Below are 121,896 nucleotides of genomic sequence, written 5' to 3'. Positions count from 1 at the left end.
ACATGAACCTGGGCAGAGGTATCCTGTGGTTGCTCATTCCATATTGTGCAATGGAGATGATTTGAATCCTTGAACAGCCAGTCTTTCAGATCAACTCCCCACTTACTGAAAAGGCAGAATGTGTCATCTGTGGCAATTTATCCCTAATGGCTTATTCTAATATATTAATCATGTTAATATCCTGTAAACAACCATAGGAAGAATCAGGAAATAGATATGTCACATCAGTTTTGTCATATCAACAACATATCCCAAGACCTATTTTCTAAACTTGCTTCCACTTAGTGACACATTAACAGTCATCTAGTCTTGGAACTTACTACGTCATCTTTTTTAATCCTTTTTCCTTCCCTCATAAACCATTCTCCATTTTATCACTAAAATGTATATAATGTCCAAACTCTGTCTAATTCCAATATGTGGTCCATGATGGTGTGTTCATTTAACTGGAATTAACACATACTCATGACTTCTAAGGCCATTCCTTACGTATCTGCCAGTCACTTTCTGATTCAAAAATGTTTGACAATATCTTAGAAATTGCTAATAGAGCCAATTCTTAAACTCTGATTTCAACTTGCATTTTCTTCATTCTATTTTTTTTATTTTAAGTTAATTTAGTGTCTGTGTTAGAACATGCATGCCATGGATGCATGTGTGGAGATCAGATGACATCCTACAGGAGTTGGCTATGTGGGACCTGGACATTGAACTTAGGTCATCAGGCTTGGTGGCAAGTGACATTATCCCCTGAACCATTATATCAGCCCTCTTTTATTGTATCCCTATATTTCTATCTCCCCAAACTTGCTTTGTGTTTTTTATCATGTATTTAAATTCTTTGAATATGTACCCTTGTTCTCCTGTCGATATGGACCACTATTGCTGTCCATCATTACTGGTCTAACTCAATCAGTATATCAGTTCCTTTAGACAGCATCCAAGGAGATTTCTATTGGACTTCATTATCTTAATCTATATAAAGAAAAACTCATTTTAAAGATTTATTCTTTATAATGATTCTAAAGTCTGCCACATTTTATAGTTAGCTTTTCCTTAGCCTTTCATTTCCTTAGGATTATAAAGTTTTTAATTATCATACCCTTCAGCTACTTTATCACACATTATTTTATATTTATTATTTTAGGTTCTCACTTAAAATGTATATATGTACAATGCATATATACATACATACGTACATAGATACGGCTCCAGAAGAATTTGTGAACTTAATTTCATTTAAAATGATGACTATTGACTGGTTATGGTGGCATATACATTTAATCACAGCACTCCAGGCCAGCTAGGGCCTGTTGTGGATATATACATGTTTTTGGTTTGGCCCCAGGTATAGGATATGGGACTGATTCAGATAGTCCACAGCAAGAAAACTATTTGCCTCGTGCGGGCTCTCAGAGGAGATTTAACCAGCTGCAGATAGTTTAAATCTGAGGACCCTGGAGAGAGAATAAATGCCAGAGCCCAGAGCGTATAGAGCTCAGAGAAAGAACAATGCTGTTCCTGCTTCCCCCTTGCTGTCCCTGGTTGCTGTTGTGAGACAAGAAGTTGAATATCTCCTGAAACAAGGAATGGACTAGCCCCAAGGAACCTGCTGTTCCTAGCCAGCAAGAAGCAGCTAAGAGAACTACCACTAATCCTTTCTCCTTACCTGCTGTTGGGGTGTTGGAAGGGACTGGGGTGGAGTAGGGAGAATAAGATATAAGATATGTAAATAAAAGAGTTTTTTTTTTTTTTAAGTACACCAACAAGGACTAAATAATGAGACCCTGTTTAAAAAAAAAGGGGGGGGGATGTTGAGTGGACAGATGTCTGTCAAGAAGCCCATACTCACTCTTGGGTTTGCTTTACTTTCTACAGCCCTTCTTCAGCAAACTCATCTGTCTTCTGAGTGCTTCTCTTATTCTTAATCACTGTGCTTGAGCCCACCTCTCCCATAAAATAAAAAAGCCTGCTAAATGTTTCACGTAAGATGACCTCATAGAACAAAGAGGTGGCTTAGCATGTAAACGCCTTTGCTGCTAAGCTTAACCACCGAAGTTTGAGCCTCAGTCCCTACATGGTAGAAGAGAACTAACTCTCAGAAGTTGTCCTCTGACCTTCACATACTCACCATAACAGTTCTATGCATTCTACCGCCAAAGAAAGACATTTTAAAATATGCATTAAACATTGTAAAAATCCCACAAATAACATGATAGATGTTGAAGTTCATGAATTACTACAATTCTTTTATTATTCTAGACCAGTAATTTTCAACTTCCCTGATGCTGTGACCCTTTAAGATAGTTCCTCATATTGTGGTGACCCCCAACCATAAAATTATTTTTGTTGCTACTTCCTAACTGTAATTTTGCCATTGTTACAAATAATTATGTAAATATCTGTGTTTTTTGATGGTCTTAGGTGTCCACTGAGAAAAGGTCATTTGACCCATAAAAGGGTCGTGACTCATAGGTTGAGAACCACTATTCTATTGGAAAGTATTGTTTTTTTTCATTCATTTCTATCTGCTGACTTTGCCTTTTAATTCTTTATTAATGCACTCTGTATTTAACAGTTATCTACTTTGAAGTGCACTGACCAACTGGCTAGTACTGCCAAGAATCTAGTATTTAGTTTTACTGGTGGTACCAGAGACTTCCACATGTTTCTCATGGGTTCTGTCTAACTGTCACTTTAAAGAAAATGAAATGCCATAATAATACTTTGCTGTTGGGTTGCCACCGATACCATGCCCACCTTTCTTTCTGACCACAAATAACTGAGAGAACTGAAAATTACCTGTATTTTAGTGTTTAATATAGAATTCTACTATTTAATAGAATTTGTTAAAGCAAGATACAAAATGGATGGGCCTTGATACAGCTGGAATGACTTAAAATACAGTGGAGAATGTGCATGTTGCCCTCCATTCTCCAGACACGCTAGCATAAATTCCAAGTGTCTGGGCTTTTATCAAGTACTCACAGCTTCTATATCATCTACTTCTTGTCAAGGAATCTTCTTTTATTTTTTTATTTTATTTTATTGTTTTAAGACAAGGTCTTACTATGTAGCTCTGGCTATTCTGGAACTTGCTATATATAAACTAGGCTGGCATTTAACTCACAGAGATACACCTGCCTCTTCTTCCCAAGTGCTAGGATTATAGGTAGGCACCACTATGCCTAGCTTCTTTAACATATTTTCACTCCTTGTTTAGCTGGAGAACTAATTTTTGCACATATGAAAATGGATAGTTGCATTTATTTTTGTTGTTTGGAAACTGTTTTTTGACTATGTAGCCAAAGCTGGCCCCAACACTCAAGATTCTCCTGCCGCTTACTTCCAGTACTGAGATTATTAGATATGTGTTGCCATGCCAATTCACATTTATAATCACTGTTTGTTTATACATGTTAAGACAGACTCAAGTGCATAGCTTATACTGACCTGAAACTCCCCAACGTTCTCCTGTTTTTACTTTGACAGACCTGAGATTAAAGGTATGAATCATCATACCCATTTTTATTTATTTATTTATTTTTGTGACAGTGGTAATTGAGCCCAGGATCTTTCACATGCTAGGCTAAGCCTTTTTAAAAAAAATTTTAATTTTGATTTTTCAAGACAGGGTTTCTCTGTGTAGCCTTTGCTGTCCTGGACTCACTTTGTAAACCAGGCTGGCCCTGAACTCATAGCAATCCACCTGCCTCTACCTCCCAAAGTGCTGAGATTGAAGTCATCCGCTGCCATGCCTGGATCACCTTTGTCTGTTTTTATTATTTTGACATAACTCATTTTTTTTTTTTCTGGAGACAAATGGCATGGTGGTTAATATAAACTGTCAAGGAGACAGGATCTGGAATCACCTAGGTGACAAGGACATACACCTATAAGGGACTATCTTAAGTTAGTTGATGTTTGAAGATCTACCCTATAGATTTTGGCATCATTTGTGAGCCACATAAAAAGGAAAAAGCATTTTGAACACCAGCATGCATCACTCTCTGTTTTAATTGCTTTTCTACTGTGATAAAACAGCATGATTGAGTCCCTTATAAAGAAAAAAAAATTAGTTTGGGGCTTACAATTCCAGAAGTTTAGAGTCTGTGACTCTATAATCACCATGATCATTGTGGTAAGGCACATGGTAGCAGGCAGGGAGACATGGTGCTTAGAGCTCAAATCTGATTCATAAAACGGAGGCAAAAGAATGATATGGGTGTTTGAAACCTCGAGGCCCACCCTTAGCCAAGCTAAACTGAATGATAATCTCCTCTAATTATGCCACACCTCCTAATTCTTCCCAAAGGGTTCCAGCAAACATATTTGCCTGTACCACACTCTCTTCTTCCTGACTGTGGGTGTAATAAAACCAGCTATTTCAAACTCCTGTGCCTTGATTTTTTTTTTTTCTACAATGGTTGTACCCTGACCTGTGGGCCAAAAGAAACATTCCCTTCTTTAAGTTTCTTGTGTCAGATATTTTATTTACTTATTTAGTTATTTAATGCGCATTAGTGTGAAGGTGGCAGATCCCTTGGAACTGGAGTTACAGACAGTTGTGAGCTGGCATATGTGTGCTGGGAATTGAACCCAGGTCCTTTGAAACAGCAGCCAGTGCTCTTAACCGCTGAGCCATCTCTATAATAAAATAAAGCTATTTTATTATAACATTGGAAAAAGTAACTGATACATTTAACTTTATAAGCCAGAAAACAAAGCAATGACAGAAAGAGGCTATTAATACTTGAGTTGGGGGCTAAGGCTCAAGCATGAGGGTATGCATTCTAATACCAGCACTCAAAAATAAAAAGCTGGGCTTTTTGCACATTTGCCTGTAACTCTAGCACCAAGGGAAGCACAAACAGAAAGATCCTAGAGCTTACTGGCAGCCAACCTAGCTTCAGGTTCAGTGGGAAAGCCAGTCTAAAAGGCATAAAGGAGTGATAAAGCAGGGCAGCTGATGTCCTTCTCTGGTCTCCATGGATACCCACTTAAGGTTAAAGTTTATGCTTAGTAAGAGCCAGGCCTTGAGTTCAATTTCCAGTGCCAAAAATTAGGTTTTATCTCAAATGTCACTTGCTGAGAGGGCTGCTAAGCCCATGAGGTCCTATGGTGCTCCATGTAAAGCTTTCTGTTTTATTCATAATTCTTAGACTGTCTGAAGTGCCTTTATTGGTTTAGTTGGTATTTTCCCATTTCTCCGAGAATATAAATCCTATGAGACAGTGTTAATATTCTCTTGATCCCCAGTACTGACAAAAGTTGGGAATCAAAACGTATAGAATGAATAATGAATGAATAGAATGAATACATGACACCTTATATTAGTATATATTGAGTTACATACTATCAAGTCATCTACAGAATGTAAAGGGAGAACACATATGAATGCTCTAGAAAGTTCTGGAATAAGAACCGGGAATGGAGTTTCATAGCTTAAATCCCAGCTCTTGGAAGGCTGAGGTAGGAGAATCTAGTGGTCAAGGCTACTCTCAACTATGTATTGAATTCACTTGCCTGAACTGGTTGAAACTCTGCCTCAATGCTGGACAGTGGAGGTGCATACCTTTAATTCCAGAACTTGGGAGGCAAAGGTAGGGGCAAATCTCTGAGGTTCAGGCCACCCTGATCTACAGAGTAAGTTTCAGGACAGCTTGAGTTATACAACAAAAACTATCTCAAAAAACCCAAAACCAACCAACCAAACACAAAAGAAACCTTATCTCAAAAACCAACAAAAAGATGGGAAAGGTTGGAAGATGGTTTAGTGGTTAAGGCACATGCTATTGTTTATTTTATTTTATTTTTCCCCTTTCTTGAAAATAAAAGTCTTTGAACTTGCTCCAAGCTCCATCTACAGAGTGCGCTCCATTTTCTGGGACTAGAAACTACTAGGGAATGGCAGGTGAGAACTCTCCCCCATCTCCTGGTCTGCTAAAGCCACTGCAGAGGCCTGGAGGCCCAGTCTGCTTCAGGCCATCTGTGCCAACCCTTCCCATTCCCCAGTGTGCTTCAAGCTCCATCTATGAGGTGCGCTCCATTTCTCGGGACTAACAACCACCAGGGATAAGCACAGGATAACCCTCTCCCAACTCCTGGCCTCTTAGAGCCAGGCTGCACAGGCATACTCTGCCCTGGGCATCTGTACCCAATCTCACCAAGCATCATCTTCAGGGCCCACTCCATTTCCCGAGCTACATCTCCACCTGCATTCTTAGAGACGGGAAACCATCAGGGAATAGCAACCATTAGGGAGCAGTAGAGACTGGCACCCATCAGGAACCAACAGCATCCTGCATGCCCCAATTTCTGGTCCCCATCTCCACCTACAGCCCCAAAGACTGGCCGCCATCAGAGACTACTCCAGAGATCTGCTACCACACAGAAAAAACAGAGGACTGCTACTGTCCAAGACAACCAACTATACCTACAGTCCTAGAGGTCAACTACCATCAGGCACCATTAGACTTGCTAACACCAGGGCCAACCAAATGGCTAGAGGTCAGCAGAAGAACACAGCAACAAAACCACAGGGCCATATAGCACCACCAGAATCCAGCTATCCTACTTTAGCAAGACCCAGATACCCTAATACTCATGAATTGCAAGAAAACAATCTTAAATCTGATGTTATAAAAATGATAGAGACCTTGAAAGAGGAAAATAAATCCCTTGAAGAAATACAGAAAAATACAATCACACAGGTGAAGGAATTGAATAAATCCCTTAAAGAAAAGACAGACATTATTTCAGAATAAAGAGCGGGGAAAAGATTCTCTAATCAAATGGACTGAAGAAGCCATCAGGAGTAGCAATTCTAGTTTCTAATAAAATATATTTCAACCAAAATTAATTAAAAGAGATGGAAAAGGACATCTCATATTAATTAAAGGAAAAATTCACCAAGATGATGTCTCAATTCTGAACATTTATACCCCAAATGCAAGGGCACCCACATTCATGAAAGGAACACTGCTAAAACTTAAACCACACATCAAACCCCAAATATTAATAGTGGGAGACTTCAACACTCCACTCTCACCAATTAACAGATCATCAAGACAAATTAAACAGAGAAATAATGGAACTAACAGACATCATGAATAAAATGGACCTAACACATATCTACAAATTAGTTTACCCAAACACAAAAGAATATATAGTCTTTTCAGAACTTCATGGAACTTTCTCCAAAATTGACTATATACTTGGTCACAAAGCAAGTCTCAACAAATACAAGAAAATCAAAATAACCCCTTGTATCCTATCAGACTACCATGGATCAAAGCTGGAATTCAATAACAACAGAAACAGAGAAAACCTACAAACTCATGGAAACTGAACAACTCTCTATTCAGTGACCACTGGGTCAGGGAAGAAATAAAGAAATTAAATCTTTGTAGAATTTAATGAAAATGAAGCACAATATTCCCAAACTTATAGAACACAATAAAGCAGTGCTAACGGGAAAGTTCACAGCACTAAGTGTCTTCATAAAGACATTGTAGAGTTCTCATACTAGCAACTCAAAAGCATTCCAATAAGCCCTAGTACAGAAAGAAGCAGACACACCGAAGAGGAGCAGACAGCAGGAGATAATCAAATTCAGGGCTGAAATTAATAAATTAGAAACAAAGAACAATACAAAGAAGCAATGAAAACAAGAGCTGGTTCTTTGAGAAAATCAACAAGATAGACAAGCCTCTAGACAAACTAGCTAAAAGACAGAAATACAATAACCAAATTAACAAAATCAGAAATGAAATGGGGAAAGAACAACAGACAGTGGAAATCCAAATAATCAGTAGGTCTTACTTCAAAAGCCCGAACTCCACAAAATTGAAATATCTAAAAGAAATAGACAATTTATTTGAAAAATTTCACTTACCAAAGTTCAATCAAGAGCTGTTTTAAACATTCCTATAGTCCCCCCCCAAGAAAACATAGAAACAGTCATCAAAAGTCTTCCAACCAAAATAAAATAAAATAAAATAAAAGCTCAGGATGAGATGGTTTTAACACATAATTCTACAAGTCTTTCAAAGAAGAGCTAATACCAATTCACCTCAAATTATTCTACAAAATAGAAACTGAAGGAACATTACCAAACACATTTTATGAGGCCACAGTCACTGATAACTAAATCACACAAAGACTCAACAAAGAAAGAAAATTTCAGACCAATTTCCCTCATGAACATTGATGCAAAATACATGCACACCAAATTCAAGAACACATCAAACACATCATCTTCTGTGAGTAGGCTCATCCCAGGGATGCAGGGATTCATATGTTCAACATATGAATCCATCCATGTGATCCATTATATAAACAAGCCGAAAGAAAAATAATCATATGATCATCTCATTAGGTGCTGAAAAAGCCTTTGACAAAATTCAACACCTCTTCATCATAAAAGTCTTGGTGAGATCAGGGATAGAAGGCCCATACCCCTAACATAATAAAAGCAATATATAGGAAGCCTATTAGCAACATAAAATTAAATAGAGAGAAATTCAAAGCAGTCCCACTAAATTTAGAGATGAGCCAAGGCTGTCTACGTTCCACATATCTTTTCAATATAGTACTTGAAGTTCTAGCTAGAGCAATAAGACAACTAAAGGAGATCAAGGGTCTACAAATTGGAAAGGAAAATGTCAAAGTATCACTATCTATGGATGATATGATAGTATACATAAGTAACCCCAAAAATTTCACCAGAGAACTCCTACCACTGATAACGCCTTCAGCATAGTGGCTGGATACAAAATTAACTGAAAAATATCAGTAGGCCTCCTATGTACAAATCATCAATGGACTGAGAATGAAATTAGGGAAACAAAACCCTTCATAGTAGCCACATAAATATATCTTGCTGTAACTCAAACAATAAGCAAGTGAAAGACTGTATTATAAGAAGATGCTCATGAATTGGTAGGATTAACATAGTAAAAAAAAATGGCCATCTTACAAAAAGCAGTCTGTAGACTGATGCAATTCTTATCAAAATACCAACACAATTCTTTACAGACCTCGAAAGGACAATTCCCCTTAAAAAACAAAAAACAAAAAACAAAAAAACCTTTATTTATTATGTATATAATGTTCTGTTTAAATACCAGAAGAGGGCACTATATCTCATTATAGATGATTGTGAACCACCATGTGGTTGCTAGAAATTTGAATTACAGACCTTTGGAAGAATAGTACTCAACCTCTAATTTGATACGAGAAAACAAAAAAATAAGCAAAGCAATCCTCTATAATGAAAGAACTTCTGGAGATAGTATCTCCATCCCTGACTTCAAGCTGTACCTCAGAGCAATGGTAATAAAAACTTCATGGTACTGGCATAAAACCAGACTGGTTGATCCATGGAATTGAATAGAAGACCCAGAAATAAACCCACATATCTAGGGAACTTGTTTTTTGACAAAGAAGTAAAAGCTGTATAATAGAAAAAAGAAAGCATCTTGAACAAATGGTGCTGGTCTAACTGGATGTCTACAAGTAGAAAAATACAGATGGATTCATATTTGTCACCCTGCACAAAACTCAAGTCCAAGTAGATAAAAAACCTCAACATAAAAACAGAAACACTAAATCTATTAGAAGAGAATGTGGGAGAGGGGCCTTGAACTCACAGGAAACAACTTCACGAAAAGAATACCAATAGCTCAGGCTCTAAGATCAACAATTAATGAATGGGTCCCTTTGAAACTGGAAAGCTTCTGTAAGGCAAAGGACATTGTCAACAGAGCAAAATGGCAGCCCACAGACTGAGAAAAGAACTTCACTAACCCTGTATAGGACAAAGGGCTAATATCGAAAATATATAAATAATCCAAGAAATTAACACCAACAAACCAAATAATACAATTAAAATGTGGTGTAGAGCTAAACAGAGAAGTTTCAACAGAGGAATCTTAAATGTCTGAGAAGCACTTTAAGAAATTCTCAGACTCATTAGTCATCAGGGAAATGCAAATCAAAATGACTCCGAGATTCCATCTTACACTAGTCAGAAAGGCTAAGATTAAAAACTGAAGTGATATCACATGCTGGCAAGGATGTGGAGAAAGGGGAACATCCTTTATTGCTGGTGGGAGTGCAAACTTGTACAACAGCTTTGGAAATCAATCTTGTGTTTTCTCAGAAAATTGGGAATAGTTCTACCTGAAGACACAGGTATACCACTTCTGGGCAGGTACCCAAAAGATTCTCCACCATGCAACAAAGACATTTCATAGCATGTTCATAGCAGCTTTATTTGAAATATCCAGAAACTGGAAACAACCCAGATGTCCCTTAACTGAAGAATGGATAAACAAATGGTGGTACATTTATTAATGGAATACTACTCAGTTATTAAAAACAAGGAAGTCATGAAATTATAACATTTTCAGGCAAATGGATGGAACTAGAAAAGATCATTCTGAATGAGACAACACAGACTCAGAAAGAAACATATGGTATGTAGTCACTTGTCAGTGGATATCCTATATAGGATAGGATAACCATACCACAATTCACAGATTCAAAGAAGCTAAGTAACAAGGAGGGCCCAAAGGAGGATGTTCAGAAGGAGAAATAGAATTGTCAGTGGAAGTGGTTGAAGCAAGGGAACAGGATAGGAAAGGGAACACTGAGGGAAATGAGTGTGGAGATCATGTATGGGAGAGCAGGGGTGGGAGGACAGTGGCTGGGTTGGTGCTCACATTTCTCTTTTGTAGCCTTAAGAGTACCTTCACACACAATAGACACTGGAATGTAGGAGTAAAGGCTCCATGTAGGTACCAGTTCAACTTCTCCATGTTTAATGAGTAATGTGCGTATCACCATCAGCAATGGGGCCCTACTGTCATTTTGTGGAGAGTAATCATTTGTTTTGGTAACAGCCTGGGTTATTTGGAGATTTCCACGGGATTCCCTTGGCCAACAACTCAATCAAATAAAACCCAGTCTTGGTACTGGAAGCTTTGTTTGGTGACAAGAGATGACCAGTTGGGACTCCATATTCCCCATTATTCGGAGACTTCATTAGGAATGCCTTCGTATATTTTAGAAAGTTTACACTGTACTAGGTTTCCATACTATGTCTCATATGCTCCTCAGTTCCAACTCTCTCTCCACATAACACATCCCTCAAACTCCAATTCCCTTCCACTTTTCACCTGATGCTCCCATTCCTGTCTGCTCACCCCAATCCACCCATGAAATCTATTCTATTTGCCTCTCTCAGGGAGATCCTTGTGTTCCCCTAGTCCCTTCTATTCCTAACCTCTCTGGGTCTATGGATTGTAGGTTGGTTATCATTATTTAATGGTCATATTTATTTTTCTGTGTCTGGATTATCTCACTCAGGATGATTTTTCTTCTAGTTCCTTCCATTTGTCTGAAAATATCATGATGTCATTTTTAATAGCTTAGTAATACTCCATTGTGTAAATATACCACATTTTTCTTATCTATTCTTTGATTGAGGGACATCTAGGTTGTTTTCAGTTTTTGGTTATTATGAATAGAGCAGCAATGAACATAGTTTAGCAAGCATCCCTTTGGTAGGATGAAGCATCCTTTTGGTATATGCCCAAGAGTGGTATTACTGGATCTTGAGGTAGATTGATTCCCAACTTTCCAAGAACTGCCACATTGATTTTTACAGTGGCTACAAGTTTGTATTCCTACCAGCAATGGATGAGTGTTTCCCTTATTCCACATTCTCACCAGCTTAGCTGTCCCTTTTGTTACTGATCTTAGTCATCCTGACAGGTGTAAGATGGAATCTCAAAGGAATTTTGTTTTGCATTTCCCTCATGTCTAGGGATGTTGAACATTTTTAAAGTGTTTCTCTTATATCAAGTTTAGTGTGCCTGGTTTTGGTTTTATATTGAATTTTTTGATCCATTTGGAGTTGAGTTTTATATAATAGGTATGAATCTATTTGCATTTTTTCTCTAAGCAGACCTCCAGTGTGACCAGCACCATTTGTTGAAGATGCTCTGGTTTTTTTTTTTTTTTTTTTCCAGTGTGTATTTCTGGCTTCTTTTTAAAAATCTGGGTGGCGATATGTGTGTGGATTTATGTTTGGGTCTTCAATTCTATTCCATTGATCAATGTATCTGTTTTTATGCCAATGACATGCTGTTTTATTACTCTAGTTCTGGAGTACAACTTGCAATCAGGGTGGTGATACCCCAGCAGTTACTTTATTGTTGAGCATTTTTAAACTATCCTGAGTTTTTGTTTGGTTTTTTTTTTTTTTCTATATGAAGGAGGTTTGTCCCTTTATGTTCTGTGAAGAATTGTACTGGAACATTGAATCTGTAGGTTGCTTTTAGCAGGATGGCCAGTTTTACTATGTTAATCCTGAGGATCCATGAGCGTGGGAGATCTTTCCATCTTCTGAGACCTTTTTCAATTTCTTTCTCTGAAGTCTTGAAGTTTTGAATCAAACAAATCTTTCACTTGTGTGATTAGAGATACCCGGAGATATTCTATATTATTTGAGGCTATTGGTGTTGCTTCTCTGATTTCTTTCTCAACATTTGTCATTTGTATAAAGGGCTACTTCTTTTTGTTAGTTTGTATTTTTCTACTTTGCTCCCTGGTGGAATTTTAGGGTCACTTATGTATACTGTCATATCTGTAAATATACTTTAATGTAGTGAGGATTTTAGAATTTTGTTTTCTTTGAAAAAAACAAAGCACTATTATAAGAATATGTTTTTGTTTTAATCCCAGGTGTGGGGATACAGGGCTGCTTTACAGTAGCTGACTATGATTTCCCTTCTGCTCTAGCAGAAGCATGATTGGCCAGCTGCACATAGTTTCTGTGATCATGTGATGTTTGGAATTCTGGGAACTTTTATATAAAGAGGCACGGTGGGTTGTTTGTTGCCATTGGTTGAGGTTTGTTAAGGAGTCATGTGCAAAGAAGAAACAAGAAGAAGAAGAAGACATTAGATACCCTGACTGCAAAGATCAAACTTGCCCCAAGGAACTTGACACCCCTCATCAGCAGAAAGTACAACAGTAATGTCAGTTGCTTTCTATACTTTTTTCCTCTCCTATCTAGTGTTAGAGGGTTGAAACCATGGAAGGAAAGGGAAGAAAGAAAAAGGAACCCACAAAGCAGCTACACTTTTCCTTTTTCCTTTTCAAGTTTGTCCACTTGATGGAGCTAAAACTTCAAGTACTAAAATGAATATATGTAAAGAGAACAGACAACTGTGGCCCAGGGACAGGCAGTCAGTGCTCGGCAGGGGCTGACCGGTCCACCTCTCCTCTTCTGTCCCGCTACCTTGCTCTGGAGTGCCGGGCCCTCATCCAGCAAATGTCCCCCTCTGCCTTTGGTCTGAATGATTGGGATGATGATGAAATCCTAGCATCGGTGCTGGAAGTGTCCCACCAGGAATACCTAGACAGTATGAAGAAAAACAAAGTGCTCAGAGACCCACCCCCAGACAAAAGTTGATGGAGACCCAGGGACTAGACACCATCCCCCGACTCCTAACTCTTGCCCTTTGATACCACCCAACTTCCTTTAGCTTTCTTCCCTGTTTGGCTTTCTTCCTCTGTTTCCTCTTTTCCTCCTTTTCCACTTCCCTCTGGCTGGCCCACCCATGCTCTCCATCCATCTCATCCCTGATACCACCATTGGTCTCCACCAGCTGATGTGCCCTATTGACCCCTGCACAGCACCATCTCAGCATTCCATGGGGGACTCTGGAAAGGGTGCCAAAGGTAGACGAGAGGCACACAAGACAGATCATCTGGCAGCTAGGCAGCCCCAGAAGAGAGACACTCAGACAAAGGAAGTCTTCTGCTCACTGCTTCTTACAGATACATTAACTCATCACCCCTCCCCTACAATGATGACAGGAAAGGTGGAAATGGGAAATTTTCCTTCTTAGTACCCGAAGAATCTGAGCCTTCAATGTTAACCTTTTCTTTATTAAAACATACTTTTATCAAGCCAAAAAACTCAAAATCAGCATACATGGCAACATTGGCTCTGAGGATGGCATCTCTGGTTTGGAGACAGGCAGGCTGGCCATGGTATGAAGGACAAGCAAAGAGATGGATTTCTGCTGTTTTCTGGCCTCCAGCTCCTTGGAGAGGCCAAGGATATGAGCCAGAGGGAGGTGGCAGGGGTTGCAGGTGACAGCCTGGCTTTGGACAATGAGACCCTGACCTTGCTGCAATCCTTTTGCTTCCACCACCACTGGTCTGTTTGAAATCTTGAGGTGGTTCTGTCTTTGTAGATCTTTGGCCGATACCCAAGATTTGAGTTTAGGGAGTGGGAGCAGCCTCGGCAGATGGGGCACCTGTGCCCTGCAGGTGTTGACAATATCCACCATCTGTAATGTCCTTGGCACAGTAAAACCAAATGTCAGTTTAAAAAAATGGATACACCAGCTTGCTTCTTAGGTCCATTTCCTTGGAATATTTTTTTCAACCCTTTACCCTGAGGTAATGTATATCCTTGCTACTGAGGTGAGTTTCTTGGATATATCAGAAAGATGGATCCTGTTTTCAAGTCCATTCTCTTAGTCTATGTCTTTTTAATGGAGAATTGAGACCATTGATATTGAGAGATATCAATATCCAATGATTGTTTATTTATGTTACTTTATTGTTGTTATTGGTGATGGTGGTGATGTGTGCACACACGTGTGGGCGTGCACACACATACATTCTTTCCTTCTTTTGATTTTGTTAGCCTGAGATCATTTCTTTACTGTGTCTTCACGGTTGTAGTTACCCTCCTCAGAATAGAGCTTTCTTTCTAACACCTTCTGTAGGATTGGGTTTGTAGATAGATATTGTTTAAATTTGGGTTTATCAAGGAAAACTTTCCTCCTTCCCCCAGTTTTCAAGACAGAGTTTTTCTCTTTAGCTCCAGCTGTCTTGGAACTCATTCTGTAGACCAAGCTATCCTCAAACTCACAGAGATCTGTCTGCCTCTGCCTCCTGAGTGCTGGGATTAAAGCTGTGTACTGCCTTTACCCAGATATCATGAAATTTCCTATTTTATCCATCTATGGTGATTGAAAGTTTTGCTTAGTATAGGCTCAGTTTTGGCTAGCACCTGTGGTCTCTTAGAATCTCCAGCACATTTTCCCAGCCCCTTTTGGCTTTTAGAGTCTGTCATAGTTAGGGTTTCTATTGCTGTGAAGAGACATCATGACCGTGGCAACTCATATGAAGAATAAATATTTAACTGAGGCAGGCTTACAGTTCAGAGGTTTATCCCATGATTGTCTTGGCAGAAAACGTGGCATCATGCAGGCAGACATGTTTCTAGAGAAGGAGCTGAGAGTTCTATGATGTGAAAGCAGCAGCAGGAGACTCTGTACCACACTGGCCATAGCTTGAGCATATGAGACCTCAAAGCTCGCCTCCACAGCGACATTTCCCTCCAACAAGTCCACATCTACTCCAACAAGGCCACACCTCCTAATAGTGCCACTCCCTGTGGGTCAAGCATTCAGGCATAGATTTCTTGATTTGTCTTGATTGGGTAGATAGTTTGTTCCTTGTTTTTTGTTTCCTCTGGATTTTTGGGGAAGTATGATGGCTGTGTGTTGCCTGCTATGAAATGTCCTTTGGACCTGATAGTTGTGGCCAGTGGAGATTCCAGGTGAAATGTGATTTTGGATATTGGTAGCTGACACTTAGGAATGAGAATTGGCTAGCGGTCTGAAGGGATTCACAAGAGAGAAGAAACAGAGTGTTTCACCAGGAGCTGCTGATTTTATCTTTTGGGATTAGGGGGAGACAGTGAAGAGAGGACACCCCAGAGTGTCTCCTACAGAGCTGGGGATGAGACCAGGCAGTTGGATCTAGAGGAACAGAAAGAGAAAGGGAAGATCTACAGATAGCCTACATGCTTCTGTGGCAAGAGTACCCTGTAGGTCAGCAGGGGAGTGTATGCTGGAGTTAGGGGCAGGGAAGTTAGGAGGGGGAAGGTCTGTGGAATCCACAAGAGATGTGGGCAAAAGGAAGAGAGGCATCAGTTGTTGTTCTGTTTTCTTCTCTTATTTAGTTAACATTATTTTAAAATCAATAACCGTCTTTGAAATCTAAGTCATCTCACATGTGGGGTTTAGTATACAGAGAAATAAATTTCATTCTGACAATTTCTTCCACATAAGTCATCATCCTAGCCCAGAGGTGGTGGCACATGCTTTCAATTTCAGAACTCTGGAGCGGGGCGGAGGGGCAGAAGGGAGGAGGGGCAGAGGGACAGAGGGACAGAGGGACAGAGGCAGAGGGATCTGAGTTTGAGGCCAACCTGGTCTACTGAGCAAGTTCTAAGATTGCCAGCTACACAGAGAAACCCTGTTTCGAAAAAGCAAAAACAGTGTATGTGAGTATGTGTATGAGTGAGTGAGACAGACAAGACAGACAGGCAGAGAGATAGAGACAGAGATAAGAGGCACACACACACACACACACACACACACACAGAGAGAGAAAGAAAGAGAGAGAGATGGTTCGTAATTAAAACTTTACATGGTTTTAGAGGGCTCAAGTTCACAGCTTACAACTACCTGTAACTCCAGCTCTGGAGGGATCTGACATTCTCTTCTGAACTCTGTAGGCACCTCCACTCACAAGTATACACACACACACACACACACACGTGCGTGCTCACAAGTACAGTCATTCCCATACACATAATTAAAAATAATATTCTTTCTAAAGAAAGAGAAAAGAGAGTGAAAGAGGAGGAGAGGATGTCAGGGAGGGAGGAAAGGAGGGAGGAAAAGAGGTGGGGAGGGAGAGTAAAGAGAGAGAGGAAGAGGAGGGAGAGTAGAGGGGGGAGGAAGATAGAGAGAGAGAGGTGGGAAGGGGATGGAGGGAGAGAGAGGTGGAGACAGAGAGACACAGACAGAGACAGAGAGATAGCGACAGAGACGGGTTCCCAGGAAAGAAAAGGAGTTAAACCTACTGAGGGTTTGTGAATGAGAGATGGGCGGGGCGGGTTACTGGGAAGACTTGCTGGCCAAGCCCCGCCCCAAGACAGTTTCCCAGGTAACGGGGTAAACAGACCGAGTCTACTCTCCTTTGGCCGGAAGCAGTCCGCGGGGAGTACTGGGAGTTTGTGAGAGTGGGGTTCCCCGAAGCTTTGCAAACTTCAGCTGAGATGAGTTCCCTGGAAGGGATGAGGACTCCCTGAAATCATGGAGGTGGGCGTTACCCAAGAATGAAACGGTGATTTAAGAGACGAGGTACTTAGGGGATCAAAATCTCCTACGGAGCTCGAAATGAGACTGGGACAAGATCGAAGATGGAGGGAGAGGCTGGCATCACCAGAAACAAACTCTCCACCTTGTCATGTTCTTGGAGTAGGATTAGAAAGACCAACGATTCCTAGGACACCCATGGAGACGGATAATTTAGGACTCCACAGAGGTTCGGTCTTTCAGGAATCAAACCCTCTGGGTGTGCTACCAGAAACAGTGGGGTCCGATAACGGGGGCCTTCCACCTGGGCTTCCCCACGGAGGGACACCTCAGCCTACGCTGGGCACAGAGTATGAAAGCACACAGGCCGCTGAGTGCATAAGGCCGCCTGTGGTCTGTGGGTCTGCCGGGATGGAGGCTGTAGTGGAAAAACAGCCTGTTGTAGGTTTTGAACTGGGAAAAGAACTGGGAAAAAAGCCCCCCTGTGTTATAGAGAAGTCCTACAGAAAGACACCTCCTGAGAAGGTAGACATCGGGTTGCCCCAAACCCAGGAACCAGGTGAAGTCAAGAACGCAGAGCCTCAAATAGGTTTCGTACCAGAACTTTCTGAGTTTCCAATTGCCCAACAACCTGAAGAGATGGAGCCCATTTGCACGGAACCTGGAGAGCCTCCCTCCCACACCAGACCCGTATATCATGGGAAATTCTTTGATCGGGTGTCTTGCCTGCCAAGTGTAAGTTCTCATTGTTGTGTTTGTTTGTTTGTTTCTTTGTTGTTTTTCCTGGAATTTCCCCTTGGTATAGTGGGCAGCTTGTTTGTGTTTGTGGAGACAAATAGCAGTTTTGATGGGGTTCAGTCTTAGAGTTATTGCTGTATTGAAACACCATGACCAAAGGCAAGTTGGAGAGGAAAGGTTAGTATTATTACTATTTATTAGTAATAATTTTTGTTTTTTCTAGACAGAGTTTCTTTGTATAGGCTTAACTGTCCTGGATTTGCTTTGTAGACCAGGTTGGTCTCGAACTCACAATGATCTGCCTGCCTCTGCCTCATGCACCACCACTCCCAGATATTATAATTATTAGTATTAGTTTTTTGAGACAGGGGTTTTCTGTGTAGCCCTGGCTGTCCTGGATAAGGCTGTCCTCCAGCCCAGATACTTGTCTGCCTCTGCCTCTGGAGTGCTGGGACTAAAGGCCTGTACCACCACTGCCCCGCACCAGTATAGATTATAATAACCCTTTTGCTATTGGACTCTTTTCAGAATTTACTTAGATTTCTTCTGATTCCCTGTCTTCCTTCCTAGGTGTTAGCCTGCGGCTGTTCACACACCTGTGATTTTTCTTGATTTCCTTCCCTTTTCTCCTTTGCCTTTTGCTTTCTCCCCATGCTCCATTTTCTCAACCCTCTTAAGCGTTGACATTCTCTGGATTCCTAATGTTCACAGGGTGAGTGGGGAAAGGCCTTTCTTTTTATGTTCATTATTCACTCAGGATATTGTTCTTCCAGCAAACACTTTGCAGTCATCATTGTGCACAGGGCAACATGGGATGGAAAGCATATTATGTCCCCTGCCAGTTACAGAAACAGACAGCTAAGCGAATGTTTCAGAGGTCAGAAGAAAGATAAGAAAGGTTTCTTCCTTCATAGAAATGCACCACAAACCTCAGAGAAATATTTTACAAACAGAATAGGCAAAAAGCTGTAGGGTGGAAGATACCAGAGCTGGGTGAGGTTGTCATGGATTTATGCTAACTTGGGCTATCAGGTGAGATCCTGCTCAAAAATCAACATAAAAACCAACCAAACCAGAAAAAAATGGAAGGTGGTGGTCTCAGTGGAAGACTGCCTGCTTAGCACGCAAGAAGTTCTGCATTCTAGCCTTAGTACTGCTGCTCTCCTCCCCCTCACCTCAATATGGGTGCAATAAGCCACAGGTAACCAAAAATGTTCCTGCTTTATTTTGTTTTTGAGACAGGGTGTTGAGCTATGTAGTCCATGCTGCCCTCCCACGTGCATACTCCAAGAAGAGAAGACTTCCTTCCTTCCTTCCTTCTTTCCTTCCTTCCTTCCTTCCTTCCTTCCTTCCTTCCTTCCTTCCTTCCTTCCTTCCTTCCTTGTTATGAGACAGGATCTGTCTATGTATTTCAGGCTGGCCTTGAACTCTTCATTCTCTTGAGCCAGTATTCTCAGACTTCAGAGCTAGACAGAGCTAGGGTTGTGCAGTAAAGAGATGAATTTTTTTTTTTTAATTTTTTGAGGGTTTTTCTGTGTAGCCCTAGCTGTCCTGGATCACGCTGGTCTTGAACTCAAAGATTCCTTTGCCTCTTTGTCTGGAGTGCTGGGATCAAAGGTGTGCACCACCACTGCACAGTGAAGAAATGATTTTTGTTGTTTATTTTTCAGACAGGCTCTCAGATAGTCTAGGATGATCTTAAATCCCAATCCTGCTTCAGCCTTGAATCTCCTTTGCTTCAGTAGTCCTAAAGCATTCTGGGTAAATTTCCTGTGCTGATATTTGAAGATAAAACTCTGCTAAGAGCTTATGGGGATCCTTCAGAGTTTGTCTGGATGCAGGGGACTTTTGTTCCCCTTGGGGTTTAGTTTGTACTTTTTTCTTGAACTATTCTGCTTTCTGGTCTGTCTCTAGATTCCCCCAGCCACGGCTTCTCTTGGGTGTGCTGTTCTTTTTTCTGGGTTGGTTCTCTTTGTTTATGGCTTCTGATCTGGACTCAAACACATATGTATTCTAACCTTTGATTTCTGGTTGGCTGGTTGACTTGACACAAGCTAGAATTATCTAAAAGGAGGGAATCTCAATTAAGAAAATCCCTCCAGAAAATCCAGCTGTAGGGCATTATTTTAGTGATTAATGAGAGAGGGTCCAGCCCATTGTGGCTGGTGCCATCCCTGGGTTGATGGTCTTGGAGTCTAATAAGAAAGTAGGCTGAGAAAGCCAGGTAGCAGGCCAGTAAGCACCACCCCTCCATGGCCTCCAGGTTCCTGCCTTGTTTGAGTTCATGTACTGCTGCCTTGGTTGATGATCAGTGATATGGAATGTAAGCTAAAATAAACCCTTTCCTCTCCAACTTGCTTTTTGGTCATGGTATTTTATTGAAGCAATAAAAACCCTAACAAAGACAACTTCCAAAGTGAGTAGTTCTAAAATGTTTGCTTCTGCCACCTTCCACCCTTCCCTTCCTTCTTTCTTTCTTTCCTTTTTTTTCTCTCTCTTTCTTTAATATATATTTTTTGAAGCAGAGTCTCATATTACTCTGAAGTGCAGGCTAGCCTGGAACTTAATAGTAGCATTTCAAGCTTGCTCACATTGATCTCACATTGATGCTTCTGCTTCAGCCTTCCCAGTTGACAAGATTATAGTTGTGAGCCATCATTCAAGCATAACATGCTTTCTGTCCCCTACCACTCTCTGTCTCCCCCTCCCTCCCCTCCCTCTCCTCCTTCCTTCCCTCCTCTTCCTCCTTCCTTCCCTCCCCTCCCTCCCTCCCCTCCCTCTCCTCCTTCCTTCCCTCCCCTCCCTCCCTCCCCTCCCTCTCCTCCCTCTCCTCCTTCCTTTCCTCCCCTCCTTCCCTCCCCTCCCTCCCCTCCCTCTCCTCCTTTCCCTCCCCTCCCTCCCCCTCCCTCCCTTCCCTGCCCCTCCCTCTTTCTAGCCTCCCTCTCTCCCTCCTCCCTTTCTCCCTCCCTCCCCCTTTCTCTTTTCTTCCTCCCTCTCTCCATTCTTCTCTTTGTAGCCCATGCTGACTGCAAATTGTTGTGCTTTCTGCCTTAGCTTCTTTGAAAGGACAGCAAAAAGAATGTTAAGGAGACAGTGACTAGTTGGGTGGGGTGGCTCAGGACTGTAATCCCAGTTTTCAGGAGCCTGAGGCAGGAGGATTGCCACAAATTCAGGCTTTCCTGGATATTATTAGAATGAGAAATTATGTCAAAAAACAAAAGAAAGCAAATCAGACAGTGACTAGCTAACAGTGTATAAACATGGCTAACAGAAAGATGAAGTCTACACTTGAGTGGGGACTGAGAATTGAAAGAAAACAAAAAACAAAACAAAACAAAACAAAAAAACCAAGACACTACACATGGGATCTGTTCAAGAGGGATTTTAGTAGAAAACTAGGCAGTCGTTTTATTCCACAGTCCCTTTTTATAGTCAGAGCAAAGCACTTTAATACAATGAGGTTCATTGAGAAGTCAAACTTGTTTACCTTGACCACCTGTCTGTGTGATCCTCACACCAACAAAAGGAAGTGAACTTGGCAAAACATCCTCTCTGTCCCTGTCTCCAAGAGAAGGCCAGGGTGAAAACATTTTTCACTGAGAGCTCAATAATAAAGCATCCTGACAAACAAGCAGCTCTCCACAAGGAATGATAGATTGTGAAGATCCAGCAGGAACTATTAGGGGGAATAATGCAAAATACAGCCCATTTTGGTAGAGATTGTGTGTACTTTACGTGTCAACTTGACACAGCCAGAAGCAGTGGATCTCATCCTTCCTGTTGCTGCAATCCTTTAAGATAGTTCCTCATGTTGTAGCAACCCCCAACCATAAAATTATTTTGTTGCTACTTCACAACTGTAGTTTTGCCATTATGCATCATAATGTAAATATTGATATGAAGAATATCTGATATGCAGCCCCCATGAAAGGGTCATTTGACCACTCCAAAGTGTTTGTGACCCATCAGCTGAGAAACATTGTCCTAGAATCACCTTAGAAGGGAGTCTTTTTTTGAGATGTTGCCCAGAGTAGATTGACCTGTAGTGCTTACAGCACATCTGTAGAAGGATTGTCTTGATTGTTAATTGATGGAGGAGGGCCCAGCCCACTGTGGGCTGGACCATTCTATGGGCAGGTGGTCCTGGGCTGCATAAGAAAGCTTAAGCACGAGCTTAGTGGGCCATCAAGCAAAGCTCCTCCATGCCTTCTACTGTACTCTCTTAGCTGTGAGCTCCTTGGTCAGAGCTTGGGATGTGTACAGGAGCAGGTAGGTCTGCTTGAGTTTCTGCCCCAGCTTGTCTTATCGATAGATTGTTACCTAGATGTGTAAGCCAAAATGTTGGTTTTGGTTGGTGTTCTTTCACAGCAACAGAATGAAAAGCAGAGGTATGTTTATGCAGGCTCATCTCAACGGACTGTTCTGTTGCTTTTGCTGGGTTTGGGGAACTTTATAAGAGCAAGTCGAAATCTTGCTTTAAAGCAGGGCAAAGAATAAGGAAAGAGAATCATGTGTGTCTATTGGTTCTTGTTTCCCTCAGCTCAAAATTCCATTGGATATTTTAGGTGATTTATTTTTATTCTTAGAAGATACTTTAAAAATTTAAAGATTGGGTCTCGTGAATCCTGGGCTAGTCTCTGACTTTCTCTGTAGCTACAGATGACCTTAAATATCAAATTCTCTTGCCTTTACCTCCCAAGTATAGAGATACAGATGTACACCACCATGCCTGATTTATGCAGTGCTTGTAGTCAAACCTAGGACTTCATGCATGTTAGACCAACTCCCTACCAACTGAATTACATCTCTAGCCCCTATTCATTTTATTTGTTTTGGACAGGATTTTGCTATTTTAATTCTTGCTGGCCTTGAACTCTTGGGAACCCCCTTACCTCAGACTATTGAGTGCTGGGATTACAGAAATGATCCACCGTGCTTAGTTCCCAATTCTTTCCACTTTTAAAAGAGTAATGTTCACATTATAAAAATATCAGCCACTTTGAAATAGATAAGGGGGGAAATGATATGTATTATATTTCTTGGAGTACATTCTTACAAGCTTTGCTATGAGCAAAGGAAGGGCAGATACGACCCAAGTTACAAAGCAAGTGGTCAAAGCCAAGTAATAATTGGATCATTCTTTCTAGGGCTTGGGTCACAAGTAACATGCCCACACGTATCAAAAATGTGTTTTCTGCACTTATGTGAGAGTTTGTTCAAGTCTAGAGGCTGAGGCAGTGGAAGTGTGAGTTAGGGACCAGCCTAACCTGGAAGCACACAGATATGCTTTATACATTTGGACATGAAATAATTAACCAGTGAAAAATGTTAGAATAGTTTGTGGCAATGCATGGTAATGCTTGTAATCCCAGCACCAAGGTGGCTAAGGTAGGAGGATCACCATAAATTTGAGTGAAACATTCTGTCAAAAAACATAGACAAAAAGTGTGTTGACATGGGACACATGTGTAACTCCAGCCCTAGAGAGGTGGCAGTTCCAGGTCATCCTCGACTGTAGATCCAGTTCCAGACCTAAACAAACCAGAAAAAGAAACTCCATGTTTCCAACAGGTAAGCTCTTCAAAATGTCACAGAATTACTGGATGCATTTCTGCTATTTGTTTGTTTGTTGTTTATTTAATTGTTCATTTATTTTATTGTAGTAACATTTGAGGTACCGGCCAATTTTGAAATAAATCCTGTTCTTTAAAAATTGTTTCTTCACCTTGAAATGATCAATGTTTCTTTTTTCCCTCTAAGGCGGGAAAAGTTAAGCCCGTTGGATACAGAGTAGCAGACTGTTTGACTGAAAAGCTTCCCAGGGTGAGCTCTTCTCAATTAATCTGTTTGTACCTTGAATATGAGCAGTAGGAGACTGAAAATCTGAAGATTTAACATGGTCAATGTTGAACTTTTACTATATTTTGGTGACACCTATTGATTTTGTCCAAGAAAATGAAAATGAAAATTTACATTTCTTTTAGTTTACCAAAAACTCTAGGATTCAATGTGTTTTTGTGGGAATAATGGGATGGTTTATAACCTGTATACTTTCTGGGGAAAAAGTCTGTATGAATATATGCCACATGTGTGAGGGTGCTCATGGAGGGCAGAAAAGACATTGACTCACCTGAAGCTGTAGTGATGGGTAGGTAAATGCGAGCCCTCTGGTGTAGGTGCTGCGAACAGAACTCCGCCGTTTCCAGGCCCCTAATTATAGTCCTAAAATGTTTGAAAATTATTTTTTATTTTATCTGCACGAGTGCTTTGTCCGTATTCATGGATGTGCACAAGGTGGATGCCTGGTGTCTGCAGAGGTCAGAATCAGTCATCAGATCCCCTGGAACTGGAGGTTGGGAGCCACCTGTGGGTGCTGGAACTGAACCTCGATCCTCTGGAAGAGCAGTAAGAGCTCTTAACCCCTGAATAATCTCTTCAGCTCCTCAAAGTATAATATTTAAAGCATTTTCTTTCTGCCAGTGAACAAGTTTTAGGGGACGTGTCCTCACTTGTAGATGCAGTTCCTTCTTCACTCAGGAAGCCCCTGCTGCTTGGGGAAGTTGAGTCAGTATTTTAATTTGTGCTTTATGGTTCTTGTCTCACTTTTGCCAGCTTATTACTCCCCCCGCGGTAAAGAAGTTTTACAACTTCAGATATCCACCTCCTGGAGCAGAAAGAGTATTTTATGGCAGAGTGAATGATCCCCAAATTGCACCTTATTTGACACATGGACTGCAGTCTAAAAGTTCAGCATCGGTAAACCTTTGTTTTTCTTTCGCTATTAATTATTAATTTACCAAGTTAGAAAGTTGAACAAATAAGAGTGTAAGTGAAATTTATAATTCCCATGTGTATTTTCTTTCTTCCTCTGTCCTCTACAAACACTGTTTCAGATTTTACTGTTCCTCAGATGGTATGAGGTAGGGGCGTCCCATTTTCTCAGTAAAGAGAAATGTTGTCACGCCTTGTTAGCCAGTAAGAGAACAGGCTTGGCAGCTCACTAGAGATAGTAAGTATAGATGAGTGGATGTGGATCAGAAAATATTTGATACTGACTGCCTGGATAGAATTGTCGCCCAATTGCTTGCTTATCTACCTTCCTATCTTTACTTCTAGATCTGTTATCTGCTTTTTTTTTTTTTTTTTTTTGTTTAAAAGTTTTGGTGGAGCGAAAGCTAGAACCCAGGGTATTATGTGTGCTGGGTAAATATTACTATTTAGTCCCATCACAACCCTCTGACTGATTAGTGATTAATCTCTTTTTTGTTTGTTTGTTTTTTGTTTAAAAGCTTTTCTTACATTGTGTGTGTGTGCGTTCTCGAGCTATAGTACCTGTGTGGAGGACAGATGAGAACTTGGGGGAAGGCAGTTCTTTTTTTCTATCAAGTGATTTCTGGGAATAAACTCAGATCACCAGCCTTGGAAACAAGCTCCCTTACCTGCTGATCCACCTTCCTGGTCTTTAAAAAAAAATTAGTTAACTAATAATTATTATATGTGTATGTCTCTATATGTGATGTATGTGTGGTCATGCGTGTGGGGACCCAGAGGACAACTTTGCGGAGTTGATTCTCTCCTTATTTTACCTGGGTTCTGGGGTAAAAGTTAAATTGGCAGGCTTTTGTGGCAAGTGCCTTTCGCTTGCTGATCCATCTCCCAGGCCCTGTATTTGTTTATTTTTGAGGCAATGTATCATGCCCAGCATCTCTCTCTCCTGTTTTTCTCTTCCTATCTATCTCTCAAATTTTTTTTTGTTTGTTTTTTGAGGCAGGATTTCTCTATGTGGCCCCAGCTGGCCTTGGAATTTGCGCTGTAGACCAGGCTGGCCTGGAATTCAGATCTGCCTGTGTGTGCCTCCTATGTGCTGGGACTAGCAGCATATGCCACCATGCCCACTGTTCTCTGTCATTTTTATCTTTTGTTCTTTATATTTTTACTCTGTAGTCCAGGTGGGCCTCAATTCTCTGTCTCTGCTGTTAAGGGCTGGAATTATAGTATTGTGTCATCAATCCCTATTTGGGATGCATGAGAAAGTTTGTGGAAATGGTTTGTGTCCTGTGCTTATCATGTGTGCTTTTCTTTTATTTTTAAATTTAATTTTATTTATTTATTACAATTTATTGTATCCCCTCTGCAGCCCCCTCCCTCATCTCTTCCCAGACCCACCCACTCTCCTTCTTCTTCCTCTATGCCCCTCCCCTAGTCCATTGACAGGAGAAGTCTTCCTCCCCTTCCACCTGACCCTAGCATGTTAGATCTTATCAGGACTGGCTGCATCATTTTCCTCTGTGGCCTGGTAAGGCTGTACCCTGCAGCAGGAGGTGATTAAAGAGCCTGTCACTGAGTTCATATCAGTGACAGCCCCTGTAACCTACTGTTCTTGAATATTTGAGTTAATAACACTTTCCATAAGCTTTTAGCACTGCTGCAGATTTTTAACTACCTAGGAAACTTTCTTTTTTTTTTCTTTTCTTTTCTTTCTTTCTTTCTTTCTTTCTTTCTTTCTCTCTTTCTCTCTTTCTTTATTTCTTTCTCTTTCTTCTTCCCTCCCTCCCTCCCTTCCTCCCTCCCTCCCTCCCTCCTTCCTTCCTTCCTTCCTTCCTTCCTTCCTTCATACTGGGGATAGAACCCATGGTGTACCTGCTTGTTAGGAATTGCTCTGTTGCTGAGCTACATCTGTAGGTTTTGATGTTGTTTGTTTGTTTTGTTTTTTTGCTTTTCAAGTCAGGGTTTCTCTGTGTAGCATTGGCTGTCCAGGAACTCAAGCTGTAGACCAGGCTGAAATCAGCCTCTGTACCACTCCCCCCTCCCCATCCCCTAGGGCTGGGATTAAAGGTTTGTGCCACCACACCCTGGCCTCTAGGCATTTTCCTTTGTTTTGTTTTTTTAAAGCTATGTGCCCCACTTCCTCTGGCTCTAGGGCTTGAATTTATAGCCTCCGGAGCACTTCAGTACTGAACTATATCCCCATTCAGCCTTATACTCTTTCTGTCATAGTCCAAGCCAGCCGGAGCTTGGTGTCCTGATGCTTCAGTTCCCCCAGGAGCTAGCTGAAGTTCTGGATCTGCTTTGTTAAACTTTTCATTTTGATGGTTCATCAGAAAGTGGGCAAAGCCAATGATGATGGAGAAATATTACTTTAATCATATTTTCTTCTCATTAGGATTTTAGTTTTTTTACATATACTTGATTCGATACATATGCATTTTATAATTTCTTTAGGCGAGCAAATTGGTAAACCCGGAGCCCCTTACCACTTTTCAACAGAAAATTAAAGAAAAAAAAGAATCTATATATTTTAGCAATCAACGATCACCATTGGGAAAATCTCATGATCAAACACCAGGATTGCCTAAAGGACTGGATGTAATCAACACAACATTTGGGACACCAGTTATCAGAGGTAGTAAAACAAGGGGCAGAGGGAGGTGAGAAAATATGATGTATGAAATTGGATTAAATATGTCATTGGTATATGTTTTGTTAATGGTGTGGAAAATTGTTAAGAATGAAAGATGCTCATCATCTTCACACATGCTGTTTTTTTCTGCTTGAGCCATTCTCTCCTCACTGTCTAGTCCTGATTAAGGTAGCTATCACATCCTCTCTGCTCCCTAACTATAGTCCCCCCCCCCTTTTTTTTCCATTTTCAGCTCACAGTTTTCTGCTTTTATTTTAATCCCCAATTTTTTCGAAGTTTGTATCTTGACATAGTAGTTGGAGTGACACCGAGAGAGTAATACTTGTAGTCCTCCATGTAGAAGTAAAAAAAAAAAAAAAGATATCATAGCAAGAACTCTCTCTTCCTCCTTCCCTCCCTTCCTTCATGTCATTCTTTTTAGGTTACTTTTTGAACCCAAATTCTTACAGGGTTTCTGTGTGGCAGCCACAGCAGTAAAAATTCAGTTTATGCAGTGGAGATTCAGTTAAGTATAGCAGACATAATATAGTGACTGAAGAGTCTCAGAGAACCTGGCATCAGGATGAACTGTGAGAGCTGTGTCTTCCCTGAGTATCTGCGTTTATGTATGTTTTTCTTTGTTTGAGTATGCTCAGGCCCTTGCATGTCTGCATAGTAATCTAACACTGGGGAGAATGTATCTTTGTAGACTTCACCCACTCCGTTTCTGAGATAAGATCTTGTTCATGAACCCAAATTGGCTTCAAACTCATCAGGTTTGAAAGACAGAAGGCCAAGTTAGCTTCAAATTTATGACAAACCTCTAATTTCAACTTCCCAAGTGCCAGTTTACAGACATAGGACAGCACACTTCATTTCTCAACATACACAGTTTATAATGGAATTGGTCACAGACCTTTTCAATTTTTATATAACTTCTTTTTATTTATTACTTGGTGGGAGGGGGCACATATGTCATAGTTCTCAAGGAAGTCAGAGGACATTTTTGTGGATTCATTTCTCTCCTTTTACCTTATGAGGCTATGGGAATCAAACTCAGGTCAAGTTGAGCGGAATGCTTTTTATCTGTGCCACTTGCCAGCTCTACTTTTTCTTTCTTTATTTTTTTTTTAAATATGCTTTTTAAAAAAGACTTATCATGTTGCTAGGTCTCATGAAACTAAAAAGATCATAAGATTATTTTCTTACAGATAGTAATATTTACTCTGTAAAGAAATTATTATTGGAATGCAGCAGTCTGCCATGCTAACTTACTGTCTCAGCTATAGAGGTAAAATCTGTTAAAAATTGAACTGTGGAAGTTCTTCTTATTTTGCTTTATTAAATAGTAAATATATGTTTGTTCTGTTTAAAGTATCTTTTTTTTAGTAGTGTGCTGGTTAATTTTTGTCATCTTGCCACAAGCGAGGGTCATACCTGAGAAAACACCTGCACCATATTGGCCCGAAAGCTAGTTTGTGAGGGTATGTTCTTGATTCATAATTGATTGGAGAGGTAGCTCAGTGGTTTGGAATGTGTTCTAGTCTTCCAGAAGACCTGAGTTGTGTTCCCAGGACTCACAAGAGTGGTTCACACCTTTAACTCCACCAGCTCGAGGACATCTGATATCTCTGGCCTTGTAGAACACCTGCACACCTGCACTCATGTGCACATTCCCTCACATAGACATATAAATATATATAATTAAAATATTAAAAAAAACAAGCTAAATGAGTCATGGAGAGCAGCCAAAAATCAACATTTCTTCTTCTTCTTCTTTATTAAAGATTATTTCTGCTTTATTTCCTGCCTCTAGGTTCCTGCCCTTCTTGAGCTCTTATCCTGACATCTTTCAGCAACAGACTGTGACCTGGGATGTATAAAATAAATAAACCCTTTCCTTCCCAAATTGCTTTTGGTTATGGTCTTCATCAGAACAATAAAAAGCAAACTAGGAAAAATAGGAATAAAATGCCCTGTTTATGGACTCATTTGATAGAGTGTTTGTCTAGCATGTAGAAGCCCTGGTTGATTGCCAGCACCAGACAAACCAGTTGTGGTGGTGCATGCCTGTAATTCCAGCACTCAGGAAGTGTAGGCAGGAAGATCATAAGTTATTTACCCCTTCTCCAACAACAAGAGCAAAACTTCTGTTAATATGAACTTTTAAACATCATATGGGCCAGTGAGATGGCTCAGAAGGTAAGGCACTTGCTTTGCAAGTATAGAGACCTGGCATAGAGCCTGGGAGCCCATGCAAAGTGCCCGCCTGTAATGCATACACACACACACACACACACACACACACACCAATAATAATGATGTTAGATACATGGTACTATAGTAATTATATAATAACTACTATCTAATTTAATTTGCCTCTTTTTTTTTTTTTTTTTTCAAGACAGGGTTTCTCTGTATAGCCTTGGCTGTCCTGTACTCGCTTTGTATGCCAGGCTGGCCTCAGACTCACAGACATTGCCTGCTTCTGCCTCCCAGAGTGCTGGGATTATAGGTGTGTGCCACCACGCCCAGCTTTGTTTGCCCTTTTTTTTTTTTTTTTTAAATAGGGAAAGTTCTCTCTAATACTCAGCTGGGTATAATGATGCATACTTGTAATGTTAGGAAGTTGATGCAGGAGGACCAGGAATTCAAGGCAACCTTCAGCAACATAGCAAGGTAGAAACTAGCCTGGGCTAAATGAGAGCCTTTCTCAGACAAACAAACAACCCCTGCAAACCAGTGCTTCAAAATGTATATCAGTGGGTATGATGATTCACATATAAAAAGAAACACTGTTTCTGTTTGCTTCATCAGATCCCTGAAAGCGAACAGGTGATTATTACCTCCCTTGGAATCATCTAAGAGAGCCTTACTGGGGTTTTCTGTGTGCTTGCCTTGCTTTGTGCTTATTTATAATCTTTGAGACAGGGCGTCTTTGACTGTGTTTCCTTGCTTAACCTGGAACCCTGGAGCACATTTTATAGAACAGGCTGACTTTGAGCTCTTAGAGATCCATCTGCCTCAGCCTCTGGAAAGCTGGGATTAAAGTTGTGGACCACCATGCCTGGTACTCCCCTGCTCTCACTGTAGTCAGTCTGATCCTGAAGTCTAAGCCCGTTATGGGCTGGTAACATTGTTGTCAGAACGCTTGAAGGATATAGTCTTCATTAAGTTCAGCTAAGCTGATGTACCTGGAACTATCTATTAAATGTCCATCCATCCATCCTTCCATCCACCCATCTATCTATCTATCTATCTATCTATCTATCTATCTATCATCTTCTATCTATCATCTATTGTGTTTTAAAGATGAGGTATCTTATTCTGTGGTCCAGCCTCAAACTCACATTGATCCTTCTGCCTCCACTTCCCAAGCACTGGGATTATAGATGTAAGCCATACTGGGGGGCTTGAATTATTATTAAAGATATTTACTGTATGAGAGAGACATATTATAATATGTCTTTGTACATTAAAAAGAAAACATCTAAAAATCTTCAAGTAGTTTTTGTTTTTTGTTTTTTTTTTAATAGGAAGTCTTTCTTTAGTATGGATTGAACCTTAGGCCTTGAACAAACTAGTTTACTGTTCTGTCTGGAAAAACAAAGGGCTAGAGACACAGCATAGTGATAGAGGGAAAGAAGATTGTGTATAAGGTCCCACATTCAGCCTGTTATCATTTAAAGAATAGTAGGTGGAACAAGATAAATCACTGTATGTATAAATCACTAAAAATCTATGGGAAGAAGAAGCTCTTCTCTACCCCATGAGTTCCCTGTTGTCTCTGGCTGTGTTGAGAATGTGGAGATCCAGATCAAAACAGACGAGATGTTCCTGCTTCAAGTTACTGCCAAAATCTGCACATGTCACATCCCACTGGACATCAGTGTTTCTAATTTGTAATTGAGATTTGCTTTCATTGTCCTAAGAATTTGGGAGAAAATGTAAATGAAAATTCTCTAGAGTTTCAGGATGGAGAATTTAACTGGAATTGGAGCATGGCTGAGGTTAACCTGAGTAGCTCTGGCAGAATTCTCAGTTCTTTACAGCAAAATGATGCACATACTCCTCTTTCATCTCTCCCCCCCGCAATATTGTCTTCCTTTCCTCTTCCTTCTTGCCCCTCTTTTTTTAGACAAGGCCACATGTAGCCCAGGATGGCCTTCAAGACCTGATCCTTCTTCCACTATGTCCGGCTTATCTTGTTTTTGTTGATAAATATTCATTTATATTGGATATGTCATCTTCTAGCATATGAAACCATCAGACCATATTTGTCATTTCCGGTAATTTATATGCATATTAAACAGATAGGAGTCATTAATATTTATCTTGTTTATTCTTTCTTCAGACTTGTCTGCTGGTGACACTGTGAATCCACCAAAATCCTTCAGAGATGTGCTTAAAGAAGGACAGGAAGGACATGATATGTATGTTCTCTCTCACCATGATTATTTTGCCGGTAAGTCTTGCCCAGTGCAGAGTGGGGCTGTGGATATGGGACCATCAGAATTTTCAAGAAAAGTACAGAGCATAATTTTCATGAAGTTAGACACCTCATGGATGATGTAGCTGATTAATAAGTGGAAGTTTATTATTATTTGTAGCATCATAAATCTTGGTAGCTGGGAAACATGTAGACTAATGTATCAAATTCATACAATATGGAACTAGCAAGACATTGTGGTAGATGATTATAATTCCAGCACTCACATGGCTGAAAGTGGATTGCAGGCTGGAGGGCAGCATGGCATACTTAGTGAAGCTGTATATTGAAAGAGAAGAATGCTCTCAAGCAAGCATGTGCCAGGTATAGTGGCACAGGCCTGTAATCCCGGCACTATGGAGGCAGAAGCAAGCAAGTTTCTGTGAGTTCCAGGCTAGCCTGGGGTATGTAGTGATGCACTGCCTCGAAAACAAACAAACAAATAAGAAAAAAAATAGTCATATATGGTGACTGTTCGACATTCAGGACACTGAGGTAGTAGGACTACTAAAAGTTTGAGGCCACTGTCACCTACAGAGTGAATTTCAGATCGTTCTTGGCTAGAGTGAGACCTCACCTCAAAACAGCAAGGACAGCAATAAGAGAAAGGCAGATTTACGTATTATTAGAGTGAAGAATCAGTTGTAGTGAGATGGTCCATTGGGTAAAGGAGTTTACCGTGCAAACCGTTCACGTAAAATTGTCGAGAGAGCAGAATATGAGAAGTTGCTTTCTGACCTCTAGATGTACACTGTGGTACACTCCCCAGTCCATCATATACATGCACAGTGATAATAAATAACATGAAATGCCAGCTAAGAAATATGAAATGTTATATGGCCTTATTTTATTTAGTGGGTTTTAACTTTAGTGATTACTATACTTATGAGAATGTCAGTTCCACCCCCCTACCACATGTGAGAAAGAATTTTGTTGCCCAGGAGGTTCTTAAGCTCCTAGACTTAAGCAATCCTTCCTTCTCAGCCCTCCATCTAGCTGGGACTGGAGGCCTGCGACACCCGACACCCGTCTTGGCCAAGCATGTAGGATAGAGCAGGTTTTAATTCTAGTTCACTCATTCACTTTCTTAGAACCTGAGCAGAGTTCTTCAGTGGCATGGAGACCTGCTGTGAGCGGAGTAGTATGCAAAACTGCTTAGCTTGGTTCCTAGAGCAACTATCAGCTATTAAGTAATCTTGTCTAATGGCATCACAGTACTAGAATAATTTTCACGACCAACATTATACATTTTATAGTGGGGTAAAATATAACTGAATTAAAAATATGTTAATTAAAATATGTTAGTCTTGAGAGAATAACAAAGTGCTTAGACTTTTATTTGGGTCTTGATAAAGCCCTGCTGGAGTTTGCCATTCTTTTCTTTCTCAGCTAATCTCTGCTGGTTCCTACACTCCTTACTGTGTTCCCAAGGATTCTTGGTCTCAACCTCTGTCTCCAACTACTGCTGTCCTTGCTCACTTAAACACAGTATCCTTCTTACGCCCTTGATTCCTCTCCTTATCGCTCTCCCTCTGCTTCTCCAACCTGCTTTCTTTTTTTTTCCATCTTGTTTGCTGTCCTCCCACATTCAAATTTAGAATGTAACTTTTTTTAATTTTTAAAAATTTTTTTATTGATTACAGTTTATTCACTCTTATCCCAGCTGTAACCCCTCCCCCTCCCATCCTCCCTCCCTCTTCTTCTCCTATGCCCCTCCCCCAGTCCAAAAATAGGGTAGGTCCTTCTCCACTTCCATCTGACCCTAGTCTATCAGGTCTCATCAGGACTGGCTTCTTTGTCTTCATCTGTGGACTGGTAAGACTGCTCTTTTCTCAGGTGGAGGTGATCAAAGTCAGCCCATGAGTTCATGTCAGAAATTGTCCCTGGTCCTATTTTTGGGAAACCCTCTTGGACACTAAGCTGCCATGGACTACATCTGTGCAGGGGTTCTAAGTTATCTCTGTGCATGGTCCTTGTTTGGAGTATCAGTATGAGAAAAAAAACCCTGAGCCCAGATTTTTTGGTTCTGTTGCTCTCCTTGTGGAGCTCCTGTTCCCTCCAGGTCTTTCTATTTCGCCCTTCTTTCATATGATTCCCTGCACTCTGCAAAATGTTTGGCTATGAGTCTCAGCATATGTTTTGATACCCTGCTGGGTAGTCTTTCAGAGGCCTTCTGTGATAGGCTCCTGTCTGTTCCCTGTTTTCTCCCTCTACTGATGTCCTTCTCATTTGCCTTTCTGAATGAAGATTGAGCATCTTACCAGGTCCTCCTTGTTTAGCTTCCTTAGGTATACAGATTTTATTATGAAAAGCTTCTGTAAAGCAAAGGACACTATCATCAGAACAAAATGACAGTGTACAGATTGGGAAAGGATCCTCACCAACCCTATATCTGAGAGAGGGCTAATATCCAGAATATATAAAGAACTTAAGAAGTTAAAAAGCAACAAATCAAGTAATCCAATTAAAAAATGGGGTATAGAACTAAACAGAGACTTCTCAATAGAGGAACATTGAATGGCAGAGAAACACTTAAAGAAATGCTCAACATTCTTAGTCATCAGGGAAATGCAAATTAAAACAACCCAGAGATTTCACTTTACATCCATCAGAATGTCTAAGATCAAAAACTCAAGTGACAACACATGCTAGAGAGGATGTGGAAAAAGGGGAACCCTCCTCCATTACTGGTGGGACTGTAAACTTGCACAACCACTTTGGAAATCAATCTGACACTTTCTCAGACAATTAGGAATACTACTTCCTCAAGATCCTGCTACACCACTCCTAGGCATATACCAAAATATGCTCAAGTACACAACAAGGACATTTGTTCAACCATGTTCATAGCAGCTTTATTTGTAATAGTCAGAAGCTGGAAACAACCCAGATATCCCTCATTTGAGGAATGGATACAGAAATTGTGGTACATTTACACAATGGAATAGTACTCAACAATTAAAAATAAAGAAATTATGAAATTTGCAGGCAAATGGTGGGATCTAGAAATGATCATCATGAGTGAGGTATCCCAGAAGCAGAAAAACACATGGTACATACTTAACTGATAAGTGGATATTAGACATATAATATAGGATAATCATGCTAAAATCAGTATGTAACTGTTGACCTTCTGACTTTCCTGTCTCCAGGTCTCAAGTGATGGAATTATAGGAATGTGTCATTATACCTGGTTTTGTGGGAGTGGTTAATTTGGAGCTGGCCATGATGACTTATGCAGGATGATATCAGGAGTTCTAGGCTATCTTTCGCTACATAAGACCCTGTTTCAAAACAACATTGTACAACAAACACAATGACAAAAGATAGCCATGACTAAATATGTTTGTGTGTAAACTGATAAATGTTTAAAAACCATAATAGGGTAAAGTGCATGCTGTACAAATCTGAGAAACTGTGTTTAAATGCTCAGAAACCATGTAAAGCTGAGCAGAGTATTATGTGTTTGTAACTCCAATCTGGAGAATTCCTGGAAGATCACAGCCCCACTAGCCTAGTTATGCAGACGCAAAAAACAGCAAAAAGACCCTGTTTTAACAAAGTAAAAACATGAGGACCAGCATGCCACCTGGGCTGTCCTGTAGCCTTCACATGCATGCTACAACACTGCATCCCCCCCCACATATATATGCACACATATCACACACACACACACACACACACTCACACACACAAGTGTGTTAAAATTATGCTCAGAACATCTCTAATTGACAATTATGAGGACAAAATTGTATTTATTTGCTGATTTTTTTTGTAATGGAAGGTACATTAACCTTTTGAAAGTTACATAACCTAAGCTTTTTTTTTTTTGAGGTTTAAACTCATTGTAGAGAATTTGGATGTTAAAAATGAAGAAAAAGCAAATGTACCATGTAACATCATTAGCCTAAGATAACTACAGTTGTTAAGCTGTAGACATTTTTCTAGACTTTATCCATTGAATTTCACTGAATATCCATTGAATCATCTAGGTTTAGATAAATAGAATCTGACCCTTCATGTTTTCATGGACTCTGACATACATTTAAGATTAGTTATTTAAGTGACTAGAGCGATGGATCAGTGGTTGAAAGAATGCATTGCTCTTGTAGAAGGCCAGAGTTTGGTTGCCAGCAGCCATATCAGGCAGTTCACAACCACTTGTAACTCTAGTTCCAGGGGGATCCATCACCCTTATCTGGGCACCTGTCATCATGTGTGCTTACTCCCACATAGACACATAATTAAAATTAATAAAAATAAGTTGTATGTGGTGGCATACAACTTTAATCTCAGCACTTGGAAGGCAGAAGCAGGAGGAACTCTGTGAGTTCAAGGCGAGCCTGATCTACATAGTGCGTTCCAGGACAGCCAGAGCTACATAGTAAGACCATGGCTCAATAATAAACAGACAAACAAAACAAGCTCAGAATTTGTTGCTTAAATTAGTAGACCAGGGACAATGTTCAGTGACAACAAGATCTGTAAAGTCTTTAAAATACAATGACATTACATCACTGCTGAAACAATAGTTGCTTCTTAAATAAATGCAGACCATATAGAAATATAGTACTAAAAAAGATTCCTCAGGGTTCCCAACATTTTGTTTTCATTTTCTGTTTTCCCTCCCTTGGTTTTTTGAGACAAAGTTTTTCTGTGTAGTCTTGGCTGTCCTGGACTTGCTTTGTAGACCAGGCTAGTCTCAAACTCTCAGACATCTGCCTGCCTCCTCCTCCCTGAGTGCTGGGAGTGAAGACAGCACTACCACACCCAGTTTACTTTTGCTGTTTTGAGAAGGGTTCCCACGCAGTTCAGGCCAGCCCCCAACTCACTGTATAGAAGTGCTGAACCTTCTTGCCTCAGCCTCCTAATTACTGAGATTACCTGGTTTATGTACGTACTTTAGCGTACAATACATATGTGAATATATTCCCACTTAATTTTTTATGGAATATCTTGTCATATTTTTCATCTTAGTATCTACAGTAGGTTTTCCATTAACTTTTATTGAAAGTATTCTTTTCATACAATATATCCTGATCACAATTTTTCCTTCCCTGCCATGCCCCCCCCCCAGACCATCCTCATCACCCCATCCACCAGACTCTGTGACTTCTTTCGCTTTATATTTAGAAAATAGGCAAATAAAGAGCAAAACAAAACAAAAACAGAATAAAAAAACAAAAAAGCAAAAGAAACTCTGACATACAAACCCAAGCACCATAAAACCAGAAAATTGTAAACCATAATATACAAGCAAAAGACAATAAAATAAAATATACCCAAACAAACTAATGTGAGACAAAAAGTCTACAAACACACCATTAAGTTTGCTTTGTTTTGACCATCTTCTGGGTCTGCCTTTAAGTGTGGTTTATATACCCAGTAAGACTCCATTGGTGAGAACTAATTTTTCCTTTGCAAGTGGAAAGGAAGGTTGTCAATTGGAGATAACTTCTTGGTTGGGGAAGGGAACTAATGTCCACTTCCATCTCCTAGTGCTAGGACCACATCTAGCTTGAACTTGTACAGGCGTTGTGCATACTACCACAGTCTAAGGGGTTCATATGTGAACCAGTCCTGCTGTGTCTAGAAGACACTGTTTTCTCTGTGTCACCCATTGCTTCTGACTCTTATAAACGTTCAGCCTCCTCTTCTGCATACATCTCTGAGCCCTGAGGGGAAGAATTTGCTAAAGACATCCACTTCAGCTTGAGTGTTCCAAAGTCTCACTCTCTGCACATTGTCCATTAATGGGTCTCTGTATTAGTTCCCATCTACTGCAAGAGGAAACTTCTCTGGTGATGTCTGAGTGAGACACTGATCTATGGATATAGCAGAATATCATCAGGAACCATTTTATTGCTATAATTCTTTGGCAGAATCCTAGTTAGTAGGGGTAAAGGCTTTAGGTAGCCACCAGCTCCACTTCTCCATGTTCAGTGAGTTGTGTATATGTTGTTTTGAGCAACAGAGCTTTTACCATCAGTTTGGGGAGAGCAACCAATAGTCTTGGCAATAGACTGGGCTCTTTGAGGATTTCCCTGGTAACCCTCTCGCCAACGACTCAATAAGATGTAACCCATCCCTGGAACTGAGCATTTTCTTTGGTAAGGAGAGATGTCCATTTGGACCTCTGTCTTCCCCCTTATTTGGTGACATAATTTAGATTTCTTTTATATGTATATACATTTTAAGCATTTCTTCCTGTATTAGGTTTCCATATAATTTCTCAAATGGCCCTATTTCGGTTGTCTCTCCCTTACCCTTCTCTTTCCTCAGTGTCTCTATTTAAGTCTCCCATTCAGATTCCCTCTTATCCATCTGTAACTATATATTCTATTTCCCCTTCCTTAAGACATCATTCCCTTTTCTCAATTTCATAGTCTGTACCTACTGTCATTGGTTATATGGATAGTAACTTTATTATTGAAGACTTAACATCTATAAGTAAGTCAATACATGCCATTTTTGTCTTTTTGGGTCTCTGTTACCTCAGAATGATTTTTTTTCCAGCCCCATCCATATACTCAAGATTTCATATTTTTAACAGTTTTGTAATATTTCATGGTGTAAATGTATCACATTTTCTTTATCCATTCATCTATTTATAGATATCTAGGCTATTTGCATTTTCTAGTTATTATGACTAGAACAGCAATAGACATGTCTGAGCAGATGTCTGTGTAGTAGGATGTGTATGCCTTTGGGTATATGCCCAGATGTTGCATGACTAGATCTTTAGGGAGACCTATTCACAGCTTCCTGAGGAAGTGCCAGACTGATTTCCACAGTGGATGTACAAGTCTGAAACCCCACCAGCAATGGATTAATGTTTTCCATACTTCTAATCCTGGCCAGCATGAGTTGTCATTTGTTTATTGATGTTGGCTAGTCTGACTGGCATAAGATGAAATCTCAAAGTAATTTTGTTATGCATATCACTGATGACTAAGGATTTTGACCATTTCTTTGAGTGTTCGTTAGCCATTTGATTTTCTTTTATTGATAATTCTCTATTTAAATCTGCATCACTTTCTTAAAATTGATTTATTTTCTTGAGGTTCAATATTTTAGTTCTTTATATATTTTGGATATTAGTCTTGTATTGGATGTTGTAGGTATTGACCCACCGTCTGATATATAATTTGCCAAGATTTTTTTTTCCCATTCGGTAGTCTGCCATTTTTTTTTTCTTACTTTGCAAAAGTTTTAGTTCCATGAGGTTCTTTTTCCTTTTAATTGTTGGTCCTAATGCCCAAGATATTGGATACATTTCATAAAGTTTTTTGCTATGCTAGTGAGTTCAAGGCTATTTCCCACTGTCTTTTCTGGTTTTATGTTGAGGTCATTGATCCACTTGGAATTGAGTTTTGTACATGGTAATAAATATGGATCTATGTTTATTCTTTACATGAAGACATGAAAATTTACTAGCACAGTTTCAGTTGCTGTCTTTTTTCTAGTGTGCATTTCTAGCTTTTTTAAAAAAAATATAAAACCAGCTGTCTATAATTGTGTGGACTTCATGTGTCTATAGGTGCATGGACTTCTGTCTGGGTCTTAATTTTATTGATCAACATGTCTGTTTTTGTGCCAATACCATGCTGTTTTCATTACTATAGCTTTGTAGTCAACTTTTAGATTGGTGATGGTGATATCTTCAGTAGTTCTTTAATTTTTCAGGATTGTTTTAGGTATACTGTTTTTTTTTGTTTTGTTTTGTTTTTATGTTTCCATATGAAGCTGAAAATTGTCCTTTCAATATCTGTGAAGAATTGGCTGGAATTTTGATGGGGGATTGCATTGAATCTATAGATTGCTTTGGTAGGATGTTCATTTTTACTATGCTAATCCTGTTGATCCAGTTTCTGGCTATTATGAATAGAGCAGTGATGAACATGGATGAGCAAGTGTCTTTGTAGTAGGATATAGAGACAAGAGTTGCATAACTGGATTTTCAGTAAATCTATTCCCCTTTTTTCCAAGGAATTACCACATTGATTTCCATAGTGGCTGTACAAGTTTTGTATGATATACACATACGTGAATATTTTTGCATTTTTTTCTACATGCAGCCACCCAGTTTGATCAGAACTATTTGTTGAAGATTTGTCTTTTTTCTTGCATGTATTTCTGGCCTCTTTATGAAATATCAGGTGTCCAAATATATGTGGACTTATACCTGGGTCTCCAATGCAATTCCATTGGCTAACGTGTCTGTTTTTATACCAATACCATGCTGATTTTCATTACTGTAGCTCTGCAGTAAAACTTGAAATTGGGGGTGGTGATGCCCTTAGCCCTTCGTTTATTATTAAGGTTGTTTTAGGTATCCTGAGTTTCTTTGTGTTTCTATGTGAAGCTTAAAATTTTTTTTAAAGATCTGTGGAGAATTGTGTTAGAATTTTGATGGGGGTTGCATTGGATCTGTAGATTGCTTTTGGTAAGATGGCCATTTCACTATATTAATCCTACTAATCCATGAACACGGATGATGTTTCCATCTTCTGATGCCTTCTTCAATCTTTTACCGTCTTAAAATTTTTATTATATATCTTTCACTTGCTTGGTTCCAGCAAGATGTATGTGTGTGTGTGTGTGTGTTTTCCTTACTTCTTTCTCAGTCTGTTTGTCCTTGGTATATAGAAAATCTACTGATTTTTATTTTTTAGTGTGTTAATTCTGTATCCTACTACTTTCCTGAAGGTGTTTGTCATCTGACTTTTATTTATAAAATTATATCATCTACTAATCATCTTCTTTCCCATTTCTTCTATCTTTTCCAGCCTTTTGGAATTGAAGTTCCTGAAGTATAGCCTAACAACCTTCTGGATTTCATTGGTGTGTTGCTCTTGTTTCTTTTCATCATAAATTAACTCATTATTTTGTTTGCAGTACTCACTGTTGGACATAGACCCTCAAGAATGCTAGGGGAGCACTCTCCCACCAAGTTATAGTCTCCTCCCATTTATCATTTTTTAAATTAAATTTTTATTTTGTATATATTAATTACAGTTTATTCTTTTTGTATCCCAGCTATAGCCCCATTTTTCATTCCCTCACCATCCCACTCTGCCTCCTTCAACTCCTCTATGCCCCTCTCCAAGTCCACTGATAGGGGAGGTCCTCCTCCCCTTACATCTGACCCTACTTATCAGGTCTCATCAGGACTGGATGCATTGTCCTCCTCTGTGGCCTGTCAAGGCTGCTCCTCCTTCAGGGGGAGGTGATCAAAGAGCCAGCCCATGAGTTCATGTCAGACAGTCCCTGTTCTCCTTATTAGGGAACCCACTTAGATACTGAGCTGCCATGGGCTACATCTGAGCAGGAGTTCTAAGTAATATCCATGAATGGTGCTTGGTTGGAGTATCAGTGTCAGAAAAGACCCCTGGGCCCAGATTTTTTGGTTCTGTTGCTCTCCTTATGGAGCTCCTGTCCTCTCCAGGTCTTACTATCTCCCCCTTCTTTCATAAGATTTGCTTCAATCTGCCCAAAGTTTGGTTAAGAATCAAAGCATCTGATTTGATACACTGCTGGGTAGAGTCTTTAAGAGGCCCTTTGTGGTAGGCTGCCTTCTTGCTTCCTGTTCTCTTCTTCCTCCAATGTCCATCCTGTTTGTCTTTTTGAATGAGGATTGATCCTCCTACCTAGGGTCCTTCTTCTTGCTCAGCTTCTTTAGGTGTTTAGATTTTAGTATTTTTAGCCTATGTTATCTGTCCAATAACAATTTATAAGTGAGTATATATTGTGTGTGTCTTTCTGCTTCTGGGATACTTCACTCAGGATGATCTTTTCTAGATCCCACCATTTGCCAACAGATTTCATGAATTCCTTGTTATTAATTGCTGAGTAGTATTCCATTATGTAAATGTACCACAGTTTCTGTATCCATTCCTCAACTGAGGGAATCTGGGTTGTTTCCAGGTTCTGGCTATTATGAATAAAGCTGCTACAAACATTGTTGAACAAATGTCCTTGTTTTGTACTTGAGCATATTTTGGATATATGCCTAGGAGTGGTATAGCAGGATCTTGAGGAAGCAATATTCCTTATTGTCTGAGAAAGTGCCAGATTGATTTCCAAAGTGGTTGTACAAGTTTACATTCCCACCAGTAGTGGAGGAGGATTCCTGTTCTCCACATCCTCTCCAGCATGTGTTGTCACTTGAGTTTTTGATATTAGCCATTCTTATGGGTGTAAGGTGAAATCTCAGGGTTGTTTTGATTTGCATTTCCATGATGACTAAATGTTGAGCATTTCTATAAGTGTTTCTCTGCCATTCTGTATTCCTCTAGAGAGAGTTCTCTGTTTTGATCTGTACCCCATTTTTTAATTGGATTACTTGATTTGTTGCTTTTTAACTTCTTTAGTTCTTTATATATTCTGGATATTAGCCCTCTGTCAGATATAGGGTTTGTGAAGATTCTTTCCCAATCTGTGGGCTGTCGTTTTGTTCTGATGACAGTGTCCTTTGCTTTACAGAAGCTTTTCAGTTTCATGAGGTCTCATTTATTGATTGTTGATCCTAGAGCCCGTGCTGTTGGTGTTCTGTTTTGGAAGTTGTCTCCTGTGCCAATGAGTTCTAGGGTATTCCCCACTTTTTTTTCTAACTGATTTAGTGTATCTGATTTTATGTTGAGGTCTTTGATTCACTTGGAGTTTAGTTTTGTGCAGGGTGATAAATGTGGGTCTATTTGCATTTTTCTACATGTAGACATCCAGTTAGATGAGCACCATTTGTTGAACATGTTTTCCATTGGCTTCTTTGTCAAAAATCAAGTACCTGTAGGTATGTGGATTTATTTCTGGGTCTTCTATTCAGTTCCATTGATCCACCATTCTGTTTCTATGCCAGTGCCATGCAGTTTTTATTATGATTGCTCTGTAGTACAGCTTGAGATCAAGGGTGGAGATACCTCCAGATGATCTGTTGTTGTACAGGATCGTTTTGGCAATTCTGGGTTTTTTGTTTTACCATTTGAAGTTGAGAATTTTTCTTTCAAGTTCTATAAAGAATTGTGTTGGTATTTTGATGGGAATTGCATTGAATCTGTTGATTGCTTTTGGCAGGATGGCCATTTTCACTATGTTAATCCTACCTATTTATGAGCATGGGAGGTTTTCCCATCTTCAATATCTTCTTCAATTTCTTCCTTCAGAGACTTGAAGTTTTTTTTCACACAGGTCTTTCACTTGCTTGGTTAGAGTCCCACCAAGGTACTTCATGTTATTAGTGGCTATTGTGAAGGGTGTGGTTTCCCTAATTTCTTTCTCGGCCCTTTTGTCTTTGGTATACAGAAGGGTTCTGATTTTTTTGAGTTAATTTTGTATCCAGCCACTTTGCTGAAGGTGTTTATCAGCTGAAAGAGTTCTCTGGATGAAATTTTGGGCTTACTCATGTATACTATCATATCATCTGCAGATAGTGATACTGTGACTTCTTCCTTTGCAATTTGTATCCCCTATATCTCTTTCAGTTGTCTTATTGCCCTAGCTAGAAATTCAAGTACTATGTTGAATAGATATGGAGAGAGTGGACAGCCTTGCCTTGTCCCTGATTTCAGTGGGATTGATTTAAGTTTCTCTCCATTGAGTTTGATGTTGGCCAGAGGCTTGCTGTATATTGTCTTTACTATGTTTAGGTTATGTGCCTTGTATCCCTGATTTCTCCAAGACTTTAAACATGAATGGATGTTGGATTATGTCAAATGTTTTTTCCGCATCTAAGGAGATGATCATGTGGTTTTTCCTCCTTAATTTTGTTTATATGGTGGATTACATTGATGGATTTCCATATATTGAACCACCCCTCCATGCCTGGGATGAAGCCTACTTGGTTATGGTGGATGATATCTTTTATGTGTTCTTGGATTCGGTTTGCAAGTATTTCATTGAGTATTTTTGCATCAATGTTCATAAGAGAGATAGGTCTGAAGTTCTCTTTTTTTGTTGGGTCTTTGTGTGGTTTAGGTATTAAGGTGAATGTGGCTTCATAGAATGAGTTTGGTAATGTTCCTTCTGTTTCTATTTTGTGGAATAGTTTGAAGAGAATTGGAGTTAGCTCTTCTTTGAATCTGTGTCTGGTTGAATTCTGTGCTGAAACCATCTTGCCCTGGGCTTTTTTTGGAAGAGAGACTTTTGATGACTGCTTCTATTTCCTTGGGGGGAATAGGACTATTCAATTCATTACCTGATCTTGATTTAATTTTGGTAAATGGAATCTATCAAGATTCCATTTAGATTTTCAAATTTTGTGGCACATAGGCTTTTGTAGTATGACCTAATGATTGTTTGGATTTTCTCAGTATCTGTTGTTACATCCTCCTTTTTGTTTCTGATTTTGCTGATTTGTTTAGTTTCTGTCTGCCTCTTAATTAGTTTGGCTAAGGGTTTGCCTATCTTGTTGATTTTCTCAAAGAACCAGCTCTTGGTTTCATTGTTTCTTTTAATTGTATTATTTGTTTCTAATTCATAGATTTCAGCCCTGAGTTTGATTATTTCCAGGTGTCTGCTCCTCTTGGGTATATCTGCCTCTTTTTTTTCTAGGGCTTTTAGGTGAGCCATTAAGTTGCTTGTATGAGACGTTTCAAATTTCTTTTTGAAGGCGCTTAGTGCTATGAATTTTCCTCTTAGCACTGCTTTCATTGTGTCCCATAAGTTTGAGTATGTTGTACCTTCATTTTCATTGAATCCTAGGAAGTCTGTAATTTCTTTATTTCTTCTCTAACCCAGTTGTTGTTGAGTAGTGAGTTTTTCAGTTTCCATGTGTGTGTGGTCTTTTTGCTATTTCTGTTTTTGTTGAGGACCTGCTGTAGTCCATGATGGTCAGATTGCATATAAGGGATTATTTCAGTCTTCTTCTATCTGTTGAGGTTTGCTTTGTGACCAATTTTCTGTTCTATTTTGGTTAGGTTCCATGTGGTGATGAAAAGAATGTGTACTCCTTTGAATTTGGGTGAAAAGTTCTGTAGACATCTTTTAGGTCCATTTGATTTAGGATCTCTGTTAGTGCCTTTATTTCCCTGTTTAACTTCTGTGTAGATGATCTGTCCCTTGGTGAGAGTGGAGTGTTGAAGTCTCCCACAATTAACGTTTTGGGATCAATGTGTGATTTAAGCTTTAATAATGTTTCATTTACAAATGTAGGTGCTCTTGTATTTAGGGCATAGATGTTCAAAATTGTGATGTCCTCCTGTTGGATTTTTTCTTTGATGAGAATGAAATGCCCCTCCTCATCTTTTTTGATTAATTTTGGTTGAAAGTCTATTTTATTAGATATTATGATAGTTACCCCACTTGTTTTCTGGGGCCATTTGCTCAAAAAACATTCTTCCAGTCTTTTACTCTGAGGTAGTGTTTATCTTTCTTGCAGAGGTGTGTTTCTTGGATGCAGCAGAATGCTGGATCCTGTTTCTGCAACCAATCTGGTAGTCTGTGTCTTTTTATTGGAGAGTTGAGTCCATTGATGTTAATATATAATAGTGACCAATGAATATTAGTTTCTTTTATTGTGAATTTGGTGGTGTTACAGTGTTTCATTGATTGGTTTCTTTCAATTTTTTTTGTTGGGAGGTTATCTATATCTTATGTTTTCTTGGGTATAGTTGTTTTTGTTGGATTGGAGTTTTCCTTCTAGTATCTTCTGTAGGGCTATGTTTCTGTGTAGATATTGTTTAAGTTTAGTTTTGTCATCGAATATTTTGTTTTCTCCATCTATGTTGATTGAAATCTTTGCTGGGTATAGTAGTCTGGGTTGGCATCTGTGATCCCTTAAAGTCTGCATGACATCTGCCCAGGCCCTTCTGGCTTTCATAGTTTCTGTTGAGAAGTCTGATGTGATTCTGATAGGTCTACCTTTAAATGTTACTTGGCCTTTTTCCCTTGCTATTTTTAATATTTTTTCTTTGTTCTGTAGATTTAGTGTTTTGGCTATGATGTGACGTGAGGAGTTTCTTTTTTGGTCTAGTCTATTTTGTGTTCTGTAGGCCTCTTGTATGTTTATGAACATCTCTTTCTTTAAGTTGGGAAAATTTTCTTCTATGATTTTCTTGAAAATATTTTATGGACCTTGGAGCCTGGGATCTCCTTTTTCATCTATTCCTATTCTTAGATTTCGTGTTTTCATGGCATCCTTGATTTTTTTGATATTTTGTGTTTGGAACTTTTCAGATTTTACTTTTTCTGGAAGTGTAGCTTCAGCACCTGAGATTTTCTCTTCCATCTCTTGAATTCCATTGGTGATGGTTACCTTTGTTGTTCCTGATCTTTTCTCTAAGTTCTCCAGTTCTAGGGCTTTCTCTGCTGTGTTTTCTTTAATGATTCTAATTCTGTTTACATGTCTTGCACTATTTTCTTCATCTGATTGAATGTGGATTTCTGTATTTCTATAATGGCTTCTTTCTTTCTTTTTTTTTTTTCTTTTTTGTCTGTTTCCTCTCTATTTGCCACTAATTGTGCCTCTACTTGTTTGGCTATATTTGACATACGTATTTCTTTGAGAGCTTTGTTCACTACCTCTTTATTTGCCTCCATTTGTGTGGCTATTTCTTTGAGAGATTTGTTGGTTTCCTCTTTATGTGCCTCTAATAACTGGATAAGCATAGCTTTAAAATCATTTTTCTGTGTTTCCGATGAATTGAAATATCCATTGATTTTGGGGGTTGCTGGTGAAGCCATGATGTCCTGATTTTTGTTGTATTTGTTCTTATGCCGACCTCTGGTCATCTGCTTATCTGTAACCTTCAGTGTTTGTTTCTGGAGTCTGTACTTCAGCTGGTGTCTGTACTTTCTCTGGTGTCTGGAGTATTCTTCAGTAAGATGTAAGAAGTCCACTGGTTTGAGAGTGTGTGTTGGTGTTTCAGCTGTAACTAAGGGAGGAAGGTTGTGTAGGCATGAACAAGTGTGTGCATGTTTTTGGAAGTGTGCCTTGAAGGACAGGGTGTTAGGAGAGTGTAGATGCCTGGAATGTTGGGTGGGTGGAAGAAGGGGCAGGTGTAGGAAGGGGTGCGGACGCAGGCTCTGTTTATGGGTACAATGATTATGTGCAGATTCCCTGAATACCTCAGTGGCTTACAGGCCTCTCTCATACTGTCCTTCTGGTATTCAGATCTGTCTGGGCTCCAGGAATTGTTTGCCTGGACTCCACTAGTAGACCCACAGAACAGGGGCTTCAATGTTGAGAACGCTGTCGCAAGAATCCCTATGTTGCCCACAGTGGGAGTGTGGGTGGAAGTATCTGATGTCCGGCTGCTAGTGTAGAGGGACCCTGGATCTGGGGCTCTGCACTTGAAAATGCACTCACTCTCTAGCAGGTCTAATCAGAAAGTACAGGGGTTCTCAACTCTCAAATTTGGACCCACCAGGGTAAATATGAGTGCAGAAGGTGCCTCAGCTCAGTGGTTCTATAACCACAGGACTCGGCGGCTGGTATCAAGGCCAGCTGGGAGTCCAGCCACAGCAGCAGAACTTGGAGACTGTTGGTATGGATGCCTTCTGGGATACCCTGGGGAGCTGTGGGCCTGATTGGCCAGGCGGACCTGGGCAGCCTGTACATGTGGCAGCCCGCCACTGAGGGACTGGGACTCTTGCCTTCTCTGTCTCAAATAGTGGGCAGGGATTTCTGTGCTATGAGCCTGGGCACTGTGGGCCGCCCCCGCTGAGGAGGAAGGAGACCTGGCAAGCGGAAGTGCAGGGGGATTGAAAGTTTACCTCTCTAGTCCCCAGAGAAGTCCTCAGGTGATCTGGGTCCCAGTGGTCTCTGCTCCTGGGTTGTCCTCTGTCTCTCAGGAAGCCTCAATGTTGTTGTTCTAGCTTCAGCTGCTTCTCCACTCACCAGTTTCGGAGTTTCAGATCCTCTGCCCCTCAGATACGGTGCTTGCTTGTTATCGCCATCTTGGAGCTTTCCCCCACCCCTTATCATTTTATTAACTTCTGTGTTCCGTCTCTTTTGGTTCATTGGGCTAGGGACTTGTCAATTTTGTTGATTTGTAAGGGATCAGCACTTGGTTTGATTAATTCTGTATATTTTTAATCTGTATTTATTAACTTCTATCCTAGCTATTAGTTTTTGCTTGCTGTTAGTTGCTTTTTTTTTTTTTTTCTGGAACTTTGAGCTGTATTGTTTGCTTGTCTCTATGAACTTTTTTCTTTTGATACAAAGTTTTACTTTTGATACAAAGTTTACTCCCTATGCATCAACCAATGTTTGGCTGTAAGTCTCAGCATCTGTTTTGTGCTCTGCTGGGTAGAGCCTCTCAGAGGACAACTCTGACAGGCTCCTGTCTGCAGGCTTAGCAGAGTGTCATGGTGTCAGGGGTTGGCGCTCTCTGATAGGGCGGGTCTTTGGTTGGGCCAGGCATTGGTTGGGCATTCCCTCAATCTCTGCTCTATCTAATTTATCTTTATCCCTGAACATCTTGTATGTAGGGTAAATTTGGGTGTCCAAGTTTTTATGGATTGGTGGGTTGGTGTTCTCCACCCTTTCCTAGAAGACTAGTCTAGTTAGAGGATGTCCCTCCAGTCTCTATGGCCTCTGCTACTAGGAGTCTCTGCTTGAATCCCCCGCAATGCTCCCAGGAGCCTGCCCTGTCTTAGGTCTCCAGCTTGTCACAGAAATGTCCTCACCCTCAGTTTCTCTTTTCTCTACAGGCCGTCTGTCATCTCACCCTTGCTCTCCTCAGGTCTGATCTCTACCCTCAACTCTCTGTGCCCTCTTCTACCTAGTTCCCTCTCTTCAGCCACTACCTCTGTCTATTCTATCTCCCCTTCCAAGTGAGATTTGTATGTCTTCACTTTGGTCCTCCTTATTACTTATCTTCTTTTGATCTGTGCCTCATAGTATGTTTATCTTGTACTATATGGTGATGATTAATGATGATGAACATTTTTTTTTAAGATTTGTTTATTTTATGTATGTGAGTGTTTTATCTGTATTTACATCTGCCAGAAGAGGGAATCAGTTCGCATTATAGATGGTTGTGAGCCATCATGTGGTCGCCGGGAGTTGAACTCACGACCTTTGGAAGAGCAGACAGTGCTCTTAAACCACTGAGCCATCTCTCCGGCCCGATGATGAACATTTTTAAATATTTCTCCACATTTGAGATTTTCTGTTGAGAATTATCTGTTTAGCTCTGTACCCCATTTTAAATTGGGTCATTTGGTTTGCTGGTGTTTAATTTCTTGGGTTATTTATATATTTTGGATATTGACCCATTTAGATGTAGAGTTGGTGAAGATCTTTCCCTTATCTGTAGGCTGCTGTTTTATTCTGTTAAAAGTGTCCTTTGCCTTAGAGAAGGTTTTCAGATTCACGAAGTCCCATTTATTAATTGTTGGTCTTAGATCCTGAGCTGGGGTTGTTCTGTTCAGGAAGTTAATGCCTGTGCCAATGAGTTCAGGCTCTTTGGTACTTTCTCTTATAGATTTAGTGTTTCTCATTTTATGCTGAGGTCTTTGATACACTTGGGATAAAACACTTTGGCAATATTAATAAATAAAAAAACAACATAACAATGTTTTCAGCCAGGACAGAAAGACAAGGAATATGAAGAGTGCACCCCACTCCAAAGTGTGGTTCTGAAGTCTTTCTCTGGCTGAGAATGGAGAATCCCAGCACAGTTGAGAGCATTTGCTGTGAATCTTGACTGCAGACCTTCAACGTTCCTTTTGTGTAGAGATGTCTCAAATAAGAATGCTAAAATAAGAGGGAACCACACTTAAGGTCTAACTGTATACAGCCTTACTCCTATCCCAGTTGTAACCTGCTTATTTCAAAGAATGTCACTCCGGAAACTATAAATGTTTACATAGAACTATAGATCCCCACACATATCACACATGTACTAAATACATAAATCTTCAAACAGAAACACATTTTGCTTTCTTGCACAACCTTTGTGACCCATGTATGTACTTTATCAGATGTTGTCCTAGTCAGTGCTCCCTTAGGATCCTGTAGTCTGATTTACTGGAGGAAGAAGGAGAGAAAAAAATAGTTCCTTAGCAACCCTTTGAGGTAGAACTTCAGGATCCACCCAAGTCATATGTACAAACATTGTAAAGGCACTGAGGCAAGAGCCTTTCTTAAGAAAGCCATGCCCACACCTGGGTGTGTACTGCTCTCTCTTTCCTATGAGACTGTCTTTCCAGTAACCCATGCTTTTTTTTTTTTAATGTTAAAATATCTTCTTCAGGACTACTGAGATAACTCAGAGGATAAAGGCATGAGGATATAGGTTCAAATTCTAAACATCACATGAAAAGTTTTGTGCATGTTGACATTTGCATTTTTCTACATGTAGACATCCAGTTAGACCAGCACCTTCTGTTGAAGATGCTGTCTTTTTTTTACATTGTATGTTTTTGGCTTCTTGGTAAAAAATCAAGTGTACATAGGCATGTGGGTTTATTTCTGAGTCTTCAATTTGTTTCCACTGATGGACCTGACTGTTTTTATGCCAATATCATGCAGTTTTTATTACTGTTGCTCTCTGGTACAATTTTAAATCAGGGATGGTTCTATCTCCAGTATATCTTTTTGTACAGGATTGTTTCCAAAATCCTTGGTTTTTTATTTTTCCGTGTGAAGTTGAGAATTGCTTTTTCAAGGTCTGTAAAGAATTGTATTGCTCTTTTGATGGGAATTGCATAGAATCTGTAGATTTCTTTTGTTAAGACAGACTTTTTACTATTAATCATACTGATCCATGAGCATGAGAGATCTTCCAATCTTCTGATATCTTCAATTTCTTTTTTTCAGAATCTTGAAGTTCTTGTCATATTAAGTCTTTCACTTGCTTATGTAGAGTTACACCAAATATTTTATATCATGTGCCTATTGTGAAGGGTGTTGTTTTCCTAATTTTTTTCAGCCTGTTTATCATTTATATAAAGGAAGGCTACTGATTTTTTTTTAGTTAATTTTTTATCTAGAAACTTTGCTGAAGGTGTTCATTAGCTGTAGGAATTTTCTGGTAGGATTTTTTGGGGGGGTCACTTAAGTATACTATCATATCATCTGTGAATAGTGGTATTTTGACTTCATCTTTTCCAATTTGCATCCCCTTGGTCTCCTTTGGCTGTATTATTGCCCTAGCTAGGACTTCAAGTACTATGTTAAATAAATTTTGAGAGAGTAGGCATCATTTTCTTGTTCCTGATTTTAGTGGTATTGCTTTAAGTTTCTCTCCATTTCTTTTGATGTTGGCTATCAGCTTGCTGTATATTTCCTTTATTATGTTTATGTAAAAAAATGTAAGTTTAATCTTAAGCATTTTATTAGTTGATTCTGTTGCAACAGGGATTGTTTTCTCAATTTCTTTTTGTTCTAGGTAGTTATTTGGGGGAGGCACAAAGGTCCTTGCACTCACAGATAAGCACTAGGGAAACCAGGAATGGGAGAGATGTATATCCTGTTTTTACACCCAGAAAGCTGGCGATAGATGTGGTTAAAGGCTGATGATCCATGATATCTGTAGGGCCAGGCCATTCCAAGCACCCACAAGTAGCGCTGGAAGTGGCTAAAAGCTCGGTGACCTCTGTGGTATCTGTATGTCTGAGACCATACATCATATCCTCCTCTGGGCCCTTGAGAAGCATGTAGCCTACCTCTGAGCCTATGGAAGAAGTGACCTGAACTCTGAGAAAAGTTTTGGGGTAGTTATTCTTCCCTGTGCACAGGAAGAATAGGAAACGTTTTTCCACAAATTGTACTGTACTTATAATGTACCTACTATAAACTGCCCTATATCAGACTGCAGACATTTGAACCAACACTGGGTACTGAGTTGTGATGAACCAGATTTCCTTCTTGTCTCATGTGGATAACTAGTCTGCTGGCTCTGGTAGTTACAGAAAAGGCCAGATTTATTTGTTGCTTTTGTATTCTTCAGTGTTCCTGAATTCATTTATTAGTCTTACCTGTTTTGGATGGTGTCTATGGTTATTATTATTATTATTATATTTATTTAGAGTTTTCAGTTTTTCTTTTTTGGTGAGGCATGCCTGAACTCACCATTCTCACGTCTCAGCTTCCTATGTGCTGAGATTACAGCCATAAGTCAGCACATCTTGCAAACGTGAACATAAGGAGCTCTGTATGTAACATTCTGTGCTGTCCTAGCTTGTGCAGGGAGCGTCCTTGCCATCTGTAGCCTCGTCTGCACAGCTGCCTGCATGGGTGCAGTTGTCGTCTGTGTTCTGCTTATTCAGTGCCAACGGAAACACTGTGCTTTCCTCAAGATAAGCTTTTTTGGGGCTGCTTAACTCAGAAGTCTTAATCCCTGCTCCTACCACTCACAGGAGAACCAAAGAACCGAAAGTATAACCCACCAAGTTTCCATAAGCTTAACTTGTATGGAGTTCCAACGCCTCATTTTAATGATGGACGCATGATGGCCAAAAGTTTACATTGGCTCCATGAACTGCAAATGTAAGTGTGATTATACCTGGTTCAGAAGTAAATCGTAGAGATTTAGCATTGACACTTAAATAACTAGCTATTTAAAATTTATTTTTAAGAGATAATAAATGTCAAACCAACATTACATTCAGAGAAAAAAAAATAGGTCATGCAATGTCTTTATATCTGGTTCCTCCTGAGGTATTCATGATACTGTTTTCTCCTTTGTGCTGTTCTGAAGCTACTATATGACTTGTTTTATTTTTTATTTTTTTGAGACAAGATCTTACTCTGAAGCCTATAGTCACTTAAACTCAGCCTCCCAGTATTGAAGTTACAGCCATGACTAAGATTTTATGTACTTTTTGTTGTTGCTTTAGATTTTATTTTTATTTTTAAGTGTGTGTGTGTACATGTGAGTGCAGGTCCACTTCACAGGCTGAGGCATCGTTTTCCCCTGGAGCCAGAGTTACAGTTGAACCACCATGTGCACATGGAGAATTCAAGTCATGTCCTCTGCCATGGACATCTCCCCTATTGTTTTATAGACATACTCTTAGTATAATAATCTCACTGACCCAGACCATACTGTATATCCCAGGCTGGCCTCAGACCTGTAGCCACCTTCTGGCTGCCTCCTAAGTGCTGGGATTATAGGTATGAACCACCATACCGAGATTATCATTAAGCTATAATGATTACTTGGGCATCTTACAGATTTTGACATTTTCTTCTTCTTCTTCTTTTTTTTTTTTGTTTTGAGATGTGTTGCTATACTGCCTAGCTGGCCTCAAACTTGATGTGTAGCTTAGGCTGTCCTCTAACTCATGAGTTCTTGGCAAAATTGGACTTTTTAATGCCTTCAATCTGTATACAAGTTCTTCCTTGGATTATTAAAATGAGGTTCTTAGTTTTTCAATTACTATGTTATTTTTTCCTGGGTCTAGGGATGTAGCACCATGATAGAGCATTTGTCTAGCCATGCCAAAGGCCCTGAGTTTGATTGGCAGTATCACATACACACTTATTTATATAGGCCCAACATTCTGTTAGGCCCAGAAAGAGCACAATTTCCGAGAAGGCAGATGAAGGGAACTCGGAGACTGAATCAATGCAAACACAAGAGGTTTATTCAAGCCATCAAGCGATGGGGTTGCTCCACAAACCAGCGAGGAACAGCCTCGAGAGAAAAAAGCCTTGGGTTTTTAAAGGAAAAATCGTGGGAAGCATGGGGTGGGGTGGGGTGGGGTGGGGTGAGTGGGTTGCAAGCTTGGTAGCGGGGTGGAGACCTTTGGAGCGGTTGCTGGGCAATGTTATCTCAAAACTGCTGGTCTGGTCATTCTTTTGCAACAGAGTGGGTCTTGTCTTAATTCACCCATTTCTCCTTTCATTGGTGTCCTTCTCCTTTCTCAAAAAGTACTGGGAGAACTTAGTATAAAATTAATAAAGAAACCTGTAAAGCTAGCCTGTTCCTTTCAATTCACTGATAAGTATCTTTAGAAGTTCAGAGATAGTCTAGGTGTGATGGCTCACATCTGTAAACCAGGTACTCAGCAGCTGGAGGCAGAAAGATGAATATAAGTTCAAAACCAGCCTGGGCTAGATAGTGAGTTGGCAAGCCAGTCTGGGCTATAGTGTGAGCCTCTTCCACCTAATAGGAGAAATTCTTATCCTCATTGACCCTTTGTCAACTTGACACAAACACATCACTGCAAAGCCACAACCTTTCCTTTCTTGTTCATCTCTAAGATGGTTCTTGCATCTTGTTAATCACAGCTTATTTTTGAACCCCAGCTAATCATAACCACATATTCTTAACTTAAAATAGCAAATGATCCTGATAGAGTCATTTAGGGACTCTTAAATTTCCCTCTTAAACTTCACAAACCAGGCCTTTATCATCTTCATTGCTCTTACATTTTTATCTTCCAAGCACCCTCAGAACAGATCACTAAGGTTTGGACTCTCAATAGTCTTTCTATCCCAAACTTCCAAAGTTCCCCTACTGGCACACTCCCCAAACATATGGTTAGGCCTTTCACATAAATACCCCATGTCTGATACCAATTTCTGTCCTAGTTAGGGGTGTTATTGCTCTTAGGAAATACCATGACCAAAATCAACTTAGGAAGGAAAAGTTTATTTGGCTTATATACCCAGAGTCATAGTCCTTGAGGGAAGCTGAGGAACTCAGACTGGATAGAAACCTGGAGGCAGCAGCTGGTGCAAAGGCTGTGGAGGAGTGCTACTTACTGTTTTGTTCCCTCTGGCTTGCTCAGCCTTCTCTCTTACAGAACCCAGGACCACCAGCTTCAGGGATGGTACCACCCACAATGGATGTGGCCCTTCTTAATTAATTAATAATTAAGAAAGTCCCCTACAGGCTTGTCTACAACTTGATCTTATGGAAACATTTTCTTTATTGAGGCTCCCCCCTCTCAGATGACTGTAGCTTATATCAAGTTGACACAAAAACTATCCATCACACTCCTTGTATCAGTTAGGGTTCCTTATAGGAATTTATAGGGTGTTATTAGGTTGGCTTATAGCATGTAGTCTGGATAGGCAAACAATGCCTGTATTATATTTGGAAAACTGAGAATTGGACAGTTGTTCAGCAGTTCCAATCTGGTGCTAGAGTCCTGGAGGATTCCTGAAGAGATGCTGATCTTCAGTCTGTGTTGGAATCCTATAGACATTGGTTTTAATACCAGCAACAGAGTAGATGATCTTGTTAGCAAGAGTGAGGGCAATCAAGCAAAAAAGCAGTTTCCTTCTCCCATGTCCTTTTACATGGGCACCCACCAGAAGGTGCCACTGAGATTTAGGCTGTGTCTTCTTGCTTCTAATAATCTGATAAAAACTCCCTCTGGCTTGCTCACAGGAGTGCCAGCAGTTTGTTTTGTAGTAGATTCTAGATTCAGCTAAGTTGACAAACAAAATTAGCCATCACACTCTCCTATCCAAAAAAAAAGATAGAAAGAAAAAGAAAGGAAGGAAGAGGAAGAAGAAGAGGAAGGGGAAAAGGAAGAGGAGGGTGAGGAGAAGAAAAAGAAGAGGAAGAGGAGGAGTTGTTCAGTGGGAGACTGGAAGCTGAAGAGGAAAGACATGCAGAACAGAAGGAGAAGGTGCTCTGCAGATGGATATAGGCAGAGGCAGGAGGAAGTTGCTTTAAACAAGCACACCCAGCAATACCTGTAGCCAACAGGGACAAGGAAAAGCAAGGGATGGTTTCTCCTGTGGAGGAAATAAGAGCATGCTACCCCCTTCCCCATTGCACAGCTGCCTGTAGAGCTGTGACAGATCACATTGCTATTGTTTAAAGCTATTCTTGTTATAACATCCATAGGAACACAATATACTTGTCCTGCTTTCCTGTGTGTCAGTGAGGACTGGCTTACACTCTGCTTTCTGCCCTCTTCAGGGGCATGTGGCTCTATAGGTTTCCATAGTTCCATACCACTTGTGTTTCCACTGGCAACCAACTGCCTACTTTTCCACCATTGTTGTTTCTATAATAAGAACAGTTCTCAGCTACAAAGGCAAAGTCTGAATTATTTTCTTTATTATTAATTTAATCGTATCTTGAACATCATGAGGTAGGAGTACTTAAGTTCACAGATGAAGACTTTTTCTAAATTGTTTGTCTAAGGTCATGTAGGCTAGAACCTTAAAGGCAGGGTAACTGCAGCAGCTGTTCCTACCCCTGCATGGGCCTATTGGCTTGGAGGCTTTTGCTACCTGTTTATGACTTCTGGTCCTCTCATCAGATCCCTCTCTTATACCTGAGCAGGAATAAGCCTTTCCTGGCCACAGAGGAAGACTGAAAGATAGTCCTGATGAGACCTGATAGGCTAGGGTCAGATGGAAGGGCAGGAGGTCCTCCACTATCGGTGGACTGGGGAAGGGGCATGGGAGGAGGGGAGGGAGGGAGGGAGGAAGGGAGGGATTGGAAGGGAACAAGGGATTTCGACAGCTGGGATACAAAGTAAATAAATTGTAATAAATAAAAAAAATTATTAAAAAAGACATGAGCTACTTTATACTTCTTTTGTTTCTCCTCAAATTTACTCTTCCTCAGAAATTCAGCTCAGAATTTCAATATCAGGAAACACTAGTAAATACAGAGAAACTGGAAGGATTTGTGTTCAATGGGGAATTATATTCATGCCATGAATTAATAGTACTGTATTTTTACTGATTTGATAGCGACCACGGAGGTAACAGTGTTTACATAAAATATATAAATAAAAGCATGGGTTACTGGAAAGACAGTTTCATAGGAAAGAGAGAGCAGTACACACCCAAGTGTGGGCATGGCTTTCTTAAGAAAGGCTCTTGCCTAAGTGCCTTTACAATGTTTGTACATATGACTTGGGTGGATCCTGAAGTTCTACCTCAAAGGGTTGCTAAGGAACTATTTTTTTCTCTCCTTCTTCCTCCAGTAAATCAGACTACAGGATCCTAAGGGAGCACTGACTAGGACAACATCTGATAAAGTACATACATGGGTCACAAAGGTTGTGCAAGAAAGCAAAATGTGTTTCTGTTTGAAGATTTATTTATTTAGTACATGTGTGATATGTGTGGGGATCCTCTGTTAACGTGGCCCCAAGACATAGTTCTATGTAAACATTTATAGTTTCCGGAGTGACATTCTTTGAAATAAGCAGGTTACAACTGGGATAGGAGTAAGGCTATATATGGTTAGACCTTAAGTGTGGTTCCCTCTTATTTTAGCATTCTTATTTGAGACATCTCTACACAAAAGGAACATTGAAGGTCTGCAGTCAAGATTCACAGCAAATGCTGTCAACTGTGCTGGAATTCTCCATTCTCAGCCAGAGAAAGACTTCAGAACCACACTTTGGAGTGGGGTGCACTTTTCATATTCCTTGTCTTTCTGTCCTGGCTGAAAACATTGTTTTTTTTTTTTTCCATTCATATTGCCAAAGTGTTTTATTTTTCTCCCCTCTCCCCTTTTCTTGTGCTAAGGATTGAACTAAGCCTCATGCATGCTAGGCAAGTGTTTTACTGAGCTGTATCTGCAGACTGTTAGATCAAAAAAAAAAATCTTCTGGGCAAATGGATAACTGTGGTATCTATCATCATACCAAAGTGTCTTCAGTCCTGTAGGCTCACTCAGTACTTCTCGGGTTCTCTTAGCTCTTCCCACACTCCTCCCTCCCCCAAACTTCTCCAGCTCCTGGTATTCCCTTGCCCTAGCTTTTAATTCCTGTGTAACTCTGCCCTTTTGGCTGTCTACTCTCTTGGCCTCCTCTCTCTTGGCCCTCTCTCTTGGTCTCCTTTTGCCTGAACTCTCTTCTCTTCCTTTCTCATTCTCCTTCTCTCCCTTCTCTCATTAACTGGTTCATTCTGTGGTTTGTGTTTAGTCTACTAATTTCTCTCCCTGCTCTGGACTCTTCCAGATGCTTCCATCTATATTTTCCCTCATATCTACATCAAAAACATTCTGCTTAACCATACTTTGAATTAGTCATACCCCTACTTTATACATAGACCATGCTGTATTATCTACCAAAAGTATTTTTATAATTAAGCAGTGATAGAAGCATCAGTACATGTAGAATTAAACACTGAATGTCTTTTGAGACTTGTTCATTGAAGGCACAGTGATATTACGATACTTTTAACTATGTGAATATTTTACAGCCAGTGACATTTAATAATGACAAGTTCTCATTTTATAGGGAAAAAGGAGCTAAAGTTGTATCCAAAAGAGTTGATGACTTCAGAGAAAGGTTTCATCACAAACTTGGAAGAGTTTTAGACCCGTGAGTTTGAACTTGAGGCCTTGCCAGCTCTGTTGTTTCTGTGTTGAATGGTCCTCTAGTCATGTGGGTAGGCTTGGTGCTACACACCTGGGAAGTAGAGGCAGAAGGGTCAAGAGCTCAAGGCCACACCCTTAGATATATTATTAAATTGGAGGTCAACCTGGCTACATGGAAAATAAAATGTTGGTCTATGTTTTACCAGATTGTTTTTGTTGAATAAGAAAAATAATTTCTCCATTATTCACCAGTGGAATACTGTCACTGCCTACAACACTTGGGCTTCCAGGAGACAGTGGACTTATACAGCTTTGGAAAAGAAGGAGAGAGAATTCTGTGTAGAGCTTTATTTCTAGAATATAAAAAATAAAGTGTTGGCCATTTCTTGCTTTGAATCCCCCCTTCTCTCTCTCTCTCTGGAGGGGTCTGTAGGAAAACCTTTAGCCATTGTTAATGCAAATGAATGCCAAACTCTTGTGGTGCCTTTCCTTTGCTTATCACAGGGTGTTCATAGGTGAGTCTAGGTTGCTAAGGGCCTAAGGTGAACATGTATAGTCTGGTGGCAGGAACTTTAACTAAAAGTCTGTTTTTTCTTACAGCATTGCAGAAACTATGAATGTTCCCCCAGGCCACACATTTGGAGTTTGCCTAAAGCCTGAAGAATATGGTAAATATGTGGATTTTCTTTTTGACAAATAAACACATCCCCATTAAAGAAGTGAATTTCTTAGAGAAACGACACCTAGACCCTGGGTGTGACTTTTTCGAGTTTCTTTTACTCCCAACCTCCATGCTTTTAGCCTGTATTGAGGTATCTGAATTGACCCTGCACCCTCAAAATTCTCCTAAAAGGCTGGGCTCTTGTTACTGCCTAGCTCACTTCACCTGGAAGCATACTAAATAAACTTTTATTCCTATTGAAAAACATCCTCAGAAAGTTACACTTTTACATTCATCATAGATATAGATGTATACGTACATGCACACACACATACACGTACATTTTTTTTTTTCCTGTAGTACTGGGGATTGAACCCAGGATATTGGGCATTCTAGGCACAGCACTCTACCGCTAAGCCATGTCTCCAGCCCCTTAAAGCTTCTGATGTTAAAGCATTAAAACTTTATAACATTAATAATACATAAGAAAGAATTTTTTCGTATTATGTTTAAACTAATGCAGTTTGAAGGCTTCATAATTAATTCTGTAAGTTGACTTTTACTTAGGAAATAAATATAAACTTAAGCAAACTCAGTGAGAAAAGGGAGCTTTTTATTTAGTTTAAATATTTTTACATCATGGCATTGCAAACTCTTGGTGTTTATTAAAAATGCAAAATCTGGGCTAGCAAGATGGCTCAGTGCCAAATCTGAAGACCTGAGTTTAGTGCCTGATTGGACCCAGGACTTTGCAAAATGTGAGCAAATGGCCTACTACTAAACTATAACCTTAGCTAAGAGAAGTCTTTTCTCAAAAGTCACACACACACATACACAGAGATAGAGAAATAGAGATAGAGATGGAGAGGGTGGGGAGGGATCATAAGCACTCTGCTGTACACCGACATCATTAAGAACCACTCTCATCAAATCACCAACGAATCCATAGGTGGCAGAAGACATTTATTAAGAGGACTTTCTTTTAGCTTGTCTTTTAATCAAAACAAAACAAAACAAAACAAAACAAAACAAAACAAAACAAGTTTCTCATGGCTGGCTTCCAACTTGCTACATAGCCAAGAAGGGCCATGAACTCCTAATTCTCCTGGCCTTCCATGTACTGGGATTATAGGACTGTGCCAACATACCGAACTTTTGTTTTGGTTCAGTTTCACTGGATAGTCCTGGTTGGCCTCAGGTATATGTTAGTTTGCTGACTGTTGTGATGATAAAATACCATGACCAAAAAAGCAACTTGGAAAGAAAGGGTTTATTACAGCTTACATTTTACATTCCACTGCTGAGGAAAGCCAGGGCAGGAACTCAGCTCAAGAACCTGGAAATGAAAACCCAAGCAGAGCCCACAGAGGAATACTTCTTACTACCTTGCTTCTCAAGGCTTGCTCAGTCTGCTTTCTTACACAGCACAGGACTGCCTGCCTGGAGATGGCAGCATCTACAGTGAACTGGGTCTTTTTACATTGATCATCAATCAGCAAAATGTCCCACAGGCTTGCCTTCGGGTCAATCTGATGGAGGCATTTTCTCACGGTGTTTCCTCTTTGCAGATAACTTTAGTGTGTGTCCAGTTGACAAAACATTACCCAGGACAAGGTAGATGTGGGCGCCACACATCTTTGTTTTATAAATAACATAAATAATAAATATAAATAGTTGAGAACAGAACAGTCTTTGTTTTATAAATAATAAAGAACAGAAAGGCTTAGAACAAGCTCAGTGGTAGAATACTTGTCTTAGCATGCTTGTGGACCTCGGTGGAGTCCTCAACACTATAAACATAAATAACTGACGTACTTCAAAAGGAAAGAAGTATACTAGTGTTTAGTAACATAGTGGGTTTGATTGATTTTCTTCCCTCCCTCCCTTCCTCCTTCCCTCCCCTCTTCCCTCTGTCCCTCTCTTCCTTTCTTCCTTCCTTTTTTGTATTCTGAGATAGGGTCTTACTATATAACTCAGGCTACCTTGAAACTTAATATGTAGCCTAGTCTGGCCTTGAACTAATGACCTTCCTCATTCAGCCTCCTGAGTGCTAGGGTTATATGCGGAATCCACAATGCCTTACTTGGGCATTTTTCATGAGCAGAGACATGGGCGTGGGGAGATGGCTCAGTAGTAAGAATGTTTTCTGTGTAAGCCTGGCATTCTGAGTTTGAATCCCTAGCACATACATAAAATGCCAGGAATGGCTCTACATGTTTGTAACTCCAGCATTAGGGGTCAGAGATAGGTAGGTCCTCGGAGTTTGCCGACAACTGTCCTGAGAACGTGAACTGCTCATCCACTGGCCTAAGGTGATGAATAGAGAATAGTAGCGGAGGATAACTGAAGTTTTCTGGCCTCTTGCATGTACTTGCATGGGTACTATACCTTCACAAACAAACAAACAAACAAACAACAAACAAACCAGAAACATTAACTTTTAAAAGTCAATTGCTTTACACACCTTTTTATACACAGAAACATTCTGCATAATAGTATCAAAGTGAGTTGAACATGATGTGCACAGCAGCCATCCCAGCACTTAGGGGACTGAGAGGATTGCCATGAGTTCAGTCAGGCCAGCCTGAGCTACATGAGAATGAAAGTAGTTGGGAGAAGCACCAGCATTAGATATAACTTTTTTTTTTTTCACCTGGAAAATATCTTTTTAAAAATTTTTATTAATTACAGTTTACTCACTTTGTATCCCCCCTGTACCTCCCTCTCTCCTCCCCTCCCAATCCCATTCTCCCTCTTCTCCTCTCCTGTCCCTCTCCCAATCCACCGAAAAGGGAGGTCCTCCTCCCCTTCCCTCTGATCCTAGTCTATCAAGTCTCATCAGGAGTGGCTGCATTGTCTTCTTCTGTGGCCTGGTAACGTTGCTCCCTCCTCTGGGAGAGGTGATCAAAGAGCAGGCCAATCAGTTCCTGTCAGAGACTGTCCCTGTCCCCATTACTATGGAGGTCACTTAGATACTGAACTGCTATAGGCTACTTCTGTGCAAGGGTTCCAGGCCATCTCCATGAGTGGTCCTTGGCTGTAGTATCAGTTTCAGAAAAGACCCTGTGCCCAGACTTTTAGGATCTCTCGCTGTCCTTGAGGAGCTCCTGTCCTCTGCAGGTTGTACTATCTTCCACTTCTTTCATAAGATTCCCTGTACTCTGCCCAAAGTCTGGCTATGAATCTCAACATCTGCCTCAATAACAGAGAATTCTCAATAGAGGAATATGGAATGGCAGAGAAACACTTAAAGAAATGTTTAATGTCCTTAGTCATCAGGGAAATGCAAATCAAAATGACCCTGAGATTTCACCTTACACCCATCAGAATGGCCAAGATGAATAACTCAAGTGACAACACATGCTGGAGAGGATGTGGAGAAAGGAGAACCCTCCTCCACTGCTGGTGGGAATGTAAACTTGTACAACCACCCTGGAAATCAATCTGGTGCTTTCTTAGACAGTTAGGAATAGTGCTTCCTCATGATCCAGCTATACCACTCCTAGGCATATATCCAAAATATGCTCAAGTATACAACAAGGACATCTGCTCAACCATGTTTGTAGCAGCTTTATTTGTAATAGCCAGAAGTTGGAAACAGCCCAGATGCCCCTCAGTTGAGAAATGGATACAGAAATTGTGGTACATCTACACAATGGATTATTTCTCAGCGATAAAAAAACAAGGAAATCATGAAATTTTCAGATAAATGGTGGGAACTGGAAAGGATCATCCTGGGTGAGCTATCCCAGAAGCAGGAAGACACACAGGGTATATACTCACTCATAAGTAGATACTAGACATATAATATAGGATAAACATACTAAAATCTGTACACCTAAGGAAGCTAATCAGGAAGGAGGACTATGGCTAAGATGCTCAATCCCCATTCAGAAAGGCAAAGAGGATGGACATCGGAGGAGGGAGAAAATAGGGAACAGGACAGGATATGACTGTTTTTGTTTCTTCATCCCTAGAGGTTTCCAGGTCTCTCTGCCTCTCTATGTCTCTTGAAACACTATGACCATATTTTAAATTCACACACAAGATACCTTTTTTCTTAATAGGAGTTGGCGATCTCCTCCATCACAGAGTTCCAGCTGAGTATCTTCGTGGGAAGGACCGCCAGAGAGCCCTGATTGCAGCTGCTCGACACCACTTGAAGACATTCAATCACCAGCACTTTGACAGTTTGCTGTTGGCTTTCAAGCACTATGACAAGGCCAGTAGTCTCAGAGCCGAGGGGGTTATGATGCATAGGCAAATCCCAGCATTCTGATGCAGATGGAAATCAGCAAACTCTGGTTCATGGGTCATATCCACCTCATTACTTGTACTTTTAAGTGATGTTTAGTTTAAACACAGCCATGACTCTCTCTCTCTTTGTGTGTGTGTGTGTGTGCGTTTATTCAAGCCCCACTCCCTCCTTTCTTCCCAGCCCCACCTTCATACTCCCTTCCACATACCCTCATCCCCTTACCCTCAGAGAAAGGGAGTCCTCCTATGGGTACCAACCCATCGTGGTACAGCATGTTACAGCAGGACTTCCACTGAGGCCAGAAAAGCTAGCCTAGCTATGTGATAGGGATCCAAAGGCAGGCAACAGAATCAGAGATAGCCCTGCTCTAATTGTTTAGGAGACCCATATGATAACCTGCTCATCTGCTACATTACGTGTAGGGGTCATAGGTTCAACCCATGAATGCTCTTTCATTGGCAGTATAGTCTCTGTGAGCCTTGATGGGCCCAGGTTAGTTGACTCTCTAGGTTTTCTTGTGGTACTCTTGATCCCTCCAACTCCCTCAATCCTTTCTCCCACTCTTCCACAAGACTCCCTTAGTTCCAATGTGGGTTCTGCCATTCTGAGTTTGGCTGTTTCCACCAGCCACTGGATGAAACCTCTTAGAAGACAGTGCTGGGCTCCTGTCTGCAAGCATAGCAGAGCACCATTAATAATGTCAGGGGTTGGTACTCTCCCATGGGCCACTTGGGCCATGTCATTGGTTGGCCATTCCCTTGATCTCTGCTCCCTCTTTATACCTGTAATACTTGTAGGCAGACAATGTTTGGGTTGTATGTTTTGTATGTGGTTTGGTGTTTCCCTCCCTACACTGGGAACTCTGCATGGCTACAGGAGATGGTCTCTTCAGGGTCATATCCCCCTCTGGTGAAACTCTCAGCTACAATCACCCCATAGATTCCTGGAAGCCTCCCCGACTCCAGAGATGACCTCCAGTGATTTCTGTTCTCACTCCCAGCCTTCCCCCACTCCATTCCTGGTCCCCACTCCTGTTCCCCTCCCTGTCCATCTCCCACCCAATTCCCTCCTGCCATCAACTTCAGATATCGATTTTATTTCCCCTTCTGAATAAGATTCAAGCATCCTCCCTTGGGCCCTCCTTATTACCTGGAGTCTCTAGGCCTGTGAATTGTAGCCTGGCTATTCTGTAGGTTATGGCTAATAATCACCTCTAAGTGAATACATACTATGTGTGTCTTTCTGGGTCTGTGTTACCTCACTCAGGATGATATTTTCTAGTTCCATCTATTTGCCTGCATATTTTATGATATCCCTGTTTTGAATAGCTGAGTAGCATTCCACTGTGCAAATGTACCACATTTTCTTTATCCATTCTTTAGTTGATGGACATCTAGGTTGTTTCCAGATTCTGGCTATTATGAACTATGAACATAGTTGAGCAAGACCTTGTGGTATGGTAGAAGATCTTTTGAATATATGCTTAAGTATCATATAGTTGGGTCTTGAGGTAGAATTATTCCCAAGAAACTGCCAGCTTGATTTCCACAGTGGTTGTATAAATTTGTACTCCTACCACCAATGGAGGAGTGTTCTCCTTGTTCTACATCCTTGCCATCATGTGCATGTGTTGTCACTTGAATTTTTATCTTAGCCATTCTGATGGGTATAAGATAGAATCTCAGAGTTGTTTTGATATGCATTTACCTGACAAGTAAGGATGTTGAACATTCTTTAGGTGCTTCTCAGCCATTAGAAATTCCTGTGTTAAGAATTTTGTTTAGCTCTGTACCCCATTTTTTAATTGGGTTATTTGTTTTGTTAGTGTTTAATTTCTTGGGTTCTTCATATGTTTTGGATATTAGCCCTCTTTCTGATGTAGGGCTGGTGAAGATCCTTTCCCATTCTATAGGCTGCCATTTTGTTCTATTGATGGTGTCCTTGGCTTTACAGTGTCCTTTAGCTTTTCAGTTTCATGAGGTTCCATCTATTAGTTGTTGATCTTCGTGCCTGAACTGCTATTGCTCTGTTCAGTATGTTGTCTCAAGAACCAGTACATGCGAGGCTGTTCCCCACATTCTGTTCTATTAGGTTTAGTGTATTTGTTTTATGTTGAAGTCTTTGATCCACTTGGACTTGAGTTTTGTGCAGGGATTTATTTGTATTCTTCTACAAGCAGACATCCAGTTAGATCAGCAGCAGCATTTATTGAAGATGCTTGCTTTCTTTCTCTCTCTCTCTTTTTTTTTTTCCATTGTATGGTTTTGGCTTTTTTGTCAAAAATCAGGTGTTCCAAGCTCTGCTTCACACTTTTTAGTCTGGTATGCAGTGGTACGTGGATACCCAAGAGGGAAAAAGCATAATGAGGAACCACATTTGTGTGTGTGTGTGTGTGTGTGTGTGAATGTGTTCTTCCCTTCTTTTATGTATGCTGGTGTGGAATTATTTCCTGTGTTTTCTTGCAGGTAGTTAATCTCCTTAAAGTGGAGTTTTCCTTCTAGTATTTTCTGTAGGACTTGATACGTGGATAGATATTGTTTAAATTTGGTTTTGTCTTGGAATATCTTGTTTTCTCCATCTACGGTAATTGAGAGTTTTGCTGGGTATTGCAGTCTGGGTTGGTATCTGTTTTGTCTTAGAGACCACAAGACATCTGTCCAGCTTCTTATAGTTTTTTGAGTCTCTGTTGAAAAGTCAGGTGTAATTTTGATAGGTCTGCATTTGTAAGTTACTTGGCCCTTTTCCCTTGAAGCTTTATTTATTTATTTATTTATTTTTGTGGATTTAGTGTTTTGATTACTATGTGACAGGAGGCCTTTTTTTTTCTGGACCAATCTAATTGGCATTCTAATTGGTGTTCTGTATGCTTCTTGTATGGTTATACACATCTGTTTCTTTAGGTTGGAGAAATTTTCTTCTATGATTTTGTTGAAATTTTTTCTGGACTATGGAGCTCAGACTCTGCACCTTCTTCTATCCTATTACTCTTAGGTTAGATCTTTTCATAGCATCTCAGATTTCTTGGATATTTTGTGTCAGGGATTTTTTAGATTTAACATTTTCTTTGACTGATGTATCAATGTCTTCTATTGTGTCTTCTATAGCTGTGATTCTCTCTGCCATTTCTTGTATTCTGTTGGTGATGTCTGTAGTATGTTATTCGTGTTCTCTTTCCTAGGTTTTCCATTTCAGGATTTCCCCAGTTTGTGTTCTGTTTGCTGCTTCTACTTCTATTTTCAGGTCTTGAACAGTTTTATTCATTTCCTTCACCAGTTTTACTGTGTTTTCCTATATATCTTTAAGGGATTTATTCATTTCTTCTTTAAAGGCTTCTATCATCTTTTTTAAATTAAATTTTTATTTTTTATATTAATTACAGTTTATTCACTTTTTATTTAATTATTTTATTTCTATTAATTACAGTTTATTCACTTTGTATCCTCCCGTACCCCTTCTCTCTACTCCTCCCAATCCCACCCTCCCTCTTCCCCATACGTGTTCCTCTCCCAGTCCACTGATAAGAGAGGTCTTCCTCCCTTTCCTTCTGATCCTAGTCTATCAGTTCTCATCAGGAGTGGCTGCATTGTCTTCTTTTTATCCCAGCTGTAGCCTTATCCCTCATTCCCTCCCGATCCCAACCTCCCTCCCTCATCTCCTCCCATGTCCCTTTCTAAGTCCATTGATAGGGGAGGTCCTTCTCTCTCCCCTTCCATCTGACCCTAGCTTATCAGGTCTCATCAGGACTGGCTGCATTGTCCTCCTCTGTGGCCTGGCAAGACTGCTCCCCTCTTCAGGTGGGTGGTGGTCAAAGAGCCCACCACAGAGCTCATGTCAGAGACAGTCCCTGTTCCTCTTACTAGAGTACCCACTTGGATACTGAACTGCCATGGGCTACATCTGAGCAGGTGTTCTAGGTAATATCCATGAATAGTCCTTGGTTGTCTTTTCTGAGTATCAGTCTCAGAAAAGACCTCTGTGCCCAGATATTTTAGTTCTGTTGCTCTCCTTGTGGGGCTTCTGTCCTTTTCAGGTCCCACTATATCTCCCTTCTTTCATAAGATTCCCTGCACTCTCCCCAAAGTTTGGTTAAGAGTCTCAGCATCTGCTTTGATACACTGCAGGGTAGAGTCATTCAGAGGCCCTCTATGGTAGGCTCCTGTCCTGTTTCCTGTTTTCTCCTTCTTCCAATGTCCATTCCATTTGTCTTTCTGAGTGAGGATTGATCATCTTACCCAGGGACCTCCTTCTTGCTTAGCTTCTTTAGGTGTACAGATTTTAGTATGTTTATCCTATCTTATAGGTCTAGTATTCACTTATAAATGATAATATACTGTGTGTGTCTTTCTGCTTCTGGGATACCTCACTCAGGATGATCTTTTCTAGATCCCACCATTTGCTGGCAAATTTCATGATTTCCTTGTTTTTAATTGCTGAGTAGTATTCTATTGTGTAAATGTACCAAATTTTTGTATCCATTCCTCAACTGAGGGACATCCGGGTTGTTTCTAGGTCTGGCTTTTATGTATAAAGTTGCTACAAACATGGTTGAACAAGTGTCCTTGTTGTGTAATAGAGCATATTTTGGATATATGCCAAGGAGTGGTATAGCTGGATCGTGAGGAAGTGCTATTCCTAATTGTCTGAGAAAGTGCTAGATTTATTTCCAAAGTGGTTGTACAAGTTAACATTCCCACCAGCAATGGAGGAGGGTTCTCCTTTCTCCACATCCTCCCCAGCATGTGTTGTTACTTGAGTTTTTATCTTAGTCATTCTGATGGGTGTAAGGTGAAATCTCAGGATTGTTTGGATTTGCATCTTCCTGATGGCTAAGGATGTTGAACATTTCTTTAAGTGTTTCTCTGCCATTCTGTATTCTACAGAGAATTCTCTGTTTAGTTATGTACCCCTTTTTTTTTATTGGATTACTTGATTTGTTGCTTTTTAACTTCTTGAGTTTTTTATATATTCTGGATATTAGCCCTCTGTTAGATATAGGATTGGTGAAGATTCTTTCCCAATCTGTGGGCTGTCGTTTTGTTCTGATGACAGTGTCCTTTGCTTTACAGAAGCTTTTCAGTCAGTTTCAAGAGGTCCCATTTATTGATTGTTGATCTTAGAGCCTGTGCTGTTGGTGTTCTCTTCAGGAAGTTGTCTCCTGTGCCAAAGAGTTCTAGGCTCTACTCTACTTTATCTTCTAACCGATTTAGTGTGTTTGATTTTATGTTGAGGTCTTTGATCCACTTGGACTTTAGTTTTGTGCAGGGTGATAAATATGGGTTTATGTGCATTTTTCTGCATGTAGATATCTAGGTGGACCAGCACCTAGATATTGTTGAAGATGCTGTCTTTTTTCCATTGTATGATTTTGGCTTCTTTGTAAAAAAATCAAGTATCTGTAGGTGTGTGGATTTATTTCTGGGTCTTTTATTTGGTTCCATTGATCCACCATTTTGTTTCTATGCCAGTGCCATGCAGTTTTTATTACTTTTGCTCTGTAGTACAGCTTGAGATAGGGGATGGAGATACCTCCAGATGATCTGTTGTTGTACAGAATCATTTTGGCAATTCTGGGATTTTTGTTTTTCCATATGAAGTTGAGAATTTTTCTTTCAAGTTCTATGAAGAATTGTGTTGGTGTTTTGATGGGAATTGCATTGAATCTGTTGATTGCTTTTAGCAGGATGGCCATTTTCACTTTGTTAATCCTACCTATCCATGAGCATGGGAGGTTTTTCCATCTTCTGATATCTTCTAATTCTTTTGTCAGAGACTTGAAGTTTTTTTCACACAGGTCTTTCACTTGCTTGGTTAGAGTCCCACCAAGGTACTTCATGTTAATAGTGGCTATTGTGAAGGGTGTGGTTTCTCTAATTTCTTTCTCGGCCCTTTTGTCTTTGGTATACAGAAGGGTTCTGATTGTTTTGAGTTAACTTTGTATCCAGCCACTTTGCTGAAGGAGTTTATAAGCTGAAGGAGTTCTCTGGTTGAGTTTTTGGGGGTTACTCATGTATACTATCATATCATCTGCAGATAGTGATACTTTGATTTCTTCCTTTTCAATTTGTATCCCCTTGATCTCCTTTAGTTGTCTTATTGCCCTAGCTAGAAATTCAAGTACTATGTTGAATAGATATGGAGAGAGTGGACAGTCTTGCCTTGTCCCTGATTTCAGTGGGATTGATTTAAGTTTCTCTTCATTTAGATTGATGTTGGCTAGAGGCTTGCTGTATATTATCCTTACTATGTTTAGGTATGTGCCTTGTATGCCTGATCTCTCCAAAACTTTATATAGGAATGGGTGTTGGATTATGTCAAATGCTTTTTCCGCATCTAAGGAGATGATCATGTGGTTTTTCCTCCTTAATTTTGTTTATATGGTGGATTACATTGATGGATTTCCATATATTGAACCACCCCTCCATGCCTGGGATGAAGCCTACTTGGTTATGGTGGATGATATCTTTTATGTGTTCTTGGATTCGGTTTGCAAGTATTTCATTGAGTATTTTTGCATCAATGTTCATAAGAGAGATAGGTCTGAAGTTCTCTTTTTTTGTTGGGTCTTTGTGTGGTTTAGGTATTAAGGTGAATGTGGCTTCATAGAATGAGTTTGGTAATGTTCCTTCTGTTTCTATTTTGTGGAATAGTTTGAAGAGAATTGGAGTTAGCTCTTCTTTGAATCTGTGTCTGGTTGAATTCTGTGCTGAAACCATCTTGCCCTGGGCTTTTTTTTTTGGAAGAGAGACTTTTGATGACTGCTTCTATTTCCTTGGGGGAAATAGGACTATTCAATCTATTACCTGACCTTGATTTAATTTTGGTAAATGGAATCTATCAAGAAAATTGTCCATTTCGTTTAGATTTTCAAATTTTGTGGCACATAGGCTTTTGTAGTATGACCTAATGATTGTTTGGATTTCCTCATTATCTGTTTTTATGTCCTCCTCTTCTTTTCTGATTTTTTTGATTTGGATAGTTCTGTCTGCCTCTTAGTTTGGCTAAGGGTTTGTCTATCTTCTTAATTTTCTCAAAGAACCAACTCTAGGTTTCATTAATTCTTTGAATTGTATTATTTGTTTCTAATTTATTGCTTTCAGTCCTGAGTTTGATTATTTCCAGCCATCTAATCCTCTTGGATATGTCTGCTTCTTTTTTTTTTTTTCCTAGGGCTTTCAGGTGAGCCTTTAAATTGCTTTTATGAGACGTTTCAAATTTCTTCTTGAAGGTGCTTAGTGCTATGAACTTTCCTCTTAGCACTGCTTTCATTGTGTCACATAAGTTTGAGTATGTTGTACCTTCATTTTCATTGAATCCTAGGAAGTCTGTAATTTCTTTCTTATTTCTTCCTTAACCCAGTTATCATTGAGTAGTAAGTTGTTCAGTTTTCATGTGTGTGTAGGCTTTTTGCTATTTCTGTTGTTGTTGAGGTCCAATTTTAGTCCATGGTGGTCAAATAGGATTCAAGGGATTTTCTGTCATCTTTTAAGATTAGATTTAAGGTCCTTTTCTTGTGCTTTGGTTGTGTTAGGATACTGAGGGCTTGCTGTAGTAGGATAATGGTGTTATGTAGGTGTCATATTGCCCTGGCTCTTGTTGATTGTGTTCTCACCCTGGCCATTGGTTGTCTACTTGTTTCTGGATGTTCCTGGTGTAGCAGGTATTGGGAAGGCGGGCCTAACATGCACATTTCTGGTGCAGCAAGCGTGTTGAAGGCTGGTGGAGAGGTGGCCAGACAATGAAACTTAGGAAGACAGCATCCAGATCAGGGCAGCTACATCTGTGCAGGGGTTCTAGGTTATCTCTATGCTTGGTCCTTGGTTGGAGTATCAGGAGCTTGGCAGGCAGAGGAATTGGAGAGGGGAGGTATTTAACCTGGGGGACTGGACAGTCTTATATCTAAGTTTTGCTATCTACATATGGTACCTTCAGTCTAAGTCCAACTTATTTGTAGAATGACGTTGAGATGGCTAGCTAGAATCCATCCAAAAGGTGCAAGATCAGTTGTTTTTTTTTTTCTTTTTCTTTTTTTATTACAATTTATTCACTTTGTATCCCAGCTGCCCTCCCAATCCTTCCCTCCCTCCCCCTTCCTGTCCACTGCCCTGCCCCCAGTCCACTGATAGGGGAGGTCCTCCTTCCCCTCCATCTGACCTTACCCTATCAGGTCTCATCAGGACTGGTTGTATTGTCTTCCTCTGTAGACTAGTAAGGCTGTCCCCTGCCCCTCAGGGGGAGGTGATCAAATAGCCAGCCACTGCATATCAGAGACAGCTCCTATACCCTTTACTAGGTAACCCACTTGGAGACTGAGCCGATATGGGCTACATCTGTGCAGGGGTTCTAGGTTATCTCTATGCTTGGTCCTTGGTTGGAGTATCAGTCTCAGAAAAGACTCCTGGGCCCAGATTTTTTGGTTCTGTTGCTCTCCTTGTGGAGCTCCTGTCCCCTCCAGATCTTTCATCTCCCCCTTCTTTTATAAGATTCCCTGCACTTTGTCTAAAATTTGGCTATGCATCTTAATATCTGCTTCAATACCCTTCTGGGTAGAGTCTTTCTGAGGCCTTCTGTGGTATGCTTCTGTCCTCTTCCCTGTTTTGTTCCCCTTTTTTGAAGTCTATCCCATTTGCCTGTCTGAATGAGGATTGAACATCTTACCAGGGACTTCCTCCTTGCTTAGTTTCTTTAGGTGTACAAATGTTAGTATGTTTATCTTATATTAGATAATCTAATATCCACTTATAAGTGGGTATATACCATATATGTCTTTCTGCTTCTGGGATACCTCACTCAGGATGATCTTTTCTAGTTCCCACCATTTGCTTGCAAATTTAATGATTTCCTTGTTTTTAATTGCTGCTTAGTATTCCATTGTGTAAATGTACCACAATTTCTGAATCTGTTCCTCATTTGAGGCATATCTGGGTTGTTTCCAGATTTTGGCTATTATGAATAAAGCTACTATGAACATGGTTGAGCAAATGTGCAATAGAGAAATATCGAATGGCAGAGAAACACTTAAAGAAATGCTCAGTGTCCTTAGTCATCAGGGAAATGCAAATCAAAATGAGTCTGAGATTTCACCTTGCACCCATGAGAATGGCTAAGATCAAAAACTCAAGCGACAACACATGCTGGAGAGGATGTGGAGAAAGGGAATCCCTCTTCCTTTGCTGGTGGGAATGTAAACTTGTACAACCACTTTGGAAATCAATCTGGTGCTTTTTCATAAAATTAGCAATAATGAGCTTAGCTACGCCAAGATCCAGGTATAGCACTCCTTGGCATATATCCAAAATATGCCTAAGTATTCAACAAGGACATTTGCTTTTTTGCTTTTTCTGAGACATGGTCTTTTGTAGTCTAGGCAGGCTCACAACCCTAAGTGAGCACAGGATTTAAATGAGCTTTCTATTCTCCTCTTCTTTTTATTCCCAAAGGCCAGGATTAAAGGCCTGTGGCACAGTATGTGGTTGATGAGGTACTGGGGATTTAGCCACTAGCTTTGTGTGTGTTATCTAAGTACTGTATCTGTTGTACTCCTCCTCTAGAACAAACAAGATCAATTAATTTTAATCTACTGTAAATGTAATTTATTCATTTAGTTTGGAGCCGAGAACTGAACCTGGTACTTTATTCATGGTGAGCACATGGTATACTCTGAGATGTAACCAAGTTCCCTGAATGTGCTTTTGTTTTTCAGGAAGCTCAGATCTCATTGAATAATTTCAGTTGCTGGGCAACTTGCTGGGCATTTGGATTTTTTTTTCATTCTTACTTTGCTTTGATTTTATTCTCCATTTTATTCTCATTGTATCTACTTTTCTAGGCAGTATAGAAACAATTTTAAGTGTATTGAAAAATATTATTATTATTGTAGGTTCCAGGGATTGAACTCAAGTCATCAGGTCTCCCATGAATGCCTTTGGCTGGACCTATAAATCATTGTAGAATGAGTTTTGATTCAGTACATGCTCATGATGTGTGCTGATACAGATTATCACAATCATTTTAAATTATGAGTTTAGTTTTTATTCAGAATTTAAAAAGCAAAGATTTAAAGAAACTTGTATACATTATTGAAATAAAAAGATGTTAATAGAGATAGCCACAAGTTTACAGTAAATAATCACAAAAGAATCTAGAGCATCATGAATATAAATCATATCACAGTGTGGTGTTCTGAGATGTGATTATGGCCAAACTAAGATTTGCATCAAGATTGCAAGTGAAAAACAAAACAAGCCTTAAAAGCTTTTACAAAACCTTGTACATCTTCTTTCTGAATTAAGCTTATTTTCCTCCAGATCCTTTTTTTTTAATTATTATTGTTTTTTATTATTATTAGTTACATTTTATTAACTCTGTATCCCAGCTGTATCCTGCTCCCTTAGTGCCTCCCAATCCAACCCTCCCTCCTTCAGCTTCTCCCTGCCCCTTTCCAAATCCATGGATTGGGGAGGACCTCCTCCCCTTTCGTCTGGCCCTGTTTAATCAGGTATCTTCAGGACTGGCTGCAAAGTCCTCCTCTGTGGTCTAGCAGGACTGCTCCTCCTGTATGACAGGAGTCTACTGCAGAAGGCATCTGAAAGATTCTACCAAGCAGCGTTTCAAAACAGAAACTAAGACTCATAACCAAACCTTCGGCAGAAGGGGAGTTAGTATGATGGGGAAAGGGTAGGAGCCCCACAAGGACCAAATATATCTGAGCACAGGTTTTTTTTTTTTCTGAAACTGTTTCTCCAACCAAGGACCATGTATAGATATAACCTAGAACCTTTGCTTGGATTAAGCTCGCGGTAGCTCAATAACCAATTGGTTTCCTCCAGATCCTTAATGGGTTTATGTAGTATGGAATTTCTTAAGTACTTATGTCCTGTCAAACTAAGTTAAACAGTGTGTGTGTGTGTGTGTGTGTGTGTGTGTGTGTGTGTGTGTGTATGAGAGAGAGAAAGAGAGAGAGAGAGAGAGAAAGGGAGAGAGAGTTGGCATGTTTCACTGTACCTCTCAGATGGACCTTGAATTCTTGACATTCCTACCTCACAAAGAGGTACACCTGACTTGCATCTTTCCTTATCACTCAGCCTCCTCATATCCCTCCCTCCCCTTTCTCCCTCCTTTTTTTCACCCATCTCAGTACTGGCTCAGTACTGCTGAGCTGCACCCTTACCCCAGGAATTACAGTCTCTGTGTGAGAGGCAAAGAGAAAAAAGAGCAGAGCATGGGGCTGGAAAGATAGCTCAGAGGTTAAGAGCACTGACTGTCCTACCAAAGGTCCTGAGTTAAATTCCCAGCAACCACATGGGGGCTCACAACCATCTATGGTGAGATCTGATGCCCTCTTCTGGCGAGCAGGAGTACATGTAAACAAAACACTGTATACATAATAAATAAATACAAATCTTAAAAAAAAGAGCAGAGCAATTTTACATATGAAAAGTAATATTCCCGTCTTCCTTCCTGTGCTGAGCACAGTGTTTGAAAAGTTATACCTCACCTTTTTCATTTTTAAAATTACTTAAAAATGTCCATCACTGTTTGGCTAAGCTATTTAAGAACAACTCCTTGTAAGTGTGCGCTATTGCTTAAAACACTTATTACTAAAGGACCACGTCAAGTAAGTTTGTACTAATTCCAGGTATCACATGTTGCACCGGAGTCTTAGTATTCCAGGGTTGCAGCAGGAGAATCAGGTCTTTTAGCCTGTTCATGGTTATCTAGCAAAACCCTGTTTTTTCTTTGTCTCCCACACTTCATAAGGAAGTTATGATAGCCACACAGTAGAAAACAGATATCTATAAGCCACTACTCAGCCTCATTTCCCTCACAAAGGTGTTTTAAAAATCTAAGTAGTGGTAGGTCAATGTAGCAGCACAGACCTTTAATCCCAGCACTGGGTAGGCAGGCACAGGCAAATCTCAGATGAGCTTGAGGTCAGGCTGGTCTACATAGAAAGTTCCAGGACAGCTAGGACTACACAGACTCTGTCTCAAAACAAAAACAAAAGGAAAAGAATGAAAAGAGAAGTAATGAAGTTGGGGAGATGGCTTTGTGAGCACATGAGTTTTTTTTCCTGTAACTGCCATGAGTGTCTCACAATTCCTTGTAGCTGCTGTCCCAGGGAATCAATCTGTTGTTCTCCTCTTGACTCCCTGAGCACCTGCGCACACATGCTCTTTCCCTCACATGGACACACATATATAATTAAAATTAAATAAAAAGAAAATATATTTGATGACTTGGTTTAATAAAGCTACTAAGTATCTGCAGTTCATTTCAAGATGATTTTCAATATGAAAATATGTAAGCCAGAATAAACACATTTAAAATTTTATTCACATACACATACATACAGAGACACAGACAAATACACACAGAGAGACAGATATAGATGCAGATAGAGAGACAGAGAGACAGACAGCCCACTCTGCCATACAAACTTGTGTAGAAAGGGTTACATGTACCACAGGCTGCCCTTGGATTCTGAATTTCCTGTCTCAACTTTCCAAGTTAAGATTACAGGCATGTACTGTTTATACTTGAGTCAAATCTGTTGTTGTTATTGTTATTGTTGTTATTTTTTGTGGTAGTATTGGGATGAAACTCGGGTATCACACTTCCTTGACAACTGCTTGGCCACAAAGCTATACTCTAGGTCTCTTTCAGTCATTTCTAAATAGCTCACAAACATGAATAATAGAACTCACTGTCCTGGCTAATTTTATATCAACTTGACACAAGCCCTAGTTATCTGAAAGGAGGGAATTTCAGTTGGGAAATGCTTCCATTAGATATAGGTCATTTTCTTTTTTTAAAAGAGATATTTAATTTTATTTATTTATTCTACATCCTGATTGGAGGCCCAGCTCCACTCCTCCCAGTCTCTCCCCTTACACATCCCTTCACTCCATTCTCCTCTCTCCTTCTTAGAGAAATTGGAGGTCCCCCATGGGTACTAACCTACCCTGGCACATTAAGTTCCTGAAGAATTAGATGCCGGAAAAGGCAGCCCAGTTAGGGGAGCGAGATTCAGAGGTAGCAGAGTCAGAGAGCGCCCTGGTTCAGTTGTTGGGAGATCTACATGGAGACCAAGCTGCTTATCTGCTATATATGTGCAGAGGCCTAGGGCCAGTAGGACTTTTTCTTAATTAGTAATTGATGTGGGAGGACCAAGCCCATTGTGGATGGAGCCATCCCTATGCTGGCAGTCCTGAGTTCTGTAAGAAAGCAGGCTGAGGAAGCCATGGCAGCAAGACAGTGATCAGCACCCTTCCATGGCCTCTGCGTCAGCTTCTGCCTCCAGGTTCCTGCCCTGCTTGAGTTCCTGTCCTGACTTTCTTTGAAGAGGAACAGTGATTGGAAGTGTAAACCAAATAAATGCTTTCCTCCCCAAGTTACTTTTTGGTCATGGTGTTTCATCACATCATTAGAAACCCTAACTAGAACATCTGCCAGGATACATAGCCCTTTGCTTTCTAAAAGTTTGTTTTGAATACAATTGTAACGACACAATCATCTTATTAGCTGCAGGTTATCCAATTAAGCCACCAGGCAGTCTCCTTGTGATGAAATCACATCATTGTGAACTTGATGATGTAGCTTTTAAGTCATCAATTTTAATTTGTACACTGTAGTGTTTGGTGTCCTTTAGGGAGTGGCAGTGTTATGCTACAGCTGCTTGAGAGAGCGTACTAGAAAGTTTGTAAACCATGTGATATCACTTTGGTGTCTATGACATAGCTCCAATGAAAAAAATAAAAGCGTTGTACCATGGAGAGTCGCAATTATTACAAATCAAGGCCTCCCAAGGAGTGTGGCCATATGTGCCTAAGTCCCAACATTTGGGAGCCAGAGGCAGGAAGATTGATGTTAGCCTGGGTGAGGCTCTCCCTCAAAAAAAGAAGGCCCAAACAACAGCAAATGAACAATACAACACTTCTCCTAAAAAACAAGATCAGGACTTCCTTATACTACACCTGCCTGAAAAGCCAGCTAGCCAGTTAAATACACAGCACAGCTCTGTAGTAGGACGGCTCAGAGCTCTGAAGGACTCATAGTTGCCAAATAGGGAGTGTGGCTATTAGCTATCATTTTTTCTGTAATTTATGAAGCAAATTCTTAGCCATCCTCCTTGATGACCTACCACCCCATGGCCAGCTTTTCTTGAGTGGCATGATGGTTGCATGGACTTTAATGAGAACAAAGCACTTGTGCTTTTAGTGGATACAAACCTTGTTTTAGGCAGCAAAGTTGTCATTATTGACAGCATCTATTTTACCTTTCTGGTCTTTTTGATTCTGTCACTAGCTACCACATTGTTCTCCTTGTGGAGTATCAGGTTCATGGTTCTGGTTGACTTGCTCTTGCCATAGAGACTTTTGTAAAGGAGTTTATGTTGACCCAGCCCATTTATAACTCCATTGTCAAGGTGATACGTGTTAACAACAGAAGGCATAGGGAACTCTCCCAGGGCCGCAGTAATTCATTTTCAATTTACTGGGTCTCTCTCACTGGGCTATTTTTGCAGGGGTTTACCTTCATTGGCATTCTGAATTTAATCCTGGGCAGCTAGAGCTCCAGTAATACTCAATGAGTCATTCATAAGTAGTTTCTCTTGACAGATGCTCTCCCCTAAATCTAACAGGCCAGCATGTTCATATGTTCTTTTTTCTCTTTAATTTAATTTTATTTAGAAATCATGGCTTCACACACTCAAGACAAGCACTCTGCTCTTGAGCTATCTCCCCAGCCCAATCCTCACTTACAGTACTCAGAATTCGCTGCCCAAAGCACCAACCTCCCACGGGGGAGCACAAAATGAAATCCTCAGCTCCTTAGCATCATCTTTGAGTGCAGCTACGGCCAAGTGCAGGCAGAATGCACCAGGGATGGAGTATTTAAGATGTCTTACCTGTTGACTTTCTTCCTTAACGAACACTAATACTCTGGCCCCCTCACCTCCCAGGTAAACTAGCCAAATTTCCCTTTACTCTCTCATCAATTCCTCTCTAATAACACTTAGTGTAGCAGTTAGCTGCCTCTAACTGTTGTGTGAAAGGAGATTGGGTGTGTGTGGGGTCTTCCCTCTCCGTTACAATAGAAGTAGACTTGAGGGGTTAGTACCTTCTCTTGCTTGCTAGTGTGAGTGATGTCAAACAAAACCAGGCCTCCCTACACTTCGCATTGTAATCCCACCTCTATTTTTTTCTCACTTATAAGCAGTGATGTAGAGGACCATTTATTGCCCCGGTGAAACACAGAAGGTATTAAAAACTCTATCAGCATGAAAAATTGTAATGAGCTATCAGCCATGCATAATATTACTCAACTGAAATGTCAAGCATGTTCTATGGCTATGCCAGATACATCCCAGTGCAAACAGTGTGATTTTAAAGGGTATGATTTAGCAGGCCACGTGAGAACAAACTTGTCATCTCAGCACTTGGGGGGCAGAGGTATAAGGACCAGAATTCAAGGCCATTTTCAGCAATATAGGTGATCTTGAAACTGGCCTGGACTACATGAGACCTTAAAACAACTATAAAATACCAAAATAAATGAATGCATGCATGCATGAATAAATAAACAAATGAATAAATAAGAAAAAGAAAAAGGTGATTAAAATAAGTGGGGATTGTGAGCATAGTTCACATTTGTTTAGTGTGTGCAAGGGCGTGGATTCAGTCTCCAAGACGAATGACAAAAAGGTTCTGAATTGTATTCTTATACCAGGAGTGTTTCTATCAGGCCGACTCAATGACGATAACTCTTTCTTTACATACATAATGTTTGATTCCTCTTAGTAGAAGTTGGAATTTGCTGACTGTATGCGCTGGAGCTCGCTTGCTTTTCCTTTCTTTCTTTCTCTCTCTCTCTCTCTCTCTCCTTCCTTCCTTCCTTTATTTATTTTTATGTATATGAATGCTCTGTTTTCACACACACCAGAAAAGGAAATCAGATTCCATTACAGATAGTCATGAGCCACCATGTGGTTGCTGGGAATTGAACTCAGGACCTCTGGAAGAGAGGTCAGTGCTCTTAACCGCTGAGCCACCTCTCCAGCCACCACCCCCCCTTCTTCTTTAAATCAGAAAGCACACTGACACTCCTTTGCTTACTGGTTGACAGAAGGGAGATGGGGTGATTGACAGAGAAGAACTGTATGAAGCTTGTGACCAGGCCAACCTGCATCTAGACAAGATACTCCTGGATCATCTGTTTGACTACTGTGATGTGGATCAGGACGGTCTGATTAACTACCTGGAATTTGCCAATTTCCTTACCTGGAAAGACAGAGTACCTCTCACAGAATTTGAGAAGAGGGTCATTATTAAAGGTATTTAATCTTGAAAGTTTATTGAATTTTTAAGTAGATTTTACATTTCATATTTTTTAGGATCTCAACCAACTTTAATATTATGTATCCTAGTTAGCATCAACAGTCAATTTGACATAGCCCAGGGTCATCTGAAGGAGACTTAACTGGCGGATTGCCCAGATCAGATTCTATGAGAGATTTTCTTGAGTAATGATTCATATAGGAAGATCTAGTCCACTGAGGCAAGACTCAGTCCACTGTGGACAGCGTCATCTCTAGGTAGGTGGGTCTGGTCTGTATACGATAACTGAGCAGTTGGAAAGATGTCTCAATGATTAAGTGTTTACTGCTCTTGCAGAGGAACCAGGTTCAATTCCCTCCATTCGCATCAGGTTGCTCACAGCTGCATATAACTCTAGTTCCAGAGGATTTACTGCTGTCTGTCTTCCACAGGCACCTGCATGTGTGTGGTGCACTTTAATTCATACAGCCTCATGCACCTACATATAAACAAAAATAATAAATCTTTAAAAAAAAGGTAGCTGAGCATGAGCAAGAGAAAACAATAAAAAATGTTCCTTCATAGTTTCTGGTTCCATTTCACGCCCTAAATTCCCTCAATGGTGAATTGAGACCTGATGTAAGCCAAATAAACACTTTCCTTCCCCAAGGTGCTTCTGGCCATGATACTTATCACAGCAACATAAAGCGAATTAGAATAGTATGCATATATGCTTGTTTGTGTGGAGGATGTATATGGAATGGAAGGAAAGAAGTTGGTAGCACGCAGGACGATGGAAATATGTGGGGAGTAGCAAGGCAACAATGAGTCTTGCCCCTTCCCTTTAAATTAGGTGTGAGGTTTGTTAGTGAACATGATTGTTGGATGGGCCCTCACTAACCCAGGGACAGCAATTGGGGATATATTTGACTCCTTTGCCTAGGGAGACACCTTCTTAGCTGCTATATCTTCAAACTCAATGGCATTGAACTTGGGGAGACCCCAATTCTTTGAAATATGTATCATCTGGTGGCCAAGGAATGTGAATGTGGCCATCAACAGGACTTCAGTCACATGGTTTTTATTCTTCAACTTAGTACAGAGAGAAATGGTGCCTGGGTAATGTGAATCCTGGCCACTGTGCTCCGGGGCTTTCTAAAGGTACCCCCACATACCTTTCCAGAGCCTAGAGTGCAGATAACATGGTATCAGGGATATGATGATTCTCCCAGAAGAGTGTCTCAAAGATCCCTTAGGGCCACCGACATAAACAACAGGCTGTTCGTACTCCCAAGATGCTGCTGTTTGTAGCCATTGTAGATTGGAGCCACGAGGAGAGGAACCCAATTGACTTACTTATGGTAACAGAGAAACCTTACTTTAAAAAAGTTTTAATTAGCATATATTAGTTATACACCATGACAGATTTTATTGTGACATTTCATACATGAATATTTAATGATATTTATCTATTACCATTTCTTGCCGCTCCTTTACTCTCACTAACTCCTCTTTTCCCAACCAGAAGCTCACTTTTCAGTGTATGGTTTTGTTTCATTTGATATTTAAAAATTAAAAGTAAATTACTTAGAATCTCAAAATTTAATAGTGCCTCATGAAGAGGTTTGAAACCCCCATCTTAGTTACTTCTCCACATTCAAGAAATTAAGAATATTCAGTTTTTAAATTTTTATGTAGAGGCTGGAGAGATGGCTCAGTCATTAAGAACACTGGGTGTCTTTCAGGGGACCTGAATTCAATTTCTAGCATTTACAGGCTCACAACTTTTTGTAACTTCAGTTCTGGGGCGTCTGACACTATTTTCTGGTCTCCACAGGCACCAAGCATGCATGTGGTACACAGATATACGTGTAGGCAAAACATCCATATGCATACAATAACGAAAATAAATATATATATATAATTTTTTTGCACAAAAAATTAAGTGTGGTGGCATACAACTGTTTTTCTACTGAGGAAAGCAGAGGTAGGAGAATTATGAGTTTTAGGTTGGTCTGAGCTATGTAGAGACCCTGTCTTAAAAATATCCCCAAACCAAGTCTTTCAAAAGCAGAAATTCCACAAAAATAACAAGTTACAGGTTTTTTGTTTGTTTGTTTGTTCGTTTGGTTTTTCAAGACACGGTTTCTTTGTATAACCTTGGCTGTCCTAGAACTAAATCTGTAGAACAGGCTGTCCTTGAACTCACAGAGCTCTGCCTCCTTAGTGCTGGGGTTAAAGGTATACCACCACTCATGGCTAACATTATAGTCTTAACTTTAATTTTTTGTGTATTGGGAATTGAACTTCTGCATTGTAGAAAAGCACTCTGTCATTGAGTTTCTCTTTTTTACTTTTTTTTTGTTTTTTTTTTGAGAAGAATCTCACAAGCTTGCCTAGACTTGCTAAGTAAATCAGGCAGGTTTTGAATTTCTAATCTTCCTGTTACAGCCTGAGTATCTAAGATTGCATATCTGTGCTATCAGGCCTGGTGATTTTTACCTTTGATTAAAATATTTTCATGTTTATATGTTATCTTCCTGAATCACTAAAAATATAGAGGTATATGTGTAAATATGTGTATGTATGTATGTGTATATATATTTTAAAATTTTGTATTTATGTTCTTAATAGTATATTTATAATGTTTTGCCTGTATGTACACCTGCACTCCAGAAGAGGGCACCAGATCTTATAGATGATTATGAGTTACCATGTGGTTACCTGGAATTGAACTTTGGGCCCCTGGAACAGCAGCCAGTGCTCTTAACCTCTAAGCCATCTCTCCAGCCCCCATATATTTATTTTTGAGATAATGTTTTCTAAATATAGCCCTGGCTGGCTTGGAACTCAATTCTAGATCAGGCCAGTCCATGAATTCTCTAGTGATCATTCTGTTTTTGTCTTCCAAATGCTGAGATTATAGGTTTACATCTTTCCCACCCCCACATCCTGCACTTCTTATTATTTATTTATGCTTTGTTGGTCACGCTGTATTCCCCTTGCTGGCCTAGAACTCAGCCTCTGGAGTATAGGGATTGTAGGTATGTTCTGGCATGCCTGGATTATGTATAGAATTAATTAATCCTTTGTCACCAAATATTTATTTATTCACTTTAAATTCTGATTGCAGTCCACTTATCTCTCCCCAGTACCCCCTTGTATACTCCACCCTCCATTTACCTTCTCCATCTCCTCAGAGAAGGGGGTCGTTCCCCCATGGGTTACCAACTCTGGCAAATTAAGTCACTGCATAATTAGGTGCCTCCTCTTCCACTGAGGCCAGAAAAGGCAGCCCAGTTAGGGGAATGGGATTCAACGGCAGGCCTCAGCGTCAGAGAGCACATCACATAGGGAAGGCGAATTTTGGGTCGAAGGTTTTGTGGGTGGCATGGTATCTTTATCTGTTCACTGGAAGTCCTTCCTAGCTATGGGAGGTATCTACATTAGCCTCCATAGCCAGCGCTGGGAGTCTTAGCTAGGATGGTCCCCATAGATTTCATGGGGCCTCTGTATCCCAGGCCTCTGGCAATTTCCCAAGATGTCTTCCACCTCTGAATTCCATTCTTCCATGTGGCCCTCTCTCCCCAACTCTCCCTACTCCTAATTTCTTCCCCATCCCTTCTCCTACTCAAGTCTCTCTTTCCATCCACTCCATTGCCTATTCTATTTATCTTTCTAAGTGGAATTCAAGCATCTTCCCTTGGGTCCCTCCTTCTTCCTCTTTTGCTTTAAGACAAGATCTGACTGTGTTATCTGTGTTATCCGTATTTAACCCTAAAGTCAGAGCACTCCTGCACCAGCCCTGCAGTGCTGTGGGATTACAGCCTGTGTCACCAGGAGCCATGTTTTCAGTGGGGTTCTGTGGAAGTGGGCAGTGGTGGAGGGGTGTGGGAGAGTTGAGATAAACTGAACTGACCTTCCTTGTCTTCACTTCCTCTGCTGTCAGTGGAGTTTCTGAAGATTTTATTTTTTAGATTTTAGGCCATAAATTTAAGCTGGTGGCTGGTTGGTCAAAATGGGCTCAGAAATGTTTTAAACAGGTTGGGTGGAGTTTCTTCCTTCCCTCCTTTTCTCCCTTCTTTGTCTTTTTCTTGTTTTTTGATTTTGTTTTTGAGACAAGGCTGTTATTTCTTCCAAGCTGTCATAGAACCTGTCACCTCCCTGCTGAGATTATCCGTCTATGGCTCTATGCCCAGGCTTGCCATCATTTTTATATTCTACATTCTGCCTAGGACTGGCTTTTGGGGACAAGAAAAAGCACTGTAAGACTGCTTTTAAGTTTTATGGTCAATGACTTCATATTGTGCAGTTTTCTGCTTTTAGGTCTCTCTCTCCCTCTTTTTCCACTCCCTTTCTCTTTCTCTCTTCCCTCCCTTCCCTTTCCTCCCTCATGTGGCTGGGTAGAGGTTCTGAAGCTTTCAAGGCAAGCTAGCCCCCAACTAGATCTGTGGGGAACAGTCCCTTGCTTTCAAGGCAAGCTAGCCCCCAACTAGATCTGTGGGGAACAGTCCCTTGGAGCTCTTGTTTGAAACCCTTGCATGGGTTTCCTCAGCATTCTTCTGAGGCCTGGGAAATACCACAGTGCCCTCAAGTGGTATCTGTGGAATAGCTCGTGCTTTGAAGACAAGCTTCCTGAAGTGACTTACAAAGTCAGCCTGCGATTTCAATAATATCTCACTTTTTTTCCACCCTTTGTTGGTGGGCTTGGTCCCAGGACCTGGTTAATGCTAACTGCACGTGCTTCCACTGAGCCACCCATAGCTTTGGGTTTTTCTTTGAACACTAACTTGTAGGAATTTACTTAGAGATGCAGGACCCAAGCTCACAGTGTGATCTTATCCCTTCTCTGGATAGGGCATGCTCTGCCCTCGAAGTATTTGTGAGATGATCTTTTTAACTTTTCCACAATGGGGGTACAGAGATGGCTTGGTGATACAGAGCAAGCCATCTTGCTGCTCATGCAGAGGACCTAGGTTGGTTCCCAGAACCCACATTATGGCTTACAACCATCAGTCACTCCACTATCAGGAGATCTGATGTCCTCTCTGGTTTTTGAAAACACCTGTCCCACGCCTGATGTACATACACAAACATGGGCAAAACCAAAAACACAAAACTCTCTAAAAAATATTTTTAACATTTATTTAGTGTGTGTGTGTGTTCACAATGTGTCACAGTACATATGTGGAGATCAGAGGAACAAAATGGAGCAGTTAAGTCTGTCTTTTCACCATGTGAATCCCAGAGATTGAACTTAGGTTGCTAGGCTTGGTGGCCAGTACCTCTACCCATTGAAGTCATCTCCCAGGCTAATATGTGGAATGCCGACTCCAAGTATGTCTTTCATTTTCATCTAGCACTCAGTCTTGGGGAAAATGGTGTAGTTCAAGCTAAATAGGAGGCCGAGCTCTAATTAAAGAGAGAGCTGAGGAGAACTGAGGAGTTCAGTGGTGGAACACTTACCTAGCTTCCAAAAGGCCCCAGGTTCTACTGTGGCACTGGAAGAAAAAAATTAAAGGGTTCTCTACTTTTGGTTCTGAAACTGGAAAGATTTCTATGGAATAACATAAATAGAATAACAGAAAGTGGTACTAGGCCACACTGAGATCACACTTGACATTGGCCTGAATGTGGCGTCTTGGCCCTCAGAGTTCTTCACAGATGCTCAGTTCCACTGTCAGGAAGAAGCTACACAGGAAGTAAATCTTTAAAAACATTGCATTTACTATTATTGTGTATGTATGTGGATGCACACGTCACAGTGCTCATGTAAAGGTCAGAGAAGAATGTGAGGGACTCCATTCTTTCCTTCTACCCTATGCACTCCAGGTCTCTAATTTAGGTTGTCAGGCTCGGTGGCAAGTGCCTTTACCTGTGGAGCCACCTTACATGTCCAAATAATCCAGCTTGTTACAGAACAGCAAGCACCAACAAGTGATATCTTCCTGTACTTTCTCGCCCAGTCTTTCTGTTTTTTTTTTTTTTTTTTTTTTTTTTTTTTTATTATTGTGTTTTTCCTCCCAAGATAGAAAATCAGAATGTGAAAACCTTATTGAGACAAGCATGGGAGAGGGTAAAGCAGATCTTCTGATAAAGCCTGAAGATATTGTCCCAAGAGAACCAGGAAGTTCAGAAGAGACTCTCCGGATGCTCCTGAGACCAAGTGACAAAGTTTCTGACTACTATAAGACAACTTCTTCTGAGATCGACGCTGTTGTTGGAGCTGTCTCTTCTGTATGTAAGCATGCCGCATTCCTAGTCAAGTTGAGCAATCAGCACACCTGGAAGGTGCAGTGTTCAGAGTGTGTCCTTGCACTGTCCCTAGCCTCTCTCTGCAGCACAGGATAAGTTTCTCAAGGCCTCGCTCGGACCTTAAGTTTAACTGTGTATTGTAACTATTTTGGGGTCTCACAGATAAGTTTTACTGACCTGTTGATAAGAGGTCAAGTAAAAAAGTAATTCTGTATCAATAAAATTGAGACTTTCATGGACGAGAATGTTGGATGCTTTCCTAAGTAGAACTTGGGCTTCTGGGTTCAAGTATTTTCTCTCCTGTCCTTGGAACCAAGGTACATCCTGCTGTGCTTGGCACACTCTTCTTTTTATATAGTCTTTGGATTTTACACGTAAGGGTAAGCACATTGTTGTTTAGACTAGTTACATTTCACATGCCCAGTGGTCACGTGTGACTGATGGCTACTGATATACAGCTGGGTTTCAGGGTTTCTTTTTCTCCCTCATTGATGACTTAGGTTACCCCATATGTGGTGTTCCAAGCATTCGATCTGATATTCCTGCTCCCCGGATTCGTCGAGTCAGTGATGTAAATAATTATGGTGAAGATGGCAATGCTTACTCACTGCTGTACCCCTCCATCTTCTCCCAGAAAAATATATTTGAGAGAGACTTCTTCAAGACCAGATCAAAGGAAGAGGTACGGAAATCACCTCAAATTTCAATCCCATGCAAATATACAAAAACATAATTTTTTTATTAATTACACTTTATTCATTTTATATCCTCCCATAAGCCCCTCCCTCCTCCCCTCCCAACCCCACCCTCCTTCCCTTTTCTGCATTCATGCCCCTCCCCAAGTCCACTGATAGGGGAGGTTCTCCTCTCCTTTCTGATCTTAGTCTATTAGTTCTCATCAAAAGTGGCTGCATTGACCTCTTCTGTGGCCTGGTAAGGCTGCTCTCCCCTCAGGGGGAGGTGATCAAAGAGCAGGCCAATCAGATTATGCCAGAGGCAGTCCCTCTTCCCATTACTATGTAACCCACTTGGACACTGAACTGCCATGGGCTACATCTGTGCAGGGGTTCTAGGTTATCTTCATGAATAGTCCTTGGTTGGAGTGTGAGTCTCTGGGAAGTTCCCTGTGTTCAAATTTTCTTGTTCTGTTGCTCTCCTTGTGGAGACCCTGTCCTCTCCAGCTCTTACTATTTCCCAGTTCTTACCTAAAATTCCATTCACTCTGCCCAACAGTTGCCCATCAGACTCAGCATCTGCTTTGATAGTCTGCAGGGCAGAGGTTTTCAGAGGCCCTCTGTGGTAGGTTCCTAGTTTGTTTCCTGTTTTCTTCTTCTGGCTTTCAGAGGCCCTCTGTAGCAGGATCCTAGGTTGTTTCCTGTTTTCTTCTTCTGATGTCCATCCTCTTTGCCTTTCAGGATGGGGATTGAGCGTTTTAGTTAGGGTCCTCTCTCTTGCTTAGTTTCTTTAGATGCACAGATTTTAGTGGGTTTGTCCTATGTTGTATGTCTATATGAGTTAGTATATACCGTGTGTGTCTTTTTGCTTCTGGGACAACTCAGATCAGGATGATCCTTTCCAGGTCCCACCATTTACCTGCAAATTTCATGATTTCCTTATTTTTCATTGCTGAGTAATATTCCATTGTATAGATGTACCACCATTTCTGCATCCATTCTTCAGTTGAGGGGCATCTGGGCTGTTTCCAGCTTCTGGCTATTACAAATAAAGCTGCTACAAACATGGTTGAGCAAATGTCCTTTTAGTGTACTTGAGCCTCTTTTGGATATATGCCCAGGAGTGGTATGGCAGGATCTTGGGGAAGCGCTATTCCTAGTTGTCTGAGAAAGTGCCAGATTGATTTCCAGAGTGGTTGTACAAGTTTACATTCCCACCAGCAGTGGAGAAGGGTTCCCCTTTCTCTGTAACCTCTCCAGCATATGTTGTCACTTGAGTTTTTGATCTTGGCCATTCTCATGGGTGTAAGGTGAAATCTCAGGGTTGTTTTGATTTGCATTTCCCTAATGGCTAATGAGGTTGAGCATTTCTTTAAGTACTTCTATGCCATTCGATATTCCTCTATTGAGAATTCTCTGTTTAGCCCTGTTCCCCATTTTTTAAGTGGATTACTTGGTTTGCTGCTTTTCAGCTTCTTTAGTTCTTTATATATACTGGATATGAGTCCTCTGTCAGATATAGGGTTGGTGAAGATTCTTTCCCAATCTGTAGGCATTTGCTTTGTTTTAATGACGGTGTCCTTTGCTTTGCAGAAGCTCTTTAGTTTCATGAGGTCCCATTTATTGATTGTTGCTCTTAGAGCCTGTGCTGTTGGTGTTCTGTTCAGGAAGTTTTCTCCTGTACCAATGAGTTCTAGGGTATCCCCTACTTTTTTTTCTAGCCGATTTAATGTGTCTGGTTTTATGTTGAGGTCTTTGATCCACTTGGACTTCAGTTTTGTGCAGGGTTATACGTATGGATCTATTTTCATTTTTCTACATGTACACATCCAATTGGACCAGCACCATTTTTTGAAGATGCTATCTTTTTTCCATTGTATGGTTTTGGCGTCTTTGTCAAAGATCAGGTGTCCATAAGTGTGTGGGTTTATTTCTGGGTCCTCTGTTCGATTCCATTGATCCACCATTCTGTTTCTATGCCAGTACCATGCAGTTTTTAAAACTGTTGCTCTATAGTACAAAAAACAGAAATTTTGACTTAGTCATGGCCACTAGTATTATTGTGACCAGTTTTGTTATTGTTGTCCTTTATTTTATTTTTCTTTGAGATGGCATTTCACTTCCACCACTACTCTGGCCTGGTACTCATTATGTAGCCCAGACTGGCCTACATCTCTTGGTGGTTTTCCTGTCTCAGCTTTCCAAAACGCTGGGATTACAGGCATGAACCAACATATTTGACTAGTGTTTTAATGATTTGTTTTATTGTGAGACAGTTTCTTTTTTAATGTAGCCCAGGCTGGAATTGAAATCATAATCCTCCTACCTTATCCTACTGAGTGCAGAAATTACATGTTGCTTCTAGTCTTATTCATATCATCATCATTCCTATTATTATTATTATTATTATTATGATGTGGTCTAGGCAAGCTTCCAAATCAGCTACATAGCTGAGATTAGTTTTGAACATCTATTTCTTCTGCCTGCACCTCCTGAGTGCTGAGATTACAGGTGTGTGCTTGGTACATGTGTTACTAGGGAGAGAATCCAGTTTTTTGTGCATGGTAGGCAAGAGCTTAAACAATTGAGCCCCAGCCCTAGTCCTAACCCCAGCCCATGACTGTCACTTTTGACTTTTCAGAATTATATCTTGTATAGGAGTCCTCAAATATAGGATTCTTGATGAATGATACTCAGTTTGGTTGTAACATGCTGCTAAGTTTTTCTCGTCTTTTATTTTTCTGGGTTTATTATATAGTTCTCTCCCTCTTCCCACAGGGTCCCTCTATGTAGGCCAGGTAGGCCTTCAACTCAGGAGCATCCTTCTGTCTCTGTCTCCCAAATACTGTGATGACAAGTACAAATTACCATGCCCACCTCCTCCTTTTCTTCATTTAAATTTACTTAATTTTCATTTTGGGAATTATCTATCATCTGTCTATCTATCTATCTATCTATCTATCTATCTATCTATCTATCTATGTGTATTTGTTGTTTCATGTATGCCTGAGTATGTGTGGATATCAGACAAAAACATGTAGCCTATTTTTTTCTGTTATGTGGAAATAGGGGATTAAACTAAGGTCTTGGCAGCAAGCATCTTCACTGTCTGAGTCAACTTCACTACCTTGTTTTGTTTTTAAAAATTAAAAAAAAATTAAGAGTTAGAAAGGGAGGGTCTCACTCTACAGCATAGGCTTACCTGGAATTCACTGTGTAGCCCTGGCTGGCTTTGAACTTTAACATTCCTGCTTTAGCCTCCCAAGCTCTGGTACTACAGAAATACACCCCCACTATACCTGGAAAGTACTAGAATTTTGATGTCTTCTCATTTTATATTTATATAGACGCATATGCATATGTGAACACACATTCTTTGGGAGAGGACCCGTGTCTGTTGTTTTAAATGTTAAAAAGGTTTTTTTAAAATATACATTTTGTTTTACTTACTTAGTTTTTTAAAAAAATTCTTTATTAATTACACTTTATTCACTTTGTATTCTCCCTGTGGTTCCCTCCCTCCTCCTGTCCCAATCCCTCCCTTCCTCCACCCTCTGCATGCATGCCCCTCCCCAAGTCCTTTGATAGGGGAGGTCTTCTTTTTCTTCCTTCTGATCCTAGTCAATTAGGTCTCATCAGGAGTGGCTGCATTGTCTTCTTCTGTGGCCTGGTAATGCTGCTTCCCCCTCAGGGGGAGGTAATTAAAGAGCAGGCCAATCAGTTCATGTCAGAGACAGTCCCTGTTCCTATTACAATGGAACCCACTTGGATACTGAACTGCCATGGGCTACATCTGTGCAGGGGTCTTAGGTTATCTCCGTGTATCATCCTTGGTTGGAGTATCAGTCTCAGGAAAGACCCCTGTGCTCAGATTTTTTGGTTCTGTTGCTCTCCTTGTAGAGTTCCTGTCCTTTCCAGATCTTACTGTTTCCACTTCTTTCATAAGATTCCATGCACTCTGCCCAAAGGTTGCCCATAAGTCTCAGCATACTTACTTAGGTTTTAAAGTGCAAAACTAAAAACACAAATCTTGGTATGGCCTTAAATTAATTGTTTTTAGATTTCAGATATATTAACTAACATTGGCGTCAATCTTTCTGAAGAAGAATTTGAAAATGTATGGAATCTTGCATCAAAAAAACACTGGAAAGGAGAAGTTTCTGTGGAGACCATCAGGAATGTTCTAGATGAGTTGCAGCATATGGACAGAGTCAAGTGTAAAACAGCCATGTAATATTTTGGGAACTTACACATTTTAAGCAAAAGAGATTAAATCTGTGTTCGTATGAAATGTTCTGGTTTTTCTGTTATGTTGGAACTTGACTTTTTGATATAACTCATGTGCCCGTGTATAGGACTAATAAGTTAGATCTTGTGAACTTCATCTTCTTGTGAGTTCTAAAGCATCTGACTTGACAAATGCTAAGAAGAACCTTCCACCTCACCATGGTCACAGCTTAGAATGATGCTGAAACTTGATGTTTGGCAGGGTAAGAATGTCACCTGTTTTATTACATCTGATTTTTTTTTCTGTGATGCCAAGTTCATACAGTTTTGCCTGCAATGCTTTGTTACTGTGTTTAGGCCCTGATATGAAAAGATGCCTGTGTAGAGTGACTTCATGGATAAGCCTAGGTTACCAAATGAGACACTGTTTCAAAAACAAAAACAGAAAAAAATTTTGTAGTAACTTAAGAATTACAGAGAACTCATGAAAGTAGTACCCAGTAGTATGTAGCGGTGTGTGAGAATTTGTCCTTCGCGGCTGACAAAAGTAAAACGAGAGCCTCTCTTTCCAGGACTGGAGTCATTGGTAGCTTAATAGTTAGTGAGGTCATTCTATTAAATAAAACAGCAGATACCGTCACCTTCACCTCTGCTGCAGTAGTTACAAATTTATCAGACTACCCGTACAGCTGCTTATGTGTCTGTTGCTCATATTTCCATCCACCTATCCATGCATGTGTCAGAACAAGTTGCATATATTGTACTTCACTTCTCAATACAAACAACAAAACAAAACAAAAGGTCAATGGTCTCTCTTCCCCCACCTTACCTCTTCACTTCCCTCCCCAAGGTGTTGGTTCTAACCCAGGAGCTTTTGTACACCCAAATTGCTAATGACCATAGGACCAGGCCCCCCAGCTCTCAAAGTGGAAGTCTCAAAATCAGGAAAACTTTGATGTGCTAGTCAGGGTTCCCTCTTTATTATGGAGAAAGGGGATTTATTAGGATGATTTAGGTGCTGCAGTCCAGTTAATCCAACAATGGATAGCTGTACACAGAAAGTCCTAGAGTCCAGTAGCTGATCAGTCCACAAGGCTGGGTATCTCAGCTGATTTTAGTTTACACTTGAAATCCAGAATTCAGCAGAAGGTGTGGACTTGCTGGCAAGATGAGAAAGGGCAGGCAAAGAACAAAGTTTTCTTCCATGTTTTTATATAGGCTTCTATCTGAAGGTGTGGCCTAGACATAAGGTGTGTCTTCCTGACTCAGATCTAGATTAAAGGGATGTGTTTTCCTACATCAAAGGTCCAGATTCAAAGTGGATCTACCAACTTCAAATTATTTTTCAGATTATAATATAATTACATTATTCCTTCCCTTTCCTTTCTTCCCCTTAAATCCTCCTATATACCCCTCCTTGCTCTTTTTCAAATTTGTGGCCTCTTTTTTCATTGGTAGTTGTTACATGCACATATGTATATATATGTTCCTAAATATGACCTGTTCAGTCTGTATAAAGTTACTTGTGTGCATGTTTTCAGGGCTGACCAGTTGGTATTGGATAAACAACTGATGTGCTGTTCTTCCCTGGGGAGGACTTCTCCTGCTCTGGGCATCTTAGGGGCCTGTAGATTTTCGTGTGAGATTGAAGACTTGTGGTCATCTTTAGCATGTGTATTGCTGTCTATGTCTGTTGTTGTTCTTGTTCAGCTCATGATAAGCACAGGACTTTAAATATTGGCAATACTGTTAGGCTGTTGAGAGAGTAAGACTGAGAAGTTGAATTGCTAGCCTGTGGCTGCAAGTAGATCTTCCCATCTATCATACGGTGAGTGGAAAGTAAAGAGATGAAGCAGAGCTCATGGATTCTGAGGACAGCAGGCGTTGTCTTCTGAATTACAATGCCATTGTAAATCGCCTATCTTAACTTTTATTAGCTAGCTCTACTTTTGTATATTTTAGCTGTACAAAACAATTTTTATCTTTTGTTAAACTTAATAACACTTAATTAACAATTTGTTATTCAACCGTTTTGAACTGTAATTTGTCACAGGTGATAAAAAATGTACTAGGACATTCATGTTTATCTACTGGATTATGGTTAAAACCATTAAAGCAAAATCTTGTGGCTGAGGAGATAGCTTAGCCAAGCAAGCACAAGGAACTGAGTTCAATCACCAGCAGGTATATTGTCCTGTGTATTTGTAAACCTAGTGCTGGGGAAGGGGAGACAAGCAGAACCTGAGGCTTATTGTCAACTTAATCAGTAAGCTTCAGGTCCTAGAAAGTGACATTGCCTCAAAAATAGGGTAGATACCTGAGGAATGGCAGTTGAGTTGACCTGGTCTCCACATATATTTATACGTATGTGCCTCTCTCTCTCTCAAGCCCAGGTCTTACTCTGTAGCATAGGCTAGCTTGGAACTCACCATATACTGAAAGTTTACCTTGACCACACAGGAATCCTCCTGCCTTTGCTCTGGGGTGCTGATATTAGAGACATGGACCACCCTATTCAACTTCCTTCCTTCTTTTCATTAAAAAGTTATCAGGTCTGGCCTGACACCTTACTGGGTAAAGGCACTGATGTGCAAGACTGGAGACTTGATTCTGATTTTTGGAACCTATGTAAAGGTGAAGGGAGAGAACTCACTCTATAAAGTTGTCCTCCATATGTGGACCATGGCATGTGTGGCATCACAATATGTGTGTGCACCACACACACACACACACACACACACACACAAACACACTTTTTTTTTGTTTCTTTCTTTTTTTTTCAATGCAGTTTATTCAGGAACCTTGAACAATCATCTGACCCTGGGGAAAGCCAGCCCACAGCTTAAATAGCCTCTGGGTAGCCAACCCCAGCGTGCCACGTGTGCAATGCAGATAGGTCCACATACACAGAAGCAAGCCAGATCCTCAGCCTTAGCTAAATATGGAGTTGTTTGTGACAGAGAGCACTCACCATCGGGAAGGTGGACGGTGGAAACCAGCTCCATCTTTAAGGCATAGCATTCCGCAGCTCTCTACAGTTCCCCCTTTTTGTTTTAGACGCATCAGGCAAGAGTAGAGGTCTGATCTCTGATATTAGAAATAAATTGGGACTTTGTACTGATGTTTATTTAGGTGTCATCCACCCAAAGAGCATCAGACCCGTCTGATACCTTTTTCTCAGAGGCGGGACCTGGGGCATCAACCTGCATGCAATCAGACATGCTCTTCTCTGGGTCCAAAGCGGCTTACCCTGAGTGCAGTGCTTAGCCTCGCATCCTGAGCGTAACATTTTAGCTCCCATGCTTGGGGAGACTGTCCTGCTTCAATGGCTGTAAAGGCCTGAATGGTCATGGCTGCATTACGCTGTTGTGAGACTCTAATCTTGCATATACACCACAGGCAAACCAAGGAGACCAACACCAGAAGGCCTGCTAACGCTCCCATGCCCGCCCATTCCTTCAGATGATTCATGGCTGCAGCAATCCATGATGATAATCCTGACACACACACATTTTAAATGTGGTTGCTCACACCTGTGAAACAGGAGGATTGAGTCCATGGGCTGAATAAATATCCTGTTTCAACAAAATGGAACAAAGTGATACAAAACCTTACCATCCTCTTTCCTCTTCCCTTCCCTCATTTCCTTTCTTCCTACCTTCCATCCTTTCTTCTTCCCTTTCTTTCTTTTCTATTTTTTTTCTTTCTTTTTTTATGGAGAACTGGTTTTACATAGCCCAGGCTGGCTTTGAACTTGCCATGTAATAAGGGTGACCTTGAACTTCTCATGTTCCTGGATTTGCAGGTGTGTTCCACGTACCCGGATCCCATCCTTTGTTCTTTACTATCTTCCTATGTAGCCATGGCTGGCCTTAAACTCATGATCCTCCTGTCTCAGTCTCATGAGTATGTTTTCATGCCAGGCTACAGTGAGTCAGATAAAATCTTGGCAACTTACAATGATCTGATGTTGCTGCCAGTTATAGGGTAACTGGAACTTACAGTTAAGCTGTAGCTGGTGCTACAGAGTTTGAATCTACCGGGGAAGATCAAAGACTCGATTTAGATTGTAATTAGCTTATTTTATGGACGGTGCAGCTGACCTTAGTTCCCATGGCTAGATTGGGAACTTCGGCACAGTTACATGGGGAGGGGCGTTTAAAGGCAGGTCACAGTTACTTTCTTCTGTGGAATTTACAGCTATGTGAGGATCTGCCTCACTCCCCTATTCATAGCAACAAGTGGAGTTTACAGAAACCAGAGCAAGTGTTTAACCATTTCATAATTTCTCACAATTTTGTAGAGCGCCCAAGGAGTCAGCGTTGCTAGTAGCTTGTCTTTTAGGCATTTAGAATGGCTGCCTAGCCCAAAATGGAGTTTTCCTTAGCTGTCACAGTGGCAGTGCCTGGAGGCTCTTTCTGTCGGTTGGAGAACTGTTTGCTGTTGGCTGGCAGATGTTTGGCCTGAAATTCCTCCATGCCTCCTGGGTTGTTTACTAATATCCTATCAATTACAAGTTTCTTTGGTGAAGGCCAGTATCTTTGCTCTTGCTGATGTCTTATGTTTGCAGATGCAAGTTTGAAGAAACAGTCTTTGACCTCTGAATCAAGCTAACATGAACTGCAGCCATATTTGACTAATGACCTCATGAAAATTAGCCTCCGTGCACTCTTGGACTACCAATGTGAGACACTTTTTTTTGGGTGTGTGTATTTTTTTAATTTTATTTTTTTATTATTAGTTACATTTTATTAACTCTGTATCCCAGCTGTATCCCGCTCCCTCATTCCCTCCCAAACCCTCCTTCCCTCCCTCATCTACTCCCTGCCCCTTTCCAAGTGCACTGATTGGGGAGGACCTCCTCCCCTTTCATCTGACCCTATTTTATCAGGTAGCTTCAGGACTGGCTGCATAGTCCTCCTCTGTGGCCTAGTAGGACTGCTCCTCCCTTGGTGGGTGGGGAGGTCAAAGAGCCTGCCATTGCGTTCCTGTCAGAAATAGACCCTGTTCCCCTTACTATGGGAAACCAATTGGTTACTGAGCTACCACTGGCTTCATCCAAGCAGAGGTCCCAGGTTATATCCATATATGGTCCTTGGTGGAGTGTCATTCTCAAAAAAGACCCCTGTGCCCAGGTCCTTTTCCATGTCATACTAACTCCCCCTTCTTTCATATGATTCCCTGCACTTTGCCGCAGGGTTGGTTATGAATCTTAGTATCTGCTTTGATACACTGCTAGGTAGAGTCTCTCAGGGGCCCTCTGCGGTAGGCTCCTGTCCTGTTACTTGTTTTCTCCTATGTCCACTGCACATCTCATTTGTCTTTCTAAGTGAGGATTTGTTATCTTACCTCGTCTCGGCTTTCTTGTTTATCTTCTTTAGGTGTATAGACTTCATTATGTTTATCATATCTTGTAGGTCTATATAAGCGAGTATATACCATGTGTGTCTTTCTCCTTCTGGGATACCTCACTCAGAATAATCTTTTTTAGATCCCACCATTTGCCTGCAAATTTCATGATTTCCTCGTTTTTGATCATTGAGTAGTATTCCATTGTATAAAAATACCACAATTTCTGTATCCATTGCTCTGTTGATGGGCATCTGGGTTGTTTCCAGGTTCTGACTATTACAAATAAAGCTGCTACAAACATGGTTGAGCAAATGTCCTTGTGTACTTGAGCAAATTTTGGGTATATGCCTAGGAGTGGTATAGCTGGATCTTAAGGAAGCACTATTCCTAATTGTCTGAGAAAGCACCAGATTGACTTTCAAAGTGGTTGTACCAGTTTACATTCCCACCAGCAATGGAGGAGGGTTCCCCTTTCTCCACAACCTCTCCAGCATGTGTTGTCACTTGAGTTTTTGATCTTAGCCATTCTGACAGATGTAAGGTGAAATCTCAGGGTTGTTTTGATTTGCATCTCCCTGATGGCTAAGGATGTTGAGTGTCTCTTTTAAGTGTTTCTCTGCCATTCTATATTCCTCTACAGAGAATTCTCAGTTTAGCTCTGTACCCCATTTTTTTAATTTGGTTACTTGATTCATTGCTTTTTAACTTCTTTAGTTCTTTATATATGATGGATATCAGCCCTCTGTCAGATATAGGGTTGGTGAAGATCCTTTCCCAGTCTGCTGGCTGCTGGCTGTCGTTTTGTTCTGACAACAGGAGACACTTTTTTTTTTTTTTTAATGAGTGCATACTGACTTAGGCTGTGACAAGGCATATAGTGCTAGGGATTTGATTTTTTTTCTAACAGAATATGAACATCTTGTGACTCCTACTTTTTGCCTTTGAATTAATAAAGAAAAGAAAACCACAACTTCAATCAAGCTTTATGCCTCAGTGATTTCTAACTCTTCATTCAGTTCTTTTCCTACTATTTTCTGCAATGATATATTCTTTTCAAATTGTATTTATTCTGATACATAGCGCTGATTTCTTGATTTTAATTGTAGCCAATCACAGTCTCCAGCATGACACATTCTGCTAGTTCCATGCTTCACTTATTCTAACTGCAGAACAGTAATAATTTTGGTTCAATAATCAGACCCCTCCTGGGAGCAAACTGGGAGTATTGGATGTGAATAATACATCTGCTATTCTCTGGGTTTATGACTTTGAAAAGACATTTAACCTTAAAAGCTGTGACCTTTCAAAATGGAGATAACACTAACTATTTAATCAATTTTAAAGTCTGTTTTGATGTTTGGAGGAAGGTGTGTTAAGCACCCAGCATTGTTTTAGCTCAATACAATTTAATCAGAAGAGATCTTGTAGGCAGCACTATGTTTTCTGTTTGTTAATGCAGCCCCTGACTTCATTCTTATTTTATTAGCAGATGTCTGTTGATGAGTCAGATAAATTTGACCGTGCTCACTGTTTTACTGCTCGACTTGTCCTAGGTTTTAAAATCAACTTTTTATTTTAGTATATACTTTTTGTTACTGTTTAATTTTTTATTCCATTTATTTGTTATCTCTCTCTCTCTCTCTCTCTCTCTCTCTCTCTCTCTCTGCATGTGTGTACCTGTCTGAATGTTAGAGGACAGCTGGGGGAGTCATTTCTCTCTTTCCATGACTATACGTCATAGAGATTAAACTCAAATCAGTTTTGGCATCTAATGCCTTTACTCTCTGAGACATTTCACTGACCCCCAATTAATATTTTAATGGATTTAAACAAAAGGCAAATAGGGTTAGAGATGTAATTTGGTTGCTAGGTTCACATACTTATTTTTGAGACAGAATTTCAGGCAGCTCAGGCTGACTTTCAATCTGTTATGAGCCAAGCCTGACCGGAACTTCTGCGCTTTCTGCCTCCACCTCTTTTAAAACTACTTATTTATTTTATGTATGTCTGTGTTGCCTACTCATTTAGTGCCCTCAGAAGTCAGAAGAGGGCATCAGATCCCCTGAAACTGGAGTTACAGGGAGTTGTGGGCTGCCATGTGGGCACTGGGAACTGAACGTAGGTCCTCTGCAAGAGCAGCCAGTACTCTTGCATGCTGAAGCATCTTTCAAGCTTGCCTATCCATTTCTTAAGTAGTAGTTCAAAATCTAATTTTGCACTGTATTTCCAGAGGAAAATCATGTGTTTTTTTTTTCCTGTGAACTTACTTAGTTCCTCCTGTACCTTCACAAGATGATCCTTCTGTAAGTGATCTTCTCTCTATAGTACAATTTTCCTGACATAGTATAAATGAGACCGATCTAGCCCATTATTCATATTATTGTAGTTTGTAAAAAAAAAATTGTGGGATAATTAAGAGAAAATATTCTGATTAAAAAGTAATAATCTCAGAGGACTGGAAGAATAAAGAATTTATTCATGTCAAATCTCCACTAAGCTATTTATCAACCTGCATAAAACTTAAGTGTAAAAGTAGTTAAACCTTCTCTTTTCTTCCATGTGTACACTGGGGAATTGGTGATTACTTCTGAATTTAAGAATTTTTTTAGTATCAGCAGACATTTAGAGAGTCCTTAGCCAAGTGAAGAGTTGAGAAGGAAGGAAATGTCACATGGAGGCAAATAAAGATGAGACCTGACAAAGCAGATACTTGTCTCTGGCAACCTTAACAATGGCTGCTCTGATGCCTACAGAGGCAGTCACTGTTTCAAGCAAATAGGCAAACGAAAGATAATTTGTATTCAGAGAAAGTAAGAAAGTAAGCACAGAACAAACTCAATACACTTTTAAGAGGGAAGACAATGGCTCCCATATGTTTTTCCAGAACTGTTAGAGTCTGCTTGGTGTGGGAAGGAATCTGAACACCAGGGAGAAGGAAGTTGTAATACGGGAATTCCAGAAGAGTTTGGGGATGGGGAAAGGTACTGGGCTGCAAAGGATAGAGACAGAGGAGGCAGATGGTATCAAACATTCACCATCTGAGAGCAGGTAAAAATGAGAGTAAAAGAGCATGAGGAAGAAATGCATGTCTCAGTGGGTGGCATTTTGCCCAGAAAAATGAAACAGACTTTCAGACCTCTACTGTTTGTGATCATGCAGATGGCCACCCAGTTTTGGTTGTTCGTTTATTTTCTTCTTACTGTTTTTTGAGACAAGGCCTTTTGTAGCCCAGGTTGGCCATGAACTGGATGTATAGCCAAGGATAACCTAAAACCCCTATTCCCCCGGCTTCTGTCTCTCAAGTGCCAGCATTACAGATTTGAGCCACCATGCCCATTTCATTTATTTTCTTCACAGGCATCTGTTAGATTTGAAAAAGTGATTTTTTTTTTTAGGGATTGCATTTTGCCTGTAGATGGTAGAAAGGAGGGTCAAAGGAACTAAGTAACGCAAAGGACGCTACTGCAGTAATGTTCCGTGGAGACAAAGATGGGTAAGGAGAAAATTTGTAGGATGACACTGAGTGGAGTGGCTGTGGGCCTTCCCAGTGAAGCAGGACAGTTTGAAGAAGGACTATGAGATAAACAAAAGCTAAAAAGAAAGTCATGTGACTAAAGACCTTGCAAATAAGTTTCTGGGGGTGGAATTGTTGTAAGTTATTACAACCAATAGTTGATGCTCATTACACCATTTCAGACGTGACAAGGAGATGAATTCATGAAGGATTGATGGATGTTGATATGACCCAATCAACTATTGCCAGGAGAGAGATGGAGAGAGAGAAAATGGGGGGAGAGAGAGAAGGGGAGAAAGTAATAAAGGGAGGGAAGAGAGGGATGAGAGGGAAAAAGGTAGAGAGAAGGAGGAAGGAGAGGGAGAGACAGATATCTGGATCCAGAATTCATGTTAAATTAAAATTATGATGAAATATAATATGACTTTAGAAAATGCATATACACATAAGTTTTGTCGTGTGATATGCAACTCCCTAACCCACAGATACATTTCTCGACTTGCTGAATATTAAAATAACTCCAACTCCAAAACATTTAATCCACAGGTAGAGTTACTATAGGTTTCCTTATTGTCCCTTACTTCCTCCTCCCATCACTGCCTGCCTCTGTCTCTCTCTGCTTCCTTCTATATGTATGTCTATGTGACTAATTAGTACTTATCTATTTTGGTTACATATCTTTCTTTTTTTTAAATTCACTTCTCTAAATGGAGGGCCAAAGAGAAGTGTTTCTCCATTTCTAACAGTAGAGGGCACCCTAGCATTTCCAAACTTACCGGTCAACCTTAGCTGACTGTATAGAATGAATGCAGTCAGCTCAATTTTGCTTTCTGATAAAAAGAGAGTGCTTAAACTGGAGGAAGGAGACCACTTCATACCACCTTAGGAAAATACAGAGTGATCCAGGAAATTTACTTAAACATTATTTATTGATAGTAATTAGTGTGGAAATAAACATTTCAAACAAGATAGAACATGGGAACCATATTTTATTTTTTAAATTTGGACAGGGTACATCTATGTAGCTGGGGTAGGCTTGGAATTCATTGTATAGACCAGGATGGCCTTGAGCTCACAATTCATCTGCATCAGTTTTCTTAGTGCTGGGAAATAATGTTGCTAAAGCGTTTGGGACAGCCTTATTAATTAAAATACATCCAATTGGCAAAACTTCCAAGAAGCTAGTGTTTCTTAGCTCAGGTAAATAAACAAGGAGTTTTAAAAAATAACACTCTAAGAAAAATGGGAAACTTGGCAGAAATGTTACGTGGGACAGTGAAGGATACTTTCATTTTATGTAATAATCACTCATGAAAAACCACTGTCAGGCAAGAAGAGCGGGCTACTTAAAGGTTAACACTCCAGTCATAAACTAGAAGGGCATTTTTTCTCTGATGAAACATTTACAATAATAAACCTGTAAAAAATAATGGGATCTATTTAAAGCTCATTTATTTCCCAGCTAAGTGGCAATTTCCCATCACTCAAAATGCTAATATTTCCCCCTGAAGCCCTAGGGGTAAGCCAACTTATGTATGTTCATTAAAAAAAAAAACTGGTTAAAATAAGCAGGTGATTCTGTTTTAATAATATCTATCCCACCAGCAATAAGAGAGTCTCAGTTGGAAATAAATACATCAACAAACAGATTTTCCTTAAAGCACACAGGGTCTCTTATCATTCCCAGATTAGCAAATTAGCATGATGCTATTGGAAGAGCTAATTAAAACGTGTGTTTAGAGTGGAGAATGTTTCCTTGGAGTCACCTGGAGCTCAGCTTGTTTCCCACCTGTAACCTCGCTGCTAGATCCCTCTTCTGTGGTCAGGGTGAAGAGTCGTATTCTGCTTTGGAGTAACTCTGATGCCGCATTAATATGCAACTCATCAGTAACATTTATCTTGTAAACCGGGCATTCCCCACCGCTAGCTGTATTACTAAGGGTTCACTGGAGGAACAGAACTAATGGGATGGAAAAAAGGCATGTAAGAATTTATTGTTCATTCTTATTAAAATAGCAACATCATTTGGGTCACATGGGAGAGGGTGGGATTCTGTAGCTGCTTGGTCTTGAGGCTGGGTGCCTCAGCGGTTGGAAGAGTCCCACAGTGTTCTCTTTTACTGGGAGGCTGACTACCTGGAAGTCTTCCAGTCTACTAGGCTGGTTGCTTCAGCAGTTCCAATCTTTGCCCCAACCCTAACAAATTGCTGTTCCTTTGTCCACAAGGAAAGTGTGAAAGTGCTAGTTCTGATAGCAGTGAAGGAATTGTCACCATCAGCAACAGGGCAAATTAACTCAAGAGGAAAGGCCAAGCCAACAAAAAGATGAAATGATCTTTCCTTCGTTACGTTCTTCTGTTATCTGGGCTGCTGCCATAAGGTACACTCATATAGGCCTGAGTGTTCCAAAGTCTCTCACTCTCTGCACATTGTCCATTTGAGGGTCTCCATATTAGTTCCCATCTATTACAAGAGGAAGCTTCTCTGGTGATGGCTGAGTGAGGCATTGATCTGTGGATACGGTAGAATGTCATTAGGAGCCATTTTATTCCTATACCTTCTGGCAGAATAATAATATTTGGTGTTTCCCTAGGCCCATGGTCTACCTAGTCTCAGGTTCTTGGACACTTTAGCAGTGTCATGTATGGGTTCTATCTGATGGAGTGGGCCCTTAATCCAGTCAGATGCTGGTGGCCACTGCCACCATGCATGAGTGTGTCATGCATGCAGATCACCACTGTAAATCTCAGGGTTTGCCGCTCAGCTGGTGTTTACCTTTGTCGTTGGTAGCTGTCAGAGTGCCTTCTAGTACCACGAACACTACTTAGTAGAGATAAAGTCTCTAGGTAGTCATCAGCTACGCTTCTCCATGTTCAGTGAGTTACGTGTATGTTGTCTTGAGTGATAGGGTTTTGCAATCAGTTTTTGGAGAGTATCCAATAGCCTTGGCAATAGACTGGATTGTCTGGGGGTTTCACTGGTACTCCTTTGGCCAGCAACTCAATTAGATGTAACTCATCCCTAGCACTGGAGGTTTCATTTGGTGATAGGAGATGTCCACTTGGGGCTCTGCCTTCCCTGTTATGTAGTGACTCCATTTACTCTTTTTCCTCTTCAGATGTATTTTTTTAAAAATATATTTATTCACTTTACATCCCAGTTGTAGCCATCTCCCTCCTCTTCTCCCAGTCCCACACTTCCTCTCTTCTCTCTCCTCCCTTATTCCTCAGAAAAGGGAGCCCCCTACCCACCTATCCTAGCTCATCACATGAGGACTGAGCGCATCCTCTTCCATTGTGGTCTGGTAAGGAAGTCTCATTAGGGAGAGGTGATCAGGAAGCAGGCAACAGCGTCCATGACAGCGACAGCCCCCACCCCCCTTACTAGTGGACGCACATGAAGCCTGAGCTGCCCATTGGCTACATATATGTAGGGGACCTAGGTCCAGTTCATGCATGGTCCTTGGTTGGTGCTTCAGACTCCACAGGCCCCTCTGGGCCCTGGTTAGTTGGCTTTGTTGGTCTTCTTGTGGAGCTCCTGTCACCTCTAGGTCCTTTTATTTTTCTCCCAACTTTTCCACTAGGCTCCCTATGCTTTGCCCAATGTTTATGTGAGTCTTAGCATCTGTTTTGACCATGCTGAGAACCCCAGTATCTTAGCCTCAAAGGAGTGGCAAAACCTTACCCAGATGAAGCTCAAGAAAAATGGCAACACTTCTCCCCAGGATCTGACTGTTTATGAACAATTGCTCAGTATATGCAAAGACTAGCAACTATAGTTTTAATCTTTCCAGAAGTTCACAGCTGGAGATTACAGGTCTACAGAGACCTACTCCTCAGGCTAGTAAACCCCTCTCCTTTCTCTGTACTCAATAAACACAATGAGGCTTGGGTTTTGATGGTAGCAAAATCCTACCTGAGTCCATCTCATCCCAGATTTAGTGTCCAGCTTTACTTGTCCTTTTTTCATTCCCTTGTCATCTCCAGTCAGGGTTCCAGGACTCAAGCTAACATACAAGACAGTTGTTATACATGTAAAATGTAATGTAACATAGAGCATAGCGACATTGGCTGGAAAGTCAATGTGAGTCTCACCCAGCTGAACTAGGAGTCTAGAAGTGAAAATAACACATGAGTTGTTTTTTTTTTCCAGGTAGCAAGGAGTTGTGAGAAGGAAGGATGGGCACTGAGGGAAACATGCCACAGTGGATTTGTGGCATATTATTAGTATCAGTGTAGTTTCAGGAGTTAACATGGGGATTCCAGAATGATGTATAGAGATCTAAATGACCAGCATTGCAAGATAGTGGCATTCATATCTTGATGGTAACTGTTCAACAGGAGAAAAATTAATGCCTGATACTGAAAATGTATCCAATATTATGGTTAGGTATTTGACTCTTGAGTGCTTCTCTACCCCACTAGTTTCCAAATAATTGAGATAGAGACATGCCAGATTTATAAAAGCTTTAAAGCACAGTAACTAGGCAGGTATCAACTTTCTACACTATTTTGCTATTTCTCAGCTATACCTCCCATATTACTTGCCTTAATCATTCCTGTCTGGGCTGTTTCTATCCTATCAGGCCATGTGCTCATGGTCTTTACTGCCCCATGGCAACTTCCTTCTCTCCAGCTTCCTCTCCTCTTGCTATATCTTCCACTTCTTTTCTCTTCCTCTCTTCTTCATAGTCCCTCTTAGACCCCAAGCCTGGGGACCTAAGCTCTGTTTACCTCTTTTCTGCCCAGTTACAGGATCAGCAACTCTATTAACCATCAACTTTAACCTAGGTTAAAGTTTAACCTAAGGACTGCCTACGTGAGAATGTGCTTGTGTGGGCAGCAAGCAGATCTTGGGGACCAGTAATTAGCATTAGAATTCATAATGCCAGACCAACCTCCAACAACCCAACTTCCCATGGTTAATGAGGTCATGGATGTTAGAAGAGAATCTGCTACCATCACTTTATAAAACCAGCATAGTTCCTAACAGCATTCTAAATACTTGTCCTTATTCTCACAGATAAGTATAATTCTTACCCTTTACCAAAGGAACTTCTCTTCGAAGCAGGTGGAGACCATTACAGGAAGCTACAACTCATCAAATGCAGAGAACAACTGGACATGGGTGCCCGTGATCAGTGGGCACCAACGAATACAGCTACAATACAATAAAATCCTGTAGCCTTCCCCTAAGGCTCACGGAACATTGTGAAAAAGGTGACAGAAAGATTTTAAGAGCCACAATCTGCTGTGAGATTGTGTCTTCCAGGAAAGATAGAAATGGCATGGATGCTTCACAGGGATAGCTCTACAATATGACTGCCCACACAAAACCAGAACAAGGACATCACCAATAGACATTTTAACCTGGAAGCAGAGAATATCGCAGGTCTTCATGCCCCCAAAGAACTACAAGTAACTAAGAAGTGAGAGCAGGGATAATATAATTCCCAAGGATGAGATGAGCCCTGTAATTGGTTATCTAATACCATTTGTTTAGCTTTGTAATCACACATATACAAGTAAGATTAAATAGGCTGTACAGGTGTGTGTGTAAAATAATACAACAACAACAATAAAAAGAGACAATGAATTTGAATGGGAGCAAGCGGGGCATGAAAGGGGCTGAAAAGAAATGATGCAATTTTATTTTAATTCAAAAATAACTAATACAGGATAAACAACTAAAATCTGTACACCTTAAGGAGCTAAGCGAGAAGGAGGACCCCGGGTAAGATGATCAATCTTCACTCAGAAGGACAAACGGGATGGACATTGGAAGAAGGAGAAAACAGGGAACAGGACAGACGCCTACCACAGAGGGCCTCTGAAAGGCTCTACCCTGCAGGGTATCAAAACAGATACTGACACTCATAACCAAACTTTGGGCAGAGTGCAGGGAATCTTATGAAAGAAGGGGTTGATAGTAAGACCTGGAGGGGACAGGATTCCCACAGGGATAGCAGCAGAACCAAAATATCTGGGCCCAGGCATCTTTTGTGAGACTGTTACTCCAACCAAGGACAATTCATGGAGATAACCTAGAACCCCTGCTCAGATGTAGCTCATGGAAGCTTGGTCTCCAAGTGGGTACCCTAGTAAGGGGAACAGGGACTGTCTCTGACATGAACCCAGTGGCTGGCTCTTTGTTCACCTCCCCCTAAAGGGGGAGAAACTTGCCAGGCCACAGAGGAGGACAATACAGCCAGTCCTGATGAGACCTGATAAACCAGGGTCAGATGGAAGGGGAAGGGGGGAAGGACCTCCCCTATCAGAGGACTTGGAGAGGGGCATGTGAAGAGATGAAGGAGGGAGGGTAGTGAGGGAGGAGGCTACAGCTGGGATACAAAATGAATAAACTGTAATTAATATATAAAAAATAAAAATTTAAACAAAACAACAAATATTTATTTAAAAAAGACTGTTGGCAGCACTTGGGAGGCCGAGACAGGTGGATCTCAGTTTGAGGGCAGCCTGGTCTACAGAGTGAGTTCCAGTACTACACAGAGAGACCTCATCTCAAAAAGCCATAAAAGAAAAACAAAAAGAAAAACAAACAAACGAGACTGTTGGAAAGCTTAAACCAAGCCTTGGAATCAGAGACTAGGGAACTAAAGGAATGCCAAGAAATTTTGTAATTTTTTGAAAGGATACATTGTTGCCTAAGAATGCTTTGAGTTAATCTTTTATGTGTTTTAACTACAAAAGGGCTTTGAAACAGGAAGAGTTCAGTTCCCAATAAACACTGAAAGGTCTTTCATGACTGAAGTCTGAAAAATGATGCTATTTAGAACCTTTCTTGGTTGTTCAGCTGTAATTAGTTGTGAAAGATACCACCAATCCTGAAGATAACTTAGTTTCAGAAGATAATTTAGTTGGTAGGAGATATTGCCAGCCAATTATGTAAAAAAAAAAAAAACATAATTGTGTGAATTGCAGAATATGAACAAAAATTGAAATAATGAGAATATTTGGTTACCTGCAGCTCACAATATACGTTCTAAAATACTGGTCCAGTTAACCACTCATGTTGGTGGAAAATGCTAAGGGAACTTGGTTTATTAAATTCCACATTGTTAAAATGGATTCCTGTGTTGGTTATATAATGCTGAGTTGCCATTGTATGACATATATATTTGAGAATGTTATCAATGTAGTTTGATCATATTTACCTAACTCCTCTCACATCCATCTACCCAACTTTAAATTTTCTCCTCTTTCCCCCTCCTTCTCTTGTCTAGATTTTGTTGCCCAGTTATCCTTGAAAGCAGGGCCTGCATGGAAGTGTGGCCAACCTACCAGGAAACATGATATAACATAAAACTGACTCTCATTCTCTCAGAAGATATCAAATGTTAGGGGCTTCACAGCTAGTGGTGGGATCTCATACCCCTCCCCTCCCCAACTCCATGCTGGGATTTTGCCTGGCTTATACCAGTTTTGTGCTCACTGTCACAATCTCTGAAAGTTCATATGTGTAACTGCCCCGTTGTGTCCAGAAAACACTTTTTCCTTGAATTTATCCAGCGCTTTCTAGCTTTTACTATCTTTCATCCTCTTCTGTAAAGAATCCCGAGCCTTGTGGCAGAAAAGTGATATAATATCCCATTGAGAACTGAACATGCCATTTCTTATTCTCTGCATTTTCAGTTGTGGTCTTTGTGTTAATTGCCATCTTCTGCAAGGAGAAGTATCTCTGAAGAGGGTTGTGAAGTGCACTAACCTGCAAGTATTGCAATAAGTCACTAGGAGTAATTTAAAAGTTATATCCATTTAGCAGAATGTCATTAAATTCTTCCTTAGGGCCTTATCTAGACACAGGTTCTTAGATGCATAACAATTGTATGGATGGATTATATCTCACGGAGCATGTTTCAGATCTAATCAGAAAGTGCTTACTTACACTGGTAATATTTGTGCCACTGTTGAACCAGTGGGCATATCTCATCAGGCTAGTCATTTTTGTAGCTTCCATGTTTGACAACTGGGTGAGAATGATGGCTACTTTTCTCTTCTGTGGCGTACATAGTGCCTTCCAGGACCGTGGTTGCTTCAGATAGCTTTTCAACAGTTCAGGTTCATCTGTCCAGGGAAGGATCCCTACAGGCTCAGCTGTTCTACATTAATTAAGAATCAAGGCAATTTCCCACAGCATTCCCACAGGCCAATCTGAACTGAGCAATGCTTCAACTAATGCTCCTTTCTCAAGTGACCCTAGACTGTGTTGGGTTGACAGTTAAACTAGGATGTCTGTGATGGATCTATTAATTTATATACATGGCTTCTTATATTTTCACTTTTAAAACATGTACCTTATAATAAATAATTGTGTAACAAATGATTTTAACTAAATGCATTATTTTTTCCTTTTATAAAAAAATAGATACTTTTCTACTGATTATAACTTCCTCTCCTTCTTCCCAATTCCTCCCCATCTCCTCAAATATCTGGATCTACTCTTTTTCTGTCTCTTGTTAGAAAAGGAACAGGCTTCTAAGGGATAACAAAAAAAATAACAAAATAAAATATGATAAATCAAAGGTGGACAAGACAAATGACGGAAGGGAAAGAACCCAAGTGAAGACACAGAATCAGAGACACTCAGGGTCACACTCTCAGGAGTTCCATGGAAACGCCCAACTGGAAACCATAACATAAAATAAGCAGAGGACCTAGTGCAGACTCACGTGCACACTTGCCACTCCAGTCTCGATGAGTTCATGTAAGCTTTGCTTATGATGATTTAGAGTGCCTTCTCGTTTTTGGTGTCCCCTGTCCCCTCTTGTTATTACACCCTTCCTGCCTCCTCTTCTGTGGGATTCCCTAAGCTCTGAGGGGGAGGAGTTTGATGAAGACATCTCATTTACAGCTGAGTATACTAAAGTCTCTCACTTTCTATGTAATGTCTGGCTGTGGGTCTCTATATTTGTTCCCATCTGCAGCAGAAGGAAGCTTCTGTGCTGTTGACTCAGCAAGGCACTGATCTGTAAGTACATGAGCATAGCAGAATGTCATTAGAAGTCATTTTGTCAGTATGCGGTTTTTGTTTTGTTTTAGACTAGTAGTATTTGGTTTTACCCTAGGTCCCAGGGTTATCTAGTCTCTTGTTCTTGCTCACTCAAGCACTGTAGGTTATGGGTTTGATCTTGTGATGTGGGCCTTCAGTCAAATCAGATATTGGTTAGTTGCTTTCACAAACTTTGTGCCACAGTTGCACTAGCGTATTCTGCAGGCAGGATACCATTGTGGATCAAAGGGTTTGTGGTTTGGTGCTTGCATCTCTCTTATGGTGGTGTGCAAAGTACCTTCCAGTGCCAAAGATGCTAGAACATAGAGATGAAGGCTTTATGTATGCACCAGCTCAATTTTTTCATATTTAGTAAGTTGTGGTGGGTATTGTCTTCAGCAAAAGGGCCTTCTATCAGTGTGGAGAAAAACCTGTTGTCTTGGCAGTAGCCTGGGTTGTATGGGGATTCCCCTGGGACACTTTTGGCCAATAACTCAATTAGGTGTAATACAATTGTGGTATTACAAACTTCATTTGGTGACAAGAGATGGATGGTTGGGGCTCTGTCTCCCCCATTATTTGGTGATTTCATTTAGATTGCCTTTATATATGTATATCTTTTAGAAAGCTTCTACTGGATTAGGTTTCCATACTATCCCTCAAAACGCTTTTAATTTTAGTTCTCTCTCTCTCTCTCTATTCCCCCTTCATCCTGCTCTTTCCTTTCCATCACCACTTGATCCTCCTATCCTAGCCACCACCCTCATTCATCTGAAACTATCTATTCTATTTCCTTTTCCAATGAGATCTCTCTGTAGCCTCTAGTCTTCCTATGTTCTGTGGTTCTATGGATTGAAACATGATTATCATTGACTTAACAGCTAATATCAACATATAAGTGAATTCATACCACATTTGTCTTTCTGGCTCTGGTTAACTCACTCAGGATGATTTTTTTCTAATTCCATGTCTTTATTTTATTTTATTATTTTATTTTGGTTTTTTTTTAGCAGCCTACTTGTGTAAATGTACCTGTACTGAATGTATGTCAACTTGACATACATCATCTCAGAGGGAGGGAACCTCAATTGAGAAAATGCTCCTGTAAGATCAGGCTGTAGTCAAGCCTGTATAAGACACTTTCTACAATAATGTTTGATGGGTGAGAGTCCAGCCTATTGTGGGTGGATGGTGACATTCCTGGGCTGGTTGAAAACAGACTGTGCAAGACATGAGGAGCAAGCCAATAAGCAGAACCCCTCCATGGCCTCTGCATAAGTTCCTGCTTCCAGGTTCCTGCCCTGCTTGAGTTCCTGTCGTGACTCAATGATGAACAGTGAGATGGAAGTGTATGCTGAACAAAGCCTTTTCTTCATAAGTTGCTTTGGTTATGGTATTTCATTACAGTAATAGTAGCCCAAACTAAGACAGTGACATTTTCTTTACCCATTCTTCCAGTAAGGGACATCTAGGTTGATTACAATTTTTGATATCATCAGTAGAGAAACAATGAATAAGACTGAGCAAGTGCCTTTGTGTTAGGATTATTCATTCTTTGGATATATGCTCAAGAGTAGTATAGCTGGATTTTGAGGTAGATTGATTCCCATCTTTCATACCAATTGCCATGGTGGCTGCTCACGTTTGCACTCCAACCAGCAACTGATGAGTGTTCCCCTTACTCTACATCCTTGCCAGCATGAGCTGTCATTTGTTTTATTAATTTTAGCAATTTTGACAGGTGTAAGATGAACTCTCAAAAAAGTTCTAATTTGCATTACCCTGAAGGGTTAGAATGTTGAGCATTTCTTTGTTTCTCAGCCATTTGAGTGTCTTGTATTGAGAGTTCTCTGTTTAGATCTGTGTCCCATCTTTTTATAGAGCTGTAGATGAGAATGGGGGATTGGAGGAACAGAAGGAAAGGTGAATATTTACAGTTTGTCTACCTACCTGCTTCCCTAGTAGAGTGGTCTGTGAGTTTTCAGGGAGGGCTTGCTGGATTTGAGGGCTGGGGTAAAGCAATGAGTTGTGGCTAGGGTGGGGCTAGGAGGTAAAGGTCTGTGAAATCCCATAGACATCAACCACCCTTGGCATATTAGGTTGCAGTCTAGGCACATCTTCTTTTGAGGCTAAACAAGGCAGCACAGTTTGGGGAAAGGGTGCCAAAATCAGGCAACAGAGTTGGGGACATCTCCCTGCTCCCACTGTTAGGTGAAGACTAAGATACACAACTGTTACATATGACAGAGGGCCTAGGTCAGTCCTCTGCATGCTCTCAGGTTGGTGGTTTAGTGTCTCTGAGTTAGTTGTTAGAAGTTAGTTGATTCTGTCTGCTTTTTTGAGGTGTCCTTGAATCCTCTGGCTGATGTAATTCCTGCTCCCTGTCTTCCGCAGGATTCCCCAGGCTCTGCATAACGTTTGTCTGTGGGTCTCTGCAGGTGTTTCCATCAGTTCCCGGGTAGAGCCTCCCTGATGATGGTTGTGCTAGGCTCCTGTATTTAAATATAGTAGAATATCATTAATAGTATCAGGGGTGGGCTCCCTCTCATGGCATGGATCTTAAACTGGTTGAGCCATTGTTTGGCCATTCTCCAAATTTCTGCTCCATCTTTATTCCTGTACATGTAGTAGGTAGAACACATTGTGGGTGGGTTGGTGTCCCAATCGCCCCATTGGAAGTCTTGGAGATGGCCAGTTCAGGCTGTGTATCCCCCATTGCTAAGAGTTTTAGCTGGGTTCACCCTCTGGTTCCTGGGAGTTTCCATTGCCTTAATTTTCTAGTTTGTCCCAGAGATGACTCCCGTTCTAGTTGTCTTTCCCAGCACTCTTTCCCTTCATCCTCTCCCAACCTGATCCTCTCTGTTCCCATGCCCACCCTCTCCCCTGTAATTAGGTGTATATGCCTATGTGTGCATTTATGTCTAGGTCCAGATGGTCTGCAGTTCTTTTCTCAGGCACAAACCCTGACATACATGACCCAGGCTTTTTGAAAACTGCTGACACAAGATAAGGCCTAAGAGAAATGTTCTCTGGGGCAAAACAAGACCACAAAGACAAAGAGGTGAAAAAGGAGGAACTCAGAAAAAGGGCCCGAGGGACTGCTCAAGCTCTTCGTACAGAGTTATCATTAGTAGCCAATCAATATATAAACAGTGAGGAAAAAAAAAATCGTTCCTGAACTGGTCTCAGTCTATGTCTCTGTCTAAAAATAATCTTTCCAGGAGCTTGTGAGAGCCACAGCTGCACTGGCCACAGAAGGTATGCGCACATGAATGCAGTGCCTTTGGGGGCCAAAGGCATACCTGGTTGATGTGGGTGCTGGGAACTGAACTTGGGTCTTCGTTAAGGACAGTCTGTACCCTTAATAACTGAGCCATCTCTCCAGGTACCTCTCTAAAGTCCTACAATGTAATTGGATTCCAGGAAGCGCTCATCACAGACTCACAGGCTGTTTGAGAAGTGGCTAGGCTACATACAGTTTTTCCTTTCCCTCTTTTTAAGAGAAGAGCTCACTACGTGACCCTGACTTGTCTACAGTTTGCTCTTCTGTCCTTGATAGTCTTGAATTTATGGACTTCCGTATTTATTTGGAATGTTTGTGTATATGTACATGCTTGTAAAGACTAGAAGTCAATGCCAGGTGTTTTCCTATATCTCTACCTTACTTGAAAAGTATTTTTACATCTATCCATCTCTCTGTCTGTCTGTCTCTCATTTATCTGTTATCTATCTATTAGTGTGTGTGTGTGTGTGTGTGTGTGTGTGTGTGTGTATGTATGTGTTTGTGCATGCATACCCTGGTGTATATATGGAAATCAGAAGATTCTTCTCAGAAACCGCTTCTTTCTTCCCACTACAGTAAGTTTCTGGGGATGGAAGCTATGTTATTAGGCTTGGCAGAAAGTGACTTTATCCACAGAGCCAGCTCACTAGCCTGTTTTCCTCATTCATTTCACACTGAACTAGAAGCTAACCGACTGGCTAGACTACCTTGTCAGAAAGCTCCAGGGATCCTCTTGTCTCTTCTCCCACTAGTGCTGGGCTTACTGTTGTGTGCCTTCGCTGGACTCTTAAAATACGTGTGTGTTGAGAATCTGAAATCAGGTCCTCATATTTGAACAGCAACTACCTTACAGACTGAGGCATCTCCTCAGCCCATTTTATTTATTTTCCCTGTGCTTGGGAACAAACTCAGGGCCTCATTCAAATTAGGCATGTACTCTGCCGCTGAGCTACCCCAGCCCTTGTCTTAGTTTTTTTTTTTTTTTTTTGTCAGCATAGATGCCCTTTAGGTATTCTAACTATGGAAATTAAAAAACTTATTTTTATTATGGAACCATTTTAATATACCTTAAAGTAGAACAAGTTCTATGTGTGCTGGCTTCAGCCAAGTTCACCCCACACCAGCGTATGTTGGTGTCATCTATTTCTATTTAATATGTTATTCCTTCTTCTATTTAACTTGAAATTTTTTGAAGTGAACCCTAGGCCAATCATCATTTTATCTTTGTTTTTAGCAAAATAATGATTATTTTAACTTACTAAAGCCTAACTTGGGAGAAAAGGAAGTTTTATGTTGGGAAGTTCCACTGTGTCAGAACTCTTTGTCAAGTACTTTGAATTTCCTTGCTATCTTTTCACCATCCCAAAAGGTAGGTATGAATTGTTCTCACTTTTCTGAAGTTCTAGGAAGTAAAATAAACTGACAGAGGTTTCACAACTAGGGAGATATGCAATGGAGACTGCTTTTTCTTTGTCTCTTAAAGCTTATCCCTTAGCCAGCCATTGCACAAAAAAATGGCTCATTCAAATCTTGCTTTTGATTAACTCAAAATCAATGAAGTGGAAATCATTAGCCCTCATTTTTTCATACTTTCCTTGTTGGAGGTAAATCACATTTTTACTTGGGGGGAGGATTTTACAAAGGGTGTGATCACTGTGAGTGCTTATCTGTCATTTTATTATGTATGTAAAGATGCTATAATAAAAAGACAAAAGGAAAAAAATGAGGCTTTGTACATACTTCTGAAAACAAAACCTAGAAGGTATGTGACTTGTCTATGAATCTTTAGGCAAGTTACTCCGCCTATGGTTCTTATCTATTATGAACGCCAAGAAAAGTCTGAGACGAGTCAGCTCTGTGGAGAGGGCTGAGCATACGGGATACTCTCCTCTCCCTTCCTCTTTGTCCTTGCTTCCACAGCTTTGGTGTTTTCTTTCTGCTCTCTTCCATTTACAGGCTATGCTACTCAGTGGAGGTGGCATTTGTAGTCACATATTCTGGGTCTCTTTGCTGAGAATTTGTGCTGGCTTAGCTTCCCTTTCTTCCCCTTCTTTCATTCAATATTTTAAAGTGACAAGACCTGGTTACTACCGTATATTAATGTCATAGGTTATTCTCACTGCAGTTTTTCACAGAAGCTGACTGAAGCTCTTGCAGGAAGTTGGCAGGGAATAAATGATCTCTCCTATGATTGAGTGTTACGTTCTCTAGAGGATTATGAAGTAGTATGTGCTCCTGTAGTCATACCACATTCTTGTCATCATTGTGTTGTCAATTTCATTTAAGGCTGAGAACATCTGAGGAATACATGGAGTGGCCAAAGAAAGGGCCACACTGGCTAATGGAGATGTAGTCTAGCATTGTCTTTGCACAATAAGGAGCCTATAAGGAGGCTTTATCTTGGCAACTTTCTGTGAAGGCCTCTTCAAGTGCCTCCTATTAAAAAGTCTTTTCATCAGTACAACCAACATTATCAATGATTAAAATGTCATAAACCTCACAGCTCTCTGTTGGATTCATCATATAGATGAATGAATGCTAAGGTTTTTATGGTCTGAGATGGAAGCTAATTTTTCTGGTTGCCATTGGAAACAGTTTAGACCTCTCCAAACACCGAATAAGCTCTTCAGGTCAATGCAGCTCATTTATATTGTGACTACTGAATGGATCAAATTGGATTAAGCACTCTTTTATACAGAACTGAAAAGAACATTTTGTCAGAAATTGGCACATTATCAGTTGGCACAAGTGAGCTTACACAAAGAGGTTAGACATCCATGTGCGCTGTGTTTAGGCCTACTCGGAAGACAGGAAGTTAAGGGGGCGTGGGAAGGGAAAGCAACCTTCATTGTGGGATCCGGTTCCTGAAGTTGGGAATGAGGAATCTTAGCATGATGAACATTTTCTGTAAAGGTTGATGACACCTTAAGGGAAAAACTGTAATAAGAATAATCTATGAAATTAATATACAGTAGAGGACAATAGTCCTTGTATTTAGATTTTTTTTTTCATTTAAGAATGTTAGAATAGGGCTGAAAGTATGTCTCAGTGTTTAAGGGTACTTTCAGAGGACTTAAGTTCATTTCCCAGCACTAGCATCAGTCAGGTGGCTCACAACTGACTGTGACTTCAGTTCAGAGTCACAGTCTGTGCTGATCACCTCTTCTGGCTTCTACACACACACACACACACACACACACACACACACACACACACACTAAAATAATAATAAACCATGTTTAAGACATAACATTTCTTTTTCAGATACTTTCTAGGACTATCACAAACAAGACTATTAACATTGCTTATTATGCCATTACTATGCGGTTTTTATTACTATTGATAAAGAGCATGAATGGGCTGGACCTAGGCCCAGGACAAATATGTAACTGACGCCAGCTTGGTCTTCATGTGGTCCCTTAGCAAGTAGGGTGGGGGTTGTATCCTACATGGACTTGGTTGCCTGCTTTTGGATCCCTTTCCCCCAGCTGTGCTGCCCTGTCTGGCCTCAGTGGAAGAGGATGTGCATCTTGATGCGACTTGATGTGCTGGGGTGGGTTTTTAAGGGGGCCTCCTTTTCTGAGGAGAAGGGGAGAGGGGAAAGGAGGAAGTGGAAGTGGGGATGGTGGAACCAGGAGGCGAGGAGGGAGGGGGCTGTTATCAGGAAGTAAAATAAATAAATAAATAAATTTATTAAAAATTTAAAAACTAAAACAAAACCAAAACCAAAACCCAAAAAACAAAAAGGAGTATCCTAACTCACCCCAGTACTTCTAATAGAATCTGGCCTGTTAACCATCTTTGAGAGTTCTCAAGATGGGGAAAAACATTGTTTAGCATGAAAACTTTCGACTTTATATGCAACCTCTTAATGTACGGTGTTATCTTATCAGCCACCCAATTTACCTCAGGAAATGCCCTTTGATGTCTTTTAAGTCCCTTAGCAAGTCTTCAAAGATAGAATCCCCCTAAAAAGCAAACTGGCTATTGTGAATACAATAGTTGAGCATGAATGATTTTCATGAGAAGCCTCCACTCTGTGCGGGCCTTATTCGTTCCTGAGTGCTCCGCTCTCCATTAACCCTGCTAAGTCTCTGTGACACATTCTTCTGGATAAACTCTGACTCTGCTTCATACACATTGATTCGGAAATTCCACTCTGCCTCAAAGTAAAGAATATGGGCTTGCTTGGATAGAGGTCTTTGAAAAGAATTCCTCAGGTTCTTACAAATGATAGCTGTGGCCATGCCTCCTGCTCTTGCTCACTGTGGCTGCCAGTATGATTCAACCACATTTAACGTTAACTATTTTTAACTGTGTCAAGACGTAGGGAATGTAATGGCTGGAGAGGTGGCTCAGCAGTTTAAAAGCACATGTTGCTCTTGCAGAGGATCTGAGTTTGGTTCCTTGGTTCTCAGTATTGACATAAGTCAGCTTATAATTACCTGTCACTCCAACTCCAAAGGATCCAAGACCTTCTTCAGGCTTCTTTGACACATGTGGTTATATGTACATGCACATAAATGAAAAAAATAAATGTAATAAATAAGCCTGTACATGTGTGCAAATGTACATTCTTTTTGTCTTTATCTCTGTCATGGTCTCTGTCTCTCCCTCTTTTTCTCTCTCTTATACACACATGCACACACACACACTTCTTTTATATTTTTAATTAATTTTTTAAGCATTTAGTTATTTTTTTTATTAATTACAGTTTATTCACTTTGTATCCCAGTCGTAGCCCCATCCCTTGTCCCCTCCTAATTCCATCCTCCCTCCCTCTTCTCCTCACTTGCCCCTCCCCCAGTGTGCTGATAAGGGAGGTCCTTCTCCCCTTCCATCTGATCCTAGTCTATCAGGTTTCATCAGGTCTGGCTGCATTGTCTTCCTCTGTGGCCTGGCAAGGCTGCTCGCCTGTCAAGGGGAGATGATAAAAGAGCAGGCCACTGCGTTCCTGTCAGAGACAGTCCCTGTTCCCATTACTAAGGAACCCACTTGGACACTGAGCAGCCATGGGCTACATCTGTACAGGGGTTCTAGGTTATCTCCATGCATGGTCCTTATTTGGAATATCAGTCTCAGAAAAGATCCCTGTGCCCAGATTTTTTTTCTCTCCTTGTGGAGCTCCTGTCCTATCCAGGTTTTTCTATTTCCTCCTTTTTTCATAAGATTCCCTGTGCTCTGCCCAAAGTTTGGCTATGAGTCTCAGCCTCTGCTTTGATACACTGCTGGGTAGAGTTTTTCAGAGGCCCTCTGTCCTGTTCCCTTTTTTCTTCCTCTTCCAATTTCTATCTCATTTGCCTTTTTGTATTGATCATCTTACCCATGATTCTCCTTCTCCATTAGCTTCTTTAAGACACACAAACTTCTTTACACCAAAAATAACTGGAAAAAATTGTGATTTTTAAGGAGAAATTTAAGGTTATGAATCCAGAAGCTCTTACCTTCTCTAGTATGAAATGATAAACTTCAGAATCCACAGAGAAAGGTGGCAACTTCCATATCAGTTCTTTTGTTGAGAGGACAGTGCAGGAGGAACAGAGTGTAGAAGCCTCAAAATTGCAATATTAAAATGGAAACAGAGGAATTTCTAAAATTTAATCTGAAGCAAACCTAGGTGGTAATGGTGCGTAACTTGTTGGGCAAATTCCAGCAGGATAAGGAAGTAGCCTGTCAATCTAGTGTCTCTGGGCAGTCTCTTCTCTGTTTATCATTTCCTGGATGCCTAAGATCCAGACTGATGAGATCTGGGTGTGGTTGGGCGACAGAGATAAGGATGTGTAGATGTCTCAGCCATACAAACCCATACAAAATCCAGGGTCTTTGTGCAATACAGGATGAGTGTTCACTATGCCTGTGGGCCAGACACCTGGCAGTATTCAACAGAGGAGGGCCCTGTCTGTCTACCCGCTGTTGGCTGAATGCTCCTGTGCGGGTTCCTCATCTGAAAGGTGGAGTCAGTTGTAGTATCTAAAAGGGTTTTATTCAGTACTTGCTTGGGTGTTCTCCGTCTTCTCCTTTGCTTCGTTTGTTTTCCTCCTCAACCTTTTCTCACTGGGGTTTCCTAGTCCATCAGGACAAGTGACTTCTTCACATGAATCAAGAACACATTAGCAGGTTTCTTGTCTTGGTCGTAGTCAGAATTAGATGTGTGTCTGCTTAGACTTGAAGGTAGGATAACAGATAAGAGATGTGGCTAATCAAGAGCAGCACAGGGAGAGAGAAAGAGTTTTACCGAGTGTCTTTCGAGGGCAGCTTGACAGTTTGACAGGTTGCAGAGAGAGCAAGCTAGCGACAGGTGAAGATAGGATGAACCCGAGTGGTGCTCTTAAGTATCACAGAAGTTGTGGGTAGTCACCTTAGCAAGGGATGTTCCAGAGATGAGTCACACCTTTGCCTTGTATCACGCATTCCAGATACGATCCATTTTCCTTTCATTGAAAAATGGCATGAGGAGAAGAAGACTGTTTGACTCCAGACTTGATCCTTATTCAGCTATTCATAAATAGTGTGGCTTTGTGTTTATCACTGACGGTGGGAGACAGTCTGTTGCTGCATTTCTGGAGCCTGAAGAGTTCCTTCCTTACAGACTTTCATTCAACTATTGTTTTCAGTTTTTTTTTTTTTTTTTTTTTTTTTTTTTTTTTTTTTTTTTCAGTTTAAGCAGCTCAGAATGTCTTGGAGTTGGAACTTATTACATAGCCCAAGCTGGCCTCAAACTCATGGTGAACCTCCTAAGCCACCATAACCGCATTTGAAGCTGGGATTTTGATTTATGTCCCAGAGAAAAATTTCAGGATAAATTATAAAAATATTTTTTTTTTCCTAGAAAGAGGGAAGAGAAAAGGCTACTATGCACTTTAGACTTAAGCATGGAAAGAGTGGCTATGGTGTTGGTGGTGGGCATCAAGTTACTGTAACAGGCCCCAGAACTTAGCACAACTGATTTCGTATTAGAGGCACCATTATGACTTTAAAACACAATGTATAGGCTCCAATGTATACCTGAAAAAACAGGAGCAAAAACTTAATCCATCAAAGGCCTAGACCGCAATAAAAGTCCCTAAATACACTAACCTTGCTTTTTTGGCTTCTGTAGTTGTGCTTCTTCGTAACTGAAGTGTGGCAAACAAGATGTGGTTCTTGTGCATTAAAGACAAAGAAAGGTCTATGAGGCCTAGAACTGAATGACTTGGGCAAATTCCCCATGTAGCCGCTGGCCAGCAATAAAGACTTTCTTTTCTGTTTTCAGAGCACCTGTGTGGTGCTCCCTGTTGGGCTTCCCTAGCAGCATTCTTGATGTGCCAGTGAGATTGCAAGAGTCTGAGATGCCAGGGGCCTGGAGAACAGAGAATTCCTGAAGAGTGTGACCCTAAAATGTTCCAGGGCCCTAACAACTTTTCTGTGTCTATTCCTACCACCCCAGAGGCTCCTGCTGCCTCCACCCTCAAAAGGGAAATTACAAAGTCACCCGAATCTGTTACCTCTGGAGGTAAGTCTGTTTGTGGTGGCTTTTGAATAAGACACTTAGGAAAGGCTAAACATGGCTCTCATTTTGGTGTTCAGGATCCATGTGAGACTGCGCCAGCCCTGGTTTAAATCCGTGTTGCAGCCACCTCTGTTTGTCTGCATTGTTTTCCTGTCCGTCTCTCTCTCTCTCTGTGTTTCTGTCAGTTTTGTTGGTTGGGAAAACAGACATAAAATGGGAGGGGGTAGTGGAAGTTTCAAGACACCATTGAAATGCACATTAAGATACTTCAAGGAGGGTTTTATAGATGAGGATGCATATGGTATCTGTTTTTTTGCTCAGAAAAGTCTGGACCCCTTGTGAAATTTTTTAGCAGCTTTCTTCTCCTCCTCCTCCTCCTCCTCCTCCTCCTCCTCCTCCTCCTCCTCCTCCTCCTCCTCCTCCTCCTCCTCCTCTTCCTCCTCCTCCTCCTCCTCCTCCTTAGCCTTCTTTTGGTGTGGGGTGGCTCAGTGCAGGATCTCTGGACCCCAGACCATCTGGAGCATGGTGACTGGAGACCTCAGACATCCCTACCAATTTCCCTATATTGATAAATGGCTTTCTCTGATGTAGGGCCCACACCTGGCTTAAGACCTGTGCCTCTTCTCTTGGTTAGGCCAAGTCACCCATAGAAACCCATGTCTCTACTGTTTTCTCAGTCCCACCAGAGGAAGATGACTCCTCCTTCATGTGCTCCACGGTAGCCTATGCAGCACCCAGGGAGGGCAAACAACTCCCCTGGTTGTGCTTGGGTGAGGAAAGAGTGTAGTCTGTTATATCCTGGGCTATCTTCCCCTCCACACATATGGAGTGGCTCTGGCCAAGAGTGCTCTTGGAGGAATCACCCTGAGGCAGAGGCAGCCTCAAGCCTTCTTCTAAAAGAGAAGCCCCAAGAAGGCCAAAGACCTAAAGGCTCCCCCTTTATTCCTTTCATTTTTTTATGTCTCCTTTTCAACCAGTCATCTATAAAACTGGAAAACTCAGAACTATCCATTCTCTGAAAAACTGCAGGCTCTCATCAGTCTTTTCAGTTTGTCTTTTACACCCACCAGCTAACAGTAGGCAAGAGCTGCATCCTGATGCATAGACTGAGAGACTGGGCCTGGCATAGGCCTTTGAAATCTCAAAGCCCATCACCAGTAGTTCTTGGCCATCCTCTTCAAGGCAAATGAGGGAGACAGGATCTGGCTTGAGAGCAGAAAACCCACCTGTAGGCCAGGATGAGGATTTCTTCTGGACAATGTAGCCGAAATAGAGTACATTTTCCCTTCTGCCAATAAGGATGCTTTGGACAGTTTTCTCTAGGTCTTTTTAGAAAGACTGGAGGCAGCTTCTTGAAAACCCACCAATCTGTCTAATGTGAGTGTGGTTATACATGAACCCCAAGGAATCCCCCTCTGCGTTCCTGGAGCACCTTTGAAAGAATTCCAAGGTGTTCATGTCCATAGACCCAGAAGCAGCAGAAAACCAGCAAGCCACCAATATTGCTTTTGTTATGCAGTCAGCCCTACATATTATAAAGAAATGTCAGAAGTTATAAGTGTTTGAGGGTGTCTTAGTCACTCTTCTACTGTTATGAAGAGACATTTGACCAATTCATTTGTGGTGGTTTGAACAGAAATGCCCCCCGTTGCCTCATGTGTGTGACTGCATGGCCCATAGCGAGTAGCATTATTAGGAAGTGTAGCCTTGTTGGAGTAGGTTGGTATCATTCAAAAAAGTGTGTCACTGTCACTGTGGAGGCAGGCTCCAAGGTTTTATACATTCAAGTCTGGCCAGTGTGTCACAGTCTCTTTCTGTGCCTGCATATCAATATGTAGAACTCTCATCTCCTTCTCCAGCACCATGTATGCCTGCATGCACCATGCTCCTTGCCATGACAATAATGGGCCAAACTTATGAATTGTAAGCCAGCTCCAATTAATTGTTTTTCGTTATTAGAGTTGCCATGGTAATGGTGGGTGTTTTTTTTTTTTTTTTTTTTTTTTTTCCAGCAATAGAAACCCTAACTAAGACAGCAAATCTTATAAGAGAAAGCATTTAATTGTGGGCTTGCTTACAGTTTCAGAGGTTTAGTTCATTGTTTCCATGGCAGGGAGCAAAGTGCTATGCATGGTGTAACAGTAGGCAAGAGCTGCATCCTGATGCGTAGACGGAGAGATTGGGCCTGGCATGGGCCTTTGAAATCCCAAAGCCCGTCACCAGTGACACACTTCTTCCAATAAACCACACCTCCTAATCATTCTAATCTTTTCTACTCCCTGGTGACTAAGAATTCAAATATATGAACCTATAGAGGCCATTTTTATTCAAACCACCGCAGAGGGTATGAATAGGTCTCAATTATTGGCAATCTCTCAATAACTATGACTCTGTAGAAGAAAAGCTAAATAAAAGATTGACCTAAACAAAAGTTGTGGGCAGTGCTCAGGGCTCCCAATACAAGAGTTCAAAGAGGGGGAAGCCAGAGACACTTGGAAAGGAAGAGGCTATAAAAGGAGAAATGTGATAACTGGAATAAAAAAGGACACTGGAAGAATGGACAACCATCTGGAGGATGGAAGAAGATGCCCCATTCTTCATTTGCTTGAGGACTGATGGGACCGGGACTTCATTCCACTTACCTCAAGAGCCCAGCATAACAGTAAAGGTAGGAGGAAAATTCATTAAATTCCTGTTGGCACAGGATGAGCCTGAACAGAAAGTTCTGGCAGAGCTGCTTGGACCAGTGATATATCAATGAACATCTTTCCAAGGGGTCAGACTCTTTTTCCCTGGAATATTTCTTAGACAGTGGACTTGGGACAAAGTATTGT

The 121,896-nt window shown here is 40.7% G+C and overlaps 1 protein-coding gene and 1 non-coding gene across 4 annotated transcripts; one reads left to right on the top strand and one right to left on the bottom strand.

The window, feature by feature from the left end:
- Positions 1-17,089: 17,089 nt before the first annotated feature.
- Efhb (EF-hand domain family member B) lies at positions 17,090-90,481 on the top strand. 3 transcript variants are annotated; one of them, XR_009586787.1, is made up of 13 exons: positions 17,090-17,939; positions 23,703-23,765; positions 24,555-24,698; positions 27,165-27,345; positions 31,697-31,807; positions 52,136-52,265; positions 57,947-58,030; positions 58,627-58,694; positions 62,755-62,909; positions 79,071-79,278; positions 85,290-85,498; positions 86,017-86,198; positions 90,251-90,376. XR_009586787.1 is itself a non-coding variant. In XM_060369656.1 (13 exons), the coding sequence occupies exons 1-13, from the start codon at positions 17,286-17,288 to the stop codon at positions 90,422-90,424; spliced, it is 2,367 nt and encodes a 788-aa protein (XP_060225639.1). In that variant the 5' UTR covers positions 17,090-17,285; the 3' UTR covers positions 90,425-90,481. The 3 variants fall into 3 exon arrangements, 2 of the variants coding, with proteins under 2 accessions (XP_060225639.1, XP_060225640.1); XM_060369656.1 differs by having other exon boundaries at positions 85,290-85,502; positions 90,251-90,481; XM_060369657.1 differs by lacking the exon at positions 57,947-58,030 and having other exon boundaries at positions 85,290-85,502; positions 90,251-90,481.
- Positions 80,496-80,629, bottom strand: LOC132648449 (small nucleolar RNA SNORA70). The gene has a single exon (XR_009586849.1). It is a non-coding gene; the product is annotated as a small nucleolar RNA SNORA70 (small nucleolar RNA).
- Positions 90,482-121,896: the final 31,415 nt, after the last annotated feature.

This window comes from Meriones unguiculatus, chromosome 16, assembly GCF_030254825.1.
Source record: "Meriones unguiculatus strain TT.TT164.6M chromosome 16, Bangor_MerUng_6.1, whole genome shotgun sequence".
NCBI lineage: Eukaryota > Metazoa > Chordata > Mammalia > Rodentia > Muridae > Meriones > Meriones unguiculatus.
Note: the sequence above shows the minus strand (reverse complement) of the source record. Positions and strands in the feature narration are given on the sequence as shown.

What these genes read in the sequence shown, in the direction of transcription:
- Efhb (XM_060369656.1), top strand. Translation starts at nt 17,286, where the DNA reads ATGAGACTGGGACAAGATCGAAGATGGAGGGAGAGGCTGGCATCACCA. An exon ending in CTTTCAAGCACTATGACAAG is followed by an intron (nt 62,910 to 79,070) that starts GCCAGTAGTCTC and finishes ACTGGTTGACAG; the next exon opens with AAGGGAGATGGGGTGATTGA. An exon ending in AGACCAGATCAAAGGAAGAG is followed by an intron (nt 86,199 to 90,250) that starts GTACGGAAATCA and finishes AATTGTTTTTAG; the next exon opens with ATTTCAGATATATTAACTAA.